Source organism: Oncorhynchus tshawytscha, linkage group LG32 (assembly GCF_018296145.1).
Source record: "Oncorhynchus tshawytscha isolate Ot180627B linkage group LG32, Otsh_v2.0, whole genome shotgun sequence".
Lineage (NCBI taxonomy): Eukaryota > Metazoa > Chordata > Actinopteri > Salmoniformes > Salmonidae > Oncorhynchus > Oncorhynchus tshawytscha.
The window spans coordinates 10,385,650-10,524,260 of NC_056460.1; the positions used below are offsets into that span (position 1 = coordinate 10,385,650).

Sequence of the window (138,611 nt, forward strand, 5' to 3'; positions counted from 1 at the left end):
GGAAATCTCACCTCAGATGCGAGGGCCCAGATTCACAAAACACTTATTACGCAAAAACTTAAGAAGCTTTTTTAAGAAAAAAAAAAGTTCATTAGATAGTTCGGAAGTGCAATTCCTCAACAATATCTTAAGATTGAATGATTTTCTTATGAATCTCTCAAATATCTTCTTACAAATCCTTTGAAGACAATTTTAGCTAGCTGGCAATGGCAAACATGTTTCTAACTGAGAACTTTTCTAAAACATGTTCTTGGGTTTAAATAAACAAGACTGAAACTTTCAGATGAAGTTTGAGGGAATGAAGATGTTCAATTGCTTTCATGAGCTTTTTCTCTCACTGCCCTGAGTTTAAGACAAGGGTTCAGATATCTTGGAACAAAGAACATTTCCAATAACTGTATTTTCAAGAATATTAATTTCTTCTTAACTTTTTGCTTAAGGAGAAACACAATACATAGCCAAGAAAATGTCCAAGAACCTTTGAGGAATAACAACTTTGCTTAACATTCTTCTTAAGTCTATAGTTAAAGGAAATTATGGCAGTTTTTTGTACACCTTGGCAGGGTACTTGACATCGGCAACATGCACGAACATGCTATTGCTTGTTTACATATTTCCATGGAACCAGAACATTTCCTGCAGATTTTTCTTGTCACACTCCAGAGGTTATAATTTCACACTTTGTACATTGAAAAGTTGATTTACATTTGTTCAAGCCAATGCAAGTTATGTTAATGATTTGCAGTAGAATGCAATACTGTGACATTGGTGAAGATGTTTGAAAGCACTATAGCTAGCTAGCTCTCAGTCAACATGGACTTTGATTTTGACATAAAAATGTAACCATTGTAGTTACAGTGCCTAGTAAAAGTCGACACACCCCTCGCACAGTCTTCACATTTTGCTGCTTTAAAATGTAATCTAAATACGTATTAACTCATATTTTTCTCTATGGATATACACAACCTAATCATAATTTTAAAAGTGAAGGAAAAATTGCAATTGTCCCGCTGAAAAATAAAACTATCCTAGGGTTAGGTTTTCAGAAGACTGAGGCAGGTTTTACCTGGGTTTTACTCCTTTATCTATTTTCATCCTGACAACACAACACAGGTTGAAACCCTCTGTATTTTCAAACATTGTGTTGGAAAAGTCCTCTTACGGGTATGCCTGTCACCGGCAGGGACTGGGGATTTGGTCAAGATCAAAAGGTGCAAAGCCCAGGTAAAAAGGTGTATTTTTCAGCAAGACTAATCTACATATCTCTATGCCGTAGATCCACCAGAATGGCTTCCCACAAGGTAATCCTGAGTGCTACAGTCTCAGTCCCCCAAAAAATGGATAAACGTTGCCCTAAGAGCTGTCTGAAGTTTGTAGAATCATATTATTCACAGCTGCCAAAAGGTGTTTCCACCAAGTATTAGCTCTGGGGTGTGAAGACACAAAATGTTCTATACATTTTCTTTCACTTGTGGAGTAGGTTCTGTAGATCGGTAGGAATCAAATCCAATTGAATCCATTTTAAGATGTCATTTTATGGCAGCAAAATGTGAAGATTGCGCAAGCGGCGTGTAGACTTTCTACAGGCTCTGTGTGTCATATAGGCTGGTATTAGTTACATGGCAGTTGGGGTGAGATGAATGAGTGAGAAAATAATTAGCTGAGGTTATCTGCCTGATTCTCCCGCTCACACACACTCGCGTGAGTGATTTCCGCTCATCGTGACAAAACTTCGGCCTTTTCCGCAACGTACTTTACGGATTACCAGTGTGTCTGTAACGCAACTCAGGGTTTAGCCATAGAAACCCATTGAACCTAACTCTGCTACTGACCAATGAGAAGGGGGGGCGGGTAAATAGCATAGCCATGTCCCACTCTTATCCCACTAGTTCCCACTTTCTTTTGTGCACACATGTTACTTACTGTCGAACTCAGATGACTAAAGTAATGCGAGGAGTGGTTTTTGCCTCTGGTCACAGTAGTGGTCACAAACATTTTGCCTCTGGTCACAGTAGTGGTCACAAACATTTTGCCTCTGGTTTGCAGTAGTGGTCACAAACATTTTGCCTCTGGTTTGCAGTAGTGGTCACAAACATTTTGCCTCTGGTTTGCAGTAGTGGCCACAAACATTTTGCCTCTGGTTTGCAGTAGACAAACATTTGTATATCATGTATATACATCTCAATTGTTCTATTGTTGTGCAACCACTTAGAATAACAGATGCTATGACATAACATTGTGCAAAATACTCTCATTTACTATGTTATCGTTGTGAAGGAGAAAGAGAGAGTTGATGGAGTGTGAGAGAGACAGTGTGTGAGAGAGTGTGTGTGAGACTGTGTGAGAGAGAGAGAGAATGTGAGAGATTCCGTGTGAGATTGAGAGAGAGAATGTGAGAGAGACAAAAATAGTGTGAGAGAGAGGGAGCAAGAGAGAGCAACAGCGAAAGAGAGAGAGGGAGCGAGCGAGGGATTTGTGTTGTTTATTTCACTTGATTTGGCAATGTAAACATGTGCTTCCCTTTCCAATAAAGCCCTTAAATTGAATTGAAATTGAATTGCAAGAGAGTGAAAGTGAGTGAGTGAGTGTGAGTGAGTGAGACTTTGTTCCTGTGTGCCCTGCAGCTTTTCTCTTCAAAGGAGAGATCCACACCCAGATAAGACACTCCTGTGGTTTTTCGCATGCCCTGACAATGACTGCAATGTATGCACTTCAGCATCTCTCAATTTAGATTGATTTATGTCTGTCCCTCCTTTGCAATTAGCAAAGAATGTGCACGTTTGACAGGAATGAACATGCAGTAAGCCCAAGGAGGAAACGTATGAAGCATGAACTATGTAAAGTGACCTCTGCCTGTCTTCTCCCCTCCAAAAAGATGACTGACCACACAATCTAATGTACTAAGATTGTGTCCTAGCTAAATTCCCAATCTTGGATGGCCATCTAATTAGCCCAGCTGTCCAATTGACTCTTTCCTCACCTCTCCACTGCAACTATTCCCAGGTCGTTGCTATAAATAACAATGTGTTCTCTTCTCAGTCAATTTACCTGGTAGAATAAGGGTTAAATAGAATACTGGTGTACACCCACCTCTCAGTTTGCACAGTAGGCACATCCTGCAATCCAATCACCCATAAAACAATATGAACTCAAACTGACAGAGAAGACAAACATCATTTCACACGCCTTTTAAAAGTAAAACAATAGCTTTATCATTCTTCCTGCTATAATGTACTTTACACTGATATTCAGCTAGTGGCATGCAGTCTACGGTTTTAGTAACATTTTTGTTGGATTCTTTATATAAATGTAGCATGCGATAGTTTGTTTGTGTTTTAACTGAAATATAACTCCTCACCTTTAGCCTCGGGCCTTTTACCAGTCCTAATACTTCCTGGTTGTTTGTAGCTGCATACAACCTAGTCACACGGAGCTGAGCCAAACACAATAGCACAACAGAGAGCCGCTGTCAATCACTAGATTCACCCGAAACTCAACCCATGCCCATTGGCATTTTGTAACTATTTTAAAACACACAAAGTCCTCATTTGTGGAAACAAACATCCCCTTTGAATTAACACACAGTACCAGTCAAACGTGTGGGACACACCTACTCATTCAAGGGTTTTTCTTTATATTTACTACTTTCTATGTTGTAGAATAATAGTGAAGACATCAAAACTATGAAATAACACATATGGAATCATATAGTAACCAAAAAAAGTGTTAAACAAATCTAAATATATTTTATATTTGAGATTCTTCAAAGTAGCCACCCTTTGCCTTGATGACAGCTTTGCACTTTCTTGGCATTCTCTCAACCAGCTTCATGAGGTAATCTCCTGGAATGCATTTCAATTAACAGGTGTGCCTTGTTAAAAGTTCATTTGTGCCACTCAGTTGTGTTGTGAGAAGGTAGGGGCAGTATACAGAAGATAGTCTTTTACCAAATAGGGCTAAGTCCATATTTTGGCAAGAACAGCTGAAATAAGCAAAGAGAAATGACAATCCATCATTACTTTAACCTCTAAGTGATCGGTGTCTCCCCCCTCGGGATGGTTGAGCTAACGTAGGCTAATGTGATTAGCATGAGGTTGTAAGTGGTGGTGAGGGTAGGCAACAACATTTCCACCCCGCTGATCCTCAAAACTGGGGCCCCACAAGGGTGCGTTCTGAGCCCTCTCCTGTACTCCCTGTTCACCCACGACTGCGTGGCCACGCACGCCTCCAACTCAATCATCAAGTTTGCGGACGACACTACAGTGGTAGGCTTGATTACCAACAACGACGAGACGGCCTACAGGGAGGAGGTGAGGGCCCTCGGAGTGTGGTGTCAGGAAAATAACCTCACACTCAACGTCAACAAAACTAAGGAGATGATTGTGGACTTCAGGAAACAGCAGAGGGAACACCCCCCTATCCACATTGATGGAACAGTAGTGGAGAGGGTAGTAAGTTTTAAGTTCCTCGGCGTACACATCACAGACAAACTGAATTGGTCCACCCACACAGACAGCATCGTGAAGAAGGCGCAGCAGCGCCTCTTCAACCTCAGGAGGCTGAAGAAATTCAGCTTGTCACCAAAAGCACTCACAAACTTCTACAGATGCACAATCGAGAGCATCCTGTCAGGCTCTATCACCGCCTGGTACGGCAACTGCTCCGCCCACAACCGTAAGGCTCTCCAGAGGGTAGTGAGGTCTGCACAACGCATTACCGGGGGCAAACTACCTGCCCTCCAGGACACCTACACCACCCGATGTCACAGGAAGGCCATAAAGATCATTAAGGACAACAACCACCCGAGCCACTGCCTGTTCACCCCGCTATCATCCAGAAGGCGAGGTCAGTACAGGTGCATCAAAGCTGGGACAGAGAGACTGAAAAACAGCTTCTATCTCAAGGCCATCAGACTGTTAAACAGCCACCACTAACATTGAGTGGCTGCTGCCAACACACTGACTCAACTCCAGCCACTTTAATAATGGGAATTGATGGGAAATGATGTAAAATATATCACTAGCCACTTTAAACAATGCTACCTAATATAATGTTTACATACCCTACATGATTCATCTCTTATGTATATGTATATACTGTACTCTATATCATCTACTGCATCTTTATGTAATACACGTATCACTAGCCACTTTAACTATGCCACTTTGTTTACATACTCATCTCATATGTATATACTGCACTCAATACCATCTACTGTATCTTGCCTATGCCGCTCTGTACCATCACTCACTCATATATCTTTATGTACATATTCTTTATCCCCTTACACTTGTGTCTATAAGGTAGTAGTTTTGGAATTGTTAGCTAGATTACTTGTTGGTTATTACTGCATTGTCGGAACTAGAAGCACAAGCATTTCGCTACACTCGCATTAACATCTGCTAACCATGTGTATGTGACAAATACAAATTGATTTGATTTGAAGTAACAAAACAAAACCCAAGGACATAGACATATCTGATATGGGCAGAAAGCTTCAATTCTTGTTAATCCAACTAAAGCTGTTACGCAGCAACTCACTGCCTTACTGAAGACAAATAATGTATACAAAACGCTCCAGTCTGGTTTTAGATCCCATCGTAGTACCGAGGCTGCACTCCTGAAGGTGGTAAATGATCTTTTAATGGTGTCAGACCAAGGCTCTGCATCTGGGTCTGACACCATTAAAAGATAATTTACCACCTTCATGAGTGCAGCCTCGGTACTACGATGGGATCTAAAACCAGACTGGAGCATTTTGTATACATTATCTGGCTTCAGTAAGGCAGTGAGTTGCTGCGTGCTCCTTGACTTCAGTACCACTTTTGACACCATCAATCACCACATTCTTTTAAATATATTGGAAACCCTAATTGGTCTACACAGACAAGTTCTGGCCTGGTTTAGATCCTATCTGTTGGAAAGATATCACTTTGTCTCGGTGGATGGTTTGTTCTCTGACAAATCAATTGTACGTTTGTGTTCCTCATTTGTTCTGTTTTAGGACCACTATTGTTTTCACTATATATATTCTACCTCTTGGTGATGTAATTCGGAAACACTTTCAATGCTATGCGGACAACACACAGCTGTACATTTCGATGAAACATGGTGAAGCCCCAAAATTCCCTACCCTGGAAGCCTGTGTTTCAGACATAAGTGGTACTTTTAAACTCGGACAAAATAGAGATGCTAGTTCTAGGTCCCAAGAAACAAAGAGATCTGCTCTTTGATCTGACAATTAATCTTGATTGTTGTACAGTCGCCTCAAATAAAACTAAACCTCGGCATTATTCTGGACCCTGGTCTCTCTTTTGACAAACAAAAACATTTAAGGGGCAGCATTGTTCCATCTTTGTAACATTGCAAAAATCAGAAAGATTTGGTCCAGAAATTCTGCAGAAAAGCTTATCCATGCTTTTGTCACTTCTAGATTTGACTACTGCAATGCTCTACTCTCCGGCTACCTGGATAAAGCACAAAATAAACTTCAGTTAGTGTTAAATACAGTTGCTAGAATCTTGACTAGAACCAAAAAAATGTGATCATATTACTCCAGTGTTAGCGTCTTTACACTGGCTTCCTGTTAAGGCTAGGGCTGATTTCAAGGTTTTACTGCTAACCTACAAAGCATTACATGGACTTGCTACTACCCATCTCTCCGATTTGGTCCTGCCGTACATAACTATACGTACGCTACGGTCACAAGACGCAGGCCTCCTTATTGCCTCATGTTTCTGGAGGCAGGGCTTTCTTCTATAGAGCTCAAATGTAATGGAATTGTCTGCCTGTCCATGTGAGAGATGCAGATTCGGTCTTGACCTTTAAGTCTTTACTGAAGACTCATCTCTTCAGTAGGTCCTGTGATTGAGTGTAGTCTGGCCAAGGGGTGCGAAGGTGAACGGCAAGGCATTGGAATGACAAACCACCCTTGCTGTCTCTGCCTGGGCGGCTCCCGTCTTTGGGATTCTCTGCCTCTGAACCTATTACGGGGGCTGAGTCACTGTCTTACTAGTGCTCTTCCATGCCGTCCCTAGGAGGGGCGTGTTACATCCTGCCAGGCTTTTCAGTGCTACAGTATACTCAACTTGAGTGGTTTGAGTCACTGGACTTGATCCTCCTGTCCAGTCTTGCGCTCCCTCGGGCTTGTGCCGGTGGAGGAGTTCTTTGTGAACAATACTTAGACTTGTCTCAGGCTAGTAAGTTGGTGGTCTGTTGATATCCCTCTAGTGGTGTTGAGGCTGTGCTTCAGCAAAGTGGGTGGGGTTATATCCTGCCTGGTTGGCCCTATTCGGGGGTATCGTCGGTTGGGGCCACAGTGTGCACTGACCCCCCCTTCTCAGCTTCCAGTATCTATGCTGCAATAGTGCTGGGGGGGGCCTACCTATCTGGTGAAATTATCCTGTCTTATCTGGTGTCCTGTGTGAACTTAAATATGTTCCCTCTAATTCTCTCTCTCTCCCCTCCTGGAGGCCCTAAGCCCTACTGTAACACCATGCCCCAGGACTACCTGGCCTGATGACTCCTGGCTGTCCCCAGTCCAGGTAGTTGTTCTGCGGCAGAACAGTTGGAACCCTGACATGTTCACCGGATGTAGTACTCTCTTGCTCTTGTGGAAGAGTTACAGACAAACAAATATCATATCCCCAAGACATGCTAACCTCTCACCATTACAAAAACAGGAGAGATTAGCATTTATTTTTGGTGGGGGTTATGATATATTTGACTCCAAAATGACACAATACATTGTTCACCATTTCTATTGGACACAAAAGAATCTCAAACACAAAACAAAAAGCAAATTCATCCAACACATTTTTAGAGTCACAAGCTCTAAATGGTTAATCCAATATGGATGAAAATACCATCAAATTAAAGCTGACAGTCTGTACTTTAACCTCATAGTCATTGTTTGATTTAAAATCCAAACTTATGGAGTATATTGCCAAAAGAAGACAAAATGCTTCACTGTCCCAATAATTACAGAGGGCACCCTGTGTTCTGCATGTTCATTCATGACTGTGATTTACAACCACTCTACTTTTCAAGTCTTGTACGAAGTTCACATTTCTCCCACAGTCATATCTTGCATAACTAACTGTACCACCCTCTAACTACAATGCCTACTGATGTTGTGTATTGTCTAACTAAACTAAACTGCCCTGTTCCTTCCTGTTGAATAACCCTGGTAGAAAACACCTTTTTATTCAGTCTGTCAAGAGGGACATGAGGGCTGTATTGTATAGTTAAAACCCCGTTTCTCTCCCACATTCTGTAACTCTCACACTCTACCCCCTCGGGCACTATAGAGTTTAAAGATCCTATGACTCACTGCCAGCATCGGTTCCACAGCCATGGCTCTGTTCCATTGTATTATGTGTACATGGTCAGGACTGGTTTCTGCAGTTTCTGTTTATGCCCCACAGCTATTGGCTTGCCTGGACACACCCTACCTGACCCAGAAAGGACTCTGACTATAAGCCTATAGAGGCACCTTTGATCTACAACTGTAGGTAGGTCAAACAGAATACACATTTTTAAAAGAGTAACAATGTTTGCTCCGAGTCTAAATTATAGTTCAGCTGTAATGGTTCACCCTCTATGTACTGTCTGTAGTTATTATTTTTTTAAATTCATTAATGTACTGTAAAGGGATTACTACCAATTACTGCATTCAGGGTTATGTCATAGCTTTCGTAGCAATGAGTCACATTCATTCAATGAGTCACATTCTGAAGTAATAAATGGGCATTTGATTACACACAACAGTACTATTGACAGTTATTTAGTATTTCAATCGTTTTAATTATGGTGTGGCTTACAGTACCTCATCATTTTGCACATGGTATCACACGCACGCAGTTGATGAAAGCTAAATACATCTGGATGCAATGGAATTACGCATTACATGCTGTTGAGTGCAAACAGAACTAGATAGATTTTTATTCACATTCACAGTGCTAAATGAAAATCAACAAGGAGGGAGTTAGAGCTCTATTCAATCTGTATTGAGGAAGTTCAGTGTTACAGCGTGCTTAGCAGAGACTGCATTCACGGTAAACGCTGCACATGTCAGCTCAATCTGAAATGACCTTATTGCTCAGTCTGTAACGCTTCAGCAATACAGATTGAATAGAACCCTTAGTCTGTCAGATAAAAGTACAATAAAGCTTGGCATAAGGGTTTCAGATCAACGTGCTGCAGAGTACAAAATATAGACTCAAACGAATACAGAACACACAGATCTTCCCACAATCATTGTTTGCTTTCGTGGCACATTAATGAACCCTATTCTTTATTAGAATGCACCACTGCTGGAACACCGACAGGACTATTTATATGGTTGAACATTGACTTCCATATGTCTTTCTGTTTGTATAATGACACTTGAGGTGGGATGTTGTTTATGATAAAGACAGTCATGATAGAGACAGTGAAGCTAAAAGACAGTCATGAAAAGACAGTCATGCTTGAACTCTTATAAGCCAGGGGAGAAAGTGAATGCAAGTTATTCATTAACATTGATATAGATTACCAGGTTATAGACACACTGTAGTTGTATGTAGGGCTGTGGCCGTCATGACATTTTGTCAGCCGGTTATTGTCCTGCAAAAGACGACCAATCTCACGGTAATTAACCATTCATTAACATAAACCCATTTAGCATCTCCAGGCCTCCACACATACAAGCTGCTGATGTGCGCTTTTGCAACATCTACATTTAAAAAAATGTTTAGTAAATCAATTGAATATACACACCACACTATAAATCCATTATTTATTTTAGGCAGAAACAATATGATATGAAGAAAATGTATTTCAGAAGAACAGAACATGAGTTGGCCTACTATATGTTCTCTGGCTATGTGCCATGCCATAGGCTGTAGGCTTGTTCATTTAGCAGACAAGATATCCTTATAATCCTTATGCTCCCGAGTGGCGCAGCAGTCTAAGGCACTGCATCCCAGTACTAGAGGCGTCACTACAGACACCCTGGTTTGAATCCAGGCTGTATCACAACCGGCCGTGATTGGGAGTCCCACAGGGCGGCGCACAATTGGCCCAGTGTTGTCCGGGTTTGACCCGTGTAGGCCGTCATTGTAAACAAGAATTTGTTCTTAACTGGCTTGCCAGTAACAAGTCCCATGCCATTATATGACTTTAGTAAGAAGAATATAATTAACTTAGCTGAATAAAATAGAAAATATATTTTTCCCATTCCGGAGTCAGAGTGCGCATATGAAGTGTCTATGTTGAGTGTGATCATTTGAAACAGGTCCAATATGCTAGATTTAGAGTTATTTGGCAACTTTCATTGTGAATGATACAAACATAGAATGTCTTAGAAATCAAAAGATATATGGGCTGCACTCTGTTCCTTGCCTCAGGCTGCACACGCTGGTCTCTCATCAAGTGATACTATTTTCATGCATCAGACTATTCCTAATTTAATCTGATTTAGAATGGCCCATTATCAAATAGACAGGAACAGGAACAAGAGAAAAAAGGCAGGTCTTCCATATACAATCAAATAGGGAATGGAGCCTACTTTCCCACCTGTTCCTTTCACTCATGTTGAGTAGGCTACTCCAGTTATTTTGCCATGCAGCAGGTGATATTCTTCTCAAACTCTGTATGTCATAGGCTCTCCTACACGGTTGCTTAATTTGGGAAACCAAGTGAAATCTGTTCGGGAACATCGATAGTGACATGTTTTCACAGCGAAACTTGATTAATTCAACTGTTGAGAGCCCTTCTCTCTGCGTGCTGGTGAAAGGAATGAAGGAGAGCAGGGAGGAGATGGAAATGCACGGTGGGGCGATCAAATATCAAATACAAATGCACTATAATTGTAGGCTAACTCTGAATTGGCAAGACCAATTATGTACCAAAGATTTCTTAAATTGGTATTTTTAAAAATGTTTTTCTGCCTCGTGTAATATGTGGTAGGTTATTGTATAGTATAATAGCACAACCATTATTTTAATTCAGGTATTTCTTCGGGCTTGGGCTCATATAGGCCTACGCATATGCTAAAGCTCTAATATGCATATGGATTTTTTGAATGAATCATCACCTTAGAAAGCACTGTCCATTTCATTGTATTAGGCTTTGAAACAACATGCACAACGACCATGTTTTCCACTCAGTTTCAACCTGTTGTCAAAATTCTTTCTTCATATTGCTCAATCACAGTGACGTGAGTTTTAAAAGCACATACTGTTTTGATAAGTGTTTGATGTGATTTTTGATTGCATTTGCATTGATGTCAGAGTGGTTAGAGGGACAATACAGCTCTGAGTAACAGGCCATTAACCACCCGATGATCATTAGCGAGTTGGGTGCTACTAACACATGTCCAGATTGCATAAGAGAGCATTACCGTGACTCAGCAGTAACACACAATTTTACTACAGTCATGACTCACGAGCTAATACTGCCCTAGGTGCATGTATGTCAAATAGAAAAAGTGATTTTTATGCAAGTTAACACCTTACTTGTGTTGCGATCATCAGTCCGTCAGTCAGTCACAAGGACACACCCTGCTCTTGAATGCAACCACATGAGGTTGATCATGTGAACAGCAAAGCCACACCCAGATCTACGGTTGTTTCTACTTGCAGAGATACAATAGAAAGTGAAGTGGGGAGGGTTTGTACCATGAATTAATGAAATCAAGTCTGTATAAAGGTACAAATGTTCACTTAAAAGCTGAAGAGGAGGATCTCAATATATTTTATATTGGTTTTCAACCGGCCATGTTTTAATATTCTCCTATAACTCAAACTAGTATTGAGCAAAAGTCGCCGTCATCCTGCAAATACAATGACAAAACACCAGTGGAGACTCATCAGAGTAGGAAGGGAAGGACCATCCTACTTAGTGAATTTCATAAAAATACTGAAACATTTTAAAAACTATACTAAATACATTCACATCACCAAATAACTGATTACAACACACTGTTTTGCATTGAAGGTCTGCAGTAGCCTCAACAACACTCACTGGGGTAGCACAATGGTGGACAGCATTTTTCACCCTCCTCTGGGAACATTGACTTCAGTACAGAACCTAGGAGGCTCATGGTTCTCACCACCTTCCATACACTCACACAGTAATTATGACTAATTCTGGAGGACTTCTTCCAACCTACCAGAGCTCTTGCTGCATGAACTGACATGCTGTCCACCCAATCAAAGGATCAGAGAATGAATCTAGTGCTGAAAGCATAAGCTACAGATAGCTAGCACTGTAGTTCATACAATGTGGTGAGTAGTTGACTCAAAGACAACAGTTGAACCGTTTTGAACAAATTAATTTCTTCAAATTAAAGGGGAAGCAGGAGAGAGAGATATATATATATATTTAGTTGTATTTTTTTTTTTAACTTACTTAGCCTACTCAAACACCCGGCTCAAATGGAGAGGAATACTATTTATGTTAGTATCTATAAAATCGACATAACCTGAAAGGCCACTCAGCAAGGAAGAAGCCACTGCTCCAAAAATGCCATTAAAAAAGCCAGACTGCGGTTTGCAACTGCACATGGGGACAAAGATCGTACTTTTTGGAGAAATATCCTCTGGTCTGATGAAACAAAAATAGAACTGTTTGGCCATAATGACCATTGTTATGTTTGGAGGGAAAAGGGGGGCTTGCAAGCCGAAGAACACCAACCCAACCGTGAAGCACGTGGGTGCTAGCATCATGTTGTGGGGGTGCTTTGCTGCAGGAGGGACTGGTGCACTTCACAAACTAGATGGAATCATGAGGGAGGAACATTATGTGGATATATTGAAGCAACATCTCAAGACATCAGTCAGGAAGTTAAAGCTTGGTCGCAAATGGGTCTTCCAAATGGACAATGACCCCAAGCATACTTCCAAAGTTGTGGCAAAATGGCTTAAGGACAACAAAGGCAAGGTATTGGAGTGGCCATCACAAAGCCCTGACCTCAATCCCATAGAAAATGTGTGGTCAGAACTGAAAAAGCGTGTGCGAGCAAGGAGGCCTACAAACTTGACTCAGTTACAGCTGCTCTGTCAGGAGGAATGGGCCAAAATTCACCCAACTTATTGTGGGAAGCTTGTGGAAGGCTACCCGAAATGTTTGACCCAAGTTAAACAATTTAAAGGCAATGCTACCAATTACTAATTGAGTGTATGTAAACTTCTGAACCACTGGGAATGTGATGAAAGATATAAAAGCTTAAATAAATCACTCAGCTATTATTCTGAAATTTTAAAAAAAAAAAGATAAAGTGGTGATCCTAACTGACCTAAGACAGGACATTTTTACTTACATTTTTGCTCACAGGATTACATTTCAGGAATTGTGAAAAACTGAAGTTAAATATATTTGGCAAAGGTGTATGTAAACTTCCGACTTCAACTGTGTGTGTGTGAGATATATATATATATATATATATATATATATATAATGCACTAGGCCTTTACGATTCCTGTGTGATTCCTGTGTGAGTGGAGCAGAGCAAAATACTAGTATAACAGGGAGAAATTCAGCACCACCACCCCAAAACACCATGGTAAGTTAGGAGAGGTTTGGCTTGGTCACAAACGCTAAAGTCCACCATTGAAGAGAAAAGGTGAGAGTAGGAGAGTTTGTAGATGTAAGAAGGAATTATACAACAAGCAAAGTGATGTTTGTATGTGGCTGCTATTAAAGAAAACTGTGTGCGGGTGATCAGGGGTGAATTCTTTCCACCGATTCTGTTGAAAAACGTTTCTTAAACAGAAGCAAATGGAACGAAACCGGGATAAACCTACCAGAGTTTGTCCAATAGAAACTCTTGTTTGCAACTGTTTGATGAACGATTACACCCTCGAGCAGCTAGGAAAAATGTTTGTATCTGTCACGTTCTTCAAAATGAACGGACCAAGGCGCAGCGTGCATTGAGTTCAACATCTTTTTAATACAAAGTAAAACTAGCAACAAAACTTAAAGAACGTGAATACATAGTGCCCAAACAATATCCCACAAAGCAGGTGGGCGATAGGGCTTCCTAAATATGATCCCCAATTAGAGGCAACGATTACCAGCTGCCTAAAGTTGGGAGCCATACAAAACCACCAACATAGAAATACACATTCTAGAACACCCCCCTAGTCACTCCCTGACCTAAACCACTATAGAGAATCCAAGGGCTCTCTATGGTCAGGGCGTGACAGTATCATGTAGTAGCCTAAACCTATCGATGTTACATTGAGCTGTGTGAATGGAAGATGAATGACAGTCATCCAAGATGCTGTAATAGAAATAAGGCCATGCTCATAAAAAAAAACGGCCTCCATAATCTTAAACGGCACTGACCGTCACTGGAACAATTAAGTAAAGGTCTGTTTTTGTTATGGTCCAAGCACTTTGTTGTGGTATAATAGCATCCTGTTCATATTTGATGAGGTGAAGCATCTCCTTTTTGCAGGTCTATTTGACTGTCCTACATATTGTTGTATAAAAAGGAGCCTCACGTCCCTACTTTATACAGCCCAACACTTCTGGAGCTGCTTACCAGTATAACGATGACTCACCATGAAGTCCAGAATCAAAAGAGGCAACTCTTTGCACAGCAGAGTAAATCTAATTCCTCAATGAATTCTTAACACAAAGCATTTTACTAACATTGGCTGATACAATGGACCTAGCCTGTTACGTAAACTCATGGGAGTTTAACTTACTCAAACGTATTCTCGGAGCAGAAAGGAAAGGTTGCTGTTCTAGAAGCAGCTCAGTTAAACTATCAGCGCTGCTGCTCTTCGAACAGAACTTTGTCAACTAGATACTGCTGGGACGGTTGAGCTAACGTGTGTTAATGTGATTAGCATGACGTTGTAAGTAACAAGAAAATTTCCCAGGACATAGACATATCTTATATGGGCAGAAAGCTTCAATTCATGTTAATCTAACTGCACTGTCCACTTTACAGTAGCTTTTACAGTGAACGAATACCAGCTATTGTTTGGGGAGAGTGGACAGTTATGTACTTCAAAATGTATTAATTGGCCAATTAGGCCCATTTGGGCAGACTTGATACAACATTTTGAACAGTAATGCAATGGTTCATCGTATTAGTCTAAAACGTTGCACATACACTGCTAAATTGTGCCTAGAGTCCTAAGTGATATGATGGCCTTTCTCTTGCATTTCAAATATGAAAAAAATGTAAATAAGAAAACACATTTTTGATCTTTGTATTATCTTTTATCAGATCGAATGTGTTATATCCTCCTACATTAATTTGACATGTCCACAAACTTCAAAGTGTCTCTGTTCAAATGGTATCAAGAATATGCATATCCTTGCTTCAGGTCCTGAGCTACAGACATTTGGGTATGTCATTTTAGGCAAAAATTGAAAAAAAGGGTCCAATCCTAGAGCAGTTGGAGTAACCTGGGTCTTCTGATGCTCTAACAGCAGAACTGTCAGTACTGGCCATCAACACAGTCAGTACTCCACATTCCTGTTTTCATCATGCTAGCTAAAAAGTATGTGTTTTTATGCAAACATACAGTATTTTCATATTAGTATACTTACCCATTCTTCTTACCTCTTAGACCATCCTGCTCTAAGAGCAGAACTGTCAGTGCTGGCCATCAACACAGTCAGTACTCCACATTCCTCTTCCCCCATTTTCCTACATTATTCCCTTTTAATGATGTAAAGTGTGTACTCGCGACCAATGTGAAATGTACTTCAAATAAACTCTGACTTGACTGCTAACATTATTTCCTGACTTTAAAACATACATTATTGAGTTGGTGAAGATCAGAGGACGTATGTTGGGTCGTATTTTTGCTCCTAGATGTGTTACGAGCTGGGACATATCTGGATGGAGTCAGGTGTCAGTGAGGACGCCATGTCTGGACACATCCAGCTCATCATATCGGGGGAGACCCTCATGAAAAAGTACTACTGAATTACTACACAAAACCTATTTGTGCAGTAGTGACTATGTAGAGAGCAGTAGAAATGATGTAGTGAATGTGTAGTTTATGCACTACTAAAGATAGACAAGTAGAGTTTTGTAGTTTTCAGTAGGAAAACAGCAGTGTTTACAGTACACGCTTGGGAAAAAGGTGCCATGTAGAACCTAAAAGGGTTCTTCGGCTGTCCCCATAGGAGAACCCTATTTAGGAACTCTTTTTGGTTCCTTTCCACAGAGGGTTTCTACATGGAACCAAAAAGACTTCTACCTGGAACCAAAAAGGATTATTCTATGGGGACAGTCTTTCTGAACCCATTTTTCTAAGAGTAATCAGGTAGAGATTTTGTGGACTTGATGTTGGTAGTAAATAAGTAGTCAAAACATTTCAGCTTTACTATACAGACTTATCAGTAGAAATCAGGTAGAGTTTTTACTACTTGTTTGTATAGTGAATAAGTTGTTAAAAAAGTACATGCAGACTACCAGGGCTGCGTTTCAAACTCATAAAAGACACACCCTCCTCCACTTACCCTCTCGCCTTATACCCTTGGGGGAATCCCCGCGGCCATCTCTGTCGTTGGTCCAAATGATTAGCCAAGCAAGGGAAGTTGGCAACATAAGCACCTCAGCCCTTGTTTTTGATCGAGTTTGGGACTCCGGGCCTGAAACGCCCCATAATTCAATTTGCGATGATTGTACATCCGCTAAGAAAATGCACATGACGACTCAAACACGTATCATAAAAGTAATGATGTTTTTGTTTGGTTGGGTTTAGGAAACGCTAACTTGTGCACATAACTTTCCCTGACATCACACTTATACATTGTCATTTTTGATTTACCTGATATAGTAGGATGGCTAACATTCAATGTCTGCAGATGTGTTGTCTTCTAGCCAAGATATAAAATGGAATCATAATTGACTGTAGCGCATATAAGGCACACACAACAGTTCCATGAGGACTGAGGACACAACTGTGGGTTGAACAAGTTATTTACCTTTATTTAACTAGGCAAGTCAGTTAAGAACAAATTCTTATTTTCAATGACAACCCACAGTTCCTAGGCTAACTGCCTGTTCAGGGGCAGAACAACAGATTTTAAACTTGTCAGCTCAGGGGTTTGAACTTGCAATCTTCCGGTTACTAGTACAACGCTCTAACCACTAGGCTACCCTGCCGCCCCTGCTCCTGCCTGGACTGCTCTCCAGACAAGAGCAGTCCAATTAAAATGAATTCATTCTTCTCTCACCCATTGCCCTGCAAGTGTCAGAAGTGTACACTTAATTTGAGGGCTGAGGGGAAAGGGTGTGTCTTTTAAGTGTTTTGGAATGCAGCCCGGCTCTTCAGTAGTGATCAGTAGAGTTTTGCAGCTTGTGGCTGCACTTCTTGTGCTTGTGACCACAGAAGAAAGACAAAAGAGGAAGTAGTTGGTTGTTGTCAGTTAACTACTGTTTGACCATCCTGAATGTAATCATCTTCCACCCACCCTTCATCATCCGGTCTTTCACAGCCCTTATACATACTGGCACCATCTGGAAGTTTAACTTTGCTTTACGTTTTATGTCATTTCAAGTCATTGTTTAGCCATTGATGTAACTTATGTAGCCTCTGTTTTCATCATGCTAGCTAAAAAGTATGTGTTTTTATGCAAACGTACAGTATTTTCATATTAGTATACTTACCCATTCTTCTTACCTCTTTTGACCTGTTGCCAAGGGGACTCTGAAAAAGAAAAGGAGAGCCTCACACTCTAGGAGCTCAGATCCAATCATTTTATAACCAACGTTTCAACAGACTTCCTCGGGGTTTAATGACAAACACTGCGGATCACTAGTTTATATAGTGTCAAAGGACACACACGTGTCTGTAATCATGTCCGGGTTTGGCTTGATTTCATTGGTTGATTTACAAATGTAAATGAAACATATAAAAAGCATGAATGAATATCATCCGATCATAGATACAATTGAGCTAAATGGGCCAACAAACATTTACAATGGATAGCAAAATCACACCAATCATATGAATGGCTACAGATCAAAGTCCACGTTGAGACCTCAGAAAGAAAGGAGGACCAAGGCACTCTTCATATAATTAATTTAAAATGTGTTAAAATTCAGACGCATTTTGGCTGCATGGCCTTCGTCAGGGAGTACAACGAAATGATACGTTGAGACCGAAGGGAGCAAGGGTCTTTAAATGAACAATAATTTAACAATAATTTCTCAAGGTCACCCCCTTAGGGAGGGTGGGGAGGGTAACGTGTTGCTAATGCTAATGCTAAGAGATTCTTACTTTTAATTTGCACTTAATTCTATCCACATCATTTTTACTACAAGGACAAGTTATAAGATAAATAACTGCCTTAGTGGAGCACGTGATGACACCTTTGATTGGGATCTGGTTCCATGTTTGAGGGTGTTTGAAGGATTCACATTTGTAAGTGCCATTATATTGAGCACAGCCACCACACTTGTAGTTTCCATCCGGTAGAGGTTCCAATAGAAGTTGTGCAGGGGTATTTTGGTAGCTGAGATTTCTGCCCCGCAAAAATACGACCAAGGGAGGGTCCAAAAACACATTGCCGACACTGTTATCAGATCTTAGAATGTGCCAATGTTTGTGAACAATTCCCTTAATTTGTTCAGAGCACTTTGAATAGAGCGTCGTGAGAGACCAAGAATGCTTATTTTTGCAAGATCATGTCTCAATTTGTTTGGGATTTTCTCAATGGCAGTATCGGTCTGACCATTTTTGTACCCCCTCTCCTTGAATTTTCTTTGCACCTCACCATTATTTCTGTCAAAATCTGATCGTTTTTTGCAGATTCTTTTGATTTGACAGAATTGGACGTAGGCCAAACAGTTTTTCAAGGGAAGCAGGTGACAGCTATCAGCCTTCAAAAAACTGTTAGGATCAGTAGGTTTCCTGTAAAGATCCGTGTATAGAACATTATCCTCACACAAGATCAGAAGATCAAGGAAACTGATTTGATGTGTGTCAGATTACATAGTAAACCTCAGGTGCTCAGAACAAGAGTTAATGAAAGCATGGAACGCCTGGAGCTGGTTTGCATCACCCCTCCATTAAAACAAAAATATCATCAATATACCGTTTCCAAAGAATAATGTTAGGTAAAAAAAAAAAAATGTTTTTGAGAGGATTGAGAATGTACTGTTTCTCCATGTAACCCACATACAAATGAGCATAGTTAGGAGCCATAGGGGGATCCCATAGCAGTACACTTTGTCTGGATAAAGAAATTGTTTAGAAATATTAAATAGTCATGTGTGAGTACTATTTCAGCCAATATTATAAGGCATGCACTGGAAGGGAGTTCATTTGGGTCACGTTGCAAAAGAAAATGTCCCATGGCTTCAATACCGTCCTCGACATAAGACTGGAGACCATTGTTAGTAAGATAAACGTTGTTTATCGAATATTTTTCTACCTTGTCTTCTGTACCTCTGTTTACAGATGATTGGTAATGGCTTAAGTTATAATTGGTTGTCTCTTGTGCTTGTCTTTATTTTCTTCAAGGTTACGTGGCGGAGAAATGGGTCTGCAACAACAAAAGAGGATATGAAGATATTTAAGTCAACGCTGAATGAGGACAAGGCCTCAACTGGATTAAAGGTTTAATTAATGAATGTAATTCATGTAAAAAAATATTTAAAAAATGCATTTAAGTTTGTATACGCTTATTTATTTTTTGATGAACATGAAGGAATTGTGCAGGAATGTGGAGGTTTTACGTAGTAGATAACCAAACACTCATTTGAGTAGGAAAGACAGTTTCTAGTGTTCACCAGTAGTGAAACGTCCCAATTTATCACACATTACTACTTAAATCACTACATAAAATCACTACTGGTTTACTACACATCTCAATAGCAGTCAAGTAGTAGGTAGTAGGTTTTGATTAGATATTGTGTAGTAGTGATCAGTAGTACTTTTTCATGAGGGAGACCGCCTGCTTTGCAACATGTTACAACACACACTTACTCTATAAGCATTTGTTTTCTGTTTAATCTAAATAAATGTCTGTAAACTCACTCACGACACAAGATTTGGTGGCTTGTGTGGTTAGTGCCACAGACCCTGGCACACATGTATGGCCTAGTCGGCATCAGCTCAGGGATCAAGTAAGATCTGAATGGCATTAGTTTGGATCTGGACGACCACACTATGCAGGACTTCTTCCCCGCTATGGCCATGAAGGCCATCCCCAGCTGTAGGGTATGTAAACATTGTATAAAGTGGCATTATTTAAGTGACTAGTGATACCTTTATTACATCCAATTATTAATTATTAAAGTGACTAGAGATTGAGTCTGTATGTTGGCAGAAGCCACTCAATGTTAGTCATGGCTATTTAACAGTCTGATGGCCTTGAGATAGAAGCTGTTTTTCAGTCTCTGCAAGGTCCCTCCCTCTGACCTTCTCCACCAATGCATTTCTAGAAGAAGATGAGAAAATCGACACACAGAATCAATGAAAGACAAAATGAGATCCACCACCTGTGTTCTTGGAAGGGGCGGTGGTAGGAGGGGTCACCTGGGGGCATGTGGGAGAGGTGTGGACCCTCGCAGGCTAAACATGTCCCCACAGGACTAGTGTCGACACGGGGCCTTCCACAAACCAGAGACTGTTCCGACTCTTTGATCTCCATGGATCGCTTGTAAAGCTCCGCTGCTTTCTCAAAGACCCCCTCCGCACAGCTGGGGGAAAGAGAGGGAGGAGAGGAAGATGGACAGAGAAGAGAGAAAACAAGGTTTAGAAAGAGGTATGGGCCTCCCGAGTGGCACAGTAGACTAAGGCACTGCATTGCAGTGCTAGCTGTGCCACTAGAAATGCTTGTTCGATTCCAGGCTGTGTCACAGCCGGCCGCGACCAGGAGATCCATGGGGTGACGCACAATTGGCCCAGCGCCGTCCGGGTTAGGGGAGGGTTTGGCCAGCCAGAATGTCCTTGTCCCATCGTGCAACGGTGACTCCTGTGGCGGGCCGGGTGCATGCACGCTGACATGGTCGGCAGGTGTACGCTGTGTCCTCCGGCATATTGGTGCGGGGGGCTTCCGGGTTAAGCAGGCATTGTGTCAAGAAGCAGTGCGGCTTGGCTGGGTTGTGTTTTGGAGGACGCACGGCTCTCGACCTTCTCCTCTCCCGAGTCCGCACGGGAGTTTCAACGAGGGGACAAGACAGCTGGATAGGAGAAATGGCTCAAGTCACAAACAAATGGTGTAACTTTGCGGATTAAGTTCAGAATGGCACAATTTCATGTGAGGGTGTAGGCCAGGGAGGGGTTGGTGTCCAAGCTCTCATCCTGATGTTCAGGGCTATCTCGTACTCTGCAGTCTCGTACTCCCTCCTCTAAGTGTGAATGGCAGCTAGGTTTTCGAGGGGCACAGTCAGGAACACTTTGGCTGTCGTGGAAAACACAGTAGGGAGACACAGTTTAACATAACATGATCAAAATCATTGGAAGTAGCGAGTATGGCGCCGGAGAGGATGGCTGCCGTTTCACGGGCTCTTAACCAACTGTGCTGTTTTGTTATTTTTTTTGGCGTTGTTTGTCACTTTTTTTTTTTTTAAACTTATTTTGTACATAATGTTGCTGCTACCATCTCTTATGACCAAAAATAACTTCTGGACAGCGATTACTCACCTCGAACTGGACGAAGATTTGTTCTTTAACGAGTCCGAAGCAAAGGATATACTGCTTTCTCGGGAATGACCCCAAATCCCCGTCATTTGCGTGAAAAAAGGGGGCGGAGGTCAGGCTGCCTTCTGAGAATTCATAGGCGAGTGAGTAAACCTCCACTACCATCTGTTCTATTGGCCAACGTGCAAGATTATCCTACCAACAGGACATTAAAAACTGTCATATCTTATGTTTCACAGAGTGGTGGCTGAACGACGACACGGATAATATAGAGCTGGCGGGATTTTCCATGCATCGGCAAGACAAGGAAGCTACGTCTGGTAAGACGAGGGGTGGGGGTGTGTGTCTATTTGTCAATAACAGCTTGTGTGCGATGTGTAATATTTTAAACAGTCTAGAGGTAATGCTCGCCTGAGGTAGAGTAGATAATGACAAGCTGTAGACCACACTATCTACAGAGATATATATTATTCGTAGCCGTCTATTTACCACCACAAACCGATGCTGGCACTAAGACCGCACTCAACGAGCTGTATAAGGTCATAAGCAAACAAGAAAATGCTCATCCAGAAGCGGTGCAGCTAGTGGCCGGGGACATTATTGCAGGCAAACTTAAATCAGTTTAACTCATTTCTACCAGCATGTCACATGTGCAACCAGAGGGGGAAAAAACTCTAGACCACCTTTACTCCACGTACAGAGATGCATAGAAATCTCTCCCTCTTCCTCCATTTGGCAAATCTGACCATAATTATATCCTCCTGATTCCTGCTTACAAGCAAAAACTAAAGCAGGAAGTACCAGTAACTCGCTCAATACCGAAGTGGTCAGATGACGCGGATGAAAAGCTACAGGACTGCTTTGCTACCACAGACTGGAATATGTTCCGGGATTCATCCAATGGCATTGAGGAGTATACCAGCTCAGTTGTCGGCCTCATCAATAAGTGCATTGATGACATGTCCCCACAGTGACCATATGTACATATCCCAACCAGAAGCTATGGATTAGAGGCAGCATCCGCGTCGAGTTAAAGGCTAGAGCTGCCGCTTTCAAGGAGCGAGACACTAATCCGGACGCTTATAAGAAATCCTCTTACGGCCTCAGATGAACCATCAAACAGGCAAAACGTCAATAAAGGATTAAGATTGAATCCTACTCCCATTGTTCTCTGCAGATCCTCTGAAACTCTGTCAGATTAAATAGAAAACAATTGCTTATAGAGTTAGTGTGTGTTGTGACATACAGTCGAAGCAGGCGGTCTCCCTCATGAAAGAGTGCTGCTGAATTACTACCGATCACAACTACACCATATCTACACAAAACCTCTGTATGATGAGCTGGATGTATTCAAACACGGCGTGCTCACTCACACCTGACTACATCCAGATCTGACCCAGCTCGTTACATGCCTAGGAGAAAAAAGATGACCCAACGTACATCATGTGATCTTCGCCAACTCAATAATGAATGTTTTACAGTCAGGAAATAATGACATGTTAGTACTCATGTTTATTTTAAGAGTTTTGTTTTAAGTGGATTTCACATGGGTCACAAGTTCACAACATCATAAATAGGGAATAAAATAATGTAGGAAAATGGGGGAAGAGGAATGTGGAGTACTGACTGTGTTGATGGCCAGTACTGACTGTGTTGATGGCCAGTACTGACAGTTCTGCTGTTAGAGCAGCAGAAGACCCAGTTGACTCAAACTTCCCTTAGAGCAGCAAAATTGTTTACTGGCAAGCAAAACATGTGGGTCACAAAACAGGTCTGCCCCACATGACCTGAATGATGGGATACTGCACCTCCTCCCACCTCCTCCATTGGTTGTCTGATGCAACCAATCATAATCCGTTCTGCTCTGAGAACATGTTGGAGTAAGTGAAATTCCCATGAGTGTTATGCTCATATAATGTAGGGCACAGTATGTGTGTTGGCCTCATCCACTCTGCAAAGGTGTTTCTTTTCAGCTTTTTAGAGGACAGCAACAGACCCTCAACTATGATATCAGTGTGCTGGAATGCATTGACATCTATATTTAATCAACAGCCAAATGTATTAGGCCTACAGAACATTTTTTTCCTTTATTTAACTAGGCAAGTCAGTTCAGAACAAATTCTTATTTTCAATGACAGCCTAGGAACAGTGGGTTATAACTGCCTTGTTCAGGGGCAGAACGACAGATTATTACCTTGTCAGCTCGGGGATTCAATCTTGCAACCTTTCAGTTACTAGTCCAACGCTCTAACCACTAGGCTACCTGCCGCTCCAACATGAACTCTAACCTTGTCATAGAGTCCAGAGAACATACATGACTTGTGGTCCAGGGAGTAAAATGGCTTTTATAAATGGCTGATGAAACAAGTAATACTTTCTCTGATGTCAGTTATGTAACTGTAATATTATGTTTCCACTTTACTCACTTTTAATTGGGCTGGCCAAAGATGTTTAAATGAGAGCTGCCACCTGGTGGCAATGAATGGAACAGGAAATACAAATTCTAGAAATAACATTCAATTTGCCATATGATAGAGCCATATGAGAGTTATAAGGGACCACAAGTAAATTACATCAGTTATCATTCAGCTGATGCAATCCTGTCAGAAGGGAAATATTACAGTATGCGACCATGACACACATAGACACACACACATACATATAGAGAGAGAGGGTTTGAACCCCCATCATCAGGGGTCCAGGGTTATGTTTTATAAATGGTTATGAAACAAGTAATACCAGGGTGTCATGTTATGTAAGGGTTATGTATGGTTCCAGGGTTATGTGCTGGTCCAGGGTTAAATGAGGCTCCAGGGTTATGTGAATGGAACAGGGTTAAATGTGTGGAAATAACCAGGGTTATGTGTGGCCAGGGTTATGTGGGTCCAGGGTTATGTTATCCAGGGTTATGTGTGGTCAGGGTTATGTGTGGTCCAGGGTTATGTGTGGTCCAGGGTTATGTGTGGTCCAGGGTTATGTGTGGTCCAGGGTTATGTGGGTCCAGGGTTATGTGTGGTCCAGGGTTATGTGTGGTCCAGGGTTATGTGTGGTCCAGGGTTATGTGTGGTCCAGGGTTATGTGTGGTCCAGGGTTATGTGTGGTCCAGGGTTATGTGTGGTCCAGGGTTATGTGTGGTCCAGGGTTATGTGTGGTCCAGGGTTATGTGTGGTCCAGGGTTATGTGTGGTCCGTTACCGCTTCACCAGATTCCAGAACTATCTGACCTTCTCAGTTAGTTCAAATCCTGGACCTTCTCATCAACTGAGGTGGACACCACCTTCCCATCCACCATCTCTTCCACGATCACCCTCTTCTGCATGTGGGGGTTATACTCTGTGGAAAGGGCCACAACACAGGAATTCATTCATTCATTGTGTGTATTATGGGTAACAACACTTGATTCTTCATTCATTCATTCATTTGATTAATTATTCTCTGCTTGCTCACCTTCCACCACTTCCTGGACCTTCTCGACCACGATCACTTTCCTGACCTCCTGTCTGACCTCCACATGCTTACTGGAAGACACACGGGAAGAACACTTACGGTCAGCTAAACTCACCAACACACATCCTGATCTACTAGTTTGCAATCAGCGGTGTAAAGTACTTAAGTAAAAATACTTTATAGTACTACTTACAGTGGCAAGAAAAAGTATGTGAACCCTTTTGGAATTGCCTGGATTACTACATAAATTGGGCCATCAAATCAATTTGATCTGATCTTCATCTAAGTCACAACAATAAACAAACATGGTGTGCTTAAACTAATAACACTAATGACTTCTCCAAAAGCTAATTGGAGTCAGGAGTCAGCTAACCTGGAGTACAAGCAATGAGACACGATTGGAGATGTTGGTTAGAGCTACCTTGCCCTATAAAAAAACTCACAAAATATGAGTTTGCTATTCACAAGAAGCATTGCCTGATGTGAACCACACCTCTGTAACGGCCGTTGGTGGAAGAAGGTGAGGACCAAAGCGCAGCGTAGTACGCCTTCATCATTTTAATGATAAAGCTGAACACTAAGCAACAAAAGGACAACCGAAACAGCTCCGTCAGGTGCAAACCACACTAAGCAGAAAATAACTACCCACACCACACAGGTGGGAAAAGGCTACCGAAGTATGGTTCTCAATTCAGAGACAATGATAGACAGCTGCCTCTGATTGAGAACCACACCCGGCCAAACACCAAAGAAAAACAAAACATAGAAAATTAACATAGAATGCCCAACCTAGTCACACCCTGGTCCAACCAAAATAGAGAATAAAAGCCTCTATGGCCAGGGCGTGACAGCCTCGAACAAAAGAGATATCAGAAAACCAAGGATTAAGAATTGTTGACTTGCATAAAGCTGGAAAGGGTTACAAAATATTTCTAAAAACCTTGATGTTCATCAGTCCACGATAAGACAAATTGTCTATAAATGGAGAAAGTTCAGCACTGTTGCTACTCTCCCTAGGAGTGGCCATCCTGCACAGATGACTGCAAGAGTACAGCGCAGAATACTCAATCAGGTTAAGAAGACTCCAAGAGTGTCAGCTGAAGACTTACAGAAATCTCTGGAACATGCTAACGTCTCTGTTGACGAGTCTACGATACGAAAAACACTCAACAAGAATGGTGTACATGGGAGAACACCACGGAAGAAGCCACTGCTGTCCAAAAAAAACATGCTGCACGTCTGAAGTTTGCAAAAGTGCACATGGATGTTCCACAGCGCAACTGGCAAAATATTCTGTGGACAGATGAAACTACAGTTGAGTTGTTTGGAAGGAACACACAACACTATGTGTGGAGAAAAAAAGGCACAGCACACCAACGTCAAAACCTCATCCCAACTGTAAATTATGGTGGAGGAAGCATTATGGTTTGGGGCTGCTTTGCTGCCTCAGGGCCTGGACAGCTTGCTATCATGGACGGAAAAATTAATTCCCATGTTTATCAAGACACTTAACAGGAGAATGTTAGGCTATCTGGTCACAATTTGAAGCTCAACACAAGTTGGGTGATGCAATATGACAACGACCCAAAACACAGAAGTAAATCAACAACAGAATGGCTTCAACAGAAGAAAATATGCCTTCCTGTCCTGACCTCAACCCGATGTGAGATGCTGTGGCATGACCTCAAGAGAGCAGTTCACACCAGACATCCCAAGAATATTGCTGAACTGAAACAGTTTTGTAAAGAGGAATGGTCCAAAATTCCCCCTGACCGTTGTGCAGGTCAGATCTGCAACTACAGAAAATGTTTGATTGACGTTATTTCTGCCATAGGAGGATCAACCAATTGTAAAATCCAAGGGTTCACAAACTTTTCCTACCCTGCACTGTGAATGTTTACACGGTGTGTTTAATAAAGCCATGAAAACATCTAATTGTTTGTTAGTTGAAGCAGACTGTGTTGGTCTATTTTTGTGACCTAGATGAAGATCAGATAACATTTTATGACCAATTTATGCAGAAGTCCAGGTATTTCCAAAGGTACTTAACTTTACTATTTATATTGTTCCCTACTTTTACTTCACTACATTCTTTAAGACAATATTGTGCTTTTCCTTGACACCCAAAGTTCTCGTTACATTTTGAATGCTTAGCAGGACAGGAAAATAGTCCAATTCACGCATTTATCAACCGAACATTCCTGGTCATCCCTACTGCATCTGATCTGGCAGACTCACTAAACCAACATGCTTTGTTTGTAAATGATGTCTGAGTGTTGGAGCCCCGGACTTTCTGTCAATTTAAAAAACAAGAAAATGGTGCCATCTGTTTTGCTTAAAATAAGGAATTTGAAATTATTTACACTTTTACTTTTGATACTTAAGCATATTTTAAACCAAATACTTTTAGACTTTTACTCAAGTAGAATTTTACTGGGTGCCTTTTACTTTTATTTTAGTCATTTTCTATTAAGGTATCTTTACTTTTACTCAAGTATGACAGTTGGGTATTTTTTCCACCACTGTTTGCAGTGAGGTGCCAATAAACAGCTGTCTTCCCCCCATCCCATCCCTTCCACCTCCCTCTCTTTCCTGCCCATCCATTATCCCCTCTCACCTGAATCCTTCTCCATCCAGCAGCCTCCTGTACTCAGCGATCTCCATCTCCAGCCTCATCTTGATGTCCAGGAGGATCTGGTACTCAGAGGCCTGCTGCTGGATGCTGACGTTGAGCTGCTGCAGCTCCTCCTCCATGCTGTTGATACAAACCTGCAGCTGGCTCAGCTGGGAGCCGTTTATATATCAGCGCTCTCCTCCAAGTACCCCTTCTACAGGAATGTGTTTATGTTTGTAAGGGATGAAGGAAATGGAGAAGGAAGGAGGGAGAGGGTAGTAGAAATGTATAAAGAGGGAGATGAAGGGCAGAGATAGTTAGACTGGTGTGCATGAAGGTGTTAGAACACCTTCACATTAGACCACTGTGGAGGTCTGAAAACATCTAACAAACTTTGATTTTGGAGTGTAATGTTCCTTTAAAAACCTAATGGAATTCCATATTTTAGGAACAGAGATAGGGTAAAGAGAAATGCTATATGTTTAGGGATGCTGATTCACTAAGATGGTTTGACATCATAGCAGGCCATGCAGTTCAATCTCCAGGCTCTGGAAGGTCCTCTTCAGGTCGGTCACCTGAGACTGAGAGGTCTTCACCTCTGTGGTGCTGGTGGTGATCTGGCTCTGAAGCACCTCTACCTGACACACACACACACACACACACACACACACACACACACACACACACACACACACACACACACACACACACACACACACACACACACACACACACACACACACACACACACACACACTGTATTAGTCAAGTATAGTACCACTTCCCAAAATACATGTAAATTGTGCCTCTTACAAAAGGCATTTAGGGACCCAGGCCCACACCCTTCGAGGCCCCCTGTCCTATTTTCAGAGGTTGTCTCACCTTGCTCTTGAACCACTTGGCAGCATCTCTCTGGTTCTTTGTCACCATGCCCTCAGACTGGGTCCTCATCTCCTCCAGCACCTTGCTCATGTCCACTGAGGAAGCACAGTCCATATCCACATTCACAGCACCACACTGCTGTGTCCGCATCAACTGCATCTCCTAACAACAGGAAAAGGGGGACAAATTGTGCTATAATACCTGGGATTTGTAGTTTACTCACACACAGGGAAGGGCAAAAGCGCCTGAAAACAATGAGTTACTGTATATTTGAGTACTTATAACAGTGAAGTTGCCTTAGATTTGTTGTGGGTGAGTTTTGCCCCCATGTGGCCAAATATTGAAGGGTCTCAAACCCACTGAGAATTAACAAAGTGCAAAAACAGTGCAAAAACTTAAGGGGGTGCCATTGTGTCCTAATGAAAAAACCCATGTGGCTGTCCTGGCCCATTGACACTTCAGACAACAGCACAAGCATTAAGACTTGGGTGTGTGAGGAGAAATGAGGAGGTTACCTCCTCATGGTTCCTCCTGAGGTAGACCAGCTCCTCCTTCAGCCCCTCAATCTGCATCTCCAGGTCAGATCTGGTGAGCGTAAAGCTGTCCAGGTCTCCTCTCAGACGAGCCACATCCCCTTCCATCTTCATACTCATGTTAGCCTCCGTCGCTAACCTACAGGGGTTCAGGAAAGATACAACTTACCCAACCATGAACTGATCCATAGCTCCTGCCTACCCCCATAAGCATTTCTGTAGATCTGGGAGGATTGGATCTACTCAATCTCAAACCTATAGGCCAAAGCTACAAACAGAAACAGTACACTCACAGAGGCTGTGTACAGTACAAACAGGAAGTGCACCTACTTCATCTTGAAGTCATCAGCTGCAACTCTGGCATTATCCACCCGCAGGATCATCTGAGCGTTCTCCACAGACCTGGCATGGATCTAGGAACAGGAGGACAGCCACAGTCAATGGAATGTAATATCAGAGTCAACTATGTATGGGATATCATGTGTTTAGATCAGCAGAACAGGTTCATGTCTACTGTTCATTCATATACAACAGGACACCATTTTTCAACAGTCAACAAGATAAATACTGAAAGACTATAGGAATTACACCTCTAATCTAGCACTTATCTAATTCATTCTAGTGGCTCTCTTCTTTCACAACCCTGTTGGCATCTTCTCAATCCTATCCCCACCTCCCTTCCCACTGGGCACAGACGTCAATTCAACATTTATTCCACTTTGGTTCAACATAATTACATTGAAATTACATGGAAGCAATGTTGATTCAACCAGTGTTTGCACAGTGGGTTGATACATTAAGACTACATTACCCAGAAGTACCTTGTTGCGGATGTCTGTGATGGTGGCATAGAACCCACTGAGGTCCTTCTTGTGAGTCGGTGATCTCATCTCGTAGAACTCTTTGATCTGCAACTCCAACTTGCTATTGGCTGCCTCTAGAGAGCGCACCTGTGTACACAGAGAGTGGAAGGAATCCGTTCAGTTCATGGGTCTATCCAAAATGGCACCCTATTCCCAATATAGAGCACTACTTTTGACCAGAGCCCTATCAATCAATCAAATGTATTTATAAAGCCCTTCTTACATCAGCTGATGTCACAAAGTGCTGTACAGAAACCCAGCCTAAAACCCCAAACAGCAAGCAATGCAGGTGTAGAAGCACGGTGGCTAGGAAAAACTCTAGAAAGGCCAGAACCTAGGAAGAAACCTAGAGAGGAACCAGGCTATGAGGGGTGGCCAGTCCTATTCAGGCTGTGCCGGGTGGAGATTATAACAGAACATGGCCAAGATGTTAAAATGGTCATAGATGACCAGCTGGGTCAAATAATAATAATCACAGTGGTTGTCGAGGGTGCAACAAGTCAGCACCTCAGGAGTAAATGTCAGTTGGTTTTCATAGCCGATCATTCAGAGTATCTCTACCGCTCCTGCTGTTTTTAGAGAGTTGAAAGCAGCAGGTCTTGGACAGGTAGCACGTCCGGTGAACAGTTCAGTGTTCCATAGCCGCAGGTAGAACAGTTGAAACTGGAGCAGCAGCACGGCCAGGTGGACAGCAAGGCGTCATCAGGCCAGGTAGTCTTGAGACATGGTCCTAGGGCTCAGGTCCTCCGAGAGAGAGAGAGAGAGAGAGAGAGGATTAGAGAGAGCATACTTAAATTCACACAGGACACCGGATAAGACAGGGGAAATACTCCAGATATAACAGACTGACACAAACTCCCGGCCCCCGACACAAACTACTGCAGCATAAATACTGGAGGCTGAGACAGGAGGGGCCGGGAGACACTGTGGCCCCATACGACGATACCCCCGGACAGGGCCAAACAGGCAGGATATAACCCCACCCTATTATGCACTACATAGGGAATAGGATGCACACTCCCATTTAGATAATCCCCAACATAATGGAATTTTAAATAAATTATCAAATCCTGCTATGTCATTGTAGTCATCAGTGGTGTAAAGTACTTAAGTAAAAAATACTTTAAAGTACTACCTAATTAGGTTTTTGGGGTATCTGTACTTTACTTCACTATTTATATTTTTGACAATTGTTACTTTTACTCCACCACATTCCTAAAGAAAATAGTGTACCTTTTACTCCTTAGATTTCCCTGGCACCCAAAAGTACTCATTACACTTTGAATGCTTAGCAGGACAGGAAAATGGTCCAATTCACACTCTTATCAAGAGAACATCCCTGGTCATCCCTACTGCCTATGATCTGGCAGACTCACTAAACACATGCTTTGGTTATAAATTATGTCAGAGTGTTGGAGTGTGCCCCAGACAATCAGTACAAAAAATGTAAATAAATAATCGTGCCGTCTGGGTTGCTTAATATAAGGAATGTAAAATGATTTACACTTTTACTTTTGATACTTAAGTATAATTGAGCAATTACATGTTCTTTTGATACTTAAGTATATTTAAAATCAAAGACTATTGGACTTTTACTGAAGTAGTATTTTACGTGACTTCCACTTTTACTTAATAGAACATGACTTAAGGTATCTTTATGGGTAGTTTTTCCACCACTGGTCCTCATTATGTATTTAGGAACGTGCGTTTATAATAGTAATACAGGTGTATCTTTTAATAATAATAATGAGACTTTCCTTGGAGATTTACAGGCAAACAAAAGGTTGCTGTTTCTTCTCAATAGCAATGATGGAATAAATCGCTTTTAAAAAGTTACAAGTTAAGTAAAAGTTGACCGTATAGTGTATGTGTGTGTGTGTGTGTGTGTGTGTTTGTGTGTATATATATATTTAGTGGCGTACAGCAGGTCAGCCACCAGGGGGAGACTCATGATTGCTCACCAGGTGTACAAGCCCCATAAAGCTGCCAGAAGGGCAGCACACAGGAGAGGATTGGGGGAAGTAAGGTGACTTCTGTGTAGTTGGAGACGGTGGAAAAAGTACCCACATGTCATACTTGAGTAGTAGTAAAGATACCTTAATAGAAAGTTACTCAAGTAAAAGTCACAGTAAAATTCTACTTGAGTAAAAGTCTAAAAGTATTTGGTTCTAAATATACTTAAGTATCAAAAGCAAAAGTATAAATAATTTCAAATTCCTTATATTAAGAAAAGCAGATTGCACCATTGTATTTTTTTTTATGTATGGATAGCCAGGGGTACACTCCAACACTCAGACATCATTTACAAACAATGCATTTGTATTTAGTGAGTATGGCAGATCCGAAGCCGTAGGGATGACCACCCGTTCTCTTGATAAGTGCGTGAATTGGACCATTTTCCTGTCCTGCTAAGCATTTATCATGTAACGAGTACTTTTGGGTGTCAGGGGAAATGTATGGAGTAGAAAGCACATTATTTTCTTTAGGAATGTAGTGAAGTAAAAGTAAAAGTACTCTAGCCCGGCCGATACGAGGAGCTGCGATGTAACGCACCTGGATATGCCACCGTGCGTGCGCCTCACGGCATAATACGGTGCCACCGAGAGTTGGCTCAGGTTTCCTACCTGCCTTAGCCACACTCCCCGTGTGCCCCCCCTCCCAATACATTTTTGGGGCTGCCTCTCGTCCCTGTTGCGCTGCCGTGCTAACTCCTCATAATGCCGCCTCCAGCTCTATCTTGGGGCGGCGATATTCCCCAGCCTGTGCCCAGGGTCCCTTCCCGTCTAATACCTCCTCCCAAGTCAAGTTCTCCAGGTATCGCTGCCTCTCGTCACCACGCTGCTTGGTCCTTTCTTGGTGGGTGATTCTGTAACGCTCGTCTTCCTCCTCTTCTGAGGAGGAGTAGCAAGGATCGGAGGACCAATGCGCAGCGCGGTACATGTTCATGATGAATTTATTAAACACAGAACACTAAAACAAAAATAACACCGCGAATGAAACAGTCCTGTCCTGTGACATACACAAAGACAGAAAACAATCACCCACACCACACAGGTGGGAAAAATCTACCTATGTATGATTCTCAATCAGAGACAACTAACGACACCTGCCTCTGATTGAGAACCATACCAGGCCAAACGCAAAACACAACATAGAAAAACGAACATAGACAACCCACCCCAACTCACGCCCTCACCTAAAACAAAGACATAACAAAATAACTAAGGTCAGAACGTGACAGGGATGATATTAAACCAACTGACAGTGTGTCCCAAACCTCCAGCCCCAAGTCTAACAGGAGCTCCCGCTCAGGTGTATCCTCCACATCCTCAGCCTGCATCAGAGCAGAGGCCGAAAGAGCAGCATTAATAACAAAGGCTGCTGCTCTCAAGTTCAAACACCATCTAGAGGATAAGGAGGAGGAATTGAACCAACAAAAGGTGGAACTGAGGAAAAGAATGGAGACCCTAGAGCTGCAAACTGAAATAGCAGCCGCCTCAGGAAAAATCACGTTATTTTACATCTGCAGGGGAAGAAAGAAAGGCCAACTCAACAATAGATGACATGGATGACTACTTCGATCAAATGGCAGGGAGATACAGGGTTTTCGACCTCGAATTTCACACAGGGCAGAAGGGCACTTCTGCCAGACATGCACCAAGTGTGCATCCCATAGAAGGACCCCAATTCAATGAGCACATTGACATTCAATCAGCCCAGGCTCACAGTGTTCGAGCTCAATCAGAACAGTCAGGACCCAGTGTGATTCAGACAGCAGCTCACGGACAGCACACTGCTGCACAAGACTCTAACCCAAGCAAAGGCTCATCGGTGCTGACCAACTCACATAGAGAGCCACGGGGGACTACAGATGAGACTTTACAAATCATAGGACGACGCTCGGGACATTTCACAGGAAAACATAGAAAACCCTCATCACCATTATCCAAAGACAGAATGAAGTTACCGCTATGTTAGTCAAACAGCATCATCATTCCTTTCTGCCATCCAGAGATATTACTGTTTTTGATGGTGACAATTTACAGTACAGGTCATTTGAACATGGTATAGAGCAGGGGCTGGGCGTCACACTTTCCCCCATCCATTGCAAACACAGCTGATTAATCCAATTGCATTCTAAACTGAAGATCATGATTAGGTGATTATTGGAGTCAGGTGTGTTAGCTGGGGCAAAACTGTGACACCAATCAGGCCCTCGAGGACTGGAATTGCCCACCCCTGATATAGAGAATAGAGCCCAAACTAGCAAGGACAAACTGCACTTCCTCGAATCGTACCCCAGAGGGCAGGCTCGAGAGCTAGTTAGGAGCTGGCTCCAGATAGGGGCTATCAGAAAGCCAGGGGCTTATTGAAAGAGCACTACGATAATAAATACAAGATTGTCAATGCATACATGGAGAAGGCTTTTAGCTGGCCTAGCATCAAATCCGAAGACCACAAGGCATTACAGGCTGATGCATTATACCTTAGAGGCTGTTGTAATGCAATGGAAGATATGGACGAGATGGATCTGGCCTTCAGCTGAAAGAACATCATCCTGAAACTACCCTACAAACTCAGGGAGAGGTGGAGGTTGGTTGCTTGTGAGTTACAGGAGCGCCATGGTAGGTGTGATAGACTCCTTGATCTCATCCTGATAATTGAAAAACAAGTGAGAATAGCTACACATCCAGTGTTCTGTGATATTGGAGATCCTACAGAATCCAGAAGCAAGACTCAAAGGCCACAGTCAAGGCTCATTCACACGTCTATTCACAAGTCCACAGGAAGCAGTATTGCTACCAGCGTGTCATCAGCACAGCATACCCCCCCAAACCCAATACATCAGATGTCTGTTCTGTAACAGCGGACACAAATTGGAGCTGTGTCCACAACTTAGGAAAAGGAGCCACAGGGAGAAGATGGGTTTCCTAAAGGAAAAAAATATTTGTTTGGGTTGCTTGTCAAGTGGACACGTCAAGAGACTGCAATAGACGTCTCAAATGCCGTGTATGTAACCAAACTCACCCAAGTGTGCTTCATATTGAACAGCAGAGCATTCATCAGACGCACTAGTGAGCAGTGGACTGGTTTCTCTGAACATATATGGGGACTGGTTTCTCTGAACATATATGGGCATACTGGGGCCGGGGACCAAGAATGTGTACTTGCTATTGTACCAGTAAAGGTCAAACACAGTAAAGGCAACAGGGGTATCCAGACATACGTCTTCCTACACCCAGGAAGCACATTCTGCACAGAGAGACTGATGACACAGCTTGGCGTCACAGGAAGAGGAGCCAAAATGGTGTTGATGACCATGAATCAAGTAAAAGGAAATTCGATGCACACTCATGTTATCAGAGGATGGACATTTTAGAGTTGAAGAAAAACAACTTAATCGAATTACCTGAAGTCTACACAACATGCCAGTGAGTACAGAAACCGTCCCTACAGAGAAAGGCGTGTCCAAGTGACCTTACCTGAATAATGTAAAGATTCCTGAAACGAATGCAGAAGTGGAGATGTCGATAGGAACCATTGCTCCCAAGCTCATGGAATCATTGGAGGTGGTTAACAGCAGTGACAATGGACCATATGCTGTAAGGACCATGCTGGGGTGAGTGGTCAATGGTCCCCTTAGAAGCCATAATAATGAGGACAAGAGTCGCCGCACTACTGTTACAGCTAACAGAATCTCTGTTTCAAATCTGGAAGAGATGTTGATAAGTCAATACAGCACAGATTTCAAGTCCTACGAGGAGAAAAGGGAAATGGCAGTGGAAGACCAAAGGTTTATGAAGATAATGAATGATTCTGTCAAGTTACAGGAGGGCCATTACAGCCTGAGGTGACCTTTTCAGGAAGGATGATGTCACCTCACCCGACAACCGTCAAGTTGCTGAACATCGCCTCCTAAACGTGAAATGCAAGTTCAAGAGAAATGAACACTTCCGTAAGGAATTGCAAAGGTTTCCTCTCTGATGTCATTTACAAGGGGTATGCTGAGAGAGTGCTAGAAGATCAACTAGAGTGTACAGATGGTAAAGTTAGGTATATTCCACACCATGGGGTGTATCACCTAAAGAAGGGGCCAATCAGAGTGGTGTTTGACTGTGCTGCTACATACAACGGCACATCGCTGAACTCCGAGCTTCTTCAAAGGCCCAGATCTGACGAACAGTCTCGTAGGTCTGCTCACACGACTCCGCCAGGAGCCTGTAGCAATGATGGCCTGACGTACAAGCAATGTTTCAACCAGGTAAAGGTATCACACAGGGACATTTCCTGAGGTTCCTGTGGTGTCCTGGAGGTGACACTAGCCTCTCACCTGTTGAGTGTTGCAGGCGTGTACATCGGTTTGCCGCTGCCTCGTCACCCAGCTGTGCGAGCTATGCATCAAAGAAGACTTCAGAGGAGCGTTGTCATCCGGAGGTGGTTGAAACAATCAGAAATCCTTTTTAAGTTGATGACTGCCTGAAATTCGTGTCCGCTGAAGAGGAGGCAGTACAACTTGCCAAGGATTTCACAGCTGCTTGTCATAAAGGAGGACTCCATCGCTCCAAGTGGGTGAGCAATAGCCAAACTGTACCAGCCTCCATCTCAGAAGCTGAAGGAGCTAAAGAGGTGAGCGTTGAATTTGGACAGAGACAAACTTCCCATTGAGAGATCACTGAGAGTACAATGGTGTGTAGAGAGCAACACATTTACCTTTAATGTTACCATAAAAAATAAAAAAACACGACACACGAAGTATCACTTATGAGTTGGATCCAGTGTTGGTGGATGGAGTTCTCCGAGTCGGAGGACGGCTGTGTAAGGCAGCGATGCCTGACAAAGTTGAGCACCCTGTCGTTCTTTCCAAAGACCTTGACATATCTACACTTATCCTCCGCCACATACATCAACAAACAGGACATGGTGGAAGGAATCACATGCTCTCACTTCTTCGTCAAAGGTATTGGATCACCAATTCAAACTCTGCAGCAAGGAAGATCATCTCAGAGTGTGTTGTGTGCAGAAGTCAAAGAGGCCAGATTGGTGAGCAGAAGATGGCAGATTAGTTACTTGAAAGGATCATGCCAGACATCCCACCATTTACCAATATACCTGTGGATTGCTTTAGTACTATAGACATCAAAAGAGGAAGAGGAAATGTTAAAAGATATGGAGTGATCTTTACATGTCCAGTAGAGCAATACACAATGTAATTGCTTACTGTCTTGACACGGACTCGTGTATCAACACCATAAGAATATTTATGTGCAGAAGAAGACAGGTACAACACGTACGATCTGATAATGGAACTAACTTTGTTGGTACTGACAGAGAACACAGAGAAGCTCTATATGCTTTAAACCAAGGCAAGATCCAGGATGCTCTACTTCAGCAAGGAATACAACAGAGTTTTAATCACCCTGGGGCGTCCCACCACGGAGGAGGCTAGGAAAGGCTCTTCGGGTGATTCGCCAGGTGCTCCATTCCGTCCTGAAACAACAGACCCCAGATGATCAGAATTAGTTTTGGTAGATTGATATACATTTTTGTATCCAGAAGAACAACAAATGTATTATTATTTTTCAACTTGAATCAAACTCTGGACATTGGATTTGTATGTGTCAAGACTAACATTTCACCACTCTCCATTGTGGCTAAAGGATTAGAAAGCAATTTGCATCGAGACAATTATATTGGACAATTTAGCCACTACGCTTATGTTAATGTAATATTTAAGTTTTTACTTTTCAAAAATTTGCAAATATTTCTAAAAACCTGTTTTTGCTTTGTCATTATGGGGTATTGTGTGTAGATTGATGAGGGGGGAAAAACAATTAAATTCAATTTAGAATAAGGCTGTACCGTAACAAAATGCGGAAAATGGCACTGTGCATTCGGAAAGTGTTCAAACCCCTTGACTTTTTCCATGGTTCTCCCATTCTTCTCTGCAGATCCACTCAAGCTCTGTCAGTTGCTGCACAGCTTTTTTCAGGTCTCTCCAGAGATGTTCGATCGGGTTCAAGTCCGGGCCACTCAAGGACATTCAGAGACTTGTCCCAGTAGTAGAAAAGCCAGATTTCAGGTAAGGCTGTTGATAATTGAACCTGCTTGAGATATGCCAATTCCCAGCTAGCAATGAGGAATCGGCCCAGAAGCTTCCCTCTTGCCGGGGGGCCAGAAACCGATTGAATTGGCCCAGAATTCGGGTGTCTGACTCGGCCCGGAATCAAAATGAATGACTGCCCAGAATCGGCCCATTTCCATCAACCAGAATTCAGCGGACATCTTACCAGAATCCCCCCCAGAAGCGGCGATGCAATTTTAAATAAATGCATACAAAATTACCCAATTTAGTAATTTTAAATATTACTATTATACATTTTATACATACAAATTATACCCATCCACAATTTTTTTAAAATTATTATTATTATTTTAACCCCTTTTCGTCATATTCAGTTGTCTTGTCCCATTGCTGCAATTCCTGTATGGCCTCGGGAGAGGCGAAGTTCGAGAGCCGTGCGTCCTCCGAAACACAACCCCACCAAGCCTCACTGCTTCTTGACACAATGCACGCTTAACCCGGAAACCGGCAGCACCAATGTGTCGGAGGAAACACCGTACACCTAGTGACCTTGTCAGCGTGCATGCGCCTGGCCCAACACAGCTGTCGCTACAGCGCGATGGCACAAGGACATGCCGGCCAAACCCTCCTCTAACTCGGACGACACTGGGGCAATTGTGCGTCGCCTCGTGGGTCTCCAGGTATCGGGTATCGAACCAGCTTCTGTAGCAACGCAGTTTTCACTGCGATGCAGTGTCTTAGACCGCTACGCCACTCGGGAGGCCCCATCCATAAAGTTTTTAATGCTTATCAATTTGCACAAAGTATCAAAATACTACTTAAGACTCTTAAAGAATTTAATATAAATGTTCATTTTATTATTTGATCATTAGAAACAATGACAATATATATGGAAGAATAAATAAATAATCAAATGTTAATTATATGAAGCAGCCAGTGTAGTCATCTGCCAGAGAGTAATACATTTAGGCCAGATAACTCACACCAGAATCGTCCCGAGCTCAATCCCCGCATCTTAGCCAAAGTAATACTGCCAAAGGCGGTCCAGACTCGGGCCACATGACCTCACCGAGTTTGACTCTCAGCCGAGTGCCCCAACTCTCATCCACTGTGCTACAGTAGCTGGGTACTTACTTAAACTGCATATTATTTAGAATGCACTGCTTAGTAAAAACAAATGAAGTACACAACAAATATCAACATACTATTCTCATCCATCCTGCAAAGGCGTATCTAATGATCAATTAAGTTGAGTCCCGCCATTATGATTATCAGCTGTTGTCAAAAATATGTAGGTTTCAAAGTACGTTTATTTTTTTGTGTAGTGTGCAGTAAATTCTACTAGATGAAAAGCCTAAATCAGTACATCCTGGAATTTAAAACATTTCTGAAATTTAACATACTAAAAATGAAACGTCGTCTCACTGTCCACTGCGTTTATTTTTAGCAAACTTAACATGTGTAAATATTTGTATGAGAGATAAACTGAACAAGTTCCACTGACATGTGACTAACAGAAATGGAATAATGTGTTTCTGAACAAAGGGGGGGTCAAAATCAAAAGTAACAATCAGTATCTGGTGTGGCCACCAGCTGCATTACGTACTGCAGTGCATCTCTTCCTCATGGACTGCACCAGATTTGCCAGTTCTTGCTGTGAGATGTTACCCCACTTTTCCACCAAGGCCCCTGCAAGTTCCCGGACATTTCTGGGGGGAATGGCCCTAGCCCTCACCCTCCGATCCAACAGGTCCCAGACGTGCTCAATGGGATTGAGATCCAGGCTCTTCGCTGGCCATTTCAGAACATTGTCTTGCAGGAAAACACGCACAGAATGAGCAGTATGGCTGGTGGCATTGTCTTGCTGGAGGGTCATGTCAGGATGAGCCTGCAGGAAGGGTACCACATGAGGGAGGAGGATGTCTTCCCTGTAACGCACAGCGTTGAGATTGCCTGCATTGACAACAAGCTCAGTCCGATGATGCTGTGACACACCGCCCCAGACTATGACGGACCCTCCACCTCAAAATCGATCCCGCTCCAGAGTACAGGTCTCGGTGTAACACTCATTCCTTCGACGATAAACGCAAATCCGACCATCACCCCTGGTGAGCCAAAACCACGACTTGTCAGTGAAGAACACTTTTTGCCAGTCCTGTCTGGTCCAGCGACGGTAGGTTTGTGCCCATAGTCGACATTGTTGCTGGTGATGTCTGGAGAGGACCTGCCATACAACAGGCCTACAAGCCTCTCTCAGCCTATTGCGGACAGTCTGAGCACTGAGGGAGGGATTGTGCGTTGCTGGTGTAACTCAGGCAGTTGTTCTTGCCATCCTGTACCTGTCCCGCAGGTGTGATGTTCGGATGTATCGATCCTGTGCAGGTGTTGTTAAACATGGTCTGCCACTGCGAGGACGATCAGCTGTCCGTCCTGTCTCCCTGTAGCGCTGTCTTAGGCGTCTCAAAGTACAGACGTTGCAATTTATTGCCCTGGCCACATTTTCAGGCCTCATGCCTCCTTGCAGCATGCCTAAGGCACATTCATGCAGATGAGCAGGGACCCTGGGCATCTTTCTTTTGGTGTTTTTCAGAGTCAGTAGAAAGGCCTTTTTAGTGTCCTAAGTTTTCATAACTGTGACCTTAATTGCCTACCATCTGTAAGCTGTTATCGTCTTAACGACCGTTCCACAGGTGCATGTTCATTATGGGTCATTGAACAAGCATGGGAAACAGTGTTTAAACAATTTACAATGAAGATCTGTGAAGTTATTTTGATTTTTACGAATTATCTTTGAAAGACAGGGTCCTGAAAAAGGGGCGTTTCTTTTTTGCTGATTTTATATAACGTTCTATTTTTGCATACTCAAAATGCCTACTATTTAGAATGCTAGAATGGGTATTGGACCACAAAACATTTTCCTCTTAGGGGAGACGGAACAGAGTCTAGAGGAGCTGATGGCTCATATGAGGAAGATATAGCTAGGACCAGAAGACACCTCTGCTTTCAGACAACCCTCATTGGCTACATCACAAATTAAAGCCTATTTTATATAGTACACTACTTTTGACCAGGGACCATTCTGTTAAATTAACTTAAGCTTGAAGTAATGGACCAGGTACATACAGATGTTTGCTGTATAATTAATTGTGCTTATGTATCACCTGTTGACCGAGAGGAAAGATTGTTGAAACACTGGAAATTGAATAAGTAATCAAGCCTTGCAGTTATGGATGCAATTACTACCACTGTGGGGAAATTCTAAAGCCCAACATATCTCTGCATGACAAACCTGCCTTTACGTTGTCTAGCTCTGGTCCAAGGCCTTATATGTGGTTTGAGCCTTGATGGCTCAAGCTGCATGTAACGCCCTGGACCAGAGATACTCCATGTCATACTCTTAGCTGTTTAAACTGATATATTTCTCTGCTGAAACTTTACTGACTGATTCTCTGCACATGCTTTGTTTCAATCAGTGGAGGCTCCTCAGAGGAGGAAGGGGAAGACCAATTGCTTTTTTTTTGCGGGTTTACTAACGCATTACTTCTATTAGCTATGTTGACTATGATGTTACTTCACCTAATATGGTGACTACGATGTAGGCTGTTTTTTTTCTTCCTGGTCCCAGACAGCTGATGTGTTGTGCATTGAAGCCCACAAGCAAAGGGAAAGGGTGAGAGGAGGAAAGCACGTAGATGTGAGAAGGAATGCAATGTGGCTGCTATGAAATTGAGCTGTGTTTTCACATGATCAGGAGTGTATTCATTCCACCAATTTCTTTTTATTACAACATTTTTTTTTACCCTGTTTTCGCCCCAATTTCATGATATCCAATTGTTACATACAGTCTTGTCTCATTGCTGCAACTGCCGTACGGACTCAAGAGAGACAAATGTCGAGAGTCCTCCGAAACACAACCCAACAAAACAGCACTGTTGCTTGACACAATGCCCACTTAACCCAGAAGCCAGCCACACCAATGTGTCAGAGGAAACACTGTACACCTGGCGACTGTGTCAGCGTGCACTACGCCCAGCCCGCCACAGGAGTCGCTAGTGCGCGATGGGATAAGGACATCCCTGCCGGCCAAACCCTCCCCTAACCCGGACGACGCTTGGCCAATTGTGCGCCGCCACATGGGTCTCCCGTTCGTAGCCGGCTGCGACAGAGCCTGGACTCTAGTGGCACAGCTAGCACTGTGATGCTGTTCCTTAGACCGCTGCGCCACTCGGGAATCATTCTGCCGATTCTGTTGAAAAACCTTTCTTCAGCGGAAGCGAACAAAACGGGGATAAACATACCTGAATTTGGCCAGTAGAAACGCTTGTTTGCAACTGTTGGTCTAATGATTACACCCTAGATCAGCTAGACGCAGGCAAGAGTGTGCAAGTTAAATGTGTCACTATCTGTACCCTCAAATGTTTTCTCTCGTGCACCTATGTTGTAAACTTTCATTCATAGACGATCTTGTAGCTTACCTCATGACGTTTATAGGGAAAATGTGAGAATCATGAGGAAGCCTAAACCTGTCATTGTTACATTGAACTGGGTGAATGGAATATGAATGACAGTCATCCAATATGGTGCAATAGAAATAAGGCCAAGCTTATAAAAACAATTGTCGTCCTCCCTCATCTTAAACGGCACCGACCGCCACTGCTGTAAAAGTGTTTCTTTTCAGCTTTTTAGAGGACAACAACGCACCCTCAATTATGATATCAGCGCCCTGAAATGCATTGACATCTATATTTAATCAACAGCCAAATGTAACATGTAGTGTCAGTGTCGTAGGCCTACAGAACATGAACTTTAACCTTGTCATAGAGTCCAGAGAACATAGACGGCTTGTGGTCCTGGGAGGATATAATGGAGCTAAAATAGCTTTATAATGGCTGATGACGTGAGTCATATTTTCCCTGATGTCACTTATGTAACTGGAATAATCTGTTTCCACTTTTGACACAATCATTTTCACTTTTAATTGCACTGGCCAAATATGTTAAAATGAGAGACGTCACCTGGTGGCCACAAATGGAACAAAAGCACACGAGAAATAATATTCAAGTTGCCACATGATAGAGACATATAAGAGTTATAAGGTAACACGAGTAAATTACATCAGTTATCATTCAGCTGATGCAATCCTGTCAGAAGGGAAATATTACAGTATGCAACCATGACATTATTTATATATATATATATATATATATATTTATATATATATATATATATATATATATATATATATATATATATATATATATATATATATATATATATATATATATATATATATATATATATATATATTTATATATATATATATATATATATATATATATATATAATATATATATATATATATATATATAATATATATATATATATATATATATATATATATATATATATATTTATATATATATATATATATATATATATATATATATAATATATATTATATATATATATTATATATATATATATATATATATATATAATATATATTATATATATATATATATATATAATATATATATATATATATATATATATATATATATATATATATATATATATATATATATATATATATATATATATATATATATATATAGAGAGAGAGAGAGAGAGAGAGAGAGAGATGGGGATTGAACACCCGTCACCAGGGGTATGTGTGGTCCAGGGGTATGTGTGGTCCAGGGGTATGTGTGGTCCGTTACCGCTTCACCAGATTCCAGAACTATCTGACCTTCTCAGTTAGTTAATATCCTGGACCTTCTCATCAACTGAGGTGGACACCACCTTCCCATCCACCATCTCTTCCACGATCACCCTCACCCGCTTCTGCATGTGGGGGTTATACTCTGTGGAAAGGGCCACAAAACAGGAATTCATTCATTCATTCATTGTGTGTATTATGGGTAACAACACTTGATTCTTCATTCATTCATTCATTTGATTAATTATTCTCTGCTTGCTCACCTTCCACTACTTCCTGGACCTTCTCGACCACGATCACTTTCCTGACCTCCTGTCTGGTCTCCACATGCTTACTGGAAGACACACGGGAAGAACACTTACGGTCAGCTGAACTCACTAACACACATCCTGATCTACTAGTTCGCAATCAGTGGTGTAACTTAAGTAGTTTTGGGGGGTATCTGTACTTAAGGATTTACATTTTTGACTACTTTTACCTTTACTTCACTACATGAAAATATTGTACTTTTCCTTGACACCTAAAAGTGCTTGTTACATTTTGAATGCTTAGCAGGACAGGAAAATAGTACAATTCACAGACTTATCAAACGAACATTCCTGGTCATCCCTACTGCCTCTGATCTGGCGGACTCACTAAACACATGTTTTGGTTGTAAATTATGTCTGAGTGTTGGAGTGTGCCCCGGCATTCCGTAATTTAAAAAAACAAGAAGATGGTGACATCTGGTTTGCTTAAAATAAGGAATTTGAAATGAATTACACTTATACTTTTGATACTTAAGCATATTTTAAACCAAATACTTTTAGACTTTTACTCAAGTAGAATTTTACTGGGTGCCTTTAACTTTTATTTTAGTCATTTTCTATTAAGGTATCTTTACTTTTACTCAAGTATGACTGTGCTGCCATCCTGTTAGAAGGTAACAGATTGTAATAAAATAATGGTTAAATTGGATTTTCATTGTGTTCAATGGTGTTATTTGCCCCCTAGTGGCGCTTTCTGGTACTTAGAAAGACGACGCAAACAGGAAGTACAGAATTTGTTTTGCACGCATAGAAGCAGCTACAAACAACGCTACGGTGCAGGTCTTTCAATGTAGTTATTTCTTGTCACGCTTCAGCCTTGGAAACATATTTGTTTGTAAGTTCGATTCAAGCATTTAGCTAATGATGATAATCTTGTTATTGATAGAGTTGCTTACATATCAATGTTGGTTGCATTTACTCACAAATTGCAATGCCTTTAATGTATGTCGTTAGCTGTATTACTTTGCTCATACGTCATGCAAACGAATTGTAAAATATACAATACTGTAGTTTTGTTACTGTTTCTAGTGTAATATGCTTTGTTATTCTACATAGATGGTTATACATTATTAGAGTAATGAAAGGAGCCAATTACCATATGGTTAACAATTAGCTATATGGTTTGGCATCATGCCAGATGCATGGTACCTTAGCGCGTGCTTTGTATTTATGCAACTTCAAATGTTTAATGTACAGCTACAGTATGTCGGTGTGAATTGAATACTAAAGTATATTCTTTTCTGTATTTTGCAGTTTCACAACATAAACGTTTTCAATATATTCATTCAAGAAAAGTCACGCCTTGGGAGTTTTATTGAAGACTTAGTTGTTAGCTATCTGTCAAGTTTTGCATGGGAACGCAACTCAAGGGCAGAATAATGACAGTTGGGTAATTTTTCCACCACTGTTTGCAGTGAGGTGCCAATAAACAGCTGTCTTCCCCCCCATCTCTTACACCTCCCTCTCTTTCCTGCCCCTCCATTATCCCCTCTCACCTGAATCCTTCTCCATCCAGCAGCCTCCTGTACTCAGCGATCTCCATCTCCAGCCTCATCTTGATGTCCAGGAGGATCTGGTACTCGGAGGCCTGCTGCTGGATGCTGACGTTGAGCTGCTGCAGCTCCTCCTCCATGCTGTTGATACAAACCTGCAGCTGGCTCAGCTGGGAGCCGTGGCGGCCGTTTATATCAGCGACGCTCTGCTCCAGGTACCCATTCTACAGGAATGTGTTTATGTTTGTAAGGGATGATGAAAATGGAGACGGAAGGAAGAAGAGGGTAGTAGAAATGTATAAAGAGGGAGATAAAGGGCAGAGATAGTTAGACTTGTGTGCATGAAGGTGTTAGAACACCTTGACATTAGACCACTGTGGAGGTCTGAAAACTTCTAACAAACTTTGATTTTGGAGTGTAATGTTCCTTTAAAAACCTAATGGAATTCCATACTTTAGGAACAGACATAGGGTAAAGAGAAATGCTATATATTTAGGGATGCTGATTCACTAAGATGGTTAGACATCATACCTGAGTGAGCAGGCCATGCAGTTCAATCTCCAGGCTCTGGAAGGTCCTTTTCAGGTCGGTCACCTGAGACTGAGAGGTCTTCACCTCTGTGGTGCTGGTGGTGATCTGGCTCTGAAGCACCTCCACCTGACACACACACACACACACACACACACACACACACAACCTATTAGTCAAAAGTATAGTACCACTTCACAAAAAATAGTACCTCCCACAAAACACATTTAGGGACCCAGGCCCACACCCTTCGAGGCCCCCTGTCCTATTTTCAGGTTGTCTCACCTTGCTCTCGAACCACTTGGCAGCATCTCTCTGGTTCTTCGCCACCATGCCCTCATACTGGGTCCTCATCTCCTCCAGCACCTTGCTCATGTCCACTGAGGAAGCACAGTTCAACTTCACATTCACAGCACCACACTGCTGTGTCCTCATCAAATGCATCTCCTAACAACAGGAAAAGGGGGACAAATTGAGCTATAATACCTGGGATGTCGAGTTCACGTATACACAGGGAAGGGCAAAAGCACCTGAAAACAATCAGTTACCGTAAATGTGAGGACAAATAACAGAGAAGTTGCCCTAGATTTGTTGTGGATGGGTTTTGCCCCCTTGGGGGCAAACATGGAAATGTTTAAACTCACTGAGAATTAATAAATAAATTCAAATGCAAAAACAGTGCAAAAACTACAGGGGGTGCCATTGTGTCCTAATGAAAAAACCCATGTGGCTGTCCTGGCCCATTGACACTTCAGACAACAGCACAAGCATTAAGACTTGGGTGTGTGAGGAGAAATGAGGAGGTTACCTCCTCATGGTTCCTCCTGAGGTAGACCAGCTCCTCCTTCAGCCCCTCAATCTGCATGTCCAGGTCTCCTCTGGCGAGCGTAAAGCTGTCCAGCACTCCTCTCAGACGAGCAACATCCCCTTCCAAGGTCATATGCATGTTAACCTCCATCTCAAACCTACAGGGGTTGAGGAAAGCAGAGAGCTTGATTAGTTCCTTCTGACAGCAAACCAAGATACAACTTGCCCAACCATGAACTGATCCATAGCTCCTGCATACCCCCATAAGCATTTATGTAGATCTGGGAGGATTGGATCTACTCAATCTCAAACCTATAGGCCAAAGCTACAAATAGAAACAGTACACTCACAGAGGCTGTGTACAGTACAAACAGGAAGTGCACCTACTTCATCTTGAAGTCATCAGCTGCAACTCTGGCATTATCCACCCGCAGGATCATCTGAGCGTTCTCCACAGACCTGGCATGGATCTAGGAACAGGAGGACAGCCACAGTCAATGGAATGTAATATCAGAGTCAACTATGTATGGGATATCATGTGTTTAGATCAGCAGAACAGGTTCATGTCTACTGTTCATTCATATACAACAATTTTGGTTGTAAATCACCATCCCTACAGTGAAGCATGGTGGTGGCAGCATCATGCTTTGGTATGTTTTTCACCGGCAAGGACTGGGAGATTAGTCAGGATCGAAGTAAAGATGAACAGAGCAAAGAACAGAGATCCTTGATGAAAACCATCTCCAGGGCGCTCAGGATCTCAGACCGGTCGAAGGTTTACCTTCTACCAGGACAACGACCCTAAGCACACAGCCAAGAAAATGCAGGAGTGGCTTCGGGACAAGTCTCTTAATGTCTTTGAGTGGCCCAGCCAGAGCCCAGACTTGAACCCGATCGAACATCTCTGGAGAGACCTGAAAATAGCTGTTCAGCGAAGCTACCCATCCAACCTGACAGAGCTTGAGAGGATCTGCAGCGAGGAATGGGAGAAACTCCCCAAATACAGGTGTGCCAAGCTTGTAGCGTCATACCCAAGAAGACTTAAGGCTGTAATCGCTGCCAAAGATGCTTCAACAAAGTACTGAGTAAAGAGTCTGAATACATATATAAATATAATATTTCAGTTTTCTATTTTTATACATTTGCAAAAATATCTACAAACCTGTTTTTGCTTTGTCATTATGGGGTACTGTGTGTATATTGATGACGGGGAAAAACGATTTAATCAATTCTAGAATAAGGCTGTAACGTAACAAAATGTGGAAATAGTCAAAGGGTGTGCCTCCCGGGTGGCGCAGTGGTTAAGGGCGCTGTACTGCAGCGCCAGCTGTGCCATCAGAGTCCCTGGGTTTGCGCCCAGGCTCTGTCGTAACCGGCTGCGACCGGGAGGTCCGTGGGGCAACGCACAATTGGCCTAGCGTCGTCTGGGTTAGGGAGGGCTTGGTCGGTAGGGATGTCCTTGTCTCATCGTGCACCAGCGACTCCTGTGGCGGGCCAGGCACAGTGCGCGCTAACCAAGGTTGCCAGGTGCACGGTGTACCCTCCGACACATTGGTGCGGCTGGCTTCCGGGTTGGATGCGCGCTGTGTTAAGAAGCAGTACGGCTGGCTGGGTTGTGTATCGGAGGACGCATGACTTTCAACCTTCGTCTCTCCCGAGCCCGTACGGGAGCTGTAGCGATGAGACAAGATAGTAGCTACTACAACAATTGGATACCACGAAATTGGGGAGAGAAAAAAAAGTCAATGGGTCTGAATACTTTCCGAATGCACTGTAATTCATTCTGTTGGCATCCTCTAAATCATATCCCCACCATTAAATGTCTACTCAACATAATTACATTGAAATCACATGGACACAATATTGATTCAACCAGTGTGTTGCTACATTAAGACTACATTTTTACCTTTTATTTAACTAGACAAGTCAGTTAAAAACAAATTCTTATTTTCAGTGATGGCCTAGGAACAGTGGGTTAACTGCCTGTTTAGGGGCAGAACGACAGATTTGTACCTTGTCAGCTTGGGGGTTTGAACTTACAACCTTTCGGTTACTAGTCCAACACTCTAACCACTAGGCTACCCTGCCGCCCCATTACCCAGAAGTACCTTGTTGCGGATGTCTGTGATGGTGGCATAGAACCCACTGAGGTCCTCCTTGTGAGTCGGTGATCTCATCTCGTAGAACTCTTTGATCTGCAAGTCCAACTTGCTATTGGCTGCCTCTAGAGAGTGCACCTGTGTACACAGAGAGTGGAAGGAATCAGTTAAATTCATGGGTCTATCTGAAATGGCACCCTATTCCCTATATAGAGAATTACTTTTGTCCAGAGCCCTATGGGCCCTGTTATGCACTACATGGGGAATAGGATGCCATTTGTGGCGCATCCCATCACGTTATGTGAATCTGTGCACACCCATTAGATAATCCCCAACATAATGGAATTTAAAATAAATGATCAAATCCTGCTATGTCATTGTACTTATCAGTGGTGTAAAGTGCTTAAGTAAAAATACCCACAATACCTACTTAGGTAGTACTTTAAAGTATCTTTACTTTAGTTTACTATTTATATTTTTTACAACTGTTGCTTTTACTCCACTACATTCCTAAAGAAAATAGTGTATTTTTTACTCCATAGATTGTCCCTGACACCCAAAAGTAGTCATTACACCTTGAATGCTAAGCAGGAAAGGAAGATGGTCAAATTCACACTCTTATCAAGAGAACATCCCTGGTCATCCCTACTGCCTCTGAACTGGTGGACTCACTAACACATGCTTTGGTTGTAAATTATGTCAGAGCGTTGGAGTGTGCCCCTTGACAATCAGTACAAAGAATGTAAATAAATATTTGTGCCGTCTGGGTTGCTTAATATAAGGAATGTGAAAGGATTTCCACTTTTACTTTTGATACTAAAGTATATTTGACCAATTTCATTTTCTTTTTATACCGAAGTATATATACAACCAAAGACTTGGACTTGTACTGGAGACTTTCATTGGAGCTTTACAGCAAACTACAGGTTACTGTTTCTTCTCAATAGCAATTTTACCATTAGAAACAATGATGGAATAAATCGTTTTTAAAAAGTTACAAGTTAAGTAAACGTTGTTTAAATATATACATATTACTGTAGCCTACTGTATTATCCCATTTAACTGAACACTGTGGATAGTATTGATGAAAGGGGTTGTTTAAAACAAAAATTCTTTCTAACAAAGATTAAAGTTCACTTTCTAATAAAACCATTCTGTATCATCGACTATGTAGTGTTTTGAAAAGAGTTATCACTCGGCCTTGTCTTTCGGTCTCCATAATCTGGGCTGTGCGTAATATCCCGCAGCGCGCCTCACTCTCTATCCACATCTCCATCATTCTTCCTTACCTTTTCCAGGTAGCGGGCCAAACGATCGTTCAGATTCTGCATGGTATGCTTCTCGTTGGCACCGATAGTGATCTGACCTGGCCCGTCCGTAGAGAAAGAAGATTGAGAGATACGGGTGCCGTATCCCCCGGCACCTCCATATACACTCGGCGAGCGACTGCTCCCAACAGAGCACATGCTCATACGGGACCTACCGTATCCCGAACTGCTGGAAAACTGCATCCCACCGGACGAACTGAGGCCACTCGAAACGACACCGCTACCTGAGCTGTATCTAAGGCTACTACTGCGACTGGCTACAATGGACATGGCGAGAGATAGTCTGGCGATGCGTCCTGGGAGGTTAAAGTGCGTTCTTCGTAGTTGAGGCGTCAGGTAAAATAACCCCCTTCGTGTCCTCGAGCGTTTTATACATTTGGGTTAAGAATGATTGACTGCGTCACCATTATTCCTTGGAATGAAGGTATATCTAATTGTTTTGTTCAGTGGGTGGATACAGGGCTTACAACAACTAAGGAAATGAATGGTTCAGTGAATGTTGTGACCTATGAAAGGCAGTGTGTTTGACAGGTATAGACTGGCAAGTCAGACCGCTTACTAAATGTGTTTTGTAAAAGCTGGCATTCCATGGTTTCAGACATCCATTTTCAATTACATTTTGGTTTGTTTACTGAAATTGGCAATATTTTTTTATATATTTTAAAAATATATTATTTTCAAGGATTTGTAGGCTAAATATTGTATGTGTTATTATTTTGCCAAACTAAAATGTTGCACCAAGTCACTCCGTCACTTACATTTGATGATTTTCCATCATTCTATCCATTTGAAAAGATGGTCATTAACAGTCATCTTTTTGAAGTGTAGATGTAGAACCACTATAAACTGTTCATAAATTCAACACATTCAATGTTGTTACTTTGTCTACTCCGTCTACTTGCTCTCAGATTAGTTGGTTTGAATAGTGTGTTCAATCATTGTCAAAGATTCTTATTCTTATTCTTACTATTTTGTCACTTTGATGTTCTCATGCTTTGATTCTGAATTCACAGATGTCCTGTTCAGTAACTATACCCTTATTTGAAATATGAATAAACCTCATAATTCCTCACATTCCTCACATTCCTTAGCCTACTCAGTACATTCTCTCAGATGTTGGTTTGGATAGTGTGTATGCAAAACAGCCACACAACAGCCTGAATAAATTGAACCGTTTAATTCCAAAACGCTCTATATCCATTTTCAGAAATGTTGGTCAATTATCTTTTATTGTTTCCAGAAATTATGAAAGAGATTTGTGTTTTTCAAATCAAATCAAATTGTATTTGTCACATACACATGGTTAGCAGATGTTAATGCGAGTGTGGCGAAATGCTTGTGCTTCTAGTTCCCGACAATGCGGTAATAACCGACGAGTAATCTAACCTAACAATTCCACAACTACTACCTTATACACACAAGTGTAAAGGGATAAAGAATATGTACATAAAGATATATGAATGAGTGATGGTACAGAACGGCATGGCAAGATGCAGTAGATGGTATCGAGTACAGTATATACATTTACATATGAGATGAGTAATGTAGGGTATGTAAACATTATAATAAGTGGCATTGTTTAAGGTGGCTGGTGATACATTTTTTACATCAATTTCCACCAATTTCCATTGTTAATTTAAAGTGGCTGGAGTTGAGTCAGTATGTTGGCAGCAGCCACTCAATGTTAGTGGTGGCTGTTTAACAGTCTGATGGCCTTGAGATAGAAGCTGTTTTTCAGTCTCTCGGTCCCAGCTTTGATGCACCTGTACTGACCTCGCCTTCTGGATGACAGCTGGGTGAACAGGCAGTGGCTCGGGTGGTTGTTGTCCTTGATGATCTTTATGGCCTTCCTGTGACATCGGGTGGTGTAGGTGTCCTGGAGGGCAGGTAGTTTGCCCCAGGTGATGCGTTGTGCAGACCTCACTACCCTCTGGAGAGCCTTACAGTTGTGGGCGAAGCAGTTGCCGTACCAGCCGGTGATACAGCCCGACAGGATGCATCTGTAGAAGTTTGTGAGTGCTTTTGGTGACAAGCCAAATTTCTTCAGCCTCCTGAGGTTGAAGAGGCGCTACTGCGCCTTCTTCACAACGCTGTATGTGTGGGGGAACCAATTCATTTTGTCCGTGATGTGTACGCCGAGGAACATAAAATGTACTACCCTCTCCACTACTGTCCCGTTGATGTGGATAGGGGGGTGCTCCCTCTGCTGTTTCCTGAAGTCCACAATCATCTCCTTTGTTTTGTTGATGTTGAGTGTGAGGTTATTTTCCTGACACCACACTCCGAGGGCCCTCACCTCCTCCCTGTGGGCCGTCTTGCCGTTGTTGGTAATCAAGCCTACCACTGTTGTGTCGTCCGCAAACTTGATGATTGAGTTGGAGGCGTGCATGGCCACGCAGTCGTGGGTGAACAGGGAGTACAGGAGAGGGCTCAGAACGCACCATTGTGGGGCCTCAGTGTTGAGGATCAGCAGGGTGGAGATGTTGTTACCTACCCTCACCACCTGGGGGCGGCCCGTCAGGAAGTCCAGGACCCAGTTGCACAGGGCGGGGTCGAGACCCAGGGTCTCGAGCTTAATGACGAGTTTGGAGGGTACTATGGTGTTAAATGCTGAGCTGTAGTCGATGAACAGCATTCTTACATAGGTATTCCTCTTGTCCGGATGGGTTAGGGCAGTGTGCAGTGTGGTTGCAATTGCGTCGTCTGTGGACCTATTGGGGCGGTAAGCAAATTGGAGTGGGTCTAGGGTGTCAGGTAGGGTGGAGGTGATATCTGTCCTTGACTAGTCTCTCAAAGCACTTCATGATGACGGAAGTGAGTGCTTAGCTCAGTTACCTTAGCTTTCTTGGGAACAGGAACAATGGTGGCCCACTTGAAGCATGTGGGAACAGCAGACTGGGATAAGGATGGATTGAATATGTTCGTAAACACACCGGCCAGCTGGTCTGCGCATGCTCTGAGGACGCGGCTGGGAATGCTGTCTGGGCCTGCAGCCTTGCGAGGGTTAACGCGTTTAAATGTTTTACTCACGTCGGCTGCAGTGAAGGAGAGCCCGCAGGTTTTGGTAGCGGGCCGTGTCAGTGGCACTGTATTGTCCTCAACGCGAGCAAAAAGAGAGCGGTGTTTTTTTCACTATCTAATGAGGTTGTTCAATGACAGACATGTATTTGTTACTACTGTTCGGTTTCACACAGTCAAATGTAACAAATAAAAAATTTAAAATTATACATTTGTGACATCAATATTTTAAAAAATGTACAAAAAAGTTATTCAATATAGTAATATGACATCTATATGTGAATGTTTACATTTGACATTTTAGTCATTAGCCGGATCCAGTCTAATCCGGAGCGATTTACAGAAAGTGCATTCATTTCAAACTAGGTAGGTGAGACAACCACATCCCAGCAAGCACATAACGTTCTGAGAACCACATGTTTCTTAGAGCTTGGTGAGAGTGTGGTTGCCCTATGCCTATTTAGCATACAACCTTCTCATAACACAGGGCTTCCCAAACTTTTTGGGCCTATGACCTAAGCGGTACCGGAGTGCCAAGTCTAGGACAAAAAGGCTACGCAACAGTTTTTACCCCCAAGCCATAAGGCTCCTTCCTGAACAGGTAATCAAATGGCTACCCGGACAATTTGCATTGTGTTCCCCCCCCCAAACCCCTCTTTTTACGCTCCTGCTACGCTCTGTTTATCACATATGCATAGTCACTTTAACTATACATTTGTGTGCATACTACCTCAATTGTGCCGACCAACCAATGCTCCTGCACATTGGCTAACCGGGCTATCTGCATTGTGTCCCACCACCCGTTAACCCCTCTTTACACTACATCTACTCTCTGTTTATCCTATATGCATAGTCACTTTAACCAGATCTACATGTACATACTACCTCAATCAGCCTGACTAACCGGTGTCTGTATGTATCCTCGCTACTTTTATAGCCTCGCTACTGTATATAGCCTGTCTTTTTACTGTTGCTTTATTTCTTTACTTACCTATTGTTCACCTATCACCTTTCTTGCACTATTGTTTAGAGCCTTAAGTAAGCATTTCACTGTAAGGTTCCACCTGTTGTATTCGGCACACGTGACAAATACATTTTGATTTGATTTGAAACCATCAAGCATCAACCTGTTAGAGGAGTCTGTAGTTGGATTTTGACTGTAGTGAAAACCATTCTAGGATTTTATTTGATCATGGGGGAAATGAGCTGCTGTGTAAGCACTGCAAGGCAGGTTAGACTGAATTGAGCCCTGCCTCTTTTCATGTAATGATGATAAATGAGTTTTACCTTTTCAGAGCATGAACAGACACATCCCCAGGGCCATTTCACCTGAACAAATATCATCACTGATGAATAAGCACACAGATACAGTGCCTTCAGAAAGTACTCACATCCCTTGACTTATTCCACATGTTTGTGTCACAGCCTGATTTCAAAATGGAATTTAAAAAAATACATATACACGCATATCACACATACACGCAATACCCCATAATGACAAAATGAAAACTTGTTTTTAGAAATGTTTGCACATTTATTGAAAATGACATACAGAAATATCTCATTTACATAAGTATTCACACCTCTGAGTCAATACATGTTAGAATCACCTTTGGCAGCGATTGCAGCTATGAGTCATTCTGGCTCTAAGAGTCTCTAAGAGCTGTACACACATGGATTGTAAAATATTTGCACATTCTTTTTTTTAAATCTTCAAGCTCTGTCGAGTTGATTGTTGATCATTGCTAGACAGCCATTTTCAAGTCTTGCCATAGATTTTCAAGCCAAAATAAGCACACAAAAAAACTAACTAGGCCACTCTGGAACATCCCATTTTGTCTTGGTAAGCAACTCCAGTATATTTTTGGCTTTGTGTTTTTGGTTATTGTCCTGCTGAAAGGTGAATTTGTCTCCCGGTGTCTGTTAGAAAGCCAGTTTTTACTCTAGGATTTTGCCTGTGCTTAGCTCTATTCAGTTTTTTTAATCCTTAAAAAAAATCCCTAGTCCTTGCCGATGACAAGCATACCAATAACATGATGCAGCCACCACCATGCTTGAAAATATGAAGTGCGGTAGTCAGTGATGTGTTGGATTTGCCACAAACATAATGCTTTTTATTCAGGACATAAAGTGAATTTCTTTGACACATTTTTTGCAGTTTTATTTTAGTGCCATATTGCAAGCAGGATGCATGTTTTGGAATATTTTTTTTATGTACAGGCTTCCTTCTTTTCACTCTGTCATTTAGGTTAATGTTGTGGAGTAACTACAATGTTGTTGATCCATCCTCACTTTTCTCCTATCACAGCCATTCAACTGTAACTGTTTTAAAGTCACCACTGGCCTCATGGTGAAATCCCTGAGCGGTTTCCTTCCTCTCCGGCAACTGAGTTAGAAAGGACGCCTGTATCTTTGTAGTGTCTGGGTATATTGATACACCATCCAAAGTGTAATTAATAACTTCACCGTGCTCAAAGGGATATTCACTGTCAGCTTTTCTAAATTTCTACCCATCTACCAATAGGTGCCCTTCTATGCGAGGCATTGGAAACCTCCCTGGTCTCTGTGTATGAAATTCACTGCTTGACAGAGGAGCCTTACAGATAACTGTTTTGTGTCTGGTACAGAGATGAGGTAGTCATTCAAAAATGATATTGAACACTATTATTGTAAACAGGGCGAGTCCGTGTGACTTATGTGACTTTTTAAGCTATTTTTACTCCTGAACTTATTTAGGCTCATAACAAAGAGTTGAATACTTATTGACTCAATACGTTTCAGCGTTTCACATTTTATTATATAATACAAACATAATTCCACTTTCACATTATGGGTTTATTTGGTGTAGGCCAGTGACACAAAATGTTCATTGTGTCAATTTTAAATTCCGTCTAACTCAAAATGTGTAGAAAGTCAAGGGGTGTGAATACTTTCTTAAGGCCCTGTAAGCAGACAATTATTATTTGTTTACCTCCCAAAGTACAAATCATTCACACACTTGATGGCATCTATGTAGTCTCTGGTGACACTAAAGGTTAAAAGGAAGTGTTTGACTTGACTATTCTTTGGCACCGTGTGACAAGAGGTATGTCCGAGGAATGTCTTGGAAACCAAGACACCATTGCGTGCCTAATCACTTGGCAGGCATTCTGGTATTTCTACTGTTTTCTTTGGTTGTATTGTCACAAGTAGAGATGTTCTGCCTCGATTAGGTAAGACAATAACAAAAGCGAAAGGGTGAGTCCTATACTGTATGTCTTTGGCCTATGTGGGATTACTTCCAAATGTCAGCTGGAATGCCTGTGTCTAGGCTATTATGATAAAGCAAGTATGGAAGGGAGTGGTATACCTCCTTTACAGGAAGTTACATGCACCTAGTAAAGAAGATGGACACAGCACCGACTGGGCCAGCACAATTTAGAGGGCTGGAAGTGGTAGGACCCTAACGAAATGGGTTTATTTCTAATTTAGGACATCAACAATCTTACATGCTTTTTTGCTTTCAATTATCATTTTAATTTCCCTTTAACGATCCATTTCTACAATACACTCTCTTCCACATCTCAGAACTGAATGAACAACATCTCACACACACCCAAATTACCCCAGTTACCACACACACACCTCCAATCTTCCTAGGAAAGAGCCCCGCTATCCATTCTCATCATCCTTGCCAGAAACTGACAGACTGGCTTCCAGTTTTCCTATATAAATGAGTTGATACTTTACATTACTGTGAAGTGCACAATGAAAAGAGACATCAGGTCCATGTTAAACCATTATCTCTTGTTTCCTATTTCCATAACAGCATGTCACTTTGGCTGTGGTATCCTGACCACAATTCCAGTGTTTAAAAATATATATATTAACAAGCTTCATTTACAGCATTCTAAATGGATATCATATCTGTATGAATTGAATTATTTATTTTTATACAGCTTTTAAAGACTATAATATTTACAGAAGATAGTTCCTTAACCATTTAGAAAATATATAGGTACACAACTCTAATGTTGGTTCCAGTCAATGATGCTCTCTTTAGTCCAGATAAGTGGAGGACGTACGTCATCACTTAAAACCCTTCCTCATCCGTTGTTTAGGTTACGCCATAATGATATCGCTGTCATAATCCTTTTACAACTAGGTCTATAGTTAAGAACATCAGTAATGATATGGTGCCTTTGTTTCAAATGTGTTTCTCAGTGAAAGACAACTTGCCATTTTTTTCCATGGTATTTTTAATGATCGATTCATGGTTTTTCTTGAATGTCAATGCAAGTGGAAGTTACAGTTGGTGGTCCTTGGCCTTGGATGCAGGTGTTATCACAGGGTTGTAGACTTCTACTGTAACCACAACCACTATTGAACGTCTGAGTTATACTTTATTGTCTCACATTTCCAGGTGAACGATTAGAATATTGATGCGCCCCATTCTGGCACAGAGTATCCATTACGCATGGAGTTTCCATCGTCTCTTTCAATCAATCAAGGGATCTATCTTGGACATTGTTATCAGACATTGCTCTTTGACCATATTGGTTAGATAGACCTTGGTGTATAAAATACCTGACACAGACAACTGGCAATATCATTCGCACTTGCTGACTTCGTTTTGTACAGACTGTCACATACGGTCACCTCTCTTTTAAGGTAATTTCCACTGTCACTTCCATGCAAAAAAAACTTTTTGTATTCCCTACTTTTAATAATCTAAAGCTATATTGTAAGAAAACTCTTCTTCTGCATCCAGGCATGTCAATGGGTGGATTGTTGGTGTGCGTCCTCATGGCAGCGCTAGTGGGGGTTGGTTTGACATCACCCGTATCCAAGTCGGATGGCAACACCAAACAGGGTGGGATACTGCCACAGCTACTGGCCAGGAGGGAGGGAGTGTGGAATGCTGCGGAGAACGTCGCTAAGCGGGAGCAAGACACTCAAATGAGCATGGCACGGATGGCGAGGACGGCGCACCTGTCGGAGGACCAGCGCGAGTTCATGTCCAAGCAAATCAAGCAGGCCATCTCAGGTATGTGGTGGTGTCGAGTCAAGTGCTTGTGTGTGTGTGAGAGAGAGAGAGAGAGAGAGAGAGATGCCAACATCTACCGTGACAAATGTGAAGTGTATCATCGTTCTCTTTAAATGCACATTGAACTTTTCTGTTTGGTTCATGTAGGTTTGTATTGTTCGCAGAGTTGATAAACGAGTGTCCGGGCCGGGACTACCAAGGATGGGTCGACTTTGGACGGCGGAGTGCAGAGTAGAGACGTACCAAAGGCCAACTGAGGAACGTCTGCCTGCACTGGCGTTACTCAGGAATACATCCCTATTTGAAATAGATTGTATATATTTTAATTTGCTTATATTGATTTTTATCCAAGTGTCAAAATAAACATGTTTGCAGTATCTATGTCTACGGACAATTCTTGACTTCATTTAGGACATGGGCCGGCTGTAGAATCTACATTAAGTGTTCTTAATGTGTCCGGGGAAACCGGCCCTTTGAGTAGAAAAAGAACACGCATGCATGTGTGGCTGATGGAAATACAAATGTATGTTTTAATGTACAGGCGGTACAATTTATACAGACATGCATCTCAGTGATCATAACATAAAATTCCGCAAAGAGTAGTCAATTTGAACATCTGAAATATATGTAGTGCCGTTTGGTTCATTTTCTTCTGAATTCAAATGGTCATAATTGCTATCATTTCCCCTTTTGATCTGCAGTATCCTACGCCTTTTATCTACAGTTGATTGTCCTGACACCCGAAGGAGAATCCAAAAAAGCATGCAGTCCATGATCACTTGATCTGAACAATTTCGTACAGTTCACTTTCATTATTCCTGATAACATGAATTACTTTTGTCCCAACAACACTTTAGTTTAAGGTCTGTTAACACAGATCCGGCACAATAGACTAGTGCCAAGACCTTTTACAGTCACTTTCAGGTGTCTTTGATACAGCATGGTAGACTACCTGAATGGTTTTGGTGAGGTACGACTAAATAAACAAGTTTACAATGACTAACATAATTGGCAGCATTTCGAAGTAAAGCATTTTACAGTTACTTGCAGCAGGTGATGTGTGATGCCATGCAAACGCACAGTACCACGAGTGCTAAATGAGGACTTTTGGGTAAAGAGCAGATTAGTATACCTCAGCGAATGTCAATAATGTCCTAAACTTTCAGGAAGTTCAGTCAGTGTATCAATCTCTCTACCATTCTGTAATGGGGAGTGATTGAAGTGTAGTTTTACCACAGTAAAGTGAATGTGGTTAATTCCCACAAATGCTTCATTTTCTAATAGCAGCTAATATGCAAAAGGACATACTGAATTCCAGTGCATCTTGGGTGTTTTAAGTGTGACAAACTGTGGTCAGCTTGGTGGTTCTTAAATAACAATACCTTGAACCTTTCCCAAAGTAATGAAAAGGTCATGTGATTGTATTTAATGGTAAAAAAAAAAATATTAAAAAAGCATAGTGGTGGGGGTCTTTCATAAATAAAAAAATTAAATTAAATAAACACCTTGAGAAGCCTTCTCTTTCTTTCATACCGTGTAAAACCATCCGACACCCACGAAACACAGGTATAAAAAAGAAACGCATGTTTTTCTTTGATGTTCCTCATCTTTTAATTTTATATTGAAAAAAAAAAAGAAAACCTTGCGTGTGTTCAAGCCAGCCGGACCAGTGATCAGGTGACTCTCCTGAGAATGATCATGATGTCACACATTGTCGTGGAGACCTAGTATCTACAATACATGAGTCCATTACAAACAGAAGAGTGACTATACACGTAACAGAAACTCAAAGTATGGCTCTATGGTTCTCCTGAGGTTCCATTTTACGATGTATTGCTGTGGGCCCAAAACACAAAATGGCGGTACGGTGCATAGTCAGTATATGGATTGAAGTCAATGACGATTAAGGAGGAAGGGGAGAAGGAGTTTTCCCAGTCTTTCTCAGACTCTAGGTGGATGTCTGTAATGCCTGATTGCTTCTCTCTCTCCTCCGTTCTCTCTTCAGTCCACCACGCCTCGGTCTGCCACCTTGTGAAGTCCCAGACGCCTCAGCTTCTCTACCAGGTTGAAGCTGAAAATGTTTCTTCTCCCTTCTTCCTCCATAGTGCAAGTTCCTCCACCCCGCTCTTCCTCTGCCGTTGTGGGGCGTGTGTGGGGTGTGTGTGGGGTCAGTTGGTGGTAAGGGTAGGGGAGGGTGGAGGCAGAGATGCCCTGCTCCTCCAGCAGCCTCAGGAGTCCCAGTGATAGTGGAGGTGCTGTGGTGGAGGTGGAGTGGTGGCCGCCACCCTGGCTAGGGTCAAAGGTCGGCACACAGTGCTGCTGATTGGAGGAGGAGGGCAACGTGGTGCTCAGATGCTCACAGCTCCAACAAGCGGACAGGCTGCGAGAGCAAAGGCTGTAAATACAGGAAAAGAGAAAAATACCAAATCAGACACAGGAGTTCTGTTATATGTAATAAATACATAGCTAGAAGCTTAGCAGCATTAGTAACAGTGCACCATTAGTTAACAGTGGTTAGTTAGTGTAGTTGCTCCCAGTGATGGATTACGCCTGTAAGGGTGGGTTAGAGAATGTGTTAGTCCGTTAGTTAGGCAGCCTGAGAACTGAAAATAGGATTTCTGTTTGTTCATACAGTTTACCTGGAAGAATCTGGAAGGGATCAGGAAATGTTAAGATGAGCACATGAGCCATGGTGTCCAAGTTGGCAAGCCAAGCAAGTGTGTGACATGTTGTTTACGAAGTAGATTCGAGATAATGGACCAAATCCTTAATAGAGAGGCAGGCATTAAGATGTTGGAATGGGAGACCTGTGTGTATTAAAGTTTGAGTTATGTGTGTGTGTGTTATCTTAGATTAGGATTTGGCCCCAATTAAACTAATACTAAACCTCAAAGTCATGTAAATACACACAAGAACATCCATTTGTTTTATGCATGGAAAGTTGAAGCATTGTCGTAGCTGCGAGTGCATTCATTTGCGTTGCTTTGCAGTGGTGTTTGTTTAAGGCTCTAGTGTGGGGTATGCTCAATAGTTTTACTTAGGGGTTGGGTGGGGTCAGAGTTAGAAGGGGCATGTTTTAGAAAAGTTAGGGGATAAATATGGGATTTTCCGGCATCATTCCCACTCTGTCCATGCCTGTTGGCTCTTACTTTGCCTAGGAAGCCCACTTTAGAGCTGGAGAAAGTGCTTGGACCAGCGTTTCCTACCACTGAGGGGAGAGACATGGGGTAAGGGGAGACTGATTGAGTAAGGGAGGAGAGGAGGACTGCTATACACACACAAAGTAGCAAGGTACTTTTGAGGAGAAAAATGGGGCAGCACAGCAAAGCTGCTGTTGTTTTGAGAGTGGTGTCGTCTTTTGTAGTCATATCGTAAATACCGTTTCACGTCATTACTAATATTGGGATTTGGTTTAATTAATTAATTAATGATTGATTGAATGAATGAATACCAAAAGGCAAATTAATTCAAAATAAATGGATTTCACGTTATTTTACAGTCCACTACCTGGGGATAACAGGCAGAATCTATCACACACACACACAACTGATTAGTGATGGTGCTGGAAGCAAATTCCAAAACTGGAGAAACAGGGAAAAGTCTTCACACTTCCATTCAGATGCAAATTGAAATTTAATAGTAGATTTAGTTCAGTCTGCCTTCAACAGTCCACTTCCTGGTAATTACTTATGTTCCTTTGGATTCATTTCAAACACCATTTAGTACCATACCATTTAGTACCATACCATTTAGTACCATACCATCTAGTACCATACCATCTAGTACCATACCATTTAGTACCATACCATCTAGTACCATACCATCTAGTACCAGGTTTCCTATTATTTCGACGTCTTTGACGAACCTTCCAGGAAGTATTCATTGTCACCATAAATACGATCTTAGTAAATACCAGACAAAAAACATGTAACTTTCTGCACTTGACTGTGCGCTGCTTTCTTGGCCATGTCTCCTTCTAAACAAATATCTCAACGGCCTTCCTGGTTAAATAAATCATACATGAAATAAAATGTGAAACCGGACTGTAAAATAAAGTGTAACCATTGAATAGGTGTATGTGAGTGACTCGCAGATCTTACCTGGTGGAGAAGGAGGGGAGCAGGAGGGAGGGGTGGTGGCGCCGACAGGTGGTGACGGTGTGGGTGGGAGGGGTCTGGGGGAGGTTGGGGCCGGAGGATGGAGTGACTGTGGGTGATGGACACACTTTACACAACTACACACAAACACAACAACATACATAACTACTCACAATGGATGAGGAAAATCCCAGAGCCACCCACCACGGATGGGAGAATGTACGGTACACAACAACAGTATGAGTTGGAATGACACAAACTGTTTAGTAACATCACACCTACCACACAGGTGAACTTAGGGGGATAAGGACCACAGTAGACATGTTATCCAAATAGAAGGTTCCAGTGTCAATGCCTGATCGTTCTCCCTTACCCAATCTGACGGACCTAAAGAGTTCCGTCGGAGAGAGAAGGGAAAACGATCAGATTTTCACACCAGACTAGAGGGACCAGAGGAATGAGTGTGCACTGTGGGTGAATGTTTTCACTCACAATTGAGACCCTATCAACCGTATCTACTGAACTCAACTAAACACTACTCTGTGGCCTCTCTTCTTACCCATGGTGCCGTGGGCTCCGGCAGCCAGGTTGTGGGAGAGCTGTGATAGGTCAGGGTCATCCTCCTCAAGGTCATTGAGGCTGTAGACGTGTTGGAGGTCGATCTCCAGCTCCCGGAAGTCTTTGGTGAGGACCCCCGGGCGAGGGTGCAGGATACCACCCAGGTTGGGCTTGGCCAGCTGCTGCCAGTGGTGCAGGGTCACTGAGCCTGGGGTGGAGAGGAAGGGCGATATATGTTGGGAATAACACATTTATTTATTTATGTAATAACCTGTATTTCTCTAATCATGCATATTTTTCATATTGAAAGAAGGAAACAATTGTAAAGAGTGTCTATTTTCAGCTTTTAGAGTCTACATTCATAGTTTCACTTGTAATTGAGTCTAGAAACCTTAGGCAAGTTACTGTAAAACTAACAGTCGAGTTACCACACACCTATCTCAGCTAAGAACACACACAGGGTCTCCCCGTCCCTCCTCACCTTCCAAGGGCTTGACAATCTGCAGGCGATCGGGTAGGTAGGAGCGTGAGCCCCCCGATCCAGCCGAGGAGTGCAACGAGCTGCCATTGGAGTAGTTGGTGCTTGTCGACGCCACCGAGCTGGACACCAGGCTGTCGTTGGGCGTAAGGAACCCACTGGAGCCCAGCTCGCCCACCTCCTCACCCTCCTCGCTGCACCCCTGACAGGCGGTGGCCAGGGCGCGGAGTTTGCGTTCACGCTCCACCTCAAAGAAGGGGCGCTCTGAGGCATGGCTCTGCTGGCGGTCAGATAAACAGCGGAGCGCGGCCGCAAGGTCCTGGCCTCCAGGCATGCCCGGCATACCCAGACGCTTACGGCCACTCACACTGAGATCAGACAGAAATAAAGGCAGGTTAATGATATACTGTACACTGTTGATGCACTAACACTCAGAGTAGAGGAGGTGGAATAGGTTTGGAATACAAATGCACTGCTGTTATTAGTACACATAGACCAGAGAAATGGAAGCTGTATGTTTGAACATATATGAAGGACAGTCCATTAATATACTATGGAAAAGCATTTCACTGTTAGTCTACGCCTGTTGTCTGCGAAGCATGTGACATATACAAATCCATTTGATTTGAAAAGTAAATACTCTGTGTGTCTGATGTCTGTAGACTCTGTATGAGAGTTCATGTAATTCACACATATACCCATAAATACCCATGTACACCACCGGTCAAACGTTTTAGAACACCTACTCATGCAAGGTTTTTAAAAATGTTTTATTACTATTTTCTACATTGTAGAATAATAGTGAAGACATCAAAACTATGAAATAACACACATGGAATTATGTAGTAAACAAAAAAGTGTTAAACAAATCAAAATATATTTTAGATTTTAGATTCTTCAAACTAGCCACCCTTTGCCTTGATGACAGCTTTGCACACTCTTGGCATTCTCTCAACCAGTTTCACCTGGTTGAGAGAAGGAGATCCCACATCTTGAAGGAGTTCCCACATATGCTGAGCACTTGTTGGCTGCTTTTCCTTCACTCTGCGGTCAGACTCATCCGAAAGCATCTCAATTTGGTTCAGGTCGGGGGATTGCGGAGGCCAGGTCATCTGATTCAGCACTCCATCACTCTGCTTCTTGGTAAAATGGCCCTTAAACGGCCTGGAGGTGTGTTGGGTCATTGTGCTGTTGAAAAACAAATGATAGTCCCACTAAGCCCAAACCAGATGGGATGGCGTATCGCTGAAGAATGCAGTGGTTGTCACACCCTGATCTGTTTCACCTGTCTTTGTGCTTGTCTCCACCCCCCCTCCAGGTGCCGCCCATCTTCCCTATTATCCCCTGTGTATTTACACCTGTGTTCTCTGTGTCTGTTGCCAGTTCGTTTTGTTTGTGAAACCTACCAGCATTTGTTCCCCTGCTCTTGTCTGTTTCTTGCTCCTGTTTTCTAGTCCTTCCCGGTTTTGACCATTCTGCCTGCCTTGACCCTGAGCCTGCCTGCCGTTCTGTACCTTACTGGATTATTGACCCTTGCCTGCCCTGACCCTGAGACTGTCTGCCATTCTGGACCTTTGCACCCTCTCTGTATTTTTGACCCCTGCCTTTCTTTGACCTGTCGTTTGCCTGCCCCTGTTTCAGAAATAAACTTTTGTTTTCTTCGACACCGTCTGCATCTGGGTCATACCTGAAACGTGATAGTGGTAGCCATGCTGGTTAAGTGTGACTTGAAAGGACCCCCTGTCAAGGGAGTTCGTTATAATAAGTGGACCAAAGCGCAGCGTGATCTGGGTTCCACACCTTTTTATTACTAAGTGAAACTCACAGCAAAACAATACATCTCAAACGAAATGTGAAGCTAACAAAAGTGCTAACAGGCAACTATCCATAGTCAAGATCCCACAAAGCACAAAGGGGAAATGGCTGCCTAAATATGATATCCAATCAGAGACGACGATAAACAGCTGCCTCTGATTGGGAACCATACTAGGCCAACAGATGTATAAATCACCTAGATAACCCACCCTAGTCACACTCCGACCTAACTAACATAGAGAATAAAAAACTCTATGGTCAGGGAGTGACACCCCACACCATAACATCTCCTCCTCCATGCTTTACGGTGAGAAATACACATAAAGAGATCATCTGTATACCCACACTGCGTCTCAGAAAGACACAGCGGTTAGAACAAAAAATCTCCAATTTGGACAATAGACCAAAGGACAGATTTCCACCAGTCTAATGTCCATTGCTCGTGTTTCTTGGCCCAAGCAATTTTTACCTTTATTTAACTAGGCAAGTCAGTTAAGAACAAATTCTTATTTTCAATGACGGCCTAGGAACAGTGGGTTAACTGCCTGTTTAGGGGCAGTTTGAGCTGTTCTTGCCATAATATGGACTTGGTCTTGGACTTGGTCTTTTACCAAATAGCGCTATCTTATGTATATCACAACTACCTTGTCACAACACAACTGATTGGCTCAAACACATTAAGAAGGAAAGAAATTCCACAAATTAACTGTTAAAGCACACCTATTATTTGTAATGCATTCCAGGTGACTACCTCATGAAACTGGTTAAGAGAACGCCAAGAGTGTGCAAAGCTGTCATCAAGACAAAGGGTGGCTATTTGAAGAATCTCAAATAGAAAATATATATTTGACTTGTTTAACACATTTTTTGGTTACTATATGATTCCATATGTGTTACTGAATAGTTTTGATGTCTTCACTATTATTCTACGATGTTGAAAACACTAAAAATAAAGAAAAACCCTTGAATGATTAGGTGTTCTAAAACCCTTGACCGGTAGTGTATATTTACACACTGTTGCCAGTCTCACCTGTTGTCCTCAGTGTGTGCCACCTCTGCCAGTCTCGACACGGCACTAGGTGGTTTGTCCTCCAAGGTGAGGCTGGCGCTGTCTGAGCCGTAGTAGCTGGTACGAGGGGTGGAGGCGCAGCTGGAGAGCAGCGACACAGGGCTGGAGCCGGGCACCTGGCCGGGGGAATGGCACCGCGAACGCAGCCTCGACGCTTGTTTCACCACCTTCACAGTCTCAAACACGCGCCACGGGTGGTTCCTTTGGCAACCATAGATAAACCATATAGATTAGGGATGGTGACAAAGTACCCGGGAGTAAGTCTAACATTTATGTTTACGTCAGTGTCATTCTGCTTGAATATTCGATCTTCTGTAGTGTAATTCTGGAAACATTTTAAACGTTGTATTTGACTTACTCTATATTTTTCATGAACAGATGTGCTTTGTTATGTCACGCTGTCTTTGTTCAATCAAACACACTTGGTAACAACTTCACCTCTGGCACATAACTGACATACCGGTATTGTCATTCAACTGAGCTTAACAGGTTGGAAAAAGCACACTGTCACCGGTGTTTTATGTTTTCACAGTGACATCCTCACTCACTTGTACTCGGTAGGAGCGGGGACGTCTAGGCCCTTGCGGAAGGTGCCCTCAATCTCCGCTGCCAGGGAGTCCATGGGGAACACGGCTGATAGGGCGCTGTAGCGCTGCACCGTGCTGTTGGGCAGGCTCTTGTTGCGCAGGTTCTTAATGTCCTCTCTGGCCTCCCGTAGCATGTCCTCACACTCCGAGTACTTGTCCTGCAGGTAGTTTAGCTGCAGCCGGGGAGTGCCAGAGGTCAGTTACATACACACTGCTACTGCGGTTATGTACAAGCTTGCCTTTGAGGGACAGATCTAGGATCAGCTTAGCCTCCCCCAAATCAATGCATTAACAATTAACAAAACCGACCTTAGATCCGTGTTAAAGAGCAACTTTATCCTACTAGTTATAGATAGCTCATTGGAGGGTAATGAGTTGTGGATTGTGGGGAGAGTGTTGAGGGCGTGTCTTACCTCTGATTTGAGCTGTGATTGGCTCTCCCGCGAGGCACTCAGGTGCTGGGTCAGCTCTTCATTGTCAGTGGTGAGCTAGAAGAACAGAGTGGAGAGTTAATACCATGATCGCATCAGTGATACTGTATACCAACTTAATACTGTAGATACCAACTTAAGTGCACGTGTAAATATTTAATGTACTCCATTATAGAAGCATTCGGTGTGGGTTAGTCTTGAGTCTCTTTGTCCTTGTGGAACCTCAAGGCATGAGAGTGCCATGTCAACTCCATGTGTTTTTGTGTCTGTGCACTGCATGCTTGTGTGTGTGTGTGTGTGGGTATGTATTTAGGTGTGTGTATGCGTTTGCTCGTTGTGTCTGTGATCCCTCACCGCTTTGCAGCGTGCCTGCAGGTCGACTATTTGCGCGAGCAGGGAGCTGATCTCCTCCTGCTGCCTGAGAGTGTCCTCCACCTTACGGGCCAACTCATCAGACAGGTCCACCACCTGCTTATTCACAGAGGCTGGGGGAGGGAGGTAGAACAAAAAGATTGAGGGAGAGAAGATGAGAATAAAGAGGAGGGAGCGAGATGGAGAGGGTTAGTATGAGTACACGAACACATACTGTTTTCACTGTATTCACCCACTCACCAATTACCTCTCCCCTCAGGAACACAGTAATACCGTATACATGAACAAATATGTATAGTATTACACTGTAGTACTTTGTAGTATACTCACTGAGTTCCTCTACACACACCATCATCAGCTCCTGCTCTTGTTCCTCATAGTTAGCGGTCTCTGACGTCAGTTCATTGGCCTGTGGAGTGACAACATCGATGGCATTAGCATGAACAAGTTTCCAATCCACTTCAATGACTTCAGGTATTTCGAAGTAGTCAGTGTTCCACACCTCACAGCGCAGTTTGAGGTTCTCCTCCTCCAGACCTTTGAGTTTCTGCTGTATGAAGTCATAATTGACAAAGTTACTGAGGGAGTTAGACGACTCGTTCCTCTTCATTCTGAAAACCAGGAGAGAGGGAGAAGGTGGTCAGAATTTAAGTCTTACGATGTGTACGTGTACCCTGCAGTGTATGTGTGCGCGCGTGTACTCACAGTGTGTGTGAGTCGGAGGCGTTCTCGATCTCCTCTGTGCTGGCGTACAAGTGGAGCAGGTCGTCTCTCATGGAGAGCTCATGTCGCAGCTGGGCTATCTGGTCAATGGGAACCAGGAAGTAGGAACCAGGGTCAGAGTACTGAACTAGGATCTATCATGTACATTGATCGCCATTCCTGGTCTGGGCGAGAGTTACCGGGTGTGCAGGCTTTTGATCCTGCCTAGCATTAATGCAATGATTCAAGTGATACAAGGTGTAATACCAGCTGTGTTAATCCCAGGCTGGAACAAAAGACTACATACACTGTAAATTGCATATTCCAGGACCAAAATAAGTGTGTATTTTCTCTCACTAAATTCTATATGCTCCAGTACTACTGTATTCTGTCTGTAATAGGTGAGATATATCAAAGTAGGGCTACAGTGATGGTCTCATACCTCTTCCGTAGCGATCTCCAGCTGTTCGTCCATTAACTCATTCCGTGCCGTTAGATCCCGATTCTGCTTGAGCAGTGATTGGCCGATCCGGGCCGCCAACTCAAGGTCCCGCTCTTTCTGCCAGACGACAAAACGGTTTGATGTTCTTCATTCTGTGATCTAGTTACAGTCTAGTTTCTAGCAGAAGACCTGTTTACCATTCTAGCAACATACTTACGGCTGATGACTATCGTGACTTGCTCAAAATGTATAATATACCCAGTTGCACATTATTCAATACAACTTCATTCGTCCCTGGGGGGGCGATTAAGGGTTTTACGTATGAAAACAATCCCGTTATATTTACTTACCTCTTCCAGTAGGTGGGTGACAGCCTCGATGTCATGGTACGTCTTAGTGACCTGGCCCACTCTCTCTGAACACAGCACTGTAGGGGGGAGATGGGGAATGGAGGGAGAAACGAAAAATACCTGGTTAATATATAGTTCACTGGAAAGTAGGAGAGGGCCATTGGACAGTGAATTATTCGGACAGTATAGAGACAGTAACTTTCTGGTTCGAGACTTAATTGGTCACGGGAGCTAAGATCATTTCTGGCGTACACGGACTACACCATTCGGTTCATTTGACCACGATATCGGGAAATAAAACTCTTGACAGGTAAAAGCTAACTGCCCAGGGGACCAGGTCATCATTGTCCCGCAACCATGTCCTCTCTTATCCCCTCTCTTTCTGTGAATGACTCACGGTCAACAGCAGTTGGAAGGCAACAGACCGGGGCGCTGACCACAACATTACCACGTAGCCAAGTCAGTCAGAGCTTATCCTCTTAGCCTGATCCTCATTACAGGGATAAGACCCATCTCTCTCTTCCCCTCTGATATAAATACACCTCAGCACAAGCTGCTGTAGAACACTGTAATGAGGACAGTTAACCCCCAGTAGGAAAATAGGCTGGATATCTATGGCAGTGATTCTAGAGCGGTCTGGTTATAAACAGGTCAGTTAGATTACTGGTTGGTGAATGGACACTGCGACCCTGTTCAGAACTGATGGGGTGGGTGAATAGTGTTCAACCTGTTTGGAAGCCGAGCCATCATGGAGTTACAGTTGATGTTTTGTTCATCATAGTAACCATTCCGGTGACCTAAAGAAGTGGGACCCATGGTTTCTGTGCAAGGCCTCATCTCCATATAATCCAAAGATATGTTTCTATCCCGACCAGCCGGGACTATTTTCATCAGCATACATCCTGCAGACGTAGTCTCAGGTACATGCAGTAACATACCCCTATGTTCAAATCAGCCACTCAGACCTCCCTTTGATCAAAATCCTGGCTGGCGCCAAGGAGATTGTACAGTGGATTCAAATAATTAAAGTGAGGGGCAGCATTTGGCTGAAAACGGGGTGACTGTGTAACAGTATCCGTGAGCCAATTATCTAATGGAATGAAATGGTCCTGGGCCGGATCTACTGTATGCCTACAGTCATTAATCCTTTTGAGCCCTTTAAGAAAATAGTGTGTGTCCTTGTTCAGAGGTGATGGGGGGGTGGGGGGTCTGCAGCGTGGAAAAAAAGAGATATAGGGAGAGAAATAGAGAAGGAGAGAAACAGAGAATGAAATTAAAAAGGAGAAAGGGGGAAAGAAAGAGTGAGAGAGAAAGAGAAATAACATCTTGTTCTAGGATACGGAGACCGGTCCACAGAAGCGGGTGGTGGTTGAGTTGGATCCAACGGCTTCCCGCAGCACTGGGCACGGGCACTAGCAGACTGCAGCTACAGTGCCAACTTAACCCCTGCAACAGACAGAGCTGCTACTTATGCACCAAAAGAAGTGCCAATACATTGCAGTAAAAGTATCAATGGTAGAGCAGAGCAAGAGTGTCCAGTTTTCAATAACTAACTGGGATGGGCTAACTGCTAATGTTCCCATCTGGAATTACAATTAAAAAAGCTTCCTCCATAGAACAAAAAGGCGCACATTTTCTAATATGGCTAGGCCTACTTCAATTAAAGTAGCTTCCTAGAACAAAGACTCATTATAAAATCAGGTCACTACAATTGAAATGGCTCTATCCATGTAACAATTCCTAATTGTACTATTATCAAAATAGCTTTTGTTCTATGGGTGAATCTAACAAGCTAACTGGCTAACGTCCTGCAAATCCGATGGTTGCATGGTAATTTACTGGGAGTACATACCTATGCTAAATCCCCATTTAGCTTCCCCAATAGCTTCTCAATCTTCACAAGCTCAAGTTATCCTTTTTGTAATCAGGCTAAAAAAAAAAAACATTATAGACTGGACTACTTTCCAGACAAGAAAAAGGTATTTAAATACAGACACACTGCAGACAGAACATTGCATTGGACTATTCGAGAAGAACTAATGCTGAATTTGTATCAAGCCGTCAACTTATTTTCTTAATTTATTTTTCACAGTGCCAAGCTTGATCGATTTCTTTGGAAAGAAAATGTTTCAGAATGATGACATCTGACAGGACTATCCATTTAAAAGCTATGCCACAGTACAGTACAGTTGACTGTGTGTGCAATACATATAAAAGGCTTACTATATTGCCGTCTAAGACCACGCTACAGATGGTCTCATGGGGGCTCTTTGACTGAGGGATTTCCTAGCTGACTGTACCCTAACCAAGAGGGTTGAGAGTAGATCCTGTACAGTACATAGGAGCCTACGGAATTAACAGGGATCCATAGGGATCAAACCCACAAGCTCAACTCTGTCCTCTGTCAGTCTGATTCTCGCATCCCTACAGACATTATCATAAGCCTTTCTACCGATCTTCTTGGAACGCCCATTCTGAGGTATTAGGCTACTAATACAAGGCAGGCCATTGTACCTGCACGTAACATCACAATACCTCCGTCTTCTTGCCCTGATCCATTTAGCTGTGTGGTGCAGGGGTCAGGGAGAAAGAGACAGCCAGTACACCAATGTCCTGCCTAGAGGGTCATTGAGGCCTACTATGAGTGCTTTAAGGCAGAATGGCAGTAAAGAGCCAGTGAATCTCAAGATTGAACTTGGGTCTATAAACAATAAAACCCAATTGACTATTTGGTATGAAATATTAGTCCTAGACAAATATATCCAGCCTCTAGCGCTACATAATTTATGATTACAGCATTAGCCTAGTTAATTCCATGTAATACTAAATGATGACAAGGGAGATGATAAATCATCATTTGTGGCATAAACTGCACCCAGGTTAAAGTTTCTGCCTGTCTGTGGTGTAGGCAGCCCGGATTACATCATTGTCAAATCATCAAATCCTTTGCGTCAAATCCCTTGAGTAGCAGTGCCTACAGATTACAGCTGTATTGTATTTGTGTAATGAAATATTATAATTCATCCAATTTTATTTAGCCATTGTGTAAGAGTCATCTATAGCCAGAGATTTTCTAGAAAAGTCTGTTCGTTTTCTGGGTCTGTGCCAGCATCTATGCCAGTGTCGCAGTACACTGACAGAAAAGGTGCCAGCCAGCCAGCACGCAGCCCGTTCAGACAAAGGACCAAATGGAGGCTGAAAAGAAAGACATTCTCTAGCTGAAATAGGTCGCTTCTTAGCAACTATATATCTGTGTGTCAAAGCAGTGTGCCCCTTTAATCTGCAAGTTAAACCCTTGATAGTGACATGATAGGGTACAATCATTTCTGATTTACATTGCAAAGAATATAGAATATAAACTATTCTGAGGTAGAATGAATAATCTGCCGTATTCTTATTTCATATACTCAGTATTATACTATAGTAGTATCACTATTATACACTCGGTGGCCAGATTATTTGGTACACCCATCTAGTACTGAGTTGGACCCCCTTTGCCTCCAGAACAGCCTGAATTATTTGGGGCATGGACATGTTGCTCAATTGGTATCAACGGAGCTAACGTGCACCAGGAAAACCTTCCCCACACCATTACACCACCAGCCTGTACTGTTGACACCAGGCAGGATGAGGTCTTCTTGTTTTTACCTGAACGGAATGGAACCCGATGTGGTCGTCTGCTGCAATAGCCCATCCCCGACAAGGACTGACGAGTAGTGTGTTCCAAGATACTGGATCCGGCGCTCCTGGCACCGACGATCATACCACGCTCAAAGTGGCTTAGGTCACTCATTTTGCCCATTCTAACATTCAATCGAACAGTAACTGAATGTCTCGATGCCTGCTTTATATAGCAAGCCACGGCCACGTGACTCACTGTCTGTAGGAGAGAACCATTTTCGTGAATGGGGGGTGTACCTAATAAACTGGCCACTCACTGAGTGTATATTATACTGTAACCCAGCATATGGAGTATTGCTAGAGGTACTGAGTGAAGACAATTAACTAGGGTGTGAATCTAGGGCATCATCATGATACCTGCCACATTGAAGGACCATAACAAAACAGCATGGTTGGGACCAGCTTATCATTTCACCAATTTAGGGTTTGAATTGAAAATTCTATTAAATGCCCACTGAAACAATTATGGACAATTACCCAATTCAAACACGAGGGGGTTCGGTTCAATTTCTTAATTCAATGTAGTTAAGATGATATGATAGATCCCACCTTTACGAAACATCGTTCTCATCAGGGCAAATGGACAGTACGAGAACATCCCCACTGGGCAAAAACTGGTTGAGTCAACGTTTTCCCCCGCAATTCCAACAACAAACAAATCTATGTGATGACATTGAATCAACGTGGAAAATGAATTGGATTTGCAAAAAGTCATCAGCGTAAGGGCATTTAGACACCCAACCTTAAACATAAATCCAATAACGTGAAATGTCGTCATTTTCATTTCACGTTGAATTCACGTTAGTTAACAACTCAACCAAAAGGCAAATCAAAAGTAGACGTTGAACTGACATCTGTGCCCAGTGGGTAGCCAGTATCTCCATGTTTTTGACCTTCATATTGAGTCCTAAAAGTCCACACAAACCTTTTCCGGCCAGTCTGTCTACTGCAGCCCAAAGTCAATGACACTCAAAAGGCACAGAGACAATACACCACAGAAAACACCGCAGCTGCTGACGGAAAACAACTGCTGCTAAGAACACACACTGTGGCAGTGACCTTCACACTCAATGGGGAGGACTGCAAGCTCAGTATACCTGGCAGCCCGTGTTCACTGGAGGGAAGTTATACACATGGCATGTGTGACTTCAATGACTCAAAAGTAGAGACAAAGATCAGGCTTTCGGATATTCATATACACACATGTGCAGCCAGTCAATAACCTAACCACGTGTTACTGTACGTGAATGAAATCACAGCAGAACGAACCATTCATACAACAACGAATCCATGCACCTTCCCAGCCATACCATCACTCACTTAGCTTGACTGTAAGCTGCACAGACTCGACAGTACGTTTAAAGCGCAGCAACGCTGCCAACAAGACAGATGTATGGCTGCAGAATCACCCTGATCACCTGCAACTCCCTTCTCCCCCCCCCCCTCTCTCAACCTCCTCCATTGCTCCCTCGATCCTTGCTCCTCTCTCAATCCCTCTCTTCTCTCTGTCCGTCTCTCATCCTCCCTTTACTCCCTCACCTTGCATCAGTTCCCTGCACAGACTCTCTTTGCTGTGTGGCTTTCCTCCCTCCTCCACCTCCTCTTCTTCCTCCTCCTCCTGGCTCCCGTGGCCACTCTCCTTCTCTTCCTCCTCCTCGGAAGCAGAGGAACTCCACACCTCCATGGTGACCGGACAGAAGCCCTCTTCCATCCCTCCTTCTGTTATATTTCTCTATTTATTCTTGTTCTTCTGTTCCCTGCTTCAGCTCTACGCCCGTCCCAATAAACCGATGCTCTGTTGCGTGTCCAAAACAGTATCCTCCTCCGTGTGTCCCTGTGACTGTGTGGGCGTGTGTTACGTGTGTGAGAGGAGACTGAGCTGTCCTTAGTATTAATACGTAATCCCTCTGACTGGGAGGTCCATCTGTCGTTACCCTCCTGTTTATATCAACCTGGCCACACTGGACTGTGGGAGCACAGAAAGAGGAGGAGGGGTGTCAGAGGTAGCTTGAGACCAAAACAACACATAAAAGCTCAAATAGATCATACCCAACTTTGCCTAAGAACTATACATATAGAAATGCAAGGATTTAATATAAAACTCAATTCCAATTATAATCTGGTTTAGCAAGAGAATGCACTTAGTCCCTGCACCCCCGTGAAGCAGAGTAAGATGGTACGTTCCCAGCTAAGGCCATGACTGTTGTCTCCCTGCACACATAATATTGGTGCAGACTGAGCCACACCCCCTTCTAGAGGGAGAGGAACACTGACACTGTACACACAGACTGAGATTGTAAAACGACTGTTGATGTTTGTGTGGACTGTTGCTGTTTGTGTGGAGAGAGGGGAGGTGTCTGAGAGGGAACGTGATATATGAATTGATGTCAAGCTGGGTTTTCAGCAGGGCCTCTCGATTTACTCTTTAGTGTATTAGCACTGCACAATCCTCACATGCACAGTAAAATAATTCAAACACACTACTTCCTCAATTCTCAATGCAAATACACTTGATGAATGTATACACATGAACTGCGAACGTACAAACTGGAGAGATGCCCATTGTTTTCATGTTTTCCAATTAATGGTCTGTATTGACGGAGTTCAAATAAAGTACAAAAGGCTGCTTATTTCACATCAACTGATACGTGTCAAAACAATATATCAGATATATGCCAGGTATGCTTTATTGACATATAACAACTTAGTATAGAGAAAAAAACACCCCTGAAGTCTAGCCTTCATCACCACCATCATCATCATCACTTCATCCACCCAGTGCCCCCTCCCTGTTGCTACCCTGGCACGCAAGTGTCCTCTCCAAATCAAATATTAACCTCCCCTTCATAAATGTTTCACCCGCAGACGCCTTCTTTCTGGTCGAGTGCGGCAGGCAAGGGGCGGCTGGGACACAATTTTCACCGTCTTCCCCTTCTCTTTTCCTTCCCCCCTATCCCGTTTCATCCCTCCATCCACGTCGCGTTCCTACCAGGGTTGTTTAGCGAGCGCCCCAACGCAACGCAATAGCCGGACAGGACAAAACGGAGGCTGCCAGCTCCCTAAAAATACCAGCCCAGCCCATCTAATACAATTGGACTTCCAAACCTAGCTGATTAATTCAGTTAACAGGTCGCTGCTACAATAGGATTTGTTGAGTCACAGTATTAGAAAGACAATGGAAAGTTAGATTAAGCTATGGCCAGGATGGCTAAAGAAGGCTACAGTACAGAATACACAGTGTCAGGCCAGTGTCAGGCCCTTTGTCTCCAATAAAAAGTGCAGCAACACAAAGCTCATTAAAACCTGTGTAGTAGTAAAGTTGGGTAACATTTCCCTCACAACATCTATCTCAAACCTGACGTTTTTGCAAAGGCATGACATAACAGCACTAAGCAGTCATAATTAGCTGACTAATTTGACACAGTCATGACTATGCCAACCTAGCCATTGTTTTGTTTTTTCATCGAATATTTAAAACATACAATATACTCGCAGTGAAGCCGCTCTACAACTACATCACATTAGTCAATTAACAGCCTCCCATCCAGAGCGACACACAGAAGCAACCAGGGTCAACGCCCTGCTCAAGGGCACGTCGACAGATCTCCCACGAGGTCAAAAACGGGGACCTGAACCAGCGATCCGTCAGCCACCACCCCCCCCCACCCCCACACACACACAGTTCCCCAAGTGCTGCCCCTCAACCATCCGAGACCCCCCACACACTCCACCCCAGCCTAGCCATTGTTAGTGTGCATAAAAATAGCACTGCAAGCAACCTGACAATCTTATATGTAATATCATGCTAATAACAGTGGAAGGATCAAGAAAAGTGTTACCAAGAGCTGCTACACTAATTCAAGGACAAATCCGTTCTGCCTCCTCAGATATGGACAAAAACATAAGTTCCTAATCAATATTGACACAAGAAACCACTTTGCACTGATATCACCTCCTTTGCAATCAACCAATGGAAAGAACACACCCCTTAGAGGTCAATGGCCAAATAGTTTTATGGGCGCCTATGGTTTACGTGGAATCACAGTCAGAGCAAAACAACACCGTAAGCTCGGTATCACTGATCAAATAAAGAGCGATTGAGCCAGTGTAAAGTACACTATGAAGTGATCACATAGCTAGATACGCATTGATCAACAACGACATATGAAGAGTGGAATCAGTCCCGTTCTGCTCTTTGAAGTGGTCAGCCGTCCAGCACAACGGCAAAACACAAAGGTTGCATCCGAAATCCCCCCCCCCTACTCCCTGTCTAGTGCCCTACTTTTGAACAGAGCCCGGGTCAAAAGTAGTGCACTACACAGGGAATAGGATGCCATTTCAGAGAGGCGGGGGAAAAAAGGCGGGGAAAAAATAAGTCAGGAGACAGAAGGTGCATGAAAGAGCAGGAAATAACAGAGAAAAGGGAGTAAGAGAAACACACTGAATTGCTATAAAAGGAGACAGCTAGAGGAGGGTAGAAAGTGAGAGACGCAGTGAATGGGTCAACCCACAGATGGCACAGGGAGCAAAAAGCAGGAGGGAGGGAACAGATTTAGATCAGAACAGGTGTGCACCAAGGTAGATTGCCAGAAGAAGGACAACCAAATAAGAGATGTACAGAGGTTTAGGGCACGTGCCGCGGGCTAAGAAGCTAATGTCAACACGGGACCAGCTTTAAGGCACAGCTGTGTGTCGGCCGACTGGCTGTGTACCAGTCTGACCTGTGCTCTGCAAAGAAGAGGGAGTGAAAGGAGCGTACAGCCTATCCTGCCTTATGAAGGAGTAAGCCATTCAATCCTATGGGGACATCGCGACTCTGGCACTGACTGTACCCCCAGTCCAAAGCAGCTTGAATGAAAGGAGAGTACAGCCTATCCTGCTTTATGGGGGATTATTCTCACTATTTTATTGGAATCTGGAAACCCTAGTATCCCTGGCACTGTACCCCCAGTTACGATCACCTTGAATGAAAGGAGAGTAGTCTATCCTGCTTTATGGGGGATTATTCTCACTATCTTATTGGAGTCTGGCAACCCTAGTATCCCTGGCAGTGTACCCCCAGTTACGGTTGGCTTGAGTGAAGGAGAGTGCAGTCTATCCTGTCTTACTTTCAATCTTATGGGAACCTACATGGCAACGTACCCCTAGTCACGATCGTCTTGAGCGTAGGGCCGGGACAAAACCTGTCTCGCGATACTCATTAGTATCTAGTATCTTGGCAAGGAAACAAAACACCGAGCGGATTTAACTTATTTAGGAAAACAGTCCTAATGTTGGAAACAAACATCATTATGGTGTCATCCAGAGTCACATGTATTTATTTTCCAAGCTATAGCACAATATTTTACATACAGCAGGTTTTTAAATATTGCAATACTGGTATCGTCCCAGCTCTACTTTAGTGAAAGGACGGTATAGCCTATCCTGCCTAATGGTGGAGTTAGCCATGCAATCCTATGGAAACCTGGCAACCCTAATACTGCACTGATGAGGTCAGAAGTTGAAAATGTTTAACTAACACTAAAGGTTAACACCAATTCAGACTTCTGTGCCAATGTGAAACGAATGTCAACACGTGAAATCCGGTCGCTGTGCCCAACTCAAGCTCTGTATGCTTTCCTAATAACATAGCCCGCATCAGATACAAGAAAATGCCATCTTTGATGATATCATAATGTCAGACAAGACTGGACATATCGCCTGTTTAGCCGGCGCCCACTTGTTTTGTTTTGCAAATGCATGGCAACGTATATTTTTATTTATTCAACCTTTATGTCACCAGGCTGTCCCATTGAGGTACAACCTGGCCAAAATGTTCAACCAATCTTAAACGTCCGTCTCTATTTGAGACTCCCGACTTTCACACTAATTAATAACCTCTTCGGGGTGTCTCTCTAAAGATTACACCAAAGGCCAGAAATACACACAGCAAACCCAATCTCTGCGCGTTCAACCTGTCACCTTTCTTACACCTCTCTGCTCTCGACTATGCTCACAAAGATATCTTTCAAATATGCACTACTGGTGGGTGGCTAAGACGACCAAGTCCTACACAGTGAAGAGAGTACGGTCAGTGTCGCCGCGACGTCTGAAGAGCAGTCAGTGCTCGGGGTCAAGCCCTTTGTAAAAGGCTACTGTTAAAGTCAGTTCAGTACTGGAGGTGCAGAAGGAAACTGATTACAGCTAAGAGGCTAATCGGTTTATTGGCATTTGGCATCTGTGGCCCCAAGCATCAAGTGAAGTGATGTGGCTAGAGGATATGACACCTCCCCTAAAGTCACCAGAGGGAGGAGGGGGAGGAGCTTCTGTTAGCTCCTCTACTAAACAGACCATACTTACATGTGTGTACTACTGTACTGTACTGATAAATGGAGATTCTGATATTATAGTGTCCCGTTAAGGTGATTATGACAAGTGGTGTAGCATTGTAACAGTCAGCAGCATGATCACAGTGTTGGATTTGGGTAAACTCAGTGTTTGTTACGTTAGATTGAGGGATACAGTATGCAGGCTTCCATGTACCGAATCAATTGTTTCTCCATAGAATCAGACGATCTTGTGACTATGATCAATTTCACCCATATCTGTCTCCAGCTCATATTTGAGCATTTACCTCTATAACATTACCCCGTTAAAACAATCACAATATTGTTACAAAAACATTCACAAATCTCATTAGATTTGTTTTTCCACATCTACGTAGGGGAGTCAAGCGAAAACACTTTGTTGAAAGGACAATTGAAACAGATATCATCTTCAGACAGACCTTAACTCGGGATTCTGCGTCAGACCGATAGGAAGAATGTTCACCTCAGATTTAGAGTTTCTTGATAAACTAGCAGGAGTTTACCATGGTTGTTATATACGGTACTTCCTGTTGGCAACGTGCCGCCAACCAAGCCCTTTCCACCCCATCTAACTCCAATAATTTAGTCACCGCTCCTGTGTGGTTCTATTATGAGTGTGCTTTTCAAGTGTGACTTAAACACACCAGGATAAATTGGTACAATATCAGATATATTATTGCGGGACATATTGCTACATTCACAATCAATGTCTTCACTTGTGGACACTGCTAAATCATTTCTCTGTGTTGAGATGTCTTGTTTCTTCCAATAGTGTTTGTCTCACAGGCAAGGAGTCAGACCACAAGCTCTTCAGATCCACACCATATGGATGACCTGATAATGGCAAAAGAGAGAGAGATTATCCCATCATTGTTGTACTATAAAGCCTAGTGATTAAAGGATATGTGTAATCTCTGTACAAGTTTCCATTGACCAATTCCAAAGCATACGTGAGGGGTCAATTCACAGTAGTACTTTTAAGATGGAATTGCTGTATGCTAAAACATTGACGATAAAACACTAGTGGGCTGTTCAGTTCCGGTCCTGGAGTGTCGAAACATGTTTTTTGTTGTTGTTTCAACTTGGTAGTTAATTGCACTCACCTGGTGTCCCAGGTCTGAATTGGTCCCTAATTAGAAAGAGAGGACGCAAAACAGAAGTGTTTTCGGCCCTACAGGAATAGCCCTGCAGCATTCAGTGCATATTCAACCGAGGTCGTGTATTGACTTCATTTTACCAGGTTAGGACACTAGATAAGAGGACAGCATGTTCTCAACCCTGAAATATAAGACACGCCTCCACAGAGGTACATGCAATAGCTTTGGGAGTAGGTAGCCCTGGTGCTGAATGTTGCAGGTACAGTACATCGAGTTGAGTATTTTTAAGCATCAGTTCCCGTAAGGGCTGAAAGTAGAACTAATATCTTCCCGGTACGGGACCTCCTATATGTGCATGCATTTGCACGTGTTCCCAAAAAAAAATGTATGGGCCTAAACATAGAATCCCAATCAATTTAAAATGATCTTTGTGGACCGAGTCATAAAGATTTGGAATTTAACTTGAAAAATGTACGACCTTTTATTGTGGCATAAACACAACCAGTCATGATGTTTTGATCTGATTGTCAAACAATGACTTCAAGGCTGGGCTGGAGGAAGAAATCATAAAGCCACGGGACTATTTTGTATTTTTTACGAGGCATAAAAACTAAACAGTATGTTATGGTTGCATTTTTCTGACATGGTTTAGGTCCACTTGTAAAATCTATGCCAAGGCACATTGTAAAAAAAATGGTTTGCCTCTTGGGCTTCCAACGGGGTTGGGCCCAGCACCTGACTCACACAATTGTTCAGTAACATTGATTTATTATGCAGTTTAAAAAAAAAGTTGATTAGGCAGTTAACCAATCAAGACAGGGCCCCCCTGTTACCCACATGGGCCCCCTACCTCCTTCTCCTCCCCACATCTGACGATTAGCAGAGCAGCAGCAGGCTGTCTACACTCATTGACAGTGGGATCCTGAGTCCTCCTGTGGTTGGCGGTTGCAGTATATAAAAAAGATATAAAGTGCATTCGGAAAGTATTCAGACCCCTTGACTTTTTCCACATTTTGTTACATTACAGCCTTATTCTAAAATTATTTATTTTTAAAAAAATCCACTTATCAATCAACACACAATACCCAATAATGACAAATCAAAAACATGTTTTCAGAATTTTTTGCAAACGTACACTACCGGTCAAAAGTTTTAGAACACCTACTCATTCAAGGGTTTTTCTTTTTTTCCCATATTTTATACATTGTAGAATAATAGTGAAGACATCAAAACTATGAAATAGCACATATGGAATCATATAGTAACCATAAAAAGTGTTAAATCAAAATCTATTTCATATTCTTCAAATAGCCACCCTTTGCCTTGATGACAGCTTTACACAGTCTTGGCCTTCTCTCAACCAGCTTCATGAGGTAGTCACCTAGAATGCATTTCAATTAACAGAGGTGCCGCCTTAAAGTTCATTCGTGGAATTTCTTTCCTTCTTAAGCGTTTGAGCCAATCAGTTGTGTTGTGACAAGGTAGGGGTGGTATACAGAAGATAGCCCTATTTGGTAAAATACCAAGTCCATATTATGGCAAGAACAGCTCAAATAAGCAAAGAGAAACGACAGCATTATTACTTTAAGACATAAAGGTCAGTCAATATAGAACATTTCAAGAACTTTGAAAGTGCAGTCGCAAAAACCATCAAGCACTATGATGAAACTGGCTCTCATGAGGACCGCCACAGCAACGAAAGACCCTGAGTTACCTCTGCTGCAGAGGATAAGTTCATTAGAGTTACCTCTGCTGCAGAGGATAAGTTCATTAGAGTTACCAACCTCAGAAATTGCAGCCCAAATAAATGCTTCACGGAGTTCAAGTAAACAGACACATCACAACATCAAATGTTCAAAGGAGACTGAGAATCAGGCCTTCATGGTTGAACTGCTGCAAAGAAACCACTACTAAAGGACACCAATAAGAAGAAGAGACTTGCTTGGGCCAAGAAACAAGAGCAATGGACATTAGACGGGTGGAAATGTGTCCTTTGGTCTATTGTTCAAATTGGAGATTTTTTGTTCCAACCGCCGTGTCTTTGTGAGACGCAGTGTGGGTGAATTCATGATCTCTGCATGTGTATTTCCCATCGTAAAGCATGAAGGAGGTGGTGTTATGGTGTGTGGGGGTGCTTTGCTGGTGACACTGTCTGTGATTTACTTAGTATTCAAGGCACACTTAACCAGCATGGCTACCACAGCATTCTGCAGCGATACACCATCACATTTGGTTTGGGCTTAGTGGGACTCTCATTTGTTTTTCAACAGGACAATGACCCAACACACCTCCAGGCTGTGTAAGGGCTATTTTACCAAGAAGGAGAGTGATGGAGTGCTGCATCAGATGACCTGGCCTCCACAATCCCCCGACCTCAAACAAATTGAGATGGTTTGGGATGAGTTGGACCTCAGAGTGAAAGAAAAGCAGCCAACAAGTGCTCAGCATATGTGGGAACTCCTTTGTGACTGTTGGAAAAGCATTCCAGGTGAAGCTGGATGAGAGAATGCCAAGCAAAGCTGTCATCAAGGCAAAGGGTGGCTACTTTGAAGAATCTCAAATATAAAATATATTTTGATTTGTTTTTGGTTATTATTCTACAATGTATAAAATAGTAAAAATAAAGAAAAACCCTCGAATGAGTAGGTGTTCTAAAGCTTTTGACCGGTAGTGTATATATCACATTTACATAGTATTCAGGCCCTTTACTCAGTACTTTGTTGAAGCACCTTTGGTAGCGATTACAGCCTTGAGTCTTGGGAATGACGCTACAAGCTTGGCACACCTGTATTTGGGGAGTTTCTCCCATTCTTCTCTGTAGATCCTCTCAGGCTCTGTCAGGTTGGATGGGGAGGGTCGCTGCACAGCCATTTTCAGGTCTCTCCAGAGATGTTCTATCGAGTTCAAGTCTGGGCTCTGGCTGGGCCACTGAAGGACATTCAGAGACTTGTCCCGAAGCCAATCCTGCATTGTCTTGGCTGTGTGCTTAGGGTTGTTGTCCTGTTGGAAGGTGAACCTTCGCCCCAGTCTGAGGTCCTGAGCACTCTGGAGTAGGTTTTCATCAAGGATCTCTCTGTACTTTGCTCCGTTCATCTTTCCCTCGGTTCTGACTAGTCTTCGAGTCCCTGCTGCTGAAAAACACCCCCACAGCATGATGCTACCACCCCCATGCTTCACCGTAGAGATGTGCCAGGTTTCCTCCAGAAGTGACGTTTGCTGTTCATCAGACCAGAGAATCGTGTTTCTCATGGTCTGAGAGTCCTAGGTGCCTTATGTCAAACTCCAAGAAGGCTGTCATGTGCCTTTGACTAAGGAGTGACTTCTGTCTGGCCACTCTACCATAAAGGCCTGGTTGGTGGAGTGCTGCAGAGATGGTTGTCCTTCTGGAAGGTTCTCCCAACTCCACAGAGGAACACTGGAGCTCTGTTAGCGTGACCATCGGGTTCTTGGTCACCTGCCTGACCAAGGCCCTTCTCCCCTGATTGCTCAGTTTTGCCGGGCGGCCAGCTCTAGTTAGAGTCCTGGTGGTTCCAAACTTCTTCCATTTAAGAATGATGGAGGTCACTGTGTTTTTAGTGACCTTTAATGCTGCAGACATTTTTTGGTACCCTTCCCCAGATCTGTGCCTTGATACAATCCTGTCTCTGAGCTCTACGGACAATTCCTTTGACTTCATGGCTTGATTTTTGCTCTGACATGCACTGTCAAGACCTTGTGCCTTTCCAAATCATGGCCAATCAATTGAATTTACCACAGGTGGACTCCAATCAAGTTAAAGAAACATCTCAAGGATGATAAATGGAAACAGGATGCACCTGAGCTCTATTTTGAGTCTCGTCGCAAAGGGTCTGAAGAATACTTACGTAAATAAGGTAAATGTTTTTTATTTTTAATACATTTGCAAAAATTTCAAACAACCTTTTTACGCTTTGTCATTATGGGATATTGTGTGTAGATTGATGAGATTTTTTAAAATAAGGCTGTAATGTTACAAAATGTGGAAAGGGGATGTGGTCTGAAGACTTTCCGAATGCACTGTATATATTTTAAGTTTTGAAATACATTTTTTGTTTTGCCTCATGGGCCAACCATGGTCCTGGGCACAGGGGCTTCTGCCCTGGTAAGCCCCTGCATTAATCCAGCCCTGCTTCAAAGGACTGTTTTTCTAGGCTACCTGTGAACATTTATCCACTGGTAACATATTTCCAGCCTCCAAACAGTGGTGAATTGGAAGAAACATCTGTTACAAGAAACACCAAAAAGTATAATAACATTTAGCGTTTGTCATTAGCCTGAATTTAAGCGTCCACTGCTGTCCACGTGCGTCTCGGTGTCAGCCACTCATGACTGCCTTGGAAAAATGTCTGTGTTTTCGTCAAATCACGTCGCAATTTGGAGCGTAGGCTATTCCAGACATTTTCAAGTCCATCCGCAAATATTTCATGCCTCTGACATGTGGTAACGATAAATAATGGTGTAATATAACCTACAGTTTTCTTGACATTTTATTTGAATAGGCTCATGTTTTACAGGTAAGGCGTACCCCCACTATTTATTTTACTGGGACATCCTACCAGACCGCCTAAAACTGTTTATGAATACGGCCTCGATTTATATATCTAGGAGACCAGGTAGGTGCTTTCACTCAAGCCAGCGGCTGCACCACATGAGTCAACTCATCATTGGATTTAAGAAGTTGATTCCCACCAATCTAAGTTGGTGAGGTGATTAACTAGTAAAACAGGTGCAGTACATTTGGCACACCAGTACCAGAGTCTTCTCCTGTGTTCGATGCCTAGCGTGGACAGAGTGGTGGACTTACAGAAGTACTTGAGCGTCTCTTCTATCTGATCGTGCGTGAGTCCCAGGGCGACCTCCGGGGGCAGCAGAGGGGTGTGGAGCCAGTCGTCGTGGTCGTAGCCAAACATGCAGTCCGCCCGCAGAGTGTAGTTAGGCAGTCCCTCAGACAGCAGGCTCACTATCTCCACCTCACTGTCGCCACCTGAACAAAGTTCTGACCGTGGAAAGGGAGGGAGGGAGGTGTATGAGGGTGTGGCAGGGGAGATATGGGAGAACAAAAAGACAGCATTCATCACATTGGATTGAGCGCTCTGAAATATACAAGTCTCTGCTGCCCCCCTGAGGCACTGACTGGATTACACAGTTCCCACTCACCACATTATAATGCATTACATTAAAAACATGTAATTGAACACTGTTCCTGGATGCAGGATGATCAGGACAATCTAATGTCCCCTGCAATGCTTCTAAGAGACCCATCTCCCCACTAGCTTCTAACAAGTGCTGTCCAACATGAAAGTGAACCCATTATCCAATCCCTTATAAACCGTCTACTACATTCATTAACTGTGACCTACCTGTGAGGGTGGACACATCATGGCTTCCCCTATCCACTCTTTCCAGGAGGTCGCACTCCATTTTAAGGCCCTCATATAGGGGCAGGGTCTCTGCATCGAGGCCCCCAGACGCCTCCCCCTGCCCCCCATAAAGGGAGAGTGTCGACAGGGGGTCCAGTGGGGAATGTGGGGGCCAGAAGAAGAGATGAGGAGGAGAGGGAGAGGGAGAGGGATGAGAGTGGGACAGCTTGACTGGGGCCGGGGTGTTCAGGGTGAGGGTGGAGGACTCAGGGCTGGTCCCTGTGAGGGACTGAGGCCCCCTGGTGGATCAGGGAGAAACAGCAGGCTGATCGCACATCTGGTACCAGGGCTGGTCTGAGAGGGAGAGTGAGTGAGAAAAAAAGTGAGTGTCGCTTGGTTTCCATCCAATTTGTGACAGATTTTCATGCGAATATTCTAAAATCTGCATGAAAACATGTTCCCAGCAAAGATGTGTTTCCATCAAATTGACTTGATGCAGATGATAGGTGTGTGATGACGTAAGGCACATCAAAATACATTTTGCAGTTAAGTTCCCATGTACTGAATAAAAAATACCAGTTAAATGAGTTTCCATCGCATTTTCAACTCTATTGATGGGTTTATCACTAAACAAAATTGCGTTAAATAGCGAATGTGGCAACTCTGGTATTGGCACGTGCACTCTAGCCAACACCGCACAGGGCGCAGATACTGTATCTACGACAAAAGGGTAAGATTATTTTTATTTGTCAAACGGCAGTCAAGCATTGATGATCATGTCACCAGAATGAGACCCTTGATATTTATTGGAAAGCTCATTGCTTTTCACTTTCACCACCCTGTGAAGATCATTATACCTTGTTTAATCTGTAGCCTAATAAACTCCATGCGTAACTCCAAATTTACTTTGACATTGTGGTTATTATATCAATATTTGCATAAAAGCGATTCAAACGACATTTCTCGCATAATTAATTTTGCAGACACAAAAAGATCCCACCTTGTCTAGTTTATTTTTGGAAAGTTTACTGAAACATGTTCTGTTTCCATCAGTCTTGTCATTGTTTTTATTGTTTTTTATCCGACATGTACTTTACTCACATAAAAATGTTGGACGGAAACCTGGTTAGAAAGATTCATTCAAACCGACCAATCTTTAATTCAACATCATCATAGTATTTTACGTTTTAGTACGGAATGGCATAACATTAAATGCCGTTTTACGTTTTGAACATGGGAATGCCATCAAATACGAACGTATCAAGAAAACGCTCATCCCTTAACTGAAATGTATTTCACCAGTTTTTCCAGGTGAGATACTGAAATGATGCTCTCATATTCTATAACAGCCTGGTGAAAAGACATACAGATATAGGTCAAGTTTAAGATCATTATTTTTGTACTTCAGACACTTGAACGTCAACTTTACAAGCATCTTCATCTTTTTAAAGCCATGTACAGTGTGTCATGCATGCTCCAATTGTCTCACTAGGCATGGCCTTTCCCCAGAGTTTTTCGGGTCAGAAAGCTAGTTACCCTAGCTACACACAGATCAAGTTACAACCGGAACACAACACACCACATTTTGACATTTAAACCAACACAGTTACTAAACAAAGCTTTACGAGGCATAGTAAAAGTACTGTACATTCCAACTAGGACCGTGTGCTAAGGCTAGCTGCAACCTGTATTAGAGTAAATGCTCATTCTTTCTGTTTACGAAAGCAAAGAGAAACAGCTAGCCTTAGCACACGGTCCTAGTTGGAATGTACAGTACTTTTATTATGCCTCACCTCATTTCCTCTTTGAATTACGTCACTAGCCAGGCTATTCAGTTACAGAATGATGTCCCTCTTCATAAGGCATATCACATTCACCTACATGTCCGCCAGGAAATGCTTGCGGGCCATCGTTCTGTAACTGAATAGCCTGGCTAGTGACGTAATCCAAAGAGAAAATTAGGTGTGTGTGGGGTGGGGGTGGGGGGATTCAGGACATTCTAACAATGGGCAGCAAAGTAGCCTTAGTTTATTGATGGAACTCTAAACAATTGTCACATCCAGTTTTGTCATACTTCGGTTGTTAGTGTTTGGATACATCAGACCTCGGCATTATCAAGGCCATTGGTAAAGGACAGTGGATATCATACAACACATTAGCTATGCATTGCAGTCTGAGTCAAGGACATATTATATGAGGACCTTTGGGTTAACAAAGCACTGACCGTGCATGTGGGTAGACAAAACAAGTGACACGCGCACACACACACACACACACACACACACTCAGCTGTGCACAGCTTGCCACACACCCACTCAAGAGACAGAAGAGACAGATGAGAATGACAATCTCTCCTCCTCTCCTTCTTCCTCCCCCCTCGCCAACCCCCTTAATTAACTGAGTGTATTGCTCTGGTCACTCCTGCCACATCCATCCGTCCACTCTCGCCACGTACAGCTGTCAGAGGGAGCAGCAGGGTCGTATACATACTCTAGGTCTGGCTTTTACTGTATCCACCCCCCACCACCATGATGCATAATGTCTGGTAGTCCTGTAGCATGTCGTGCCTACTGACTAGAATGACAAGTAAGCACTTGTGTTTTCACTAGGATGCAAAATGAGGGTGTGTGGATGCAGTCCAAAGTATCATGTTATTATACAATTATAAATGTCTTACTACCATGCCTTAATGGACAAATAAAAAGATATTGAGGGGAATCAATTGGCATTTGGTAATGGCACTCAACTAACCTGCAGCACACAGTCTCACACAGAAAACAAATGGAGCGCGCACACACACACACACACACACACACACACACACACAAACAAAGACACATCATCTCTTTATCTGTCATATTTACATGCTGCCGAGGCCAAGTTGGCAGGCATTGTATTGTCGTCACATTGTGGGTCTATTATCTACCCAGCCAAGCGCAGTCTTGTAATCCCATTTAGAGGGGGTCACCAGTGGGCATGTTTATTGGCCATCTCCCCCTGTCTCTTTCTCTGTGTGGTTGTCGTTGAGCCAGGCAGAATGCCAAGGGAAAGACCCTGTTACGCTGCCCAGTGTGCCCACTGTACAACCCTGGGCTCCACCAGGCCCTCGCTCGCCAGATCAGCAAGCAAATTAACAGTCCAGAGAATCCACAGGAGCTGTGAGAAAACAATTGTCCAGTTCCCTAGACAAACACACAGTGGGGTGCGGAAGGCTGGGCCACTAAGGACAAAGCCAAAAACATCCCTGAGGATGTGTTCTGTACAGTACATCCATAAGGATATAATCAAACACGCAGGCTATTTTCTGTGTAGCCTACACAAGTTGCTCTTGAGAAATGTGGGAATGCACAGCAGTATGCTACGTGGTTTAACTCAAACAAGGAAAGTTACTTCAATCTGAATTTCAAGGATCGCAAACTACTTTCCTAATGTAAATGAGAAGTTAAAAAACGTTACCTTAATGTGTTATAGTTGCAAAGGGCACGTTCATCCAAGATGAGCAGTGCCAAAAGTAAAGGAATAATAAGTCAGGTATAAGTGTAACTCTCTAACTCTAATTGATGTCATTCTGAGGCTGACTGACCTTCCAGAGGACTCAACGTTGAACTCGTCAATGCCGGGTTGGAAGAGCCCGTCTTAGGTGCTCTTTGGCCGTTCAGAAGGGGTGTGTACGTGTGTGGAGTCACACAGGAACGAGAGAGGAAGGAAGGGCAGACGAGGGTGCTACAGAAAGAAGCGAGGGAGGGTGGGAGGGGTAGAAAACAGACAGTGAGGGTTGAGGAGGGAGGAGGGACACTTGCAGGGTACAGTACTTAGGAATGTGGGAAGGGAGGGGGTAGGAAAGAGTGGGCAAACTGAGTTGGAGAGAGAGGGCACAGGAGGGAGGAAAGGGGCCCTTGAGAGAAGGGTACTTAGGAAAAGAGGGAAGAAAGAGATGAATGGGTCACACTCAATTTAGCCTGTCACCACCAGACTGAATAACAAATCAGAATTTGCAAACCGGCTGAGAGGGAGAAGCTTGTCAAATGCAAATCTCGCCTCTAATTGGCTGAGGGCCAAGGACTCTGGACCCATGGTCGCCCGGGCAACATTTTGGTCATGTGACGAAGCCCAACTGATGCCTCTGCCAGTAGGGATTTTATTCAAATGGTAAGTACATAATTATTCAACTTCAAGGTAGAAGCTTGTACTTTATCCACAAACCAGAGAAAAGCTCTGTACTACAATTGGGCAAGATTTACAAGACCCTTTGCACTAGAGCGAACCCCCCCCAGAGGGAACAGGAAAAGCTAGGACAATCAAAGTCAAACAATATAAGACATCCACATAACAACAAGAAAGAGGGGAGTAAACCTCTAAGATCGCTTTAGTATATCTAAGCCAGATCACTCCCCACACAAGCTAATATACAATGCATCAGTGATGAAACTTGTTTTCTGAACCCGGACAGGGCTTCCATCCAACAACTTCAGCGTTCTTTCACTGAGGGTGTAACTGACCCCATAACTGGCCTCATTTACTTCAAGTGGTGCCACACTGTCCATTACTGTGGTGACCAGGGAGGGGCAGCGAGGGCACTATGGGATAATGAGATCAGATAGATGAACTAGTGCTTGAATGATACCTTCCATTTCATTATTTAACACTACCATGAGATAGCAGCCTATATGGTCTCTCCTGATAGGCTTAAATCAAGGAGCTGACCAGGCCAGCATGCACACGAGATTTAGTTATGGGTGACGAGATTAGAGCCTTTCTAATGATTGAGGTTCAGGCTAATTATAGTGGCCTCATATAGGAGTGTTGCTCCCATATGGCTGTGTCTACACTTGACAGTTAATGTAGTTTTTGTATTCTGATCATGGAATTCCGAACACCACGCGTCTACACCTACATTTAAAATGTGTCCACCATGTGCACATTGTGTCCGGATTCCCTTTTCCCGCACTATATTAAAATGCCAGTATGCATTCTGCAAACGATAGAATAGGCTAAATATGATAATAACACAACAACAACTGATGGCAGTAGCTAACTACTGTAGCTAACTATCCGGCTAACCTCTGTAGCTAGCCAGCAAGCAACGCTAAAGGGATTGCAAACGGGTTAGCATAACTCTAGCCAAACACAAAATAATTGTTCTAAATATGAACTAGCTGGATAGCATTTATGAGGCCAGAAAATATGTTCCACACACGCTAGGAATGTATTTTCTCCGACGTTATAATGAAAATGTGCATCTCGGTCCCAAAACACACATTCTCTGGAGACTCATAGCGGAGTGCTGATGACGTCACCCACCGTGTGCGCTTTTGGTAGCCTGACTGAATCCGGACTGAGGCGAAACCCACACACACACACACACAATGCATCCCTGACCACCTCCTGAAGTTATCAGACCACAATGCATCTAGACCCGTCTTTTCAATACGATCTTCGTATTCTGATAGCAGAAGTTGCATGTAAAGTGTCAAGTGTAGACACGACCATAGAGCGGGGTCCCCCAAAATAGAACAGGTAATATTAGTTCCTACTAGGTAGGCCTTCAAACTAAATTGCGGAAAGATACTGAAAACCCACCAAGAAAAGACAAGAATTAGTCAACACGCTATACTAATAAAAAGCAGGAAATGAACTCTTAAAATAGTTGATGGCCTATGATCCAGGAGGAGTAAAAGGCCTGAGTAAGTATGTAAATACTATACGCATCTCTGGAGCCAAGCAGCCAGACAACATGGGTTGAAGTCGGTGAGGAGTATGCAGACACATGTAGCTACTACAGTCTCATTTCAAACAGCTGAGCTAATGCGATGACCTTAGCCACTGTCTCATGTTCAGAGATAAGCTTGCTGTGTTGTATCAGTTGAGTATCTAGACACAGTGTTCACTCCCCAAACAATAAATAATGCCTACGAGACTTTCTGCACACACCATGGCTGAACTGCCTTCACTACAAACCTGATTCATCAAGTCACAAGGCAATTACGACTAAATGATATCTCAACTTAAAAAGGCAGACTCAGCGAAATGACGTCGCCGCCGAGTAGCGCCGCAGATGTTGAGATAAGTGAGACGCAAGACTTCGCTCTCACACAGTCACACACAGCATCTGAGCATGTGCACGGGTTCGCTTCGCGCTGTTAAAGCGTGGTGGACAGGGCACCAAAACAGCAGAGAAGTTGAGCCTCATACTTCCAACGCTCTCAGTTGTTTGCGGAAATTGGCCCACTATGCTGTTTACTTTCTGCATGTACGTCAGTCATATCGCTGAGTCCACCTTTAAAGTAAGCGGAGTTTCCTGAGTCCAGAATAAAACAAATTCAAGCTTCTCAGAGGACGAGGAAAGTGACATATGTTCCAAATTCCTCCCAATCCCCTCAAAGCCTAATATTTTCCCCAGTCAGCAGCCGCCGTGGCTGCAAGAAGCTTCCCCCTGCTATTGCGAACCGGATCAAAACCGCTGACAAAGCCATCGACCCTGGAAACAGACGGCCGTGACATATAGTCCTGTGTGGCTCAGTTGGTGGCGCGTGGCACTTGCAACGCCAGGGTTGTGGATCCGATTCCAACGGGGGACCCGTACGAACAAATCTGAAAATGTATGAGCTTACAACTGTAAGTCGCGCTGGATGAGTGCGTCTGCTAAATAACAACCATAAATAAATGAACGTCCTTGGCCCTTTGAAGACCCACTGACAGGTACCATCCCAACAGACACCACATCTATTACACCCTGTCTCCACATAGGTCCTCTAACAGACATTTAGCTCTCATTCCTATGAAGCAACCTGCGGTCACCATTAACTCAAACTGGGAGCACTGGTTGGTTAACCATTAACTTCCTCATTGTACTATTTCCCATAAAGACCAAGTCTATCAACCACCTCACTGATAAAGGTGTGGCGTCTCTTAAATGTATATTGTTTCAACTCTGGCACGGGAATAGAGGGGGAAGATCATCGATCATCATTTCGAAGATCATCGTTTGTCCATTTCCAATGTGACATTTCAGTTATTCTCGTGGCTCTGCCTTTCTAACAATACGCACTATTTGGATGCTTTGAGAATGACTCGTGTGATGTCTATATGCCATCTGTTGTTATGCCCGTTTGGCTCCTTTAGATCATATGGATGGTACAGACGAAACCAAAGTCTGGATAAAAACGTTGAAGCCTCTGGATCTACAGAGATGAAGCCACGGGTACTATTGTACCTGATCGGGCCTCGATCAGGTACAAACCAAGGCAAAATGCAAATCCACAAGCCTGTCATGAGTCATGACAAAAGGCAGGATATGAGCTGAGAGATAACTCTCCACAAAGCAAATGGAAACACTTGGTATAGAATGAGAGAAAGTCAAAACAGGAGAGTGGATGAGAGAGAGAAAGAGAGAGAGAGAGAGAAATCGTAAGAAAGCTAGAGAGAGATACTACACAGACACCAGCATCTATCTTTAAAATGACCTCTGCCCAGAAGATTTGTTACAAGCTAATGAATACAGCTATGATACAGAGGCAGGTATAGGGCATGGGAAAGTGGAGAAAGAAAGAGGGGGGGAGAAAGAGAGAGACAGAGTGAGAGGATACAGAGCCACAAAAAGAGACAGAAGGGAGGGAGAGAGACAGACAGACAGACAGACAGACAGACAGACAGACAGAACAGCACTGTATCAGGAGAACCTTTACTTGGACAGAGACCGGTTATTTTTACAACCCACTAGTCACCCAGACAACTGGAGCAGCTATATCTGGACTCCAACTACAGTATGAATAGAAAGTGGCCTTAAATACCTAAACCTAAATACCAACACACTCGCGGTCTCAGCTGATTCTCTGTGCAAACCAGAGGTCACTAGCCCTGCTCTTACAGAGCTAATGTGCTAAACGGTGTTCAGGATTTTTTTGTTCCAGCCCAGATCTAACATACCCGCTGTTGTGATCAGACCAATCTACTACTCACAAAGAACTTGATCGGTTGAATTAGTTGACTTAAGTGTTGGGCTGCAGCAAAAGCCTGCACACCCTGTAAGATGGACACAAGAGTCCGTGAGCAAAAGCTACAAGTGAGGAGAGGTTGAAGGATTGAGAGTCGAACACGGTCATCATTATGTCTGTCAAGTGGTAATTCTCATCAAACGTAATGTCATTCACAACTCGGCATTAAGAAGACAAGTAAGGACCGTTCAAGCCTAACAGAGTGGCATTCTACCTCTAATATGCTAACAGACAGAGAGTTGCTATTGTATCCATATGGTTGTATTTGAAGAGAGTACACGGATGGTTTGGGTAGTTGGGAGTCGCCAATGCACACACTATATCCTTTATCATGCACACACTGTATCCTTTATCATGCACACACTGTATCCTTTATCATGCACACACTGTATCCTTTATCATGCACACACTGTATCCTTTATCATGCACACACTATATCCTTTATCATGCACACACTATATCCTTTATCATGCACACACTGTATCCTTTATCATGCACACACTGTATCCTTTATCATGCACACACTATATCCTTTATCATGCACACACTGTATCCTTTATCATGCACACACTGTGTCCTTTATCATGCACACACTATATCCTTTATCATGCACACACTGTATCCTTTATCATGCACACACTGTATCCTTTATCATGCACACACTATATCCTTTATCATGCACACACTGTATCCTTTATCATGCACACACTGTATCCTTTATCATGCACACACTGTATCCTTTATCATGCACACACTGTATCCTTTATCATGCACACACTGTATCCTTTATCATGCACACATTTGGTCTGCGGTGGTGTGAATTGCTGAGGTTGCGACGTGGCTAAAAGAGACTTTCACACAACATGCAATTCAACTCAGGTCAACTTGCCACAAATACCTTGGACGACTGCACCGTGTTACATTCTCTCGTCCTTTTTTTTAAGCAGGAAGATGGTATTACTGATTGAAACCACTCTGCCAGCTCACAAGACAGTTATCACAGGTCAATAAATCAACCCAAAGTGGCCACACACAAATGCAAATGCATGTGTTGCGCACACACAGCACCTCATGTTCTCAAATGGCTGCCATCCACATCTGCTCTGTCTGGCCAAAAGCTCCTTCAGTTGTTTGTCCGTCATACCACGCCAGGTAAGCTATAAATCCTTTCAGACATCTGCCCTCTCACACACCAGACACATATTTCCCTACACTTCTATATATTGAATATTTTCTGTATAGGCCTTCCCAGGAAAGAGAACAGGTGACATGCACCTGTACAGTCACAACATTAGCTAATTCATGTCACTATAATAACATAGTCACAACATTAGCTAACTCGTGTCGTTATAATAACATAGTCACAACATTAGCTAACTCATGCCATTATAATAACATAGTCACAACATTAGCTAACTCATGTCACTATAATAACATAGTCACAACATTAGCTAACTCATGTCGTTATAGTAACATACTCACAACATTAGCTAACTCATGTCACTATAATAACATAGTCACAACATTAGCTAACTCATGTCGTTATAGTAACATACTCACAACATTAGCTAACTCATGTCGTTATAATAACATAGTCACAATATTAGCTAACTCATGTCACTATAATAACATAGTCACAACATTAGCTAACTCATGTCGTTATAATAACATAGTCACAACATTAGCTAACTCATGTCGTTATAATAACATAGTCACAACATTAGCTAACTCATGTCGTTATAATAACATAGTCACAACATTAGCTAACTCATGTCGTTATAATAACAAAGCCACAACATTAGCTAACTCATGTCGTTATAATAACAAAGCCACAACATTAGCTAACTCATGTCGTTATAATAACATAGTCACAACATTAGCTAACTCATGTCGTTATAATAACAAAGCCACAACATTAGCTAACTCATGTCGTTATAATAACAAAGCCACAACATTAGCTAACTCATGTCGTTATAATAACAAAGCCACAACATTAGCTAACTCATGCCGTTATAATAACATAGTCACAACATTAGGATAGATAAACCATACCATCATAATAACAAATAAACAGTTGATAAAGTACAACCACAGCATCAGTTAGTGAAATATCAAACCTTAGTATATGTTAGCCCCATCTTGCAAGTACTCTGGTTCAACAGGCCTACAGGCCTTTTGACGGGCTCTTACACAACCTAGCTAAGGCCAATAATACACACATGATGACACAATACATCAGCTGTGAAGTGAACCTCTATGATCTTCAAAATAACAGACCTCTTTACTGTGCTTCTGGTCAATGTTTGCAATGTTTTCATTCGACTGAAAGCATTCTGAAACACTCACACACACACACACACACACACTTCTCCAGTTTGCATTCAATTTGTTTAGTCTGCCCCGAATGTATTGACATTACAATGTTGCAGGGAGGGGAGAAGAACAAACACAGAAGTCCTCCCTGCCGGCTCTCTCAGGGATAACGAACGCAAACCGAGTCAGAGGCTAACTACAGCAGCAATAGACACAGAGACGGCATGCTGATAATGCTGATGACATTAGGTTATTAGCTTTATTGACTAACTGAGTATAACACTTACTGTTGTAAATGACAGTTACTTACCGTGCTGCTAGGAGTATCCTTGCATTGATTGGACGCAGGTGCAGTTGCTAGGACAGTCTCTCCTTGAGAGTGAGTGAGCCCGAGTCAAAAACCAATGGCCTCTACAGCTGCTGCTTCTCCTGTCAGCTACCTTTAGCCCTCATCCAGTGTGGTGTCCTGGCTGAGAGGGAGAGAGAGAGAGAGAGGGGGGGAGCGAGGGAAGGCGGGAGGAGGTGGGGTTATAATGGAGAGAGAGGTGGGGGAGGGACAGCGAGAGAGGGTGTGTGTGACAAAGAGATTGTGTGTGTGAGAGAGAGAGAGAGAGAGAATGAGAGAGAGAGAGAGAATGAGAGAGAGAGAAAGAGAGAGAGAGGAAGACAGTCTGTGAGTCAGCACTTGTACACGCTGTCGTATTGCAGCTGCAGGCAAGGAATTCCCTCGCCCCTCTCTCTCTGTCATACTATCTGGCTCAGTCTGGTGCTCTGGTCAGAGCCATTCATTTGCGTCAGTCAAATCAGACATCTCACTTTCTGCTTTACACACAGCCGTACACCTGCCAAATCAAATGCCTTACTCAGGCACTAGTTTATTACGCTACAGTTCAACATTTATTACCTACAGCTATTATAATGAATGTGTTTTTCTAAAAAGTAGAAGATAACTGATTAACAATCAATAATGCTCAAATCGGGTCATAATCAAACCAGTGACGTGCAACCAACAGTCAGCAGATAAACTTAGCTCCTGTTGTTTGGTCCCAAAATGCTCTCTAAATCCGGCTTCTAGCTTTTAGAAACAATTATCCATTGTAGTTTGACAATTAAACTAACCGGAAAACTAGGACACTTCGGCTACATGCTGATGGCATATGGTAGGCCAACATCAGACTATGCTCAATAAAAGGAAGGCACTGAATATGAAATGCATGAATGCATCATAGATCTGTGAACACAGAGGCTTCATTATTTGGCACAGACTCTAAACCAGTTGTCTGGTCATGAACTGTTAGGCTATTTATGGAAAAGTATCACAACTTAGAAAAGCCATGTTCTAAGTTACAGCTCTGAGTAATAAAGGCTGCCATATAAGGGCATTTCTATTCAGTTATCAAAAATTGTGGTGAGAGCACCACCTCCTGTTGTGTCCCCGAGCTAATACAACAGGATGCAGCCAGCCTAGGCTACAGTGACAATGACGTTCAAAGAGTGAGGTGACTGGATCTGACATACAGTGACTTTCTTGATTGTATCTGTATCGAGGTGCTATAGTATATTGCAAACACCCATCAATATGTAGGGTTGGTATAGTCAGTGTCAAGGGTGGTGTTGGATGGTTCCAAGGACCAACATCAGTTGTTTAACAATATCAAAATGCAGTAGATGATAGAATAGGGTCATATACACCTATTTTGATAAAAACATGACCACATTTACTGGTAGGGAAGCACCACTACAGGACACATGGACTGTACCCATCAAATTGTAGCCCACTATAGTTACACCGGCAGGGGATTTTCAGAGACCAACGTTACTGTTTGTTTGAAACATTGTTGCAAAAATGGTGTCGCAAACAGTAACAATGTGGCAAACAGAAACATGACAAGTCCTGTTTATAGACTATCCTAGTCAATATTTATCTGCCCTCTGCCTATATCCCGTTGTGATTTTGTCGTCCACTATGAATCAATTACATGTGAACTAAAAAATAATGTAATGTTTGGGGTAAAAAGGAAACGTTAATTATCGACTTGAATTGTCGGCAACCGGATGGGTGCGATTCATTTGTCAATTAGGCCTAAACAAAGATGAGATACTGTTGTCGTGATACGATCCGATCTGCCTCAGCCAATTTTCCAGTTGACCAGCTAACGTTACATCTCTCTTCGTCTTTTCTGCTGATAATTCATTCACTATGCTGCAACTGAAAAATGGTGACAGTCGTGTACAATGAGTTCATTTGTCCTACGTCATTGAGGTAAATAAAGTGTTTCTTTTGAGAACATTGGCAAAGAGCACAGCCGTTTTGCATTTCCACGGACAACAAAAGGGGCAGGGATCCTACCATTTGATCCCACCCTATGTGAACCTATGGAAACATCGCTTCATCAAGTTGGTCACCCTTTCCTTTGTTTAGAAGAAGATAAATACCGAAATACAACTATCAACAGAGATGAGATAAACGTTAACAAGTTTATAGAGACTTACGCATTTGCTTTTATCCAAGTTCTTCAAGGTCGTTTGTCGGCAAAACTTGACAGGAACTTTTCCTCCGGACTTCGATCTGTCAAAGCGCTGGGTCAGTCTGTATTTGGTCATCTTGGAAGCGAAGCATTATGGCACATGTAGTTTCACGTGTAACCTCCTTGCTTAGCTAGAATACTTTGAACCAGTGGCCCCCAGGAACAGTAACAGACATGATGAACACCACAACAATTCCGCATTCATGCGCAAATTTGACAAATATTTAGTGAAATTCTATGTATTACAAATGTCAATGTGTTCAGAATGTGTCCCAAATGTAAATATATGATGTACACACAGACCATGTGGTTTGATTTCAACAGACAAAAACATATTATAGAAAAGCAACCCAGTTGAGGACAGTGTCACACCACCTAAAAAGTGCCCCTGCAGTTTGCAGCCCAGCCATGTTCAAATTAGAGGCAGTCCAAACCAGCGGTCACATGACAAGTATTTTAGTCATGTCCTGCTGCTCCATGGATCATTTTGGTGATACTATATCTGACATATCAGGCGTTCATCTAGTGGTTAAAGGAGACAGTCAACCTGAATGCTGCAGATTACAAGCATGGAAATTATGAATAAGCTTGACCTACTTCCTATATGACATGTTGATGCTGTTTATTGACTTTCTTAGATATTATTTATGGTTATATTCATACTTATTTTTAAAAGATAAGATTGGAAGGATTTAATCATATTCAAGGGTACAAATGGGTACAGATATATATTGTGAGAAAATTGTAAAAGACCCATTTGCTGTGCAATTGTACCACTCCTCCCAAAACAGCAGGAACACTTATGGGCTTGATGTTTCTCCCATTCTAAAGATGGGCTTCATCTCTCTCCTACTCTATATCTAGATTCTCCCACACTCCTTAAGATGCCTACACTGAGTTGGAGCAACAAATTATAGACTATTTTAACCCCCAGATTTTTCTCACAATTTTCTCACAATATATATCTGTACCCATTTGTACCCTTGAATATGATTAAATCCTTCCAATCTTATCTTTTAAAAATAAGTATGAATATAACCATAAATAATATCTAAGAAAGTCAATCCATCTGACCCTAAACAAAACACACACACACACACACGCACGCACACCAGTGGGGAGGACGCTGAGGGGAGGGACGCCTTATAATGGCTGGAATGGAGTCAATGGATTGGTATGAACCACATGGAAACCACGTGTTTGTTGTGTTTGATACCATTCCATCGACTCCATTCCAGCCATTATTATGAGTCGTCCTCCTCTCAGCAGCCTCCACTGACACACACACGGCGGCGCTGATATATGGAGTAAAGCAGTATTTGAATGTGCAGTGCTTTGATGCGTAGGCTACTGTCTACCTCTTGTGGCTAAAGTCATGTACAGAAATGTACAGTAAAAACACAAAGCAATGCATTGACTATTATTGATACACATGGGAAACTTACCATTAGCTACAGTGAAAAACCCAGCAGCATTTGTCACGCCCTGGTCGAAGTATTATTGTGTTTGTCTTTATTTATTTGGTCAGGCCGGGGTGTGACATGGGTTTATTGTGGTGTGTTTTGTCTTGGGGTTTTGTTAGGTATTGCGTGTGTGGATTAGTGGGGGTATCTAGCAAAGTCTATGGCTGTCTGGAGTGGTTCTCAATCAGAGGCAGGTGTTTATCGTTGTCTCTGATTGGGAACCATATTTAGGCAGCCATATTCTTTGAGTGTTTTGTGGGTGATTGTTCCGGTCTTTGTGTTTGCACCAGATAGGGCTGTTTCGGTTTTCACATTTCATTGTTTTGTAGTTTCTTCATGTATAGTTTTTTCCTTCATTAAAATATCATGAATCATCATCACACTGCATTTTGGTCCGATCCTTGTTCCACCTCTTCGTCAGAGGAGGAGATAGAAGAGAACCGTTACAGCGTTGCCGTTCTTGACACAAACCAGTGCACCTGGCACCTACTAATACCCCGTTCAAAGGCACTTAGATTTTTTTTGTCTTGCCCATTTACCCTCTGAATGGCAAACATACATAATCCATGTCTCAATTGTCTCAAGGCTTAAAAATAACCTTCTTTAACCTGTCTCCTCCCCTTCATCTACACTGATTGAAGTTGATTTAACAAGTGACATCAATAAGTGATCATAGCTTTCACCTGGATAGTCTATGTTAGGGGAAGAGCTGGTGTCCTTAATGTTTTGTACACTCAGTATATATATATATATATATATATATATATATATATATTGTTGTGCAAATGGAATAGACAACAGGTGGAAATTATAGGCAATTAGCAAGACACCCCCAATAAAGGAGTGGTTCTGCAGGTGGTGACTACAGACCACTTCTCAGTTCCTATGCTTCCTGGCTGATGTTTTGGTCACTTTTGAATGCTGGCGGTGCTTTCACTCTAGTGGTAGCATGAGATGGAGTCTACAACCCACACAAGTGGCTCAGGTAGTGCAGCTTATCCAGGATGACACATCAATGTGAGCAGTGGCAAGAGGGTTTGCTGTGTCTGTCAGCGTAGTGTCCAGAGCATGGAGGCACTACCAGGAGACAGGCCAGTACATCAGGAGACGTGGAGGAGGACGTAGGAGGGCAACAACCCAGCAGCAGGACCGCTACCTCCGCCTTTGTGCAAGGAGGAGCAGGAGGAGCACTGCCAGAGCCCTGCAAAATGACCTCCAGCAGGCCACAAATGTGCATGTGTCTGCTCAAACGGTCAGAAACAGACTCCATGAGGGTGGTATGAGGGCCCGACGTCCACAGGTGGGGGTTGTGCTTACAGCCCAACACCGTGCAGGACGTTTGGCATTTGCCAGAGAACACCAAGATTGGCAAATTCTCCACTGGCGCCCTGTGCTCTTCACAGATGAAAGCAGGTTCACACTGAGCACATGTGACAGACGTGACAGTCTGGAGACGCCATGGAGAACGTTCTGCTGCCTGCAACATCCTCCAGCATGACCGGTTTGGCGGTGGGTCAGTCATGGTGTGGGGTGGCATTTCTTTGGGGGGGCCGCACAGCCCTCCATGTGCTCGCCAGTGGTAGCCTGACTGCCATTTGGTACCGGTATCCTCAGACCCCTTGTGAGACCATATGCTGGTGCGGTTGGCCCTGGGTTCCTCCTAATGCAAGACAATGCTAGACCTCATGTGGCTGGAGTGTGTCAGCACTGCAAGAGGAAGGCATTGATGCTATGGACTGGCCCGCCCGTTCCCCAGACTTGAATCCAATTGAACACATCTGGGACATCATGTCTCGCTCCATCCACCAACGCCACGTTGCACCACAGACTGTCCAGGAGTTGGCGAATGCTTTAGTCCAGGTCTGGGAGGAGATCCCTCAGGAGACCATCCGCCACCTCATCAGGAGCATGCCCAGGCATTGTAGGGAGGTCATACAGGCACATGGAGGCCACACACACTACTGAGTCTCATTTTGACTTGTTTTAAGGACATTACATCAAAGTTGGATCAGCCTGTAGTGTGGTTTTCCACTTTAATTTTGAGTGCGACTCCAAATCCAGACCTCCATGGGTAGATAAATTTGATTTCCATTGATCATTTTTGTGTGATTTTGTTGTAAGCACATTCAACTATGTAAAGAAAAAAGTATTTAATAAAAATATTTCATTCATTCAGATCTAGGATGAGTTATTTTAGTGTTCCCTTTATTTTTTTGAGCAGTGTATAATATGCCATTTAGCAGATGCTTTTATCCAAAGCAACAGTCATGCATGCATACATTTTACATATTGTTGGCACTGGGATCAAACCCACTGCCCTGGCTTTACAAGCAACATGCTCTACCAACTGAGTTACAAAGGACATTATAGATTTATCACACGTACTCTGTCATAGCTGTTGCATGTTAAACAATCTGATTTATAGACAATATTATTATCCATATTAATCCACCAAAAAAATCATTGGTACCTGAACCTCTTTACACTATAATCACTTGAACATGTTTTAATGTAGCAGAGTAGTCTAATTCTGTCTTGTGGGGTGAGATCCTATATTGCTTCCCACTGTCCATTCTTCCACATTAAACACAAGACTACAGTGTCTCACATTGGGGAAACAGCCATTAATAATTTACAACACTCTCCATCAATCCAGCCAGTGAGCCGATGGGGCTGGTCCGGTCCTGGACTGACGGCCTCATCCTCTCCCAAGGACAATGGGGCCATTTCCTGTCGGGTGTAAAAGCAGAGACAGTGGAGTATTGTGAGGCAGGACATCATATCAGCCAGCCATGACCTTGGAGTGAAAGACTGACTCAGTCATATACACTGAGATTCATTGGTCCATTTGCTTTGAGGTCGGAGAGGGCTGATTGGTCACTGACACCCAAATGCAGTCATCAGAATGTTCAGATGACCCCCTGTGTAGAAAGTTCAGAGCAGTTACAAGCCCTACTACAAGCCAATGAATACATCTGTGGTGTGTGTGTGTGCATGCGTGTGTGAATGCAAGAGAGAGAGAGAGAGAGAGAGAGAGAGAGAAAAAGGACAGAGGAACAGGGTGTGTTATGCTTGCCCATACAAGAAAACCAAATGGATGTTCTGTTTTTGATTCTGGAGAAAATCTTTTGAAACTCTACCTCAATGGTCGCATTTTAACAAAGAGTCAATACCCGTCTTTGAAGGCCCCAAAACAGGTGGCAAGACAGAGTCAGAAACCCACATGAACCCCACACTTTAATTCCTCCTGGCTAATATTCAAGGACAAGGCATGCAGTGTTTAAACAATAGGACCATTCATCTCACTGAAAATCCTACGGCCACTTATCCACAATATCCAGTAATCTGTAAAGAAAGCTTAGCAGAGTTAATGATATAGAACTGATTTGAAACAAATGAATGGCATTTTATTATTGTAATACACAATTGTAATCATGTTACACAGCATCAGAATGAATTTAAAGTGAGTTCTTGTGATATGAACAATCATGTGATCTCTTGAGCCAAAGTCTAAGTTTTGATTCACGAATGGACCGGTCAAACCAGATCTCAACTTTGGGAGAAATTGCAGGTTCCCTGACCAGAAAGTTGTCGATACATTCTTCCTAATAGGTTTACATGTTAGGTTCTAATAGGTTCACTCACAACGGCAATTTACTAAGAGTAGGCTAGGCAACACAGACACAAAGTAAATAAGCTTGTGACGAGAAGTGTCAATTAGCCCTAATGCTTTCAGACATTCGTCTGTCAACCACACACATGCTTTTACACCCAGACGCATGGCCTATATAATCAGCAGCACTGACCCAATATGCCGTGCCACCGGCCCTGGCCCCTGTCTCATCCAGGCTAGGGGTATAGAATATGGCTGTGACAATGGACAGCTAGCTGCTAGCCTGACAACAATACACCCCGAGGCAGGATATGGACTGACCTATTTCAGTCTGTCATACAGCATGGGAGAGAGAAACACCTTCCACATGCTCACATGCAAACTGGAAACGATTTATCCGGAGGCTGCATGCAAACTGGAAACGATTTATCCGGAGGCTGCATTCATTGTAGCTGGGGATTTTAACAAGGCTAATCTGAAAACAAGACTCCCTAAATTTTATCAGCATATCGATTGCGCAACCAGGGGTGGAAAGACCCTGGATCATTGTTACTCTAACTTCCGCGACGCATATAAGGCCCTGCCCCGCCCCCCTTTCGGAAAAGCTGACCACGACTCCATTTTGTTGATCCCTGCCTACAGACAGAAACTAAAACAAGAAGCTCCCACGCTGAGGTCTGTCCAACGCTGGTCCGACCAAGCTGACTCCACACTCCAAGACTGCTTCCATCACGTGGACTGGGAGATGTTTCTTATTGCGTCAGACAACAACATTGACGAATACGCTGATACGGTGTGCGAGTTCATTAGAACGTGCGTTGAAGATGTCGTTCCCATAGCAACGATTAAAACATTCCCTAACCAGAAACCGTGGATTGATGGCAGCATTCGTGTGAAACTGAAGGCACGAACCACTGCTTTTAATCAGGGCAAGGTGTCTGGTAACATGACTGAATACAAACAGTGCAGCTATTCCCTCCGCAAGGCTATCAAACAAGCTAAGCGCCAGTACAGAGACAAAGTAGAATCTCAATTCAACGGCTCAGACACAAGAGGCATGTGGCAGGGTCTACAGTCAATCACGGACTACAGGAAGAAACCCAGCCCAGTCACGGACCAGGATGTCTTGCTCCCAGGCAGACTAAATAACTTTTTGCCCGCTTTGAGGACAATACAGTGCCACTGACACGGCCTGCAACGGAAACATGCGGTCTCTCCTTCACTGCAGCCGAAGTGAGTAAGACATTTAAACGTGTTAACCATCGCAAGGCTGCAGGCCCAGACGGCATCCCCAGCCGCGCCCTCAGAGCATGCGCAGACCAGCTGGCCGGTGTGTTTACGGACATATTCAATCAATCCCTATACCAGTCTGCTGTTCCCACATGCTTCAAGAGGGCCACCATTGTTCCTGTTCCCAAGAAAGCTAAGGTAACTGAGCTAAACGACTACCGCCCCGTAGCACTCACATCCGTCATCATGAAGTGCTTTGAGAGACTAGTCAAGGACCATATCACCTCCACCCTACCTGACACCCTTGACCCACTCCAATTTGCCTACCGCCCAAATAGGTCCACAGACGATGCAATCTCAACCACACTGCACACTGCCCTAACCCATCTGGACAAGAGGAATACCTATGTGAGAATGCTGTTCATCGACTACAGCTCGGCATTCAACACCATAGTACCCTCCAAGCTCGTCATCAAGCTCGAGACCCTGGGTCTCGACCCCGCCCTGTGCAACTGGGTACTGGACTTCCTGACGGGCCGCCCCCAGGTGGTGAGGGTAGGCAACAACATCTCCTCCCCGCTGATCCTCAACACTGGGGCCCCACAAGGGTGCGTTCTGAGCCCTCTCCTGTACTCCCTGTTCACCCACGACTGCGTGGCCATGCACGCCTCCAACTCAATCATCAAGTTTGCGGACGACACAACAGTGGTAGGCTTGATTACCAACAACGACGAGACGGCCTACAGGGAGGAGGTGAGGGCCCTCGGAGTGTGGTGTCAGGAAAATAACCTCACACTCAACGTCAACAAAACTAAGGAGATGATTGTGGACTTCAGGAAACAGCAGAGGGAACACCCCCCCATCCACATCGATGGAACAGTAGTGGAGAGGGTAGCAAGTTTTAAGTTCCTCGGCATACACATCACAGACAAACTGAATTGGTCCACTCACACAGACAGCATCGTGAACCTCAGGAGGCTGAAGAAATTTGGCTTGTCACCAAAAGCACTCACAATCTTCTACAGATGCACAATCGAGAGCATCCTGGCGGGCTGTATCACCGCCTGGTATGGCAACTGCACCGCCCTCAACCGTAAGGCTCTCCAGAGGGTAGTGAGGTCTGCACAACGCATCACCGGGGGCAAACTACCTGCCCTCCAGGACACCTACACCACCCGATGCTACAGGAAGGCCATAAAGATCATCAAGGACATCAACCACCCGAGCCACTGCCTGTTCACCCCGCTGTCATCCAGAAGGCGAGGTCAGTACAGGTGCATCAAAGCTGGGACCGAGAGACTGAAAAACAGCTTCTATCTCAAGGCCATCAGACTGTTAAACAGCCACCACTAACATTGAGTGGCTACTGCCAACACACTGTCAATGACACTGACTCTACTCCAGCCACTTTAATCATGGGAATTGATGGGAAATGATGTAAATATATCACTAGCCACTTTAAACAATGCTACCTTATATAATGTTACTTACCCTACATTGTTCATCTCATATGCATACGTTGATACTGTACTCTATATCATCGACTGCATCCTTATGTAATACATGTATCACTAGCCACTTTAACTATGCCACTTGGTTTACATACTTATCTCATATGTATATACTGTACTCGATATCATCTACTGTATCTTGCCTATGCTGCTCTGTACCATCACTCATTCATATATCCTTATGTACATATTCTTTATCCCCTTACACTGTGTATAAGACAGTAGTTTTTTTGGAATTGTTAGTTAGATTACTTGCTCGTTATTACTGCATTGTCGGAACTAGAAGCACAAGCATTTCGCTACACTCGCATTAACATCTGCTAACCATGTGTATGTGACAAATAAAATTTGATTTGATTTGACTTTCTCTCTGTCACTTTCCTCACGTAACCGAATACTCCATCCTTTCGAGACTCATAACACCATGCAGGATGTCACTTTGAATTGTCATCCACAACTTACTAAACTCTCTCCGTGCCCACTGAGAAAGTTTTTTTTTCTCAAAAAGACGAAAGAGAGCGCGAATGTGAGTTAAAATTATGGATCCAGATTTATCTGGTCTCTTGCACTTTCTCCTTCTCCCTATCTCATGACCTTAGATGGGTGTCAAGCGGCAACAACACCCCATCCTCACTGTCTTGGATGAAGTCTGTGTGATATTCCTCTGGAAAAAAAGCAGAAAAAGCTGACAATAAAAACAAAGCAAAAGTGCCTGGTTACATTAAATCCATGGTGAATGTCACAGATGTTTGTGGTTTGTATGAGTGTATTTGTGTGGGCTGTCTCCATGGTGAAAGTCACAGACGTTTGTGGAGTGTATTTGTGCGCAGTGGTGTAAAGTACCTAAGTAAAATACTTTAAAGTACTGCTTAAGTAGCTTTTTGGGGCATTTGTACTTTACTTCACTATTTATATTTCTGACAACTTTTACTATGCCTTCATTACATTCTTAAAGAAAATAATGTACTTTTTACTCCGTACATTTTCCCTGACACCCAAAAGTACTAGTTACATTTTTAAATACATAGCAGGACAGGGAAATTGTCAAATTCATGCACTTATCAAGGGAACCTCCCTTGTCATCCCTACTGCCTCTGATCTGACGGACTCACTACACACACATGCTTTGTTTGTAAATGACGACTGAGTGTTGGAGTGTGCCCAGGCTATCCGTAAATATATATTTTTTTTAAATAAAAAATGGTGGCGTCTGGTTTGCTTAATATAACAAATTTTACATTATTAATAGTTTTACTTTGAATTCTTAAGTATATCTAAAACCAAATACTTTTAGACTTTACTCAAGTAGTGATTCAACTGGATGACTTTCACTTTTACTTGAGTATTTTTCTATTAAGGTGTCTTTACTTTTTCCACCGCTGTGGGCTGTCTTCTCTATAAAAATGTGATACGATTTTATGCCACCACTTCGCGACATAAAAGCTAGTCTACCCATGTGACTCACCTTTCTGTCTAGGCAAGTTTCATGACGTGGTCCAAGGTGTGGCCGTTCTATAGGCTACTTTCTCACACAGGTAGACTAATGCCCTGTGTGTGAGCAGGCCATGCTAACCACTAACATTGTATCCTTCGTTGTAAATTCGAAAACAAAACAACAATGTTTTAGTAATGTAGTTGACCAAAAATACGTTTGGGAAACAACATTAATATTCATATTACTGTATAGACCCAAGTAACGCCACATTTGTTTTGTTCTGGCCAATTGCGTTTACATTCCAAATTGTGGAGAAGTAAAGGGTGGGGTCGGGTCGACAACATTATGGTAAGAGAGGCGGAGTCGCTGGTGTTAGGCTTTTTACTCATTGTTCTGAGTATCATCCTACCGCAGTTGAGGTGAGGCAGAGAGGACAAAGTATATCGTTGGTAAAGTCTGTTTGTGGACCTGCGTAGACTTTGGAATATTCGAAACAATTTATTGTATTTTGACAGGTAAGAAAGATCTGTATTTATTGTCACATTCCCGTGTATTGACAGTCTTCGGAGAGAGAGTAAATTCGTGTCAAGTGAGTCGAGTGAGATAGGATAGTCACAGTTTCTCCATTCCTGTGTTGCGCTTGTCTCTAAACTGGAAACACGATTCTCCAGCGTTCCATAAATGTTCTTCCCGGTCTGGATACAATGTAGCCTGTCCTTGACATTCTGTCTCCGTCAATTTTTGTATTTGTCTCTGAACTTGATGGCAGAATAGCGTAATGTTCCTTTCCTATTGTCAAGTGTCTAGTCGCCACCCAAACGTCGTTAAAGTCGGACATTTAGTTATCGTGGGTGTATTCATTACGCCGATACCGTTGCAAAACTTTTCCTGTTACAAAACGTTATGCAACAGAAACCGTTTACTCCTTCCTGCCTGTTTAAGAGCAAATGTTTTTAGTTTGCCGCTACAAGGTTTGTCAAACGCTGTTCCTGCCAAATAGATGTGCCAACATATTTTTTTTGACAAACTATTATTGATCAACTTAACATCATGCAAATTTCAATAGAATAAAGTTTATTAAAGATCAGTGATACTAACAAGAGCAGTGTGCGGTTTCCTTTGTCCTTCAGTAGAATAGAGCTGAAAGTCATTTGTGGTGAGAGTACACAGCAGAGAGTGAGAGACGATCGAAGTTTGTCTACCCCTCATCCATTGTCAAATCCACTGCCCCCCTAGTCGGGGCCAAAGCTATGTCCTACAGAAGGATATACAACAAATTCTTATTTACAATGACGGCCAAACCCGGACGACGCTGGGCCAATTGTGCGCCACCCTATTGGACTCCCAATCACGGCCGGGTGTGATACGGCTTGGATTTGAACCAGGGACTGTAGTGGCACCTCTTGCACTTAGACCACTGCGCCACTCGGGAGCCCCTAGTATGTAATCTCTATTGAAGGGTTCTGCTGGGGGCTTTGACTACCCCAGTGAGTTGGGGGTGGGGCATGACATGATGAGTGCCTGCATGGTTCATACATGCATCATGGGTTAGGATGAATAATACTGATCAACAATGAGGCATTGATACCAAAATGTCCTTACAAGACCTTCACACCTACAATACATTCTCTTTTAGGGCAGTTCAGATCCAGAAGGAAACCAGTGCCAGTAATGTCCAGGTCTTTGTCCCAATTGGCACCCTATTCCCTATATAGTGCACTACTACTTTTGATCATCTACAAGTCCATGCTAGGTAAAGCTCCGCCTTATCTCAGTTCACTGGTCACGATGGCAACACCCATCCGTAGCACGCGCTCCAGCAGGTGTATCTCACTGATCATCCCTAAAGCCAACACCTCATTTGGCCGCCTTTCGTTCCAGTACTCTGCTGCCTGTGACTGGAACGAATTGCAAAAATCGCTGAAGTTGGAGACTTTTATCTCCCTCACCAACTTCAAACATCAGCTATCTGAGCAGCTAACCGATCGCTGCAGCTGTACATAGTCTATTGGTAAATAACCCACCCATTTTCACCTACCTCATCCCCATACTGTTTTTATTTACTTTTCTGCTCTTTTGCACACCAATATCTCTACCTGTACATGACCATCTGATCATTTATCACTCCGGTGTTAATCTGCAAAATTGTAACTATTCGTCTACCTCTTGCCTTTTGCACACATTGTATATAGACTCCCCCTTTGTTTTCTACTGTGTTATTGATTTGTTAATTTGTTTATTCCATGTGTAACTCTGTGTTGTCTGCTCACACTGCTATGCTTTATCTTGGCCAGGTCGCAGTTGTAAATGAGAACTTGTTCTCAACTAGCCTACCTGGTTAAATAAAGGTGAAATAAAAAAATAAAAAAATCAAGGCCCATTGGACACAAACCAGGTGTTCAGGCTGATGACATTATCCATACCAGTGAACCTCTGTTGCCGCATACTTCATCCTTGTCCAAAGGGAACCATATGCCATTAGTTACAGTAGCTTTACTACCCCACTCTATGCCACTGCAATAACAGAGCACAGATCCTCTCATTTTATTTCACAAGTAAATCCACTTTCAACATGCAACCCGAAATAACATTATCTCGTTCGCTCATCTTACGCGGTTTAGTCTTTACAAAGACTCCCAAGACCAACTTTTAATAATTGTCCAAGTCATATTTGACATGGCATTAGGCATTAGAGCTGGGTAGATGTCTGTCAAAATGGAGAGCTCCCTCCTCACACCAGTCATGATCATGCCATTCCAATGACCAGAAACAACCAAGAACAATGGCATCAAAACAATCAATTTTTTGGGGCATTCAACAGCATCCCGAATCTGGTGTGTGTGTGTGGGGGGGGTTAGGCTGAGATTTTCAGCTGCAGCTGGGGTCATAATGGCGCTAATCCTCCCCCTTACTTAATTCCTTGATATTGTCCAACAATACTGTCCTCGCCCCCATCATGCTGTCTTGTTCCATGCGTCTCTAACTGGGTTCCACGTTTGACACTTCTCAAATGTGACCCTTCCCTGCCTAATTCTCCTCCCTCTTCTTGACTTCAGTCTCTCTCCTCACCCCATGCCCTCCCTCCCCGGTGGCGCCTGAGCACCACAGAGAGCTCTGTTACGCCGCAGAACCTAATCGGACCACGCGTGGGACCAGGCCTCGGTGCCAATGTGTGTATCCAGGTTGAGCGTGTTTGCGTGCCTGTGTAGGCTACATATGGGGGTGGAAGATTGGGATTATTTATCTGGTCAGCCATGATATGGACTCGTCTTCTATCTGGGGTTAAAGAGGAGGTGGGGCGATAGCGGCCTAATCTCCGAAGGGTTAAATCAACCGGACAGGGGCTTAAGATATCTTCTCAGACAATACTGTTATCAACCCAAAGCAGATTTACTCTGACTTCTACCCTCCCCTTTGCCACCATTTAAAAAAGATTGGCATAGAACAAAGACAAAATCACTATCTTTTAATATGTTATCCCCAGACTAAGGTGACTTCCGTATTGGACGGCTGTTGCAAATGTCAAGGACATTTACACAAGGGCGGACCAGAAGATATGAAGACCTACCTGCAAAACAGCAGGTAGGTCTGACGCCTGAGCCCTCTAACTTGGAGAATGCTATGATTTAAGCACGCAAGAGAGGCCCAAAGCGTCTTGGAACCCAGTCATCAATGGAGTGGCAGAGGTGGCACGATATGAAAGACTCCATCCAAGCTGGCATCGCCCGGGCGACCAACACAGCTGTGCTCCTATTACCATCATGAATATGAGTTATTCACTCAATACATTTTTTTTCCCAGGGAGGCCTAACAACCGTTTCTCCCCATCACTTGGTGCTCTGGAAGTCTGGTACTACTCTGCCAACTGTATTATTTTCAAGTCGGCTCCTATCAGACAGCTCTTCATAAACCACCAGGCCACATCTGCTGACGGCATGCTGGAAATAGCTGCATCCATTACTGTCTGTTTCTTTTATGAATATATTACCTTTTGATCTTTTTTTTTTCATTCCTGACAGTTTCACAAGGGAGGGACTGGAGTGGACTGGATTCCTGAATCCATGGGTGACTTAAACACAGGTTTTACAGTTGGGCTGGTTCGTTTAGCCTACACTCGGCAGTGCTTCTCAGTAAGTCGACTTGGATGATTACTCCTCGTCATTGCCGTGGTAACCCTCTTCACCCTGCTCTCTCATCTCCCACTTCCTACTCATCCGTTTAATTGCACTCCAATGAGCAGGGAGAGGAGAAGGGAGGAAGTGCGGGTGTGGTGGAAAAGCAACGCTAGCGACGGGGAACGCCGTATCAGAGAAGAGAATCATCAGCCTCCTCTAGAGGAGTGACTATAATTCACGCACAGATATGAAGTGTCTGTTGCGAAGATTGACGTGTGGCGTGTAGGTGACCTTTATGGAAGCAACGCCTCACAATAACCTCACTACACCAAGGAAAGAAAGAAAAACGTTATTTGTAATTCTTCCCTCCGTGCTTCAGTCCCCTGTCGTCTTTTGTGTTGGTCACGGTTTACACAAAGAACATTTTTTTTAAAGTGGAAGCCTAAACACTGCAGGTAAATGCAACTACTCCAGCTTCCCCTCCAAAGATGTCTGGTACAGGCTTAGTCAGACTAACTTCTTCTGGGGGGGGGGGATATTCCTCTCCCTAGCCTCCCCTCGCGCCTCTGATCTTTTTGAAATATTCATCATCTGTCGTATCGCCTCAATGCTCACCAGTACAGCCATGCATATATCCAGTATCCACGCTGCAGCAGGCAAAGCCTCCCCACTAACCCTAAAGGAGGGCTTTAGACCAAGCGAACCTCGCTGTCCAGACCATGACAGACGACATCCATTCTAGTTGCTCTGTGCAAAACTCTTGTATAGTCCCCTCAAGCACTGAGAAACTGAGTTCACTATAAAAATACTTATTTCCATTCACTCCCATTGAAGTCCTCCCATTCACCCTAGATATTGTGACACAAGCCTCCTTGTCCATTCTTCCTCCATACAGAGTAATTGTGGACAGCAGACCAGCATGTTACATCAGAGGTCATGCAGCATCGTCCTTCCTTGCCGTGACAACACAGCCTCCCGTTACTCCCTACAAGAGCCGGAGCCTGCTGGTTCTCCGTTCTACCTGATAATTAATTGCGCACACCTGGTGTCCCAGGTCTAAATCGGTCCTTGGTTAGAGGGGAACAATGGAGTGGAACTGGCTTCGGGTCCAGAGTTGAGTTTGAGGGCTCTATAACAATGGAGACGGGGGAAACACACTGTCGTTGTTACATCAGAGAAGGCACGCAGACACGAAGGCCTAGTTCTACCGCTACACACTTTCTTCCTTCCCTGCTTCCCTTCTCTGTGTAATCTGATCCAACTCTGCACTTCCACACCTCGGAGACAACACGGACCTCCTATAATTCCTAGTGCGAGGAGCGTACAGGGGGTAAACATGAATTACCCAATTAGCTCGTCCCAGTCTGCAGCAACTGTATGCCCTCTGGTCTGGTGTGATACACTTTCGACATATCTACTCATCGAAAGCCTAATTAGAATGATCATTTCATCAGCTACTGGTTAGACATTATTGTGTTACACGGTCAAATAGAACCTACATTGACTTGTTGAATGACTTGCAAGTCATCGTTTCTTTTTTTGTCAGTTGACTGCTAGCTGTTTTCCAGGCTGTTTTCCAGGCTATGTCAATTAACACAATAACATTAGCTAAGGCTTTGCATTTCTCCCGATGAATCACTGCTAATGACACCATGTAGCTGCTGTAATGTAAAACCATGCTGTTACAGTCTTGGAACTGTCCACTGTTTTCTAATGCTGTCACTGTATTTAGCTAGGGTGGTAATGAATCATTTCGTCAAGTCCAGTAAGCCAAACTCTAAAACTCAAGACTAGGCCCTAATCCTCAATTTGAAAGTCCGAGAGGCTTCATGCTTTGACTCTTGAAAGCATATTATAAACAGACGTAAAATGTCTGACACGCGGGTTCTCTTAGACGTGGATTTTCATAGAATCCGATATCGTCCCCTCTTTCAAGTTGGAGAATGTGTGCTTGCGCTCTGTTTCACATGCGATCCTGCCAGCAGGGCCCTGCTTTGTGTACTTAAGCCTTTCAATGTGCCTGACTGTAGTGGGGGTTTGGTATGCTAGTGGAGCCGAGAGGGGAGTTCAACTGGCAGTTATCGGTGGACTGATAAATGGACTGTAAGAAAGTAGCAGGAACAGCTCGTAGGACAGGAGCCTATGAGTTGATTTTTGAAAATGTATTTCACCTTTATTTAACCAGATAGGCCAGTTGAGAACAAGTTCTCATTTACAACTGCGACCTGGCCAAGATAAAGCAAAACAGTTAAACAAACGTACAGTCAATAACACAATAGAAAAATCTATGTACAGTGTGTGTGTGCAAATGTAGAAGATTAGGGAGGTAAGGCAATAGAGCGCTATTTACAGATTGGCTGTGTACAGTGATCGGTACGCTGCTCTGACAGCTGATGCTTAGAGAGGTAGATTTGTCTCCAGCTTCAGTGCCTTTTTATTTTATTTATTTTTTAAAGAAATGCAATTCGTTCCAGGCATTGGCAGCAGGGAACTGGAAGGAACGGCGACCAAAGGGGGTGTTGGCTTTGGGGATGACCAGTGAGCTGAGATAAGGCGGTGCTTTACCTAGCAAAGACTTATAGATGACCTGGATCCAGTGGTTTGGCGACGAATATGTAGCGAGGGCCAGCCAACGAGAGCATACAGTTTGCAGTGGTGGGTAGTATATGGCGTTTTGGTGACAGAACAGATGGCACTGTGATAGACTACATCCAGTTTGCTGAGTAGAGTGTTGGAGGATTTTTGGTAAATTACATCGCCAATGTCAAGGATCGGTAGGATAGTCAGTTTTACGAGGGTATGTTTGGCAGGATGAGTGAAGGAGGATTTGTTGTGAAATAGGAAGCCGATTCTAGATTTAATTTTGGATTGGAGATGCTTAATGTGAGTCTGGAAGGAGAGTTTACAGTCTAACCAGACATCTAGGTATTTGTAGTTGTCCACATTCTAAGTCAGAACCATCCAGAGTAGTGATGCAAGTCGGTCGGTCGGGTGCGGGCAGCAATCGGTTGAAGAGCAAGCATTTAGTTTTACTTTCATTTAAAAGCAGTTGGAGGCCACTAAAGGAGTGTTGTATGGCATTGAAGCTTGTTTGGAGGTTTGTCCAAAGGAGGGCCAGATGTATACAGCATGGTGTCATCTGCGTAGATGTGGATCAGAGAATCACCAGCAGCAAGAGCGACAACATGGATATATACAGACAAAAGAGTCGGCCCGAGAATTGAACCCTGAGACTGCCATAGAGACTGCCAGAGGTCCGGACAACAAGCTCTCCGATTTGACTAACTGAACTCTATCTGAGAAGTAGTTGGTGAACCAGGTGAGGCAGTCATTTGAGAAACCAAGGCTATTGAGTCTGCCGATAAGAATGTGGTGATTTGACAGAGTCAATCCTTGGCCATGTCGATGAAGATGGCTGCACAGTACTGTCTTTTATCGATGGCGGTTATGATATCGTTTAGGACCGTGAGCGTGGCTGAGGTGCACCCATGACCAGCTCGGAAACCAGATTGCATAGTGGAGAAGGTACGGTGGGATTTGAAATGGTCGGTAATCTGATTGTTAACTTGGCTTTCAAAGATTTTAGAAAGGCAGGGCAGGATGGATATAGGTCTATAGTTTGGGTCTAGTGTCTCCCCCTTTTGAAGAGGGGGATGACAAAGGGGGGTGACTGCGGCAGCTTTCCAATCTTTGGGGATCTCAGACGAAACGAGAGGTTGAGCAGGCTAGTAATAAGGGTTGCAACAATTTTGGCGGTTCATTTTAGAGGGTCCATTGTCTAGCCCAGCTGATTGTAGGGATCCAGATTTTGGGCAAGTTGCTGCAGGGGGTGCAGAGCTGTTGGCCGGGATAAGGGTAGCCAGGTGGAAAGCGTGGCCAGATGTAGAAAAATGCTTATTGAAATGATCGGTTATCGTAGATGAGTGAACCCTCTGGACAGGATGCTGGTCTATCGCAGGGCCTTACCTCTAATCTATCTCCTTAGTGCTGAGTGCAAATCAGACACTCATCAGGTCCCATTTTTGCAGTCTTTGGTAACACTCGGCCGGGGATCGAACTCACAACCTGGACTCTAACCTCAAGTCAAAATTGATTTGTCACATGCGCCGAATACAGCAGGTGTTGACCTTACCGTGAAATTCTTCCTTACAAGCCTCTTAACTCCATTTTCTTAACTGCGTTTGTTGGTTAAGAAAATATCTACTAAATAAACTAAAGTAAAAAATAACAATGAGGCTTTGACTTGATAAAATAACTAGGTTAGTCGAGGTAATTTGTACATGTAGGTAGGGGTAAAGTGACTGTGTAGATAATAATAAGCGAGTAGCAGCAGTGTAAAAACAAAAAGGGGGAGGGTGGTGTCAATGCAAATAGTTTGGGTAGCCATTTGATTGTTCTTATCTTGTCTAATGGCTTGGGGGTAGAAGCTGTTAAGGAGCCTTTTGGACCTAGACTTGGTGCTCTGGTACCGCTTGCCGTGCTGTAGCAGAGAGAAGTCTATGTCATGGGTGACTGGAGTCTTTGACAATTTTTTGGGCCTTCCTCTGACACTGCCTTGTATATGGGTCCTGGATGGCAGGAAACTTGGCCCCAGTGATGTACTGGGCCATACGCACTACCCTGTGTAGCACTTTATGGTCAGATGCCAAACAGCTGCTATACCAGGCACTGATGCAACCGGACAGGGTGCTCTCAATGGTGCAGCTGTGTAACGTTTTGAGGATGTGGGGACCTCATACCATATATTTTCGGTCTCCTGAGAGGGAAACGGTGTTGTGTCCTCATCACGGCTGTCTTAGTGTGTTTGGACCATGATAGTTTGTTGGTGATGTGGACACGATGGAACTTGATCAATGTGAATGGGGGTGTGTTCGGCCCTCCTTTTTCTGTAATCCATGATCATCTCCTTTGTCTTGCTCAAGTTGAGGGAGAGGTTGTCTTGCTCTAGGTTGAGGGCCACTGAAGTTGGTTTAAATGGAGTGTAGCCTACGCTCAAGTGGGAAGCATTCACCTTCTAAGTGAACATTCACAGAGTTTCCTGCACCTTCAGGTTTGACTGATAACTGTAACTAGATATTGTCCCAACCTAGTTTTTGATGTGGTTGTATATACACGGGAAACAATTATCTCTGTGTAGCAAATGTCGTTGAGCCTATCCCTCTGACTGGGGAAACAACCATCCAGACCCCCGGTGCTGCTGAGTCATAGCCTGGTCTGACCGTGGAATAACCACAACTTCCTGTAGCCCACACAATCGATCGATTAGCATCACGCTCCACACCGCTGCACATCCTCCCGTGTGGGTTTTTATACTCCACAGTTGGCCAATTAACCCCTATTTCTTCCAGTAGTCCCACAGTGGACAAAGTGACGGGTGAGTGGGAGAGTGTGAATAAGAGGGGGAGGTGGTGGTGAGCGGGTCCTGACGGGGTTTAAGCTTTCTCTCAGCAGGCTAGCTGGACCAAAACCACCTACCAGACACACACAGGGGTCACACAGCTGTGTGTGAACTGTGTCTAGGGAGCACTTACTGACCATGGCCTCTTAGCAGCAGGGCTGCAAATCTATTTAGAGAATTGGCAGGGATGTGGAGGTTTTGGGGGGGGAGGGGTCTTTTACAAATGTTCCATCCCGAGAATAAATCACTTTTCTCCTGGGTAACCCGGCATTTCTCAGCAACGCCAAACAGCTATGACTCCGCAGGACCAAGCTCGTCTCTGTCCTGGCACCCCAATGGCAGAACCAGCCACCCCCCTGAAGCTAGGACAGCAGAGTCCCCGTCCATCTTTTCTGAAATCACCTGAAACCCTAACTAATTTAAGAGTATTTTAAATCATCGCCATCTTCACCCCTATGGCCTATCTTACAGTTGTATAATTAGTAGGCTGACTCATTAGCCTACCTTTCATAATATTTCCCTTAATGTTGTACGACGTGAGTAATGGGTATTACCTCTCGTGGCTTAATTTCTTCCTTGCTCACATCAGTTAAATAAAATGTTTCGTTGGCCTTCATTGTAATGACATACGAGAATAAGATGCAGACGGATTTCGCTTCTCTTCGCCGAGATTGAATGGCTATGGGTCTGAATAAATAACTGCTGTAGTGTATTGCCATTGCATTTAACATTCAGCAAACAAGAGCACGCTTGCATCCCTCTTCGTCCACATATAATACATTCTAGTCTAGCTTTTCCCGGGACTCCACAAGAGTTAAGGGGAGAGGCCAGCGGAGGGCCGGTGAGTATTGCGCAAGAGTGAAGACCTGCATTGTGAATTGCTCTCCATAAAATGCGCCGTCTGTCACCGGCCTGAGTGTTGATTGATCATGCAGAAAAGTCTGTAGAGAAGACCGATTTAGACATGACACTATAAATGAACAGTTCTGTTTCACATCAGGCTGTTCTTAGAAATGATTTACCAGTTTCTCAGTTATTTATCCCGGGAAACAGGAGTAGGTTTGGACGGAAAATCTCTTAATCTCGCTAACACAGTTCCCCCAGCGTGTACGTGTTGATGTGTTGACGTGTGTGCATTGGTGGGGGGAGGCAGGTCCGCCTTATACACAGATAGTGAACGCAGCTTTACAGATGTGTGGTTAATGGGACTTAATCTGCTTGATCTGTACACCCCCCCACACACACACACACACACACACTCTGTCACAGCTGTCTTTTGTCTCTTGATCCCTCTGTCTCTTATGGCTGTCTGTGGAACAAGTCTACCTCTGGTTTAGCAGCACATGTGGCCAGGATCAAGAAAAACAAACCTCTGTCTATGAGACCAGAAATCAATTCTGCACGTTGTATCGCTGCTCTCAGATGTAGATGTATGGCTTTCGAGACCCACAATGGTTTTAGACTGTGAAGCCTCTTTTTTTTTATCTCCTTAGATCTGGGGTTCTTCCACTCTGTCATTTATCCTCTTCGTTCCTTTTGGGGTGTAGCTTAGGCTAGCCTGGTTTAGTCAACCTTATCTTGGTAAACCAGGTCCGCTGGATCTCTTTTTTTAGTGTGTCAAAGCTTAAGCTAATAGCCATTTGATTCAAGTCGGTGTATGAATTGATAGGGTTTGATTCAAGTCGGTGTATAAATGGATGGGGCTGTAAATGAGAATGTGTTCTCAGTCAACTTACCTGTTAATATAATGGTAAAATAAATAAAAGCTTCCAATTTAAATGTAGCAATGTTACGGGTTTATACTCTACAGCGCATGGGTGTGTTTTGCCAGATAGGAGCTAAAGACACACACACTGCACAGTGCCACAACTTGCCAGGGTTATGAGGACACTCCCCAGTCTGACATGCCTGTGAGTGGAGGCTGGAGATGAGCAGTATTCACACCGTCTGTGGAACCTAGTTAAGCATCCACTGACACAACGTCTGTGTGAGCCCATTTAGTCAGGAAGGGATGGTTTGGATGTATGACAATAGCTAAGACCTGTTTGTCTGAGAGGAGAGGATGGTGTTTGTTTGCCCGTACAGGATGAGATGGTTAGAGCGAGAGGGTGAAACAGCGTTTTCAGCTCAGGACTATTTTGGTTGACGTTCGCAGCGGGAAAGTGTGTGTCGAACGAGGCTAAATGTATGGGGCTAGTGTGGAATGTCACACCAGGATTCGAGCGATTGGCGCCAAACCGCATTCATCTCTCTCTTTTACTCTCGTCTACTGGGGGCTCTCTGACGGTCAGACATTCCTGCCCTCATTGTGTTGTGCTTCCTGGAAGGCCTGACCATCAGTCGAGAATGCTCTAGAGTTAGATTCCCCTGGGTATATCTAGGATCAGATTCCCCTCCCCCAATCCTAACCTTAACCATTAGTGGGGGGAATGCAAAACTGACCCAAGATCAGAATCCTCCAAACTATCCCAGTAGCTCAGGAAGAACAATAGTGGGGTTCAAATCAAAAGTTTTTGTCACGTGAGCTGAATACAGCAGGTGCAGACCTTACAGTGAAATGCTTACTTACAGGCTCTAACCAACAGTGCAAAAAAGGTATTCGGTGAACAATAGGTAAAGAAATAAAAACAACAGTAAAAAGACAGTGAAAAACAGTAGCGAGGCTATAAAAGTAGCGAGGATACATATAGACACCGGTTAGTCAGGCTGATTTGAGGTAGTATGTACATGTAGATATGGTTAAAGTGACTATGCATATATGATGAACAGAGAGTAGATGTAGTGTAAAGAGGGGTTGGCGGTTGACGGGTGGCGGGACACAATGCAGATAGCCCGGTTAGCCAATGTGCGGGAGCACTGGTTGGTCGGGCCAATTGAGGTAGTATGTACATATATACATGAATGTATAGTTATAGTGACTATGCATATATGATAAACAGAGAGTAGCAGCAGCATAAAAGAGGGGTTGGGGGTGGCACACAATGCAAATAGCCCAGGTAGCCATTTGATTACCTGTTCAGGGGTCTTATGGCTTGGGGGTAAAAGCTGTTGAGAAGCCTTTTTGTCCTAGACTACCGCTTGCCATGCGGTAGTAGAGAGAACAGTCTATGGCTGGGGTCTTTGACAATTTTTAGGGCCTTCCTCTGACACCGCCTGGTGTGGAGGTCCTGGATGGCAGGCAGCTTAGCCCCAGTGATGTACTGGGCCGTACACACTACCCTCTGTCGTGCCTTGCTGTCGGAGGCCGAGCAATTGCCGTACAAGGCAGTGATGCAACCAATTAGAGGTCGACTGATTATGATTTTTCAACGTCGATACCAATTATTGGAGGACCATTTAAAAAATATATACAGTCGTGGCCAAAAGTTGAGAATGACACACATAGAAATGTTCTGCTGTCTACTGCCTCAGTTTGTATGATGGCAATTTGCATATACTCCAGAATGTTATGAAGAGTGATCAGATGAATTGCAAAGTCCCTCTTTGTCATGCAAATTACCTGAATCCCAAAAAACATTTCCACTGCATTGCATTTCCACTGCCCTGCCACAAAAGGACCAGCTGACATGTCAGTGATTCTCTCGTTAACACAGGTGTGCGTGTTGACAAGGAGATCACTCCGTCATGCTGATTGAGTTCGAATAACAGACTGGAAGCATCAAAAGGAGGGTGGTGCTTGGAATCATTGTTCTTCCTCTGTCAAACATGGTTACCTGCAAGGAAACATGTGCCGTTATCATTGCTTTGCACAAAAAGGGCTTCACAGGCAAGGATATTGCTGCCAGTAAGATTGCACCTAAATCAACCATTTATCGGATCATCAAGAACTTCAAGGAGAGCGGTTCAATTGTTGTGAAGAAGGCTTTAGGGCGCCCAAGAAAGTCCAGCAAGCGCCAGGACCGTCTCCTAAAGTTGATTCCGCTGCAGGATCGGGGCACCACCAGTACAGAGCTTGCTCAGGAATGGCAGCAGGCAGGTGTGAGTGCATCTGCACGCACAGTGAGGTGAAGACTTTGAGGATGGCCTGGTGTCTAGAAGGGCAGCAAAGAAGCCACTTCTCTCCAGGAAAAACATCAGGAACAGACTGATATTCTGCAAAAGGTACAGGAATTGGACTGCTGAGGACTGGGGTAAAATCATTTTTCTCTGAATCCCGTTTCCGATTATTTGGGGCATCTAGAAAAGAGCCAAGGGAGTGGGCTCACTCACAATTTTGCCTAAGAACACAGCCATGAATAAAGAATGGTACCAACACATGCTCAGAGAGTAACTTCTCCCAACCATCCAGGAACAGTTTGGTGACGAACAATGCCTTTTCCAGCATGATGGAGCACCTTCCCATAAGGCAAAAGTGATAACTAAGTGGCCCATATTTTGGGTCCATGGCCAGGAAACTCCCCAGACCTTATTCCCATTGAGAACTTGTGGTCAATCCTCAAGAGGCGGGTGAACAAACAAAAACCCACAAATTCTGACAAACTCCAAGCATTGATTATGCAAGAATGGGCTGCCATCAGTCAGGATGTGGCCCAGAAGTTAATTGACAGCATGCCAGGGCGGATTGCAGAGGTCTTGAAAAAGAAGGGTCAACACTACAAATATTGAGTCTTTGCATCAACTTCATGTAATTGTCAATAAAAGCCTTTGACACGTATGAAATGCTTGTAATTATACTTCAGTATTCCATAGTAACATCTGACAAAAATATATATAAAGACACTGAAGCAGCAAACTTTGTGAAAATTCATATTTGTCATTCTCAAAATTTTGGCCGTGTGTATGTATATATAATTTAATAATGACAATTACAACAATACTCAATGAACACTTATTTTAACTTAATATAATACATAAATAAAATCTATTTAGTCTCAAATAAATAATGAAACATGCTCAATTAGGTTTAAATAATGCAACAACACAGTGTTGGAGAAGAAAGTAGAAGTGCAATATGTGCCATGTAAAAGCTAACGTTTAAGTTCCTTGCTCAGAACATGAGAACATATGAAAGCTGGTGGTTCAATATTCCCAGTTAAGAAGTCTTAGGTTGTAGTTATTATAGGAATTATGACGTGTCGACTATTTCTCTCTACACCATTTGTATTTCATATACCTTTGACTATTGGATGTTCTAATAGGCACTTTAGTATTGCCAGCCTAATCTCAGGAGTTAATAGGCTTGAAGTCATAAACAGCACTGTGTGAAGCAAGCATTGCTAAGAGCTGCTGGCAAACACAGTAAAGTTTGAATGAATGCTTACGAGCCTGCTGCCACCTACCACCGCTCAGTCAGACTGCTCTGTCAAATCATAGACTTAATTATAATATAATAAACACAGAAATACGAGCCTTTGGTCATTAATATGGTCAAATCTGGAAACTATCATTTCAAAAACAAAACGCTTATTCTTTCAGCGAAATATGGAACTGTTCCATATTTTATCGAACGGGTGGCAAACCTAAGTCTAAATACTTCTGTTACATTGCACAACCTTCAATTTTATGTCATAATTATGTAAAATTCTTGCAAATTAGCTCGCAACGAGTCAGGCGCTCCAAACTGTTGCATATACCCTAACTCTAAGTGCAATGAACACAAGAGAAGTGACGACTTTCCCTAGTTAATATATTGCCTGCTAACATGAATTTCTTTTAACTAAATATGCAGATTAAAAAATATATACTTCTGTGTATTGATTTTAAGAAAAGCATTGATGTTTATGGTTCGGTACATTCGTGCAACATTTGCGCTTTTGTGAAATCATCCCCCCGTTTGGCGTAGTAGGCTGTGATTCGATGATAAATTAACCACGGCATTGATTATATGCAACGCAGGACAAGCTAGTTAACCTAGTAATATCATCAACCATGTGTAGCTAACTAGTGATTTATGTGAAGGTTAATTGTTTTTTTACAAGATAAGTTTAATGCTAGCTAGCAACTTACCTTGGCTCCTTGCTGCACTTGCATAACAGGTGGTCAGCCTGCCACGCAGTTTCCATGGAATGCAATGTAATTGACGTCCGAAAGTGCAGATTACCGATTGTTAACTTGAAATCGGCCATAATTAATCGGCCAACCTCTAGTCAGGATGCTCTCTGTTGCAGATGTAGAACCTTTTTTTGAGGATCTCTGGACCCATGCCAAATCTTATTAGACTGTCATGACTGTCTTGGTGTGTTTGGACCATTCTAGTTTGGTGATGTGGACACCAAGGAACTTGAAGCTCTCGTCCTGCTCCACTACAGTGCCGTCGATGAGAATGGGGGGATGCTCGGTCCTCCTTTTCCTGTAGTACACAATCATCTCCTTAGTCTTGGTTACATTGAGGGATAGGTTGTTATTCTGGCACCACCCGGCCAGGTCTCTGACCTCCTCCCTATAGGCTGTCTCGTCCTTGTCGGTGATCAGGCCTACCACTGTTGTGTCGTCTGCAAACATAATGATGGCGTTGGAGTCGTGCCTGGCCATGCAGTCGTAGGTGAACAGGGAGTACAGGTGGGGACTGAGCACGTACCCCTGGGGGACTCCAGTGTTGAGGATCAGCGTGGCAGATGTGTTGCTACCTACCCTCACCAACTGGGGGCGGCCCGTTAGGAAGTCCAGGATCAAGTTGAAGAGGGAGTTGTTTAGTCCCAGGATCCTTAGCTTAGTGATGAGCTTTGAGGGCACTACGGTGTTGAACGCTGAGCTGTAGTCAATGAATAGCATTCTCACATAAGTGTTCCTTTTGTCCAGGTGGGAAAGGGCAGTGTGGAGTGCAATAGAGATTGCATCATCTGTGGATCTGTTTGGGCAGTATGCAAATTGGAGTGAGTCTATGGTTTCTGGGTTAATGGTGTTGATGTGAGCCATTACCAGCCTTTCAAAGCACTTCATGGCTACGGACGTGAGTGCTACGGGTCTGTAGTCATTTAGGCAGGTTGCCTTCTTGGGCACAGGGACTATGGTGGTCTGCTTGAAACATGTTGGAATTACAGACTCAATCAGGGACATGTTGAAAATGTCAGTGAAGACACCTGCCAGTTGGTTAGGGGGTGGCCAGGGCAGGGGTTTGGAAAAGGAAAGAATAGCTCCTAGTACAGTGCTGAATAATAATGGATCAAGGTACAGGAGGAAGTGAGGGAGTGAGTCCATCGGTCATTAACCTAACCACACTACTTAGAATGCAGGGCCGAGGAGCAAAGTCCACCCCGATGTACACACCATGCAATCCAACAGCAGTTCCTGGTCACTACCCACGATGCAACAGTGTTCAGGTATACACAGTGTCGTTCTGTCAGCAGACGACATATTGCAATACTACTACCACTTTTAACTTGTGGTCAACACAGCTCAAGGAATCTGTACTTTTAATTTCCTAATGGGGGGGATTTGGTGAAGGAGCCACAAGTTCTAGGTCTGTTGATGTTTTACCAGCACCCAGAACACACTCAACATGCCTCCCTCGCTCTCTCTCTTTCTCTCCTATCTGTTCTTCTCTGCTATCATATCATAACTGTATCACCATAGCCATCTACAGTCTGGTACAGTCAGGGTCAAAACTGCCAAGGCGGTTTGCAGTGTTACAAAAAAAAATGCAAGTGAGAATAAGATTGATTGGACAACCAGGAAGAGTTGATAGACTAGATAGTCAACAGTATAGTGTGTGTGTGAGTGACTGAAGTCTTTGTTACTAAGGCGATGTGGGGTGTGTCGCAACAGCGCAACAATTAAATCAGAACTCATTGTCTGAACCCACTGCCTTGCCCAGGAGAACAGACGGCACGAACACTGCCACAGATTCACACACAACAAAAAAAAATATATATATATATATATATATATATATAAAGCGTGTGGTACCAGGATAGACTGCATACCTACTATTTTGACATTATTTTTCAATGTCATCTAATTCATTATTATCTAATGGTAATTGGTACAGTTGAAAAGACAAGACACTCCCAAGCTTGGGAAAAGGAGAAATGTGTGCCACACCTCTATTTTAACACAGAACGAGAGAGAAATGGGGAGTAGGAGAGGTGGGAGACATGTTCTGTGTCCATGATGAGTAAGCGTGTAGCTGCAAGCTCAGGCAGAAATGCCTCTTGGCCAACGCCCCGTTCACTGTGAACCCCCATAGGTCAGGTAGCTTGCTGACTGGGCTGTGACTCGACTGTTCTCAATGGAGCTCAGATGGGCACACGTACCTCCTTAAGGGCCTAGAGTGAGACACACACTGACACTCCCATGGCAACATGGTGACTTTCCTGTGACTCACCAGTCTGTTGTTCCAAATGCTAGTGAGATAAGTATGCATGAGGGCTCTCTGGGTGGAGGGTCTAGAATAACAGACACACACACCAATCTAATTTCTCTCTGAACCCTGGGGGGAAAACGCAGGAAGGTCATTAGTGAGAAATACACAATTATACGGGCATCTCCACTACACTCCTGGTCTCTGTGGGAAACACATGACAACTCTCCAGTTCTAGAGATTGAAACATTAAACACACACACATCCCCCATTCTGAGCCCCGGGGCTAACACAGGAGGGTGTGCTACGATCACTCACATCAGTAACAGGCTCACGGCTTGACAGACCCACAGAGCAGCTCCAGACTCATTTCAGACCAGGATTGTTATGCACGCTGGTACAGTAGTGCTACTCTCTCGCACGTACAAAAAAAAAATACTTCGGCGCGGCATAAAATAACAATGAGTTAAATGTGATTTCCAGAGGGATGACAATTTAGATGTCTAAAACAAAGTCCTATATGAGATTAAACGAATATGCTTTTGCATAGTAACGCTCATAGATACATGTTGATGTTTACTGTATTAGGTCATAATCACATGTATGCAAATGCAGTACCTGGAGATGCCTGGGTTGCATACGAGGACAGGCAGCGGTAGCCAGGAATGTTAGCGCATCGCCCATCATGTGCAAACACGCCCGGGGGACAACATGCTGTCACGGCTCGCCACATTCTCTCCTAGCTACTACAAGGTGGGAAGTAGATCCGCTTTCCTTCATTCCTGTCATCCTGCCGTACGGTAGTCAGTCCAACCCTCCACCTCATTTCCATAGCTGCATATATTTGGAAACAAACACATTCTTGTCAGGCTTTTCCGGTGACGGCAATATCAAGTGAATCTGTTGGCGACACTCTGTCATGCCTCCCATAGGAAGTATTTCATATGGTATGTATTTTCGGCCTGAGTCTAGAAATAGGCAGGTAAATCTAATGGTTTAAAAGCGTCAAATGAACACTCTCGTATGAGTAAGGAATAGCAGTGCAACATCGACTTAAAAAGATTTCTGCATCGTTCATCTTAGCTGATCTTGGACGAATGGGCATTCGTGTGGAATTGTGTGACGTCTCAAGCTGCTACATTCATGCATATGAAAAATGAGATGCGCGGAGACAGAAACGTGCGAACACGTTGACACTCTCACACACTTGGCTTTTGCTCTTTGGGAGAATGGCTCTAAACAGCCTGACTCTTGTGTCATGCATGCCTCCCACGGACTCTCCCACAATCCTAACCAGTTTACACACACACACACAGCATGTCAGTAATGTCTGTGCCCAGCAAAGAATCCCATCCCTTCAGTCACAGTAACTCCCATCACCGCAAACATCTGAACCACACACTGGTGACATTGTAGAGTGGCCACTAACATCACGTGCCACTCCCATCGCATTTAACTGCAATGAGCGAGCCATAATTGATCATGTGTTGAGTGAGCGGTGGGTTGAGTGTAGAAGTCGTGACGTTTTGTTCACAGTGAAACCGAGTGTTTTATATTGAGGAGTGGATGTGGGTCATCCTCCAACCAGCTCTCTCCTGCACCAGAGGTTATTTTGAGCCTGAAGACCATCAGAATTAGGAATGTGTGCAATGTGAGAGAGACACACACACACACACACTCACTCTCACTTGGCCTTTGCTCGTTGGGAAAATGGCTCCAAACAGAAAAAGTAAAAAATGCATTTAATTGTAAGAAACTTTTAGAATTATTGTTCTAAATCTAGACATTCAGATAGCATTGGTTAAATATCCCCATGTAATGTTAATGGAGAGCTAGCATGGCTGCAACAGAATGAGAAACCATGCTGGGCCAACTGAGGGATCAGTTAAGTGGGGAAGAGTAGATCAGGTCCAAACCAACACGGCAGAAGGAATGCAATTTAGCCGTATGACGATACTTCAGGAGGGAACGGGGAACAGGGGATACCTAGTCAGTTGTGTCTTCCGCATTTAACCCAACCCCTCTGAATCCGAGAGGTGCGGAGGGCTGCATTAATCTGCATCCGCCTCTTCGGCGCCAAGGTGTATGATAGATGGTCACAACGAGAGAGAGGGAGAGAGAGCAGAATGGAGATAAGAGACAGGTACTGCCGGGAAAAATGACTTGATAAGGATTGAAAAAGAACTGAGGTGGGAGTGTTTTGAAATGGTTAAATCAGCCAGTGATAAATGGCCATAAAGCATTGGGCCTGTATTTACAGGTGAAGGAAGTGTGGCGTTTTGAGGAGGAACTGTGTGCGTGTGTGTTCACCATAAAGGTGTTGTCTTAGGAAGAATAGGGTGTGTATGAATGACTACTTACTTTCTTACACATGAGAAACCCGTCTAGCGGGTTCTGGGAGCTGGTACTGTCAGTTGGCAGCCGGCAGGCAGGCAGGTGTCTAGCTCCCACAGCCGTATGTATAGGCGGAGGCTCAGCCCGGGGTTAAAGGCCGCGGGGGCTTAGCAGTTGGCATTCCTGTCCTGCAGCTGTCTCTCTGCCCCCTCCGCTCCTATCCCAGCAGCCTTTGCTGTTGATTCGGTGTTGTCATTTCTGGCACTGTTCAGAGGGAGGGCATTCATTCACCTATCTGTACTCTTACCTGGGGGAGAGGGTATGAAATAAAATGTATTTTAACTAACGGCCTAATTAATATTTACCTCTTTTTAAAGACAGGTTAGAAGAATAAAGACGGCAAACTGTAAAATAATTGAGTGGTATGATTATAATTTGCGGCAAAATGTGGAAGATAATTATTTTATCTAAATGTTCTCGTCTTTTTTTTGTCTTTCAGGTCTTCTCCTCCATTGTTGTTGGTTTGAGCCCAGGAGGCCACCATGGAAATGCAGAGTGGGTTCATAATCTGGCTATATTGTTCTCCCCCTTTCACAACCTTTTATTTTTAATTTTTTAGATTTCTTCCTTTGTTTTCTTCCTCTTCTTGGCTATCACCTTCCTCTCCTCTTAATTCCTCCTCTCCCTCATATTCCTTCCTCTCCTTTGTTCAACTGAACACAATGTCTTCCCCTTTAGTGCAATTAACAAGCATGTTAGATGCATAATAGGTAACTTCCAAGTGCAGTGTTGTCTCTAGTAACCCCTCTTTGCTCTCCCTCCTAGTGCGTTAACAAGAGTGTCAGCTATTATTCTAAGTGCAGTCCATAATAACCACATATAGATTTTCCCTCTGTAGTGGGCGCGCCCTGAGGGCACTAACAAGTGTGTTGAACATGGATAATATATAACTTCAAAGTGCACTTCCAGTCTAACCTCTCTGCTCTCCTTCCCTCCGTAGTGGGCAATGAGGGGAGGGTGAAGGTGAAAGAGTGGCAGCAGACCTACTACGCCGGGGACTCTGGGATCCAGTCAGGAGCCACCACAGTGAGGACCGATGACGACGGGACCGAGTACAGCACCAAGCAGTACAGCACCGTCACCACCACTGTCGTCTCAGAGAACCCTGCTGGTGAGACGCGCGCAGTTTAGTGCTTTGAATACACACGCTCAAATTGACATAAAGAAACATTCAAAAATACAACATGCTGCAAACATGCACTGTGTCACTTAGGACCATGGAGTTAAAACACACACACATAAACATTCACACACACACACACACACACACACACACACACACACACACACACTTATTACTGCTTAATAGTAAACTATCATTCAAACCCAACATCTAAAAATACAAAACCACAGCATTCTCCTTCCCCCCCCTCCCTGTAGAAGTGGAGTCTCAGTATGCCCTGACCCGGGCCCAGCGTGTCCGGGCGGCCATGTTCCCAGAGACGGTGATGGAGGGCACGACCATCCTGTCCACCCAGACTGACCCGTCCCAGATGACCAACGTCCAACGGCTGGCCGAGCCCTCGCAGCTCCTCAAGACGGCCATCGTCCACCTCATCAACTACCAGGACGACGCCGAGCTGGCCACGCGCGCCATCCCCGAGCTCACCAAGCTGCTCAACGATGAGGACCAGGTACAGTACGGGTTGTTTGATACGTCTGTCTTTGCGTCTTTGACTGTGCCTTTTAAACAGCTTGGAAAATTCCAGAAAATGATGTCATGGCTTTAGAAGCTTCTAATAGGCTAATTGACATAATTTGACTCAATTGGAGGTGGACCAATGGATGTATTTCAAGGCCTACCTTCAAACTCAGTGTCTCTTTGCTTGACATCATGGGAAAATCCCCAAAAATAAGCCAAGACCTCAGAAATGTTTTTGTAGACCTTGGGAGCAATTTCCAAAAGCCTGGAGGTATCACTTTCATATGTACAAACAATAGTAAGCAAGTATAAACACCATGGGAGCACGTGGATGTCATATCGCTCAGGAAGGCATTCTCCTAGAGATGAAGTACTTTGGTGTGAAAAGTGCAAATCAATCCCAGAACAACAGCAAAAGAAACGGGTACAAAAGAATCTATATCCACAGTAAAACGAGTCCTATATCGACATAAAAGGCCGCTCAGCAAGGAAGAAGCCACTGCTCCAAAACCTCCATAAAAAGCCAGACTATGGTTCGCAACTGCACATGGGGACAAAGATTGTACTTTTTGGAGAAGTGTCCTCTGGTCTGATGAAACAAAAATAGAACTGTTTGGCCATAATGACCATAGTTATGTTTGGAGGAAAAGGGGGATGCTTGCAAGCCAAAGAACACTATGAAGCACGGGGGTGGCAGCATCCTGTTGTGGGGGAGCTTTGCTGCAGGAGGGACTGGTGCACTTCACAAATAGATGGCATCATGAGGCAGAAAAAGTATGTGGCTATATTGAAGCAACAACAAGACATTTGTCAGGAAGTTACGGCTTGGTCACAAATGGGTCTTCCAAATGGACAATGACCCCAAGCATACTTCCAAAGTTGTGGCAAAATGGCTTAAGGACAACAAAGTCAAGGTATTGGAGTGGCTATCACAAAGCCCTGACCTCAATCCTATAGAAAATCTGTGAATAGAATTGAAAAAGTGTGTGCGAGCAAGGAGGCTGACAAACCTGACTCAGTTACACCTGCTCTGTCAGGAGGAATTGGCCAAAATTCCAATTCACCCAAAACGTTTGACCCAAGTTAAACAATTTAAAGGCAATGCTACCAAATACTAATTGAGTGTACGAAACCTTCTAACCCACTGGGAATGTGATGAAAGAAATAAAAGCTGAAATAAATCACTCTACTATTATTCTGACATTTCATTCTTAAAATAAAGTGTTAATCCTAACTGACCTAAGACGGGGAATTTTTACTAGGATTAAATGTCAGGAATTGTCAACGGAGTTTAAATGTATTTGGCTAAGGTGTATGTAAACTTCCGACTTCAACTGTACATTTGACTACACCATTATAGAATAGAAGAGGCATTATTTAATTTCAATTTCCTTGAATTCATTTGAATTGCAATTCTGAACCATGTTTACTACTTCAGTTTAATTGGAATTTGAGGCATTTTCAATTCTGAAAAGAGCACAACCCTGCTATGTATGTTTCTTTTATCTACCCTCGGCATCTAGCCATCAATCCACCCTTGTCATTTAGACATTGATTCGTTCAATCACTCATTCGTTCATGTTATTTACCACTAGTAATCACAGGTGGTAGTCAACCTGGCTGTCATTCATTCACATTTCTGTACTTCTCAAATAGTCAATATCTCTGCATTTTTCCCTCCATTCAAACGAACCCCCCCCCCTCTACGGTCTTCCAGGTGGTGGTCAACAAAGCCTCCCTGATCGTCAACCAGCTGACCCGCAAGGAGGCGTCTCGCCGGGCGCTGATGGCGTCCCCCCAGATGGTGGCGGCGGTGGTGCGGGCCATGCAGAACACCGGGGACATGGAGACAGCCCGGGCTACAGCCAGCATCCTCCACAACCTGTCCCACCAGAGAGAGGGCCTGCTCTCCATCTTCAAGTGCGGGGGCATCCCTGCCCTGGTCCGCATGCTCAGGTAGGAGTCTGAGGGACTGCGTGTGGGAGTGCTTCCTCTCATTCTCGCAACTCTCTTATTTTGTGGCCTTTTTTATTTTGTGGCCTTCTATTGACAAAGCATTTGACAATTCATTATGAGTCTTACTATGTTCATCTCTGGAAATCCTTACGGTAACTCTCTCCCTCTGTCAGTTCTCCCATGGAGTCTGTGCTGTTCTATGCCATCACCACCCTCCACAACCTGCTACTGCACCAGGAGGGAGCCAAGATGGCGGTGCGACTGGCCGACGGCCTGCAGCGAATGGTGCCTCTGCTGAAGAAGAGCAACCCCAAGTTCCTGGCCATCACCACCGACTGCCTGCAGCTGCTGTCCTACGGCAACCAGGAGAGCAAGGTGTGTGTGTGTGTGTGTGTGTGGGGGTGGGGGGGTGAATGACAGTGTGTTTGAATGATTGCCCTGTGTTGGCATGGGTGTGGCTGCCATAGTAATTCTGTGACTGCACGCTTATGAGCATGTGTGGATATGAGACAGGTGTGGCCGGGTAGGGATGTCTGCCCTGTGTGCGCTTGCCTGTGGTTTAATGGGTAAGTGCATGTTTGGACAGGAGTGATACATGGAATGTTTTGACCCTTTTGAAGATGTTAACCTTGTAATGCCTAAACCCTTACTGGAAAAACGAGGAATTGGGCACATCCAAACATGTCACGAGCTGGAATAAAAGTGAATGTCCACACTTTGCTGCTCATATAAATACTATTGCTTGATTCATGTTGTTTAAACTCCATTTTCCCATCATTCCTCTCTCAGCTGATCATCCTGGCTAACAGTGGTCCGGAGGGCCTGGTCCACATCATGAGGAACTACAGCTATGAGAAGCTCCTGTGGACCACCAGCCGTGTGCTCAAAGTTCTCTCTGTCTGCCCCAGCAACAAACCTGCCATCGTGGATGCTGGTAAGTGTATTAGATTTGCAACGAGCGACACTGTGGTTTTAATGAATAGAAATTGTCTTTTTTCCCCCCTCAGTTGTAATGCTATGAGATTATGAAGGACGTCTCTGTTTCCCTCTGGCAGGCGGGATGCAGGCTCTGGGGATGCACCTGACAGGCTCCAGTCAGCGTCTGATGCAGAACTGTCTGTGGACCCTGAGGAACCTGTCTGACGCCGCCACGAAACAGGTGAGAACTCCTACCTTCCAACCTAGAGCCATATAGACTGTTTCCACCCTGCTGTCTGCTTCTCTCATTTGTCATAACCTTTAACCTTTTAACCTCACTTGCATTTACTCTAAATGTTCTTATTTATTGCAACAGCCATGTGTTTAAGAACCACTAATATACTACAGATGAACTAAACTCTCTGTCTCTCTCTAGGAGGGTCTGGACAGTCTCCTTCAGACTCTCGTTGGTCTCCTGAGCTCTGACGACGTCAACATGCTCACCTGCTCCACTGGCATCCTCTCCAACCTCACCTGCAACAACGCTCGCAACAAGGCCATGGTCACCCAGGGCAACGGCATCGAGGCGCTCATCCACGCCGTCCTGAGGGCGGGAGAGAAGGAGGACGTGGCGGAGCCGGCCGTGTGCGCCCTGCGTCACCTGACGTCGCGCCACTCCGACGCCGAGGTGGCCCAGAATGCCGTGCGCATGCATTATGGCATTCCCGCGATCGTCAAGCTACTCAACCAGCCCTACTACTGGCCTGTCATCAAGGTGAGAGGCAGGATGGAGGGGTGTATAGAGGGACAACCAGCCCTACTACTGGCCTGTAATCAAGGTGAGAGGCAGGATGGAGGGGTGTATAGAGGGACAACCAGCCCTACTACTGGCCTGTCATCAAGGTGAGAGGCAGGATGGAGGGGTGTATAGAGGGACAACCAGCCCTACTACTGGCCTGTAATCAAGGTGAGAGGCAGGATGGAGGGGTGTATAGAGGGACAACCAGCCCTACTACTGGCCTGTCATCAAGGTGAGAAGCAGGATGGAGGGGTGTATAGAGGGACAACCAGCCCTACTACTGGCCTGTAATCAAGGTGATAGGCAGGATGGAGGGGTGTATAGAGGGACAACCAGCCCTACTACTGGCCTGTCGTCAAGGTGAGAGGCAGGATGGAGGGGTGTATAGAGGGACAACCAGCCCTAATACTGGCCTGTCATCAAGGTGAGAGGCAGGATAGAGGTGTGTATAGAGGGACAACCAGCCCTACTACTGGCCTGTCATCAAGGTGAGAGGCAGGGGTGTATAGAGGGACAACCAGCCCTACTACTGGCCTGTCATCCAGGTGAGAGGATAGGATGGAGGGGTGTATAGAGGGACAACCAGCCCTACTACTGGCCTGTCATCAAGGTGAGAGGCAGGATAGAGGTGTGTATAGAGGGACAACCAGCCCTACTACTGGCCTGTCATCAAGGTGAGAGGCAGGGGTGTATAGAGGGACAACCAGCCCTACTACTGGCCTGTCATCCAGGTGAGAGGATAGGATGGAGGGGTGTATAGAGGGACAACCAGCCCTACTACTGGCCTGTCATCAAGGTGAGAGGCAGGATGGAGGGGTGTATAGAGGGACAATCAGCCCTACTACTGGCCTGTCATCAAGGTGAGAGGCAGGATGGAGGGGTGTATAGAGGGGACAACCAGCCCTACTACTGGCCTGTCGTCAAGGTGAGAGGCAGGATGGAGGGGTGTATAGAGGGACAACCAGCCCTTCTACTGGCCTGTCATCAAGGTGAGAGGCAGGATGGAGTGGTGTATAGAGGGACAACCAGCCCTTCTACTGGCCTGTCATCAAGGTGAGAGGCAGGATGGAGTGGTGTATAGAGGGACAACCAGCCCTACTACTGGCCTGTCATCAAGGTGAGAGGCAGGATGGAGGGGTGTATAGAGGGACAACCAGCCCTACTACTGGCCTGTCGTCAAGGTGAGAGGCAGGATGGAGGGGTGTATAGAGGGACAACCAGCCCTACTACTGGCCTGTCATCAAGGTGAGCGGGGGAGAAAGAGTGAGGGGTTGTGGGATAGAGAGATGAATAGTTGACAGATGGTTGCCCAGGGAGAGGGCTAACCATTCATGTAACCGGCTGCTTAATTCGCTATGAGGTGAGAAGTAGGAGGCTTAAGGAGAGATGGAAAGAGGAAGACAAGGTTGTGATGGAAGAAGGAAAATGAGGGATGAGGAAGAAGCTACACAGAGAACGGGGAGAGGGAGAGAAATGGCATCGCGAGAGAAACTGTAAACGATGATGAGATGGGTGATATTTGTAAAACAAACAGTCTCTAACCAAAAAAATGTTGCTTTCTTTGTGCTCACTAATCAAAATGGCATCTGTCTCTAACCCCGCCTCTCTCTTGTCCTCAGGCTGTGGTTGGTCTGATCCGTAACCTGGCACTGTGCCCAGACAACCAGACCCCTCTGAGGGACGCCGGGGCCATCCCACGCCTGGTCAATCTGCTGCTCAAAGCCCACCAGGACGCCCAGAAACACGGCTCTGCCGCACAGCAGACATACCAGGTAGATGTAGAAACAGATCTATTGACTTTAAAAAAATAAATATATATGTATATAAATAAATGTATCCAACGGTTATTCTTAACCTCCCTAGTCTCTTTTTGTTACTGACTCTTGCTTTCTCGCTCTCTCTCAGGATGGCGTGAGGATGGAGGAGATCGTGGAGGGATGCACAGGGGCACTGCACATCATGGCCAGAGACCCCATCAACAGGGGAGAGATCGCCAGCATGCAGACCATCCCACTCTTTGTACAGGTAAGAGCTTTTTTTAAAATCTCATACGTTTCTTGCTTTTAAGACGGCAATATCTCTGTTGCTGCTTTATGTCTCCTGTAGATTGTGTGTGTGTGTGTGTGTGTGTTAACCATGGTCTCCCTCCTCCTACCTAGCTGCTGTACTCTCCAGTGGAGAACGTGAAGCGCGTGTCAGCGGGGGCTCTGTGTGAGCTGGCCCTGGACAAGCAGTCTGCGGAGATGATCGACGCAGAGGGAGCCTCCGCGCCGCTCATGGAGCTGCTGCACTCCAACAACGAGGGCATCGGTGAGACCACTTCTCTTAAAACCACATCAAAAATCAGGATTTGCAATAGATGCGTCACTAGTTTCACGTGTTTTTAACATTTTTATTCGTCGTACGGTATACGAATTGCATACATCGTCCAGCGAAATGCCTACTTGCGGGTTCCTTCTCGACAATGCAACAACAATACGAATACAAACAAAGTAAATGGCTCAGTAGAATAGAAAACATTTTAGCGTAAGTAAAATACAGGAAGGCGCCATCTATAGTCCAATATTTACACATTTTGGGGATGGGGGCGCAAGTGTATAAATGTAGCAGTATAATAAGTCTGGTGATGTGTAGTAAGGTGCTGGCCTGTTCAGACCAGTTCAAGTGTTCAGCAGTCTGACGGCTTGTAGTTAGAAACTGTCTCTGAGCCTGTTGGCATCAGACCTCGTGATCCAATACCGTCTGCTGGACAGAAAGGGAGAGAACAGCTCGTGATGGGATGTGTGGCGTCCTTGATGACGCTGCATGCCTTCCTCGGGCACCGTTTCCAGTAGATGTCCTAAAATGGGTAGAAGCGCGGTACCAGTTGCACTGGGCCGTCATCACCACCCGCTGGAGGGCCTTGCGGATAGATTCAGAGGTCATTGTTTGGCTCCATTTGAGAGGAAGTTATTACCTGGAAGAGAATGCTTTTTTTTTTTGACTGTGTAATGTGCTACATTTCCATAAACCAGTGGAGCCTCAACGGGTGTAAGTCTCTGCTGGTTTTCATCTCTCTCTCGCACTTAATTGACCCATTATTGAGTCTGGGTCACATCTCTTAACTCAATTGTTGAATGACACCAGGATTGAGAAGTAGCATTGCACACTGCACCCATTTGATTCCCCCTGATACATCCTCTCAGAACTTGGGAGTAGATTGACTTACTGTGTCAGCCAATCAATATGTCCGTGTGATAACCTTGCTCCTCCCTCCCAGCCACCTACGCGGCCGCCGTTCTCTTCCGCATCTCCGAGGACAAGAACTCCGAATACAAGAAGCGTGTGTCCGTGGAGCTCACGCACTCCCTGTTCAAGCACGACCCCGCCGCCTGGGAAATGGTGAGTGGGAGCTATGCTCGGCCTCTAGCGCCTTCTGTGGCGAGGAGGGAGCCACTGCAGGATCTAATAACAAATTGCGGTTTAACTGAAGAAAATGCTTTGCTTCGAGCGGTAATTTAACATTGATAAAAATGCATGTATTACATTTTTCGTCGATTCTTACATGTGAAGTATTTTAGTTTCTGTAAAATGGCAGTGTAATATTTTGTATTTAGAGAAAGGTAGATAATGCAGGTTAAGAAAACAGGTGACAGTGTTGGCACGGTTTCTGTCGTCCATATATGGGCAACTCGCTGACTTGATTTTGACCTTTCACCTCTTGTGACCCCCTCCCCAGGCCCACAACGCTGTCCCCATGGAGGCAGGCTACGCAGCCGACGGTGAGTAACTCACTCTGGCAGAAAGGTGCCCATACTGACTGACACACTGACATGGGGCGGAACAGAACGCTGGCTGTGGCTCTGTGGGTTCATGTGCCAGATGGTCACTGTTCCAATGGGCTGTGTAAAGTTAAATGTTTTGAATTTTCTGACATGATTATACTGTATTAAGGAGAGAGAAAGCAATTGATCTATGTAACTTCAACCATGTTAAAAGTGAGCCCCCCCCCTGTTTTATGATTGAAATAAGGGTATCATCTCCAGATAACTTAACTTAATGTTTTGCCAAGTGTTGATCTAAGTATGTGTGTGTGTGTGTTTCAGAGCTGGATGCAGGCTACCCCCATTATGTAGACTACCCTGCTGACATGCCCATGGAATGCGAGATGGGGATGTCAGATGTGGAGTACCAGAACAGCGGCATGAGGCAACCGGGATATGCTGAGCGCTATTAGGACAACGGTCCGTGCATATAGCCAATAGACAAATGTACACGCGCTCTTATTGTCAAGCGCGCAGATACACGAAAGACCGAGCGGCCATTAGTTACATGCACCTATTATTCTAAAAACAAGTCACACCACTTTTTTTAATAAAGATGCTGTTCTCTCTACAGACCACTGAAGGGAGGAAGAAGCAATCACACAGAGCCTTCAAATGGAGGGATGTCAATCGGTCTCCGCTCACCTCGATGTAGTATATGCAATTATCACTGACTTGTGGGACTCAGAATCTAACAGGGCTTGCCATCTGTTTTCTGAGCATAATATTGATGATGCACCGGTTTTTAGTCGAGGACGCTTCAAGGTTGTTGTGCGCTTTTCGGTGGGTAATCGATGCCAAAGAGATTTTATTTTGTGACGATAATCAAGTCGCTTCCTTTTAAAATGTTTTTTCAAAGCTAGTTGAAAACACTGCCAGAGGTGACTGGACAATGTGTATTGTACTGCTCACATGCTTTCTTTCTGTGTACGGTTTCTTTTAACACTATTTGCTGTTAACGTTTTTCCAACTGTGTTTCTCGAAAGTCTGCATGAGTTAATTCATGAGCTAGTAAGGAGTTAATACTGACTCAGTGGTGTAATATACTTACATTGACTCTCACAGTAGAAGGGAACCCAATAGGGGGAGGCTACTGGCCCTAAATCAAGAACCTTAGGTGGAACGCTACTGACAGGGAATTTGTCTTTCTACAGAAAAGGTTTTTACTTCAATTTTTGTTTAAATAAAGAATATATTAAAGTACAAGCAGGCTGGGTATTGATTTTACTGTCTGGGAAATACTGTATATCTGGAGCAATGCCATACTGTGTTTTTGTTGCTCTGTACAGCAAATCTTTCCTACCCAAATTTAGGGAAAGTACGCTTTATCCAATGATGATACATAGCTAGTGCTGCTGAAGTCAGAACCGCCACTCTTCATGGGACGGTAGGAGTTACTTGCATCACTATCTAGCGAGAACATTTTCAGTAGTCTCTCAGCCTAAAACGGTCACATTGTTTTGAGGAATTTTCACTACATAAAATGGTTTGTGGCTCCATC

General features: G+C 43.6%; 5 protein-coding genes across 17 annotated transcripts; 2 read left to right on the top strand and 3 right to left on the bottom strand.

Moving 5' to 3' along the window:
• Positions 1 to 20,899: 20,899 nt before the first annotated feature.
• Positions 20,900 to 50,661, bottom strand: LOC112242576 (keratin, type I cytoskeletal 13-like). Of its 3 annotated transcripts, XM_042310750.1 has the most exons (11): positions 50,273 to 50,661; positions 48,993 to 49,121; positions 47,272 to 47,354; positions 46,886 to 47,042; positions 46,363 to 46,524; positions 46,081 to 46,206; positions 45,684 to 45,773; positions 27,672 to 27,802; positions 25,055 to 25,125; positions 24,832 to 24,940; positions 20,900 to 21,369 (listed from the first exon to the last, which is right to left on the bottom strand). In XM_042310750.1, the coding sequence occupies exons 1-10, from the start codon at positions 50,579 to 50,581 to the stop codon at positions 24,840 to 24,842; spliced, it is 1,359 nt and encodes a 452-aa protein (XP_042166684.1). In that variant the 5' UTR covers positions 50,582 to 50,661; the 3' UTR covers positions 20,900 to 21,369; positions 24,832 to 24,839. The 3 variants fall into 3 exon arrangements, with proteins under 3 accessions (XP_042166684.1, XP_042166683.1, XP_042166682.1); XM_042310749.1 differs by lacking the exon at positions 20,900 to 21,369 and having other exon boundaries at positions 24,608 to 24,940; XM_042310748.1 differs by lacking the exons at positions 20,900 to 21,369; positions 24,832 to 24,940; positions 25,055 to 25,125; positions 27,672 to 27,802 and adding exons at positions 43,630 to 43,893; positions 44,012 to 44,082 and having other exon boundaries at positions 45,553 to 45,773; positions 50,273 to 50,659.
• LOC112245521 (keratin, type I cytoskeletal 42-like) lies at positions 27,809 to 30,577 on the bottom strand. Of its 2 annotated transcripts, none has more exons than XM_042310752.1 (6): positions 30,454 to 30,577; positions 29,905 to 30,033; positions 29,414 to 29,496; positions 29,066 to 29,222; positions 28,551 to 28,712; positions 27,809 to 28,302 (listed from the first exon to the last, which is right to left on the bottom strand). In XM_042310752.1, the coding sequence occupies exons 1-6, from the start codon at positions 30,490 to 30,492 to the stop codon at positions 28,261 to 28,263; spliced, it is 612 nt and encodes a 203-aa protein (XP_042166686.1). In that variant the 5' UTR covers positions 30,493 to 30,577; the 3' UTR covers positions 27,809 to 28,260. The 2 variants fall into 2 exon arrangements, with proteins under 2 accessions (XP_042166686.1, XP_042166685.1); XM_042310751.1 differs by having other exon boundaries at positions 27,809 to 28,306; positions 30,454 to 30,576.
• Positions 44,668 to 58,732, top strand: LOC112245776 (cholecystokinin-like). 3 transcript variants are annotated; one of them, XR_006080599.1, is made up of 4 exons: positions 44,668 to 44,891; positions 45,576 to 45,764; positions 58,080 to 58,355; positions 58,503 to 58,732. XR_006080599.1 is itself a non-coding variant. In XM_042310753.1 (3 exons), the coding sequence occupies exons 2-3, from the start codon at positions 58,082 to 58,084 to the stop codon at positions 58,588 to 58,590; spliced, it is 345 nt and encodes a 114-aa protein (XP_042166687.1). In that variant the 5' UTR covers positions 45,629 to 45,764; positions 58,080 to 58,081; the 3' UTR covers positions 58,591 to 58,732. The 3 variants fall into 3 exon arrangements, 1 of the variants encoding a protein (XP_042166687.1); XR_006080598.1 differs by having other exon boundaries at positions 44,669 to 44,891; positions 45,573 to 45,764; XM_042310753.1 differs by lacking the exon at positions 44,668 to 44,891 and having other exon boundaries at positions 45,629 to 45,764; positions 58,520 to 58,732.
• A 130-nt stretch (positions 58,733 to 58,862) lies between these two features.
• On the bottom strand, positions 58,863 to 98,717 carry LOC112245739 (trafficking kinesin-binding protein 1). Of its 8 annotated transcripts, XM_042310744.1 has the most exons (18): positions 98,560 to 98,717; positions 96,377 to 96,536; positions 85,760 to 86,113; positions 85,204 to 85,395; positions 69,257 to 69,333; positions 68,907 to 69,023; positions 68,468 to 68,565; positions 68,265 to 68,373; positions 68,093 to 68,171; positions 67,745 to 67,875; positions 67,373 to 67,447; positions 66,921 to 67,132; positions 66,334 to 66,573; positions 63,492 to 63,856; positions 63,012 to 63,218; positions 62,456 to 62,561; positions 61,505 to 61,563; positions 60,619 to 60,750 (listed from the first exon to the last, which is right to left on the bottom strand). In XM_042310744.1, exons 3-17 carry the CDS (start codon positions 85,818 to 85,820, stop codon positions 61,524 to 61,526), a joined length of 2,109 nt encoding a protein of 702 aa, XP_042166678.1. In that variant the 5' UTR covers positions 85,821 to 86,113; positions 96,377 to 96,536; positions 98,560 to 98,717; the 3' UTR covers positions 60,619 to 60,750; positions 61,505 to 61,523. The 8 variants fall into 8 exon arrangements, with proteins under 8 accessions (XP_042166676.1, XP_042166677.1, XP_024269653.1 ...); XM_042310742.1 differs by lacking the exon at positions 61,505 to 61,563 and having other exon boundaries at positions 58,863 to 60,750; positions 98,560 to 98,713; XM_042310746.1 differs by lacking the exons at positions 60,619 to 60,750; positions 61,505 to 61,563 and adding an exon at positions 62,735 to 62,839 and having other exon boundaries at positions 62,470 to 62,561.
• A 9,272-nt stretch (positions 98,718 to 107,989) lies between these two features.
• LOC112245696 (junction plakoglobin-like) lies at positions 107,990 to 138,316 on the top strand. Its single transcript, XM_042310662.1, has 16 exons — positions 107,990 to 108,361; positions 128,432 to 128,487; positions 128,933 to 129,103; positions 129,373 to 129,626; positions 131,352 to 131,590; positions 131,764 to 131,965; positions 132,380 to 132,524; positions 132,646 to 132,749; positions 132,945 to 133,283; positions 134,927 to 135,079; positions 135,213 to 135,332; positions 135,467 to 135,617; positions 136,567 to 136,688; positions 137,026 to 137,068; positions 137,393 to 137,530; positions 137,685 to 138,316. Exons 2-15 carry the CDS (start codon positions 128,475 to 128,477, stop codon positions 137,521 to 137,523), a joined length of 2,187 nt encoding a protein of 728 aa, XP_042166596.1. The 5' UTR covers positions 107,990 to 108,361; positions 128,432 to 128,474; the 3' UTR covers positions 137,524 to 137,530; positions 137,685 to 138,316.
• Positions 138,317 to 138,611: the final 295 nt, after the last annotated feature.

What these genes read in the sequence shown, in the direction of transcription:
- LOC112245739 (XM_042310742.1), bottom strand. Translation starts at nt 85,820, where the DNA reads ATGGAGTGCGACCTCCTGGAAAGAGTGGATAGGGGAAGCCATGATGTG. An exon ending in ACCTCAAACTGCGCTGTGAG is followed by an intron (nt 68,172 to 68,264) that starts GTGTGGAACACT and finishes GTCACTCCACAG; the next exon opens with GCCAATGAACTGACGTCAGA. An exon ending in TGCAGGCACGCTGCAAAGCG is followed by an intron (nt 67,448 to 67,744) that starts GTGAGGGATCAC and finishes CTGTTCTTCTAG; the next exon opens with CTCACCACTGACAATGAAGA.
- LOC112242576 (XM_042310748.1), bottom strand. Translation starts at nt 50,581, where the DNA reads ATGTCCATTGTAGCCAGTCGCAGTAGTAGCCTTAGATACAGCTCAGGT. An exon ending in TCAGGAGGAACCATGAGGAG is followed by an intron (nt 46,525 to 46,885) that starts GTAACCTCCTCA and finishes TCCTGTTGTTAG; the next exon opens with GAGATGCATTTGATGAGGAC. An exon ending in CTGGATGGAGAAGGATTCAG is followed by an intron (nt 44,083 to 45,552) that starts GTGAGAGGGGAT and finishes TGTGTCTTCCAG; the next exon opens with TAAGCATGTGGAGACCAGAC.
- LOC112245521 (XM_042310751.1), bottom strand. Translation starts at nt 30,492, where the DNA reads ATGATCGGCTATGAAAACCAACTGACATTTACTCCTGAG. An exon ending in GCTGATGACTTCAAGATGAA is followed by an intron (nt 29,223 to 29,413) that starts GTAGGTGCACTT and finishes GAACCCCTGTAG; the next exon opens with GTTAGCGACGGAGGCTAACA. An exon ending in CCAAGTGGTTCAAGAGCAAG is followed by an intron (nt 28,307 to 28,550) that starts GTGAGACAACCT and finishes TGTGTGTGTCAG; the next exon opens with GTAGAGGTGCTTCAGAGCCA.
- LOC112245696 (XM_042310662.1), top strand. An exon ending in TGCTCAACGATGAGGACCAG is followed by an intron (nt 129,627 to 131,351) that starts GTACAGTACGGG and finishes ACGGTCTTCCAG; the next exon opens with GTGGTGGTCAACAAAGCCTC. An exon ending in ACCTGCCATCGTGGATGCTG is followed by an intron (nt 132,525 to 132,645) that starts GTAAGTGTATTA and finishes TCCCTCTGGCAG; the next exon opens with GCGGGATGCAGGCTCTGGGG.
- LOC112245776 (XM_042310753.1), top strand. Translation starts at nt 58,082, where the DNA reads ATGTCAATGGGTGGATTGTTGGTGTGCGTCCTCATGGCAGCGCTAGTG. An exon ending in AATCAAGCAGGCCATCTCAG is followed by an intron (nt 58,356 to 58,519) that starts GTATGTGGTGGT and finishes TATTGTTCGCAG; the next exon opens with AGTTGATAAACGAGTGTCCG.